The 144,179-nt window shown below is 34.6% G+C and overlaps 2 protein-coding genes across 4 annotated transcripts in view; one reads left to right on the plus strand and one right to left on the minus strand.

Moving 5' to 3' along the window:
* The first annotated feature begins 31,963 nt into the window (after positions 1 to 31,963).
* On the plus strand, positions 31,964 to 94,151 carry LOC129224397 (intraflagellar transport protein 46 homolog). Of its 3 annotated transcripts, none has more exons than XM_054858845.1 (11): positions 31,964 to 32,136; positions 35,799 to 35,860; positions 44,583 to 44,779; positions 52,470 to 52,544; positions 52,626 to 52,719; positions 59,632 to 59,766; positions 61,880 to 61,992; positions 62,119 to 62,185; positions 67,878 to 67,938; positions 76,362 to 76,447; positions 93,924 to 94,151. In XM_054858845.1, exons 2-11 carry the CDS (start codon positions 35,804 to 35,806, stop codon positions 94,017 to 94,019), a joined length of 981 nt encoding a protein of 326 aa, XP_054714820.1. In that variant the 5' UTR covers positions 31,964 to 32,136; positions 35,799 to 35,803; the 3' UTR covers positions 94,020 to 94,151. The 3 variants fall into 3 exon arrangements, with proteins under 3 accessions (XP_054714820.1, XP_054714821.1, XP_054714822.1); XM_054858846.1 differs by having other exon boundaries at positions 31,964 to 32,130; XM_054858847.1 differs by lacking the exons at positions 31,964 to 32,136; positions 35,799 to 35,860; positions 44,583 to 44,779 and adding an exon at positions 49,552 to 49,827 and having other exon boundaries at positions 93,924 to 94,150.
* Positions 94,152 to 99,360: 5,209 nt separating this feature from the next.
* The window catches only part of LOC129224191 (protein melted-like), a 48,397-nt gene continuing 3,578 nt past the window's right edge, over positions 99,361 to 144,179 (minus strand). The window contains exons 3-15 of the mRNA XM_054858608.1: positions 140,533 to 140,707; positions 137,574 to 137,737; positions 133,691 to 133,900; positions 132,460 to 132,689; positions 131,188 to 131,447; positions 127,039 to 127,231; positions 124,143 to 124,413; positions 119,789 to 119,924; positions 116,400 to 116,539; positions 114,804 to 114,932; positions 113,767 to 113,916; positions 108,033 to 108,131; positions 99,361 to 100,073 (exon numbers count right to left, since the gene is read on the minus strand). Of these exons, the coding sequence (XP_054714583.1) occupies positions 99,855 to 100,073; positions 108,033 to 108,131; positions 113,767 to 113,916; positions 114,804 to 114,932; positions 116,400 to 116,539; positions 119,789 to 119,924; positions 124,143 to 124,413; positions 127,039 to 127,231; positions 131,188 to 131,447; positions 132,460 to 132,689; positions 133,691 to 133,900; positions 137,574 to 137,737; positions 140,533 to 140,707 (2,376 nt within the window). The 3' untranslated portion in view covers positions 99,361 to 99,854. The remainder of the gene's footprint in view (positions 100,074 to 108,032; positions 108,132 to 113,766; positions 113,917 to 114,803; positions 114,933 to 116,399; positions 116,540 to 119,788; positions 119,925 to 124,142; positions 124,414 to 127,038; positions 127,232 to 131,187; positions 131,448 to 132,459; positions 132,690 to 133,690; positions 133,901 to 137,573; positions 137,738 to 140,532; positions 140,708 to 144,179) is intronic.

The raw sequence follows: 144,179 nt of genomic DNA on the forward strand, positions 1-144,179 counted from the left end.
CAAAACTTATTTGCATCTTAAAATGCTAATCAAGAAAATGCATTTGAACAAAGTACTTCAAAAATACTCACAGGACCAAGTTGATAAAATATAGTTTGGAACATAAAACCATCTTAGATGCATAGGAAATAATATCATTTGTACATTATTTGCTAACAAATCTTATGCAAACATTACCAAAAAAAATATAATTATCTGAACCGTAAACAATAAAACAAAAACCAAAGCAAGTGTACTAAATTAAAATTTGAAGGGGTAAGAAAAGAGCTGAAATTATTGGGGGGGGGGGATGCTAGTGCTACCTCAAATTTTAAAAGCTGGAAAATAAAAATAACATGGAATATAAGATCAACTTAAGTTCAACACACATTCCAAATACTCAACTCACAATAGGAAGAAATAGAAATAGCGTTGTAAATAATACAAAAAGCAGCCAAAAACTACAGAAACATAACATTTTATATTTTGTAACTTTGCTTGTAATGTTACTTACTTAAATTGTAATGCATTATGCTGTTTCAATAGGCTGAATCCAATTTATTAATGCCGATTTTTCTTTCACAAATTTGTCATGCCGTGATGCCGTTTGCCGCCATACAAATACAAAATAAAAGTAGCGAAGTAGCGTCATCATGATCACGTGACATCCGGTTCCGGAATAGGTCTTGGTTAAGGTTATACAGATTCACGTCGAAATTGGTCAAAAAACGTTTTTCGATGTTTGCAATTTTTTCTATTTTACTACTGATTTCTATACAAATAAGAATATCGCCATATTTTCGTATAATAAAATGACACATTGATTTCAAACGTAAGAATAAGCAGTAAAAACTTCGAGGTATTTCTTTTAAAGATTGTTTCGATGTCTGCAGCTTCAGAGTTTTTTTTTTTTTTTTCTTTTACTAATCTGCTAATGAAAATATAGCAAAGCAAAAGCATATTTATTTTCCTCATTTGATTTAAAACAGCTTAAATATGAAATTTTAAAAAAATGTCGAAATAAAAACATATTTTGGCATAGATCTATTAGAAAACCATATGGGGATTTTTTTATAGATTGACGTCGAAGTATGTTGGTGTCACAATATTTTCTTTCGACATTAAACGACTTTTTCCGACGTTCGCAAAATTTTTCCATTTTTCTCCTAAATTGCATATTTATAAGAAAATTACGAAATAAACGCTTTTAATTAGTGCTAACTATTTAAAAAAAATCGAAACAAGAAATAAAAACCACTTTATATAAAAAGTGGTTTTTATTTCTTTTTATATAAAGCCAGTGAAAAAAATATACTCGACATAGTTCTATATTTTAAAAACTGTATCCGTTGTCAATCGGGATTCAAAACGTCGATCTATGTCGGTCCTACGTCGTTCTATATTTTTGTGCTACTAGGGTTCCAAGGGCGAAATAAAAAAGGAGGCATCTCCTCTCAAATGCTGTGAAATAATATTAGAAATGATATCAAATAAAACCTTTAAAATTGCAACCGGAAATGTTTCGCATTCTCTGCCTGTAATATAGTCCGTGGCCAAAGGCGCCCAGTTTTTTAGGGGCCGCCAGTGTTAAAATGTAAGATTTGATACCAGAGGCGAAAAAAAAGTCCTCCATTATTTTAATCGGACGTAGGCATTTTCGTCAATTAGGGAAAAGGAGGGTCAGGAGCAGGGGCGGACTGGGTCCCTCAAGAGGCATCAACCTTTGGGGGGGGGGAGAAAGAAACAAAGAAAGGGGAAATTAAAAGCTAGGGGAATTCAACAACTAAAGAAAAAAAGGTGTCAGATTTGAAGACACAATGGCGCATAGGCGGGAGGGCGGGCCAGTTCGCCCCTGGTGCCTGGTCAGCATAGGCGGGAGCACGGCGGGGTACCTTGTTACCTCCTTTAGCATAGAAATGAAGATTAACACGAAAGTGACTAAAATTTTACATTTTTAGGTTCATAAATATCTTACATTATGCGCTTCAAAAATGTTTTTTTATTCACAATATTTAAAACAGGATTCGTACGCTCCTTCAAAACTCCTCCGATTCTCCTTCAATTACGAAATTTTCTGAAGGGCCCTTCAGACTCCTTCATTTTGGTTTTAACTCCTTCAAAACTCCTTCTTTTTCAGTTCAAGACTACATAATTTACCTCTATGTCTATGACAGTGACTTAAAATTACTTCAATCGACAACTTAACATCGTCACAAGGGCAAAGGTATAAGGACGGTTTTGATGTAGTAATTTCGTATATTTATTTATTTTTTTTTCTCATAAAGATGTGATTTACAAGTTGAGTATAGAAGACGTAAAAGTTGAAAGTGAAAATATTATTAGATAACTAAGACATTTCATAATTGAAGTAAAACATGATTAAATGGTGCTTGGTTATTTTTTCAAGTTTTATTATTAATGCTTTTCCCTCCACTATACTCTCAGCAGCAAAAGTCAGTTTGTCTAGTTATCATTTTTAACTATTTAAAAATACATAAGTAATTGTGCTATATTAAGTGACTGTATTAAAAAAACAATTGTTTAGTAAATCGCAGTTACGATATTGTAAACAGGGTCATCCATATCCACAAGTGATGTTATGCCTTGAGGCGGAGACAGATTCATGAAAATGTGACATAGGGAAGAGAGAGGATGACAAAAAGTGACATCTCGCAGTTTTTATATCAATATGATTATGAAAAATATGACGTGACAATATGAGGAGTAAAGTGAAGTGTGACAAAAGGGGAAGGGAGTCAAGTATGTTGAAAAAAAGTGCGACATCATTTATAATGACAGCCCCATTAGTACTCATTCAAAACTACTCCAAAGCTCCTTCATTTTATTTCTGAAATGGAGTACGAACCCAAAATTTTCCTTAAGCGAGCAAGTATGGGAGTCATTCCAAGCGTAATTTCAACCTCCTGGTACAGTGGTACCGGCATTTCTGAAGCCTTGCGCACGCCTATGCTGGTCAGCAGGGAGTTTCCCCTTGGCATTGGAAAATTAATGCATTTACTTAGAAGCCGTGTTTTTTTCGATGCAATTTTCTTTGAGAACTACTCTTTAACCACTCCCTGGAAAACTTAAAAATCGCGGACCTGCACAGGGGACAGGGGGTGCCGGCACAATCCGTCAATTACGGCGGAACGCACATCAATAAAATGAGCGCCCTCCCCTCAAAGGGAGATGAAAAAGTCTCTAAAATTAATACTCCCCTAAATTTAATTTCAAAATGACGCAGACTGTGCCCATCGCAGGTATCGCCCATCCTCCAAGGGTAATGCTACGGAAAAATCTGTAATTCCAAGACATACGCAAATAAGAGCGAAAACCCTCTCAAGTTACCCCCCCCCCCCACCCTTTTAATGTCAATGGCACAATCTGCGCCGTCACTCACTCATTAGCACTACTATTTTGTTTTTTCCAAAACGGAAATGAACTCTCTCAAGGTCAAATATCTTTTTATCAGAGCCATACTGTGCGATTGCTAGATTAGGCTTTTTCAGACAAATATGTGTTAGGGGAGCTCACGTGGGGAAGAGGGTGCATGGCGTAGACTGCACCATTGAAATTTTAATAGGAAGGGGGATATTTTAGAGGATTTTTGATCTCACTTTCAGGGATCTTGTTCTTGGGAGGGTAGGCAGAGTAGAAACCCTTCGAATGCTTCGTTGATCCTCCAATCACAACCCCCTCAAAACGATATCAAGAACCATGAAAAACTATTCCGCCTAACCATTTCAGTGGCACAGACAGCACCATCTCCCCACTCATGCATACCCTAGTCAAAAATGCCCAGCTCCCAAGGAGTAGAAAGCTCCCTTCAAATGGTACACAGCACCCCCATAAATAAGACAAAATAAATAAATAAATAATAAATAAATAAAAAAAAAATAAAATAAAAAACTTCTCAACTTATTCCCCTTTCCTAAAATATACCAATGCCGTAGTCTGCGTCAGGACTCCCCCCCCCCCTCTCGAGTATCCATATCTTCTTCTGACCACAGTGAAATGAATTCTCTCAAGGTCATACATCTTTTTATCAGGGCCATACAAGCAATTGTTTATGCCCATAGACATGGGAACCGGTTCGCTCACGCTCACTTAACTAGATGGATCATCCTGTGGTAGAAAAGTGATTCCTTTTCAACCAACGATCGTCCACCATTTGGTGGGCAAGAATTTTCCACCGCACGTCACATATCGGTTCGTTTTCCGCAATTTTTGCGGGGATTTTTCTATTTTGAAGTATCACTTTCAATGGAAGATCTTAGTAAAAAAAAAAAAAAAAAGAAAAAGAATAACAAAATAATTTTTTCTTGGAAATTTACTATTGGAGGTAATTCCAGAACAGAAAATAGATTTCGCATCTTACTAACTTGTAATTCGGCATTATGTGAAACATTAAAGTTTATACCTTTGTCGTCGACAAAAAACTAATTTATGGTTTTATGGATTCCGGGTAAGTCAGTTTGAATCGCTACGAGGATTTTTTAGGCTGCATCTCGCATCTTATATGAATTCTTGAATCTTTTTAAATAAAGGCCTTTTAAATTACATAGACATATCTGTGAAATTTACCGTGTGAAGTTTTCAATTCGTAGGCAAATTTATATGTACTCTTGGTTGGTTATAAATTATAAAATGTAAAATTGATATTTCACGGGTTTTGAAATCATGATAGCAATGATTTATTACTAGCAATCAGAATCAGTGGCGGATTTACTAGGGGGGGGAGGGGAGCGACTGCCCCTTCCGAGACAGTCATTTTCTAAAACCAATAACATAGAATTGAAGGAATTGCTAGCAATCGCTACTAATTTCAGTCAAGTACATTTCCACAAATTTGCTTTAAATTAAGTTTAGACAGGTAGTGTAGTCGAATATGGACAGCGTTACCACTTTTTAATTTGAACCTAAGCTCGCCCCTCCACCTTTTTTTGAACTTTAATGATTTTTATAACTCTATATGTGTCTTCCAACCTTTTTCTTCCATGGACTACACTGCAAATAATCAAACACTTTTTGAACACTTTTTTCACACGGACACTTGTTCCCTTTTTTAGAACACTTTTTTGGGTCGGTTTCCAAAACACTTCTAGAAACACAGTTCGGAACATATATTTAGTTCAGCACGTTTTTGAACACTTCACAGAACATTTTGTGGCACACATATATGTACAGTTTCTAGAATGCGTTTTAGAACAATTTCTTCGCACTAATATCATCCAAGGATACCTACCGCCAGTGGCGTAGCTAGGGAGGGGCGGTCCGCCCCGGGCGGCACTTTTTGGGGGGCGGCAAATTCACACCTTTAATGCGGGAAAATTTAAGGCGTTTTCCGAATAAGGAAATCATGCTTTTGATCTATTACTGGAGGCAAAAGAGAAAGAAAAGTCTTCGAATTGTAAGGTTTTAGTACGACTACGATAATAAAATTACTCTAATACAAAACACGTGTTTTTATTGTGGACATCTCAGCGCTATTGTTTGTTTTTTCTCTTCTTTCGCCTGAAGCTACAGACTGGGGGAGGTGGTATTACTTTTTTTTTCTGTTTAATACTTTTCACAAAAGACAAGTCCTGTCCTGCTCTACTTTTTTCTTACACTTCTTTGGATTTAAATTTAGTTCACACATTTACTTTGCTTAATACATCACTGCTTTAGTGCACATTTAAGTTAGAGTGCTTTGATACCTATTTTTCAAATTTGTTTGCTTTTATGTAACATATTCAAAAAGGCTTTTGAAAGAAGCACAAAAGAATAGTTGAATTCAAAAACTTTACCTCAACAAGTTACAAGTGAGTTTTAAAGAACTATTAGATTTTTTTTTATTGTATGCTTAAGTTATTCACTTATATTTGACCATATTATTATTATTTATTTTTTGGCATATATGTTTATTTTCTGAACTACTTTAGTAACAAATCTAAAGAGCAAGCAAAGGCAACATTAAAACCTTTTATTTTTAACTGTTTGATATTTAATCGCAAAATTAATAATGAAATTACGATGGAAAAAAAATGATTTTTGAGAAATGATGTCACAGATGTTACAGAAAAGGAATTTTTAAATACACGTGAAAAATATATGAAAATTTGAACAAATAAATAAATACAGTGAAGCACCGTTTATACGTTTCTCTTTTATACGTTTTTATCAATTATACGTTTTTGAAATTGGTCCCTGCAAAGTCTAATACACATTAACCAACACCTATTGTACGTTTTTTCGTTTGTACGCTTTTTTCATATAGTCCCTTCAAAAACGTATAAACGGTGCTTCACTGTAAATAAAAATTTTAAGACAGACTAAGAATATGGAAAAAATGCCTGAACATGAGATTCTTGAAATGTTTGCATATTCATTAGCAGAGCATTAGAATTCCCAGATTTTTGCTATCTTAAGTGTCTCCAATCAAAACTAGAGATCAATTTTTTGTCCTAAAATTTTAAGAAACTCAAGATTAAAACTGGTGAACAATATTAATTTTTACAGATGGCATTCGCTTAAATCACTTTGGATGCATCTGGATTGACATTTTCGAGTAGGCGTGGCAAGAAGACGAATTTACAAGTCCTCATATACTGAAAACAAGATAAGAAAGGCTGGAAATAATGATCAGTGCAAAATGCTTCTAGTGAAAGGAACAGAATCACATAAAAAATTAAAACGATCGAGTTTTTCAAAAGCGGATGCTATGGGATTTTGAAATGCGCAAAAAAATCGGCACTAAGCCAAAAAATCGTAAAAACAAGCTCCAAATGCATAAACTTGATGATATTCTGCCAAAACTGCCAAATATACTAAAGAAGCTGCAACATTAAATGCAAAATTGCAGTTTTTAGGCGCAAGTTTGTCCTATTTTGGAGCAGAAAACTCCATTTGGCGGTCTTTTGGAGTAGCTTGGCGCAATTGGCACACCCCTGCATATGTGATTTTAGAGATGAAGGTACAGAAAATGACGATTGTGCAGAAACGAGCATTTCTAAGCAGGGATGAAAGTTCCGAATTTTCTCAAGATAGATTTTTTAAAACAGAAAGGAGGTGTGTCCCAAGTTTGGTATTTAAGTAAAGTAAAGGGATAGAAGATACTTTTTTTAAGTAAAAGAAACTTCTTTTCTCGACAAAGTGCGCGAAAATAGTAAATGTTGATAGGCAAATAGTACAATGAAAAATTATGAGGATTTTTCATTGAAAAGAAATATAATGAGAAATTATTTAACTTTTAAGAATAATTTAGTTTTCATCATTAGATAATGAGTAGCAGTTTTCTCATGAAGATAATCACAAAATAACTTAAATAAAATTTAAAAAAATACGGTGAAGCACCGTTTATACGTTTCTCTTTTATACGTTTTTAAATTGGTTCCTGAAAAGTAGTAATACACATTAACCTATACTTATAATACGTTTTTTCATTTGTACGCTTTTCATTACCAGTCCCTTCAAAAACGTATAAACGATGCTTCACTGTAATAATAATTTGAATTTTGACATCTTGAATTCAAATTATGTTTTTCGCAATCACGAGTGTGTGTATGTAGGTGTATGTGTTTATGTGTAGGAGGTATGTGTATCTGTGTGTAGGCATATGTGTTTGTGTCTGTGTGCAGGCATGAATGCGTGGGTAGTTGTGTGTATGTGTTTGTGTGTGAATGTATGTGTGTAGGTGTATGTGTGTGTAGCTGTGTATGTATGCGCGTGTGTGTAGAATATGGATGCAACCTGGAGACGGCTTTCGCTATAGGAGCAGCATCGTGAGGAGCCGGTCGACAGTGATGCTGCAGAGGGTGCTGGCGGGAAAATCAAATGATAGGACACAAAACAGTCAAATGAAAGCAATAAGCAATCGTGATTGCTTAAAAAAAACTCAACTTCGCAGATTTAACTCTCTTAGTGATCATTTATTACGTTTCAACTTATATTCAGCCTCACTACGTTTTAAACATTTTTCAAAAGGCGAAAATCCATCGAAAGACTGAAAAATTTCACCCCTATCTTTAAGCTTTTTTTCAGAGAAAATGCCTTGGAACAATATTCACAAAAAACGATTTTTCTCCGGTACATATGTAATACCTTCTATTATGTATCTTTAAATACAAGAGGGGAAAAAATGTCTTTGATCAAGTTTCGCACGAAAATGCCTTTTCTCGAGTATGAATTCTTTTATGAATCTTTAATGAAGAATTGGTAGAAAATGTCTTTGAACAAACTTCACATCTATGCGTGCCAGAATGGCTTTTCATGTGCTGAGTCAACTGTCCTTTGACGGGAAAGGCTTTTGAACAATATTCACAGGGGTATGGCTTTTCCTTAGTGTGGATTGCCATGTGTACTTTTAGACAAGAACTCACACGAAACGCCTTTGAGCAAATTTCACACGAATGTGGTTTTTCTCGAGTATGAATTCTTTTATGAATCTTTAATGAAGAATTGGTAGAAAATGTCTTTGAACAAACTTCACATCTATGCGTGCAAGAATGGCTTTTCATGTGCTGAGTCAACTGTCCTTTTACGGGAAAGGCTTTTGAACAATATTCACAGGGGTATGGCTTTTCCTTAGTGTGGATTGCCATGTGTACTTTTAGACAAGATCTCACACGAAACGCCTTTGAGCAAATTTCACACGAATGTGGTTTTTCCCCAGTGTGGGTCCTCAAGTGTAGCCTCAAGTGAGTAGGCTGAGAAAATGCCTTTGAACAGTAGTCACAAACGTAGGGTTTTTCCCCAGTATGGACTCTAGTATGCGCTTTTAAACTACTGGGGTCAGAAAATGATTTTGGACAGAACTCACACGAAAATGGTTTTTGTCCAGTATGTAGTCTGGTATGCGTCTTTAAGTGTGAGGAACGTGAAAATTTCTTTGGACAATGCTCACAGGGATAGGGTTTTTCACCCGAGTGGACATGATAATGTTTCTTCAATTTGCCACGTTCCGAAAATGACTTTGAGCAGTATTTGCAGGAATATGGTGTTTCGCCGGTATGCATTTTCAGGTGGGCTGCCAGCCTGAGAGGATTAAAAAAGGCTTTTGAGCAGTATTCGCATGGATAGGGTTGTGTGCCAGCATGAACTAGCTTGTGAAGTCTCAGGGAACTAGAATAGGCAAATGCCTTCGAGCAGCTATCACACGAAAAAGGTCTTTCTCCAGTATGGCGACGCTTGTGTATGTTTAAGTATGCACGCGCGGAACATGCAAATGAACAGCACTCACACACGTAGGGTTTTTCGCCAGTGTGAATTCTGGTATGTATCTTGAGGCTGGAACTACACGAAAATGTCTTCGAGCAATATCCACATGAATAATCTTTTTTCCCAGAATGCGTCGCCACGTGTTTCGTCAAGCTATGAGCAAAAGCAAATGACTTCGAACAGTACTCACACGAAAATGGTTTTTCGCCAGTATGTAATCTCATATGCATCTTTAAATATGAAGAAGAAGAATATGTTGCAGAACACTGTACACACAAGTATTGCTTTTTGTCAGTATGGACTTCCAAATGATTTGACATTGTGGAAAAATATGAAAATGTGTTTTTGAAAAAATAACGAGGCTATGACGAACTGTTGCAAATATTTTCACAAAATTCTCTCAGTCAAGATGTTGCGTTTTTCTCAAGTGAGTTATTCGTTTCTTCGTAAGCGATCCACAAAGTTAACTTTCTCTAATTCCGATGACTAGGTACTTCTAGTTAAGAAATTTTTCGTCAGAGTGGATTCCGTCATGTACCTTCAAATCGCTAAAAAAAAAAAGAATGCCTTTGAGCAAAATACACATGAATATGATCTTTTGTAAGCATGGGTTCTCATTTGCGAGGTCATTGATGAAGCTAAAGCAAAGGTCTTTGGACAGTGTTTGCATGACATTGCTTTGTCACCAGTATGTATATTCATATGTCTTTTTAATACTGAAGGAGAAGAATATTTGACAGAACAATATTCACACGAGTACCGTTTTTAACCAGTATGGGTTTTCGTATGATCTGCTATGGCAGAGCACAGAGAAGATTGTTTCAAAAAAATTAACTAGGATTTTGATTTTCACAAAGACTTCCCAGTGTTCCTTTAAACATCAAGAGTTTAAACAGAAACAAGATATAGTGTTCTTCTGATGAACATCTTTTCTATTTATTGGTGTAGATAATCTGAAGCAATAGAGATGGAATTACACATCCAATGATTGTAACGGCTATGAAAATTCAGTTATGAAATTTGAAATGGGTTTGAAAAAATTTAAACAGAGCGCAAATTACATATGAACTAGTAAATATAGAACTTCTGTGGTTTTAGACAAGTGAAATCTTCAAAAAGAGTCTATAAGCACGACAAGAAAATGACGAGTTCTTTTATTTATGCGTGGTGGTTGCTATGTAAATATCGCTTTTTTGAAATCAAATAAAAAGGGAGACCTTGTCAAAAAACTCACAAAAACACAATTCTTTATGATGAACAGACACAAAACGAGTTTAGTTTCCTATGAAATGATAACTCAAAACGCCATCAAATACGTTACACATTTTCCTTTCATACGAAGTTTGTTCATGAACTCCTTATTCTGTTGAGTAAATGTTAAATGATTCTCCACTTGCTGACAAAGAAACAGAACTCTAGATTGCAGGGAAGGTATCAGTTTTACAAAATGTTAATATTGCTCTGCCAATGAACAAATCATTCAGTAAGTTAAAATGATTTGTAGCATTTCAGCCACGAGTGAAAATACTGTCAGTTAAAATATATCCCACTACAATTGTTGATTTACTGCATGTTCTCTTTATGTGAGCCAATTTCATACGAATACAATTTTTAACAAATACTCATACGGAACCTATGGCCCTTGAATTATATTCAAACAAATTTCTGTTTCTCTGAGCAAAGAACTACTTGAGAAGTTTAAACTTATGATAGACAGTCTAAAAACACAAGGTAAATTGCATTTTTAGCTAAAATTCTGCTATTTTAAGAGCACAAAATATTCAACAAGCCATTTACGTAAATTTTATGTGCTAAATGCCTTTTACAAAACAACAGTTTTATCTCTATTGGCACAAAGACGGAAAACATGTAAATCTTCCTTTTAGATTCTTAGGAATGAATTCATGAAAAGTTTAAAACTTCTGTTGAATTATCAAACACTTCTTGAAGTAAAGTTTCTTACAGCAAAGTAACATTTAATGTCATTAATTATTGGCACAAACTTGCTCCAATTTGATGGCATTCCTGAAAATAAATGAAAAGAATTAGTTTACTTAAAGTTGCTGGTTATTAGTAACTATAACTAGTTGCTAGTTAACCGTGACGCACGTCCCTCTTGAATAAATAAGGAATAAATCTAAAATTCGCATAAGAGTAAAGGCAACAGACCCAAAATAGCGTCAACAGTAACTACTAATTCTAATTTGAATACAGTTCTAAAAAGCCCTTTTGGAGTGAGAACATCAGACTCGTAGCGGTTCGAATTACTATACGCGGGTCTTTGGTTTCCCTCCTAAAAGTATGGGTTGACTTATACGCGAGTAATACAGTATTTGAATCATTCTCACCAAAATGGTGTGTGTCATTTTTATTTTGTGAGTGAAACATAAACTAAAAATTAGTATGAGCAATTCTTTTTTCTGGACCCATTTAAAAAATATTTAACATTACTCAACCCTACTTAAATGTACGTAGGTCAGTCAGAAAGTTAGTTGTATTGCTTCATAGCTATGTTCTGTCTAAAACTATTTTGATGACACTGTGCGGCCACACTTCAGTCATGTACTTTTATCGTGAGACGTAGCGGCTTCCCTGAGGCAAATTTAGTTTTTCTGACAATCAATCCCAAACATGTCTCGACAGCGCAAGTGGCGTCTAAATTAGAAATGCGTTAAGTAATTCGTTTTGTTTTTGTGAGCAATAAGATGCAACTGCACTGAAATTTATGGGCAGTTGCATGAAGTGTATGGTAAAAATGAATATTTCACCTTGAGCTATCGCGAAATGGTTCAATATGTTTGTGAATGGACGTACAGATATTGACGACGCAGACCGCGAAGGAGGATCAAGTTTGGTTGGGAAGTGTGGGATCACCCTCCTTAGCCACCTAGACCTTTCACCTCCTGACTTCCATGCTTTTGGTCCCATGAAACAAGAACTTTTAAAGTGACCATACCATTTGGATAATAAAGTAAAAGCTGCAACCCAACAATGGTTATCAGAGGTTGGACGCGATTTCTTTGCAGTAGGCATCGAAAAACTTGAACCACGACTCGACAAATGCTTAAATAACGGTGGTTATGTTGAAAAGTAGATTTTGAATGGAACTTTAAGATACCAATCAAGTTATTGTAAAATTTCAATCTTTTTTTTTTTTTTTTTGTTTTCTTGAGCAGTGCAACTAACTTTTTGACTGACCCGCGTTCTTGCTGACCCTTGACTTAAAGCAATCACCTTAGGATCAGGAGATTTTTGGAAAAATTAATAGTCACACAGAACAAGTTATAGGTTTGTGGTGAGCAGGAACAAGGAGGGAAAAGAATAGCAAAACCGAAAGTAGGTACGAGAGGGGCTAAAACTCAGCAATATCTATCGGCGCAACATAGCACATAGAAATCAAGTTTTCTATGCTAAAGCTTACGTTATGATTATCCCCCTGAACAATAAATTCCAGACAGATTTTGAGATGAGTCAGCAATTTTCCTAATTGTCGACAAATCGGAGGACGTCAAAGACCAAGAACTAATGTACTTTGGCCTTGCTGATAAATGGGAAAAACAGACGATTACTGCCTAAAATTGGCGATCGCACCAAGTCCCCAGCTATCGAAATATCTTCAAAACTTCTAATAAAGAGAAACCGCAAACCAGTGAACCGTAAAAGCAGGGGGAAAAAAGGAAATCATATAGTTCTATACGCTTTTGCATTTATAATCGTCTGAATTAGAACATAACCTTTGATTTAGCTGGCTCAAACAGCCTGAATGATGAAATTCTCGACAGGTTGTTCAGATCTAATATTAGCTTTTTCCATGAAAATTTTTCACTTTCTTTGATAATGGATGTAAAACTTGGCAAGTTTGAAAAAAAAAAAAAAAAAATAGCGATGACTAGAACTTGCCGCAAGTTTAAAATCCATTATCAAAGAAAGTGAAAAATTGTTTTCTAAATGAATTGAAGAACATGGGAAAATCCAACATCTATGTGGAACTGCTATGGAACTTGGTAACAGTTTAGATCTGAACTATTTTTTGTCGGGACACCGTCTACCTCGAACCTCATTTCGACCGAACTTGGCTTCTTTTTCACATTTATGTTTTGATGGAATTTCTCTTCCAGCAGCAAAATGAAATACATTTTTGAATGAACCCAACCTTAAGCATGCAACATAAAGCTATCTATATGGGAAATAGGTAAACTAATCGCCTGCCCTTCTGACTTATTGATCGCGATACATAACATAAGTCTCACTGGAGATTTTAATTTCTTAAAATTTAGAGAATTATGTATTGCGATTAGTGGTTATACGTGGGATACAAATTGGTTCGTCTTACCCTCCACTGTGAACAGAGTTGCTTCTATTACACCTGATACGTATCCATTTTTATCTTGCAGCATTTTTTCAATGACGGTTGAATTACTTAGTGGTAATAACAAACTTCCAATATTTTTCGATTGTTTACAATAAAAGTTATCGAACTAAGAGTCTTGTAACTGGAAATGGAGCTTTGCTCAACTAATTTCACGATGAAGACTAAAAAGAAAAAACTTTATAATGTGGCGTAATATTTCATCATGCCCATTTTAGAAGCAATCTCTTCGTGTCAAAAGTTGTCTTATACCCGCTAACTGGTTTAAAATTATTGCTAGTCAGCGAAGATGCTCCATCAGGTGTACTATTGCTTCGAGCGTTAAAGTAATGTAAAATTTAAAACGATTAAGAAATTTGTTTACATAAAAATGGAAACATTTTATGTATTTTAAAAATTTAAATTTAAATTAATATTTATTTGCATTTTTTCAAACTTTAAACTTTTACCCTTCCAAAACTATGAATTCCGCCGTATTAAATTTCCGTGTGGTTTCGGGTTTAAAGGTGCACAGCCTTTTACTTTACCACACATTAGCAATCCTAGTATGGTAGTTTATGCACATGTAATGAACACCATGACTATCCACCCCCCTCCCCTTGAAAGATAAATTCAATGTACTCTACTATGCACAAAAATGATGATTTTGCAATTCATTAGCCATATTAGTATTTTTACCCCTGATCTTTGATAACTTGGAGCGATTTCTGTTGAATTTAGGTGAACCGAATTAGGTAAATCATGGAATAGTAAAAATAACATATACATATTGATTTGTTTACAGATAATACAAAATTAAATTAAATTTCCGTTGCAAGGATGTCATTTTAATATAAGTTTAGTATTCTAATGCTAAAACTGTTGAAGATTGTACTTCGATAATGAATTCATTTTTTTATACCTATCTCATTTTGGTATTTTCTGTGCTATTTATGCAGAAAATACGGATCAAAATTTCGTTTATTGTTACTGTATTATTACTTGAAAACTTATTAGCGAAATGCGCAAGCAAGTTGAAGAAGAACCGACGACGATTGCGATTTAAGAACTACTGAAAGACAGCATTTCTTTTTCGTTCGGCTTTCTTGCCAAACATGCTCTACGGTTGTCGCTAATCGACATTGCCGGGCATTGTTGAGGATACTTTTTGTGTTGATTGCATTTAAAATATCTCCTGGTGGTTATATGTTGCTAACCATTTTCATTTGCTTTGAACCAAGGTTCACAAATTTAACGATTACAGTTAAACTTTAAAGGAACTTCATTTCGTTCATTTTTTACAGGCTTTTCATTCAGACCAAATTCATAACTTTACGATAAATCGTTCGTGTCGAAAAGAGCAATTTTATGATTAAAAATATGAACTTGAACCTCTTTGGATCTTCCTTAAATTTCAAGACCCTGTCTAAATGAATTTCTGAGCAACAATTTAACTCTGTGCCAAATTTGGAAGAAATCCGACTAAAACTGTAGATTTGTATAAGGAACATACACACACAACACACACACCCACAAACATACATCCATTTATATATATATAGATACATGTAAGGAAAGCCTTGACCACATCCCTCCCCTTTGAAAGATAAATTCCGAATGCGCTATTATGCATTACTGTGATTATTTTGCAATTTATTTGCTTTATTAGTACCTTTACCGCTGCTCTTGGACAGCCTGGAGCGACTTCTATTGAACCGAATTAGGTTATCGGTTATAGTTGAACCGAATTACTTAAAGATTCGACGTAAATCAAAGAATAGTATAAACAAAATTTATATATTGCAAATTGGTTTCATAAGGATCATAGAACATTAAATTAAATTTCTGTTGTAAGTATGAAATACATGTGGTTTTAATGAAAGTAGTCTAATGCTGAAACAGTCAAAGATTGTACGTCAATATTGAATGCAATATTATTACCTTACTCATGTTTGTGATCAAAAATTACACGCAACCTTACTGTTGTGGCTTTTATAATTAAACAATGTTTAAAAATTATAATTTACCGGTAGCATTCAAACAGAACCATGCGTAGCATCACTCGGATCCTGGTCAGGTCGTAGTCACGGAGTAGGAAGAAGGAGAGAAATGTCCTACGGGATTGCTAGTGTAAAAGTGGCAACGTTTGTTCACTATTTCCAGAGGGCGCTGTATGTGCACCGCTCCCGACAATCGCAGCAGATCAATGTAAATGATGCTAAGTTTCTCATTTTTTTAGAGGCAGCTATTAAAGCAAAAAAAAGAAAAAAACTACTGGAAATTGGTTGTAATAAGGGGCCAATATAGTGGACGATGTACGGCTTAGTGGACGATGTACGGCTTTCGTCCACAGAAGTTAGCGCAGTATTTTGATGGAAAAATTTATTTTATTTTTCATCACCAACTTGCCGAATTCGTCTGCTATTAATATTGCGCTGTGCGATGTTTTATTTTTTACGAGTTGGAATGTTTCTATTCCTGTAAATAATTGACGAAATGAGAATGTAGTAGAATTAAATACGTAAATCCTTTTTATAATTAGTTGTAAATTTCGTGACATGTTTCGAGAACTAATTAAAGCGAAATAATTTTTTGCTTTCACGACCTTCAACAGATAAAAATAAATGTTAATGTTCTATTCACTTAACTTCAAGCTGATATTAATTATAATAATTTTATTCACGTGTTTACTCACTGCTTAAACAGATTGCCTTTTTTTCGACAACCAAATGGAAAAAAAATCGAGAAACCTTATTCATTCAAAAAAATTATACCTTGGAACGCTTTTTTGAGATAGTTTGTGGTGTTTTGTGTTGAAAATAATCATGTGTATTTTTTAAATGAAAAAGGTTTCCCGATTTTTTTCCGATTTGGTTGTAGAAAAAAATGCAATAATAATAAAAAAATAATGATAACAGTTCTGTTTAAGCAGTGAGTAAACACGTGAACAAAATTATTACAATCAATATCAGCTTGAAGTTAAGTGAATAGAACATTAACATTTATTTTTTTTCTGTTAAAGGTCGTGAAAGCAAAAAATTGTTTCGCTTTAATTAGTTCTCGAAGCATGTCACGAAATTTACAACTAATTAAAAAAGTATTTACGTAATTAATTCACACTCGCAAAAAATAAAACATCGCACAGCGCAATATTAATAGCAGACGAATTCGGCAAGTTGGTGATGAAAAATAAAATACATTTTTCCATCAAAATACTGCGCTAACTTCCTGTAGACGAAAACCGTACATCGTCCACTATATTGGCCCCTTATTACAACCAATTTCCAGCAGTTTTTTCTTTATTTTGCTTTGATAGCTGCCTCTAAAAAAATGAGAAACTTAGCATCATTTACATTGATCTGCTGCGATTGACGGGAGCGGTGCACATACAGCGCCCTCTGGAAAAAGTGAACAAACGTTGCCACTTCTGCATAGTAAAGATTTATCTCCTTCCCTTTAATCTCCCTGGTCATAGTTCAAGAAACGATGGACAGCATCATTTCTTATATCTACGGCTTTCTCGCCAAACATGCTTTAACGCTCATCGCTAAACAGCATTGACGGCCGTCGTTCAGGATACGTTTTGTGTTGATTGCATTTAAAATAGCTCCTGGTGGTTACATGTTGATAACCGTTTTCATTTGCTTTGAACCAAGGTCCACAAATTTAACGATTAAAGTTAATCTTTGAAGAAACTTCATCTAGGGCAGTTTTTTACGGGCTTTTCATTTAGACTAAATTCATAACTATACAAAAATTAGTTCGTGCAGAAAAGAGCAATTTTATGACTCAAAATATGAAATTAGACCTCTTTGGGTGTTTTTAAAATTCCAAAAACCCGCCTATATGAATTCCTGAGCAACAATTTACCTTTGTGCCAAATTTGGAAGAAATCCGACGAAAACTGTGGATTTGTATAAGGAACATACACACATACCCACAAACATACATCCATTTATATATCTTACTACTATTATATATGGGGTTGTCTGTATGGATGTTATGGATGTTTCAATACTCTTTCACGCAAAACTACTGAACGGATTTCGATGAAACTTTACAATAATATAGCTTATGCATCAGAATAACACATAGGGTAGTTTTTGTCCCGTTATGGGGGGCAAAAACCCCCCCCTAGGCAATAAAACCCAATTTTCGTATAAATTCTCTAATATGAGGATGAAAAAATGCTTGCACATAATAACATTATATGTCCATCGAAAGCTCTGATTTTTCTGCTGAAGATGGTACCTGTTCCAAATTTCTAAGTAGAATAAAAAACGAGTTATGAGCTTTTTAGTTCCATGTTCGAAGGCTTTCCTCAACTCAGTACAGTATTTAGAGTATCATCTCAACTCAATGTCGATAGCGACAGTTGTTGTATTGTTGACTATCTTTGCTTTTCGTGTCTGTTCAAGGCTTTTCTCAAGTCAAATCTTGAAGTAAGATTTCTGCACAAGATTGGCAAATAATACATGGATTTGGCTGATTATTTTCCATTTTAAGGCAACTGTGAGGCAATTAATGTGTTTTTTTTTTATTTATTTATTTGTGTTGACTGGGTATTTAATCGATCATCAGGAATTTAGCTAAACTTTTTTTGTGGAATCATTTCAATAGCTAAGGCATTTGGCAATTTTTTCAACTGTTGCTGTTTGTGAAGCTAAAGAATACGCAATACTGTTTCTCGGTTTTCACCATGTAACCAAATATCGCCATTTCTTTGATATTTCTTTCTTTAATTTTGTTAACACGTAAAATTATTCGCCAACTAAATCAAGCAAATCCATAAACAGCATAAAAACTTCCATTCATTTGTCTTTGAGCACAATTTCAAACAATTGCCAAATTTTTACTATTTACATATGTTAGTTTTACAAATTACATAAATAAAGAAATAAAACTAAAAATAGATTAGAAACTTACTTTGGAGGTGAGAAATTTAACTTTTTCCAACGATTAACTGAAACTTCCTGCTGGATAAAATGCAAGTATGAAACAAAAAGAAGCTATAAACAGGCCTTCTAGTGGTCAAACTGACAATAAAATAAAGTGATTTATTTTGCCATAATTTTAGCTGTCCCACTCCTCCCACTGTCCCATTCCTCCCTCCTACCCTACTGATGAATATTTTTTGAAATAATCATGACTGAGATCATCAAAGGGAAATGTTATTTGAAAACGCTGACAGAGACCATTCCAATAGAGACTTTTGGGAATTTTTCTCTTTGCGAAATGAGAAGTTTTTTGTACTATTGTCCTAATTTAAGTGGGAACTTATACTACATCAACGTGAGTGAAGCCGCGGGTAAAAGCTAGTATATAGATATAATCAGTGTTTTGAAAGTATGTCTGCATAGCAAATTAATGTATGGTCTTTTTATAATGGTTTATGTTTGGGTTGTTCTGTTGAAACATTTCTACTTTTCATACATCGAAATTTGAGTAACTAAGCGTTTTTTCGGCTGAAATAGTTATTGAATTTGGGGATGTTTTCCACTTAAAACATCGCAATTTAAATCGCTTTGCTCTTTTTTAGCAGAGTATGAGAAGTTTTTGTTCGATGAAATGCATGTTGAAAAATACCTTTTGTTTCTATTGGTACATATTTCATTGGTGAGCTGTTATAGTAATTTATTACTTTAAGCATTTTAAATACTTTCTAGTAATTTTTCTTTGTGTACAAAAACTTTCTAGTTTCTGGTATTTTTGAAGCAAATGTTCGCGATGCTATTTGCTGTGATTTTATGTTGTTTTTATATATATTGTGTTCTGAAGTGCTTTGATCATGTTTTTTTATCTGAATTTTTCCTGATCGCTAAGAACGATGTATGACATATGTCGTCATACATCGTTTTCTTGGCGACGCTTTCTTGTCGCCAACAGGAAAAAGTCATCAAGGGTGTGGTATATGACATTAGTTCCCACAAAAACTTGCAGAAGTACAGTAATTTGTTTGCTTGAGAATTAAAACTAAAATATGTATTGAGCACAGAACTTGGTAGAAAGACGAAAGGGTCATTCCACGTCAAATCAAACACAAAAATGGGATTTTGACAGTATTAGTATATATTTTAAGTATACATACTTCATCCCTTTATGGTTACAAGCAACCCTCTAATTTTTCTTTCTTTCAGTATCAATGCGTTTTGATTTTATAGCCTTTTGAAATTTGGCGATTTTATATTTTTTGTCATTTTCGAGACACTCAAACCGAGATGTTGTTTATGAAAAAAAAATTATTTCTTGGTAACTAATGCTATAATCTTTTTGAAAATTTTTACGCAAAACAGAAAGACTTTGAACAAGTTGATAAAACATATCTTAAAAATCTTAGTTTATACAAATTTTTTTTTAAAAAAATTAAAAAATTGAAAATTTTGAAATTTTTTTTTTTTCAAAAAAAGGTGTTGGCAAAAATCTGAATTTCAACAAGAGGGTCAGCTTTAAAAATCATGATTTTTTTAAAAAATGATCATGCATATGTACTCTTAAGTTATCCAATGAAAAATATTTAGCGTAAAACATCATACAATCTCTTCCATATTCTTAAAAACAGAATTGTCAACAGTTATTATAAAAATTGAAATACAATGTGTTGAACATAGAACTCAAATATTTTTTAAAAAAATTCAATTTTCTATTTTATTTGAAATAGTTTAAAATAAGTCAAATCAACCACAAAAATGAGATTTTAACACCTACCATCTCGGATTTTGATGAAACTTAGTATACTTCCTTATTTTGTGGTTAAAAGCAACCCTTTAGTGTCTTTTGTTTCAATCTTAATGTAATTTAAATTTGTAGACTTCTGAAATTTTTCGATTTTGCGTTTTTTTTTTTTTTGTCATTTTCAAAGACACTTAACTGAGCTGTTGTTAATGAGAAAAAATGTTTCTCAGCAACTAATGATATTACCTTCTTAAAAATTTTCACAAAAAATGTTAAGACTTTGAATATTTTTATAAAAAATATTATAATTATCTTAATTTATACTAAACATTTTAAAAAAATCAGAAAGTTAAACATTTTGATTTTTTTTTGGTCAAAAAAACCATTGTCGAAATTTAAAATTTTTAACATCAGGGTCAGTTTTAAAAATCATGATTTAAAGAAAAAGTGATCATAAGTATGTGCTCTAACTTTTCCTATGAAAAAAGTTATGGGTCTTTTAGGGATTCTGTCCCCTCCCCCCTAGAAACAACGAAAGCATAATAGAAAAAGGCTCTTCCACATCTTTGAAACAAGAGCTCCCAGCAATTATTTAAAAAATTTAAATATTAAGTGTGTTAAATATTGAACTCAAACATATTAATTTAATATTCAAGCTTTTTTTTACTTGAAATAGTTAAAAATTGTTTAAAATATAGACATTCTGAAGATAAGATATCATGAAATTCAAAAGTTGCAGACAACAATATCTGCATAGGGAGGGGGGCACATGTGAACAAAAACGACATTTTTCTATATTTTTCATTATTGATTTGAGATAAAAAAGAAAAAGGTGCTAAATATGATAAATCAAACATTTGCTAATATTTTCATGCAGTTATCCCCCTTCTACAAGAGGAAATTCCAACCTAAAAATTAATTCTAAAATATGTTACATTTTGTTCACATCTGCCCCGGTGGGGGGGGGGGGCAGTTGTAAACACACCTGGGGCACAAGTGAACAGATACATAAATGGTATAAAATGCACTAACCAGGAAACATCACGAGCTCAGTAATCATGAAAAAAGTTAAAAATGGTCGCATTCGAAAGAGTATCTTTAGAAAAAAATTTGACCCAAATATTGTGTGCCCTCGTCCTTTAGTTTTTGAGATATGGGGGGTCAAAGTTTGTCGAAATCTTACGAAAATTCGCCAAATTTAAAGACTTGGCAGGAAATGGCAAATACCACGTGATTTCATCGCCTGCGTCTAGCAAGACTCTCATTCCCATTTCTGGTCATCTGCAAAGCGCGTAAACGATGTTTCGAATTAACCCTTTACTTGTGAGTGTAAAATTAAAAAGTAACTATGAAGCCTGTGAAATGGAAACTAGAGAGCTTTATCCAGAGGAGCTACAACTTTATAACGAAATTGAACGTAGGATTTAACTTTGTAATCGTGATAATAATGCATTTCAGAATTTAAGTGCATTTCAAGTGTGTTTTACTTAACTAATTTAAATTTGTACTCTTGTTATGAAATGTGTTGTAAGTAATTAATAATTATGTACGAGAACTAAAATGAATAAGTATAAAAAAAACATGCTTATTAAAGCTTATATATTGAAAATAAAATGGATAGTTTTTGATGTTGAAAGAAAATGATCATGGATTGTAGTATCCCAGCTCTTATTTATTTTTTCAAAAGTTATTATTATTCATGAAGTTTTATTGTCTGACCACTGCTAGCGAAAATGTTTAATTTTTAATTTAAAATCAAAAAAAAAAAAAAATAATAATAATAATAATTCAAAAGAAAAAAAGAAAACAACGGATAGTAAATGTCAAAAATTTGCACAGCAAAACTAACGATGTCGAAAATTACTTCACAACAAATTCTTATCAAAAATTTTATAGTCTACGTTCAGGGCCGATCCTAGCAGGTGTGCAGAGTGTGCACCGCACAAGGGCGGCCAAAGCAAGGGGCGGCCGCAGGCCGCATCATGTAGTTCTTTTAATCAAGCAAAATTCCTCAAGAATTTCTCACAAGATGACATAATAAGTCGAATAAATATACAGAATTTTAAATGTTCAATTATCAAAGTAGGTGCCAATTTTCCAACAGCATAGCATATTAAGAAAAATGGAATGTTAGGCTCACATGCTTCGTTTGATTGCAAAATTTGTGACAGAACTGGTAATCAGGCATGGATACTGTTATTTAAGTTTCTTTTGGCGATTAAATATCTCGCCAGTTTTATGGCAAACCTAAGTTTAAATTGAAAGAATCTCAGTTCAGATTCAGATTGCTTTAGGATTTTAGATTGATTGATGAGGAATTTGGGCCGTGGTAGCCCGATCGGTAGAGTGTCGGATTCGGGGTCGGAGGGTCCTGGGTTCGAACTTCGATGGTCGAAGACCCACCATCGTCATTAAAGGGGACTGGGCGACGTTAAATATGCTCGTGGTCTCAATGTCCTCCAAGTGAAACGATACCTCTGGGGGGTGCTAGTACCAGGTAGCTATTAGCTCCTGCACTAGTTCTAAATTCTCTTGAACTGTTCGATCCGGTGATGGTGCTGCCATCTATCGGTATATAAAATAATGGGGGCAAGGCACTTAGTATGCAGTCCTTGACATAAATACAGTTGTAGTCAATTGTGACTCTGAACAGGAATAGGATGTTGAATTTACGAAGGGAGCCGCTGGCCCTATAATACCAGCAAGAACCATTCTTATGGTTATAATTCTATTTGTTTTATGTTAATAAATGTTAGTTTTGTTTAACTGATAGTTGTAGCTTTGTTACTTGTCTAAAATTGTGACCAAAGGAACAGACTTACGAACAATTTTAAACCTGCAAAAATTGGAGCTGCTGAGTTCCTTTAGCAGGTTTTTTTTAGCAGGGGAGGGGCAATGACGGAAATCCCCTCCCCCAAAGCATGAAAGGGTGCCTTCTAAAGGCCACTAATGCTCATCCCCAGCCTCCCAAGCTTTTATTGATCCTTAACAATGAAGACATACATATTTTATGTTAAAAAAAAACTATGCTGATAGGATACTCTCGCAAGTATTTCAAACAACAAATTCTATGTTCAGCAGTCGTGGATGCGTGGAGTCTGGAGAGACAATGGAAAATTGCGACTCCCCTGAGAGTCAAACATATATAATCAACGAACTAAAATTTTTAATTTTCCCCCTTTACAGCAATTTTTTTAATTAAAACCACGAATGAACTGCTCGGTTTAATATCAGGTAGGAGGACAGGGCCCTTGCCCCGGGTTACAAATTGGCTCCAAAACGAAGATCCAAAAGGATGCCTTGACCTTTTTGACAAGACTAAAGAAGGCTTCAAACTGCGTTTTTAGAACTTCAATTTCGGAACATTTTGCTGGTTGAACCACCGATCTTAACGATCCAATTAAGTCTCTTATTCACTCTTTCTACCTTAATTTAATCAAACATAGCCTAAAAATGATGGCTCTAAAATTTAAAATGTCTCTTCTGGGGACAGCTCTTCCTAACGTCATCAAAAATTGCTCAATGGCATTTTTCGAATTTCTTTTTCGAATTTTTTGCGGTAGAGGGCCTTGAAATCCATTCCCTAACATTACTACCAAAGATGGTTTGAATTAGCGTCTCTAGAGAGGACCCCAATCGTACCCCCTCTCACTTAACGTATTCAAAAACAAACTAAAATTGCGTTTTTCAATCATCAGTTTCGAAGAACTTTGGGGGAAATACTGCGGATCCCCCTTTTCTCCAACGTAATCACTATGGCTCAAACTTTCGTTTTTAGATGGTTCCGTGAAGCCACCAAACCCTTCCTGCGTAAAATAGCCTGAAATTGATTCCAGTTTCAAAAAACAGTTCTTGAGGGCACACTGAATCCCCAACCGCTCTTTGTCCCATCGTTATCAAACAATGCCTAAAATACGATTTTGGGACTTCCATTTCTAAAAAATTCCGGATGTCTTACGTAAATTTTCACGGCGCTAGGACATCCGGTATCCCCCATCAATCGGAGACAAGTCTTTAGTTGTATTTTTCAGATATTAATGTCGAAAAATATTCAGAAAGATCCGCTGAAGCTTCTCGATTTCCTTAACGTCACCAAAGGTAGTACAAAATTGCGCTTTTTAGAGCCCTAAAACCCTTTCTTCACAAAAATAGCCTAAAATTGATTTTAATTCCGAAAAATATTTCTCTCAGTTCGGAGTATTTTCCCCTATCGTGTCCAAATCTAGCGAAAAATGTGTTTTTGAAACAATAGTGCCGATAAATTACCAGAGGAAAGATGCCAGACCCCCTATCGTAACCAAGACGTAACCGTAGAGACGACCGAATCTCCCTCCCTCCAACAGCGTCAACAAAGATAACCCAAAATTGTTTGCTTAAAACTTCCGTTTCAGAAAAATTTCTGGAAGAGCGCCGATCCTTTCTAAACTAAGGTTACAAAAAATAGCTGCAATTTAACATGAATTTTTAAAGAATTTTAGGAAAGAACTCAAACATTACTTTCCCCTCAAGTCTCGAAAAATTTCCTAAAATTGCAATTTTTGACGTCAATATTGAAAATCTCTCCATGGACCTTGGATGTTCCCGACTCTTTTGTCCTAGAAACCAAACACAACCAAAGATTAATTACACAGCTATTTTTCATAAGCCAATTTTGAATATTTTCTGGATGCGTCCAGCCCCCCCCCCCCCGTTTCTCCCTCCTCCGTCTTTCCTCTGATCTCACCAAAGACAGACTATAAAATGTATTTTTACGACTAGTACATTTTTTGTACCTATTACTTTTTTCAAAGATGTAATTGTATCTAAGGAGTTTTTTCTTACTTTTTACATGAATTCATCCTTCTTCTGTTTTTTTAATTAGATCTTGATACAGAAATTTAATGAAAGATTTATATAGATTTATGTGGGCGTTATAGTCAAAAAATGCAAATTGCTCTTCAGGGGCGGCGCATCAGGTCTTTGCACATGGGCGGCCGACACCCTAGGATCGGCCCTGTCGACGTTCATTACAACAACCCCTGTAGTTCGAAAAAATCTGTCACTGCAACTGAAAGTCGCTATAACGTAAATGCACATCATATTGCATGTTATTTAATCATTTTTAAAAATACCTAAGTCACTTTTACCAATTATGTTTCACGTTAAAAGGGAATTCAAATACGAGCAAAATAAAAATTAATACAGTTTTTTTTTTATTTGACTTGTTAGAGGGTTTACACATAACTTGAAAACGATACACATAACGAAAAACACACTGGAAATAACTGACAGAAATCGTTTTTTTTTTAATTTGAGAACATGGTTTGAAATCTTTAAAAATGTCGTTTTCTTCGTATTTAGATACTGTTGAAGACTTCAGATTTACGACTTTTCAAAAAAAAAAAAGACTTTAAAGTGTGTTTACGTTTCTCTACGGTTATCATATTTTTTTCAAAACAGTTTCATCATCGAATAAACTCTTTCAGTGGAAATATTTCACCCGCAGAAGCATAAAAGTTTTAAACATCAGTTTTTTAACAGACAGTCTTAAGAATAACAAAAAAGTTTAAACTTTGAACGGTATATTCAAATGTATTCAGTTAATACGTTCTATTGGATGCTAAAATATCATTACATCTGTGGAATTTTAAACGAGATTTTGTGCTCGAACCCTATGACAGATCGGTCGCAGTAATAGGAGGTCGTTCTTGTTGACTGCAGTTAGGAGCGCACTGATGGGATTTCACTGTGACCTCCCAAAAATTTTCCTTATTCGACAAAGTTCGTCTGACAGTTCGGCAAATTAGAGGACATAATTACAATTTTTTAACTCCCGAAAGTCACTTTTCATACATTATTATTTGCGCATACTCGTATTTTATCGCTCGGCAAAATTTGAATTTTCTTTCGGTAAATTGAGAATTTTTGCTTTCCCAAAAGTTTAAGCTCGGGGAACCTCTCACTGCAGTATATTTTAATTTGCTTTATTACTATAGTAAAATGTCAAAAATCAGAACAAATTAGCTTTGCACAGAACCTAAAAGAAAAAATAATTAATACTTATGAGAACCTTGTTTAGAAATAAAATATATTTCACCAATAATAATAACCACGAAAAATAGTGAAGAAAAATCTACTTACATCTACTACTACTACCTAAAATGCTAAAAGACATTTTTATCTTGACCTTCTCCATAACATTTTACAGGGGGGAGGTTCAAATTAAATTATTCGAGAAAATTACTTTTAGTTATTCGAAAAGCAACAAAAGACACACCCACATTCACATTTCTGTAGTTGGAAACAAATGTTTGTTGGAACTCCCCTCGGGGTCTAGGGGATTCGTCAAAAGAAAATATGATTTGAAGTCAATATACATTATATTTCCATTGTTTTTACAATAAAATAAAACAAATATTTCGGGCGGTGGCGTTTTCCCCTATACAGTTGCACGTTAATATCCCGGAACACAAGCCCCTAAAAATTTCAATGCCGCAGTCTGTGCCACGACACCCCGCGCCATGGTAGTCACCCCGAGTAAAGAATTAATGCGATATTTCTCACGCGCTTTGGTGGTGACCAAATATGGAAGTGAAATGTCTTGTCAGATGCAGATGTTGAATTCGCGCCGTACCTTCCATTTCTGAACAAAACTCGCTAAATTTGGCGACTTTACTAAAAATTTCGGCAATTTTTAAGACCTCATATTTCGATAACGTGGTCACGAGGGCACGTAGTTTCAGTGCCATAAACATGTTTTCCAATGCTCTTTCGAATGCCACCAATTTGGAATTTTTTTGAATTTCCTTGATCGTGATGTTTCCTGGTAAGCATATCTTTAAGTACTCTTTATTACACATTAATAAACACAATGAAAATATAAATATTGAGTACATAATAAATTAACTTGATTCAACGAACATTATAGCCTTCAAGTTTTACAGAAAAAGAAACTGAAGAAGCAGCTCGATATGTGCTACCTAAAATTGTAGGTGGGGGTAATTTTAGCAGAATATCATCAGTGTTTACCATCGATGTATCATCTGTTTCTGGAAATACAAAGGTTTCTTTCTTCTGCTTCCTCATGAATTTAACATTTGCTTCATCACTCTCCATTTTCTCGATACGGCCAACATAGTGAATTTTTGTCTTTTTTGTAGTGAATTCTACAAGGACAAAGTCATTCACAGCTAAATTTTCTGGTGCAAGGTTGACTTCAGCACAAATTTCTTGATGGCTACTCTCTTCAAAGCTAATGTCGGACTCGGAGTCACTGACTACAACCTTTGACTGCTCCTTTTTCAACAGTTCAGCAAGTTCTAACTTTCTTTTCTTTGCAACTCTTTCACATTTTATCTTCATTTTCTCTGCCTTTTCTTCCATAGCTTTGACAACAATGTCTTTTTCGGGGGTGTCTGTTAAAATTCTTGATTTTCTTTTTTGACGCTGCTTACTTTTCCCTAGAGTGGAATCGTGAAATTCTATTCTAGGCAATGGTCTCACACATTCTGGGGTAGGACTTGAATGTGCATTGCAGCTGGTGGAGGCATCCTCAGGATTAACTGGCATTAAGCTTGTTATTTGAATTGGGATGAAATCAGCGTCAGTAAAAGCAAGCCGAGATAACGGCCAAATTCCTGGTTTAGAAAAACCCGATTTAATATTTTTGGATGTAAAGGCTGCTGTGAAAGCTGGTGAAGAACACTGACCAATTTCATATATAGTTATTCTTTTTCCTGGGTGTAATGTCAACCAGTCATTGAAAGAAGTTTTCAGTGCAGATTTAAAGGGGCCATAAACACCTACATCCAAAGGCTGTAAGCGATGTGAACAATGAGGGGGGGAATGTAAGGAGTACTATTCCATTCTCACGACAAAATAATATTACATCCAAACTGATATGACTTTCATGATTATCAAGTAGAAGCAAAACAGGATTTGCTGCGGTACAGCGGGAGTACTTTTGGAAGTGTTTTACAACTTCTAGGAAGATATCTGCTGTCATCCATCCAGTTTTGGATACTAACCCTAAGCTTTCTGATGGTGCTCCATTTAAGAAAATATCTTTGTATCTTTTTCTTGGGAATACAAAAACAGGAGGTACAGTGTTTCCCATTGCATTAACTATACCACAAAATGATACAAGTTCACCTCTCTCGCCTGAAACATTTTGTCCAACTTGTTTCTCTCCACAAACCGCGATCACTTTTGGAGCCTCCAACACAGTCGCGATACAGCTGATACTAACTTCAATTATTAAAATTTTTAATTATTCAATGTTTCTTAATTAGCCTAATCAAATAAAAAAATTAAACAATTTTTGAAATTGAAATAACTAAAAAAAAAACAGTATGGGGCACATGTAAACAGTTCACACCTGCCCCTACATAGTGTGTTCACATGTGCCCCATATAACAACTTAAGCCTAATCTGATAAAAAACAATATTTCTTTCAATTTTTTTTTTTTTTTTTAATAGAGTACAAAAACATACTTTATAAATCCCACTTTAAAATGAATAAAGTTCAAATCACAATAAAGATAGTGTTGAATGTGTTTTTACTCTGAGAACTGGAACATGAAAGTTTATTGACACCTTCCAAAACAGAAGTTATTATGATTAGTAAAAAACAAAATAGTTGAGATCTTTGAAATTTCAGGCAGCATACAGCACTACTGCTGTCATCTACATGAAATTTTTTCAGATTTTTTTTCCTCATGTTATCTGGGTAAAATATGGTTTGTTCACATGTGCCCCCTCTCCCTATGGATTACTGCATTTTAGTCCAGACAAGTTAAAACAAAAGTAAAGTTTTAACACCAATTCATAATCATGCAGTTTCTAGTACTTTCAGGATCCCCCCCCCCCTACGTTTGAGAAAAATTGCTATCGTGGAACTGCTTTTCCATTATAGTTTTACTGCTATACAATGACAAATTCATCCTTTTAATTTCTTGAAATTACATTTAACACCCCTTAAAAAATAATGGCCTGATTGTTTAGTAATAATATGACTAAATAAAGTAAATTACCTTTCCCCCTCCCCTCAAAGCAAATGAAGAAATAAATTAGTATTTATGCACCTCTTGTATTCAATGGATTTTTATATTTTTTAATGACAATTGGAAAACAAATTATTATTTGCATGGAATTTTTTTTTTGTCCAGATCCCCCCCCCCCCAGCTTAATGACATAACTCGCAACTTTTCCTCAACTTACTGGGGTTCCAAAATTTTGTATCACTTATGCTTATTAATGCTTAACATTCACATTATGAAAATTAATTCCAGTAAATGAATTTTCTATTATTTTTATTTTCTTTCTTTTTAAAAACAATAATAGATTTGAATATCTTGTGAGGAATAAATACATAATTGTTGAAAAGAGATAAAAGCTTCTTGTTAGTCAGGTCTGCTAAAGATAACAAGTCCTGCTCACACTTGTTTAGAAAACAAGTAATGGTGCCTTCTTTCTCTACATGCCTCCCATGTGGTACATTTTATCCTACCCTATCAGAATTGCACTAACAGCACAGAGTGGTTGCTGACTCTTCTGGATAAAAGATAGAATTCTCTAAAAGTGCTTTTCTAAAATTTTGAGAAAAGGTCAATATAAAGAATGAATTGAACTAGAATAGCAATTGAATGTTGACTTATTGGGGTTCTAGCAAAATGTGTGTCAAGTTAGAAAGGTTTTCGACCATTGAAGTTAGCATTAGGCCAACCCTAAGAAAAATAAATGTTGAGTCACCTGGATTATCAGTGTGTCCAGTTACTGAAGCTTCACTGTATTTAAACTGGAATATATATAAGGTTTATAAATCATTTGTACAAAATAAAAAGTGGTTTAAAAGAATATACTGCCTTTGATAAAACTAATGCAGCAGTTAAAAGAGGAATCAAGAAAAAGAAAGGGTCTTTTAAATAAAAAGTAGTCAACAACCTCACAGTCATAATATAAGCAACTAACTAAATGTAAACCATACAGCTTGCTGATCAGCTGTCATCTAATACCAGCTGTTCCTTTATGGGAGCTAGTAAAGCAACTGTAAAGTTAGGGAGGTGACAGGCAAATATATTAAAAAGAAAACAAAACATCTAAAAAAATTACTAGTGAAGTGTAAAATAAAAATATCTGTCATTTGTACAAATGCCAGGTTATTAGGATCCATTTACGATCATAGAAACACTTAAGATAACAAAACACACTTTTAGGGTCAAATGAGATTGTTGCAAAGCCTTAATTGTAAATATTTTGGCCAATGGTAACCATTTTAAACTCATACCCAATAAATTGCTATGTTAAACCAAAACTTTTCTGGGTTATTCCATCAGATCAGAGATAAACAAATCCAAGTTTCAGCTTGATATTGCATTAGATTAATGAAACAAGTTAAAAGTTCTGAGCTGGCATTTAGAGGATTTTTAATACTTTGCATAAATTGCCTAATTATAAATCAGAATTAGATGAAAAGTTTTAATTTCTATGCTGCCCTAAGTTTAACAATAATTTTTAGTATGCATAAATTGTTGTAGGAAAATTTCGGATTTTGCGATATCTTATTTCTATTATTTATTATTAATTAATTTAATCAATTATTTTCATTTCAAAGAAACCTTGAGTATTTAAATGTTTAAATTTAAGTTCAAACACCAATGTTTTTCAATATTTAAATTTTCTTTAATGCGATTATCAACTTAGTTTGTAATATTGCGATCAACTTTTTTTCATTTATCAAAACAGGGGGCGGGGAGAATCCCTCAAAGTCCCGTAAAGATTCTCATTTTATATGTTAGCACACATGTTAATGATCATTAAAAAAATATATATAAAGTATTTTAATTTAGACCCTCTTGCCAAAATTTTTAAATTTTGACTATCATTTTTTTATTGAAAAAATTTTAAATTTTTCAGTTCATTAATTTTTTTTGTTTGCTAAATATACTAAATTTAGAATTTTGACATATTTTTTTCAGAAACACTTGAAATCTTAATATATATATAATATAAAAATTTTCAAAATTTTTTTATCTTTAGTTATTGAGAAATATTTTTTTTTTTTTTTGCAAACAGCTGCTGTTCATTCTCAGAGAACTATAAATGGCAACTAACACAAAACCGCAAAACTTTGAAGGGTCAAAAAAAAAACTATTTTTAATAGAGAAGAAATACTTTAGGAGGTTACTTAGGACTATAAAAAGTAGAAGTATACAAAGTTTCATTGAAATCTGAGATGGTGGGTGTTGGGGTGTGGTTGAACTGACATGGAATGACCAGAAACGCAAAATTCAAACTTACCTGCTTGTGGAAACGGTTTAGAAAAATAGGAAGTTCACTGGAAAGTTCTTCGTTTGAGTTATTTTTTCTTCAGAACGCCAATGAAAGTGCAGAAAGATTTGAAAATTTTCAAAAGAAACTTATTTCCACTCCCATTCCTGCAGCAAAAAATTTGTTCGCATTTGGGCTTATTTACATTACATTCAGTACTTATGCGCTAGAAATATGACAGGAGAAATCACTACTCAGCCTCTCTTTTCTGATGCGTAAAAAAAAAAAATGAGTATGTTCGAGCAGAGCAACCGGTTGCATAGATCGGGTGATGTAATGACTTCAGGGTTAGAGTGAAGGTAGTTCTATAGCCGCTATATATAGGAGACTTAGTTTGTCCATGATGTTTCTTTAGTTTTCAATAGTTTTTGCTTTCTAATGAGAACTAATAAAGTGCCGATAGCGCCTGGTTATTGACCGGCTAACCGGTTGATCTAATCGGCTTGTCCTCTGTCTCGCCCGCGGTTGCAAGAAATGTTTATATATCGAAACAAGCTGTAACTATAGTAACCGTTATTGTATCACACTTGGAAGCTATGAAAAGTAAATACATAGTCTACAGAACAAGTTTTTCGAAGTTATTTTAGTAGAATTCTTTCAAGATCAAAAAAGTGTCCAGTCTTGTGGTAACGGTACAGATTTCCCGATTTCTTTTTCTGTTTCAAATACAAATACAATCCTCCTCTCCTGTTGAAATCAAATGTTTCAGGGTATAAAAATGATGCTAGTTCTTAATGAAATCCCGGGAATCCTTACAATTTATGATTAATATTGTTTTTCATTTTCAATACTTTAATGATTGTAATCAAAGCATTTCTTTTAAGGAGCGTTGCTACGTTGCTTTTCCATTTTCATTTTCAATACTTTAATGATTGTAATCAAAGCATTTCTTTTAAGGAGCGTTGCTACGTTGCTTTTCCATTTTCATTTACTTCGTGGCAGACTGATTACATTATACATTATGTTCCAGAAGTCTGTATGTAATGTCTTTTATTTCCTCGAGAACCCTTTCGCAAATCAGAAGGGATTTGTATTTTTCGAAAGAGCTCTTCTTTAAGTAGATTAATAAAAGAAATTTTTGAATTTTTTCAAAGTTCTATCTGTGCTTAGTGCCTTAAAATAATTTTTGATGAGTTATCATCTTCGAAAATGCTTTGATTGAGTTTTTACGTCATGTGCTTTTATCACTGCAAGCTTTTTCCTTAAATGAACTAATTGTAATTTGTTCTATTGTTTTTTTCTAAATTTCTAAGTCAGCATTGTTGCCATTTTATCAGTGGTGCCCGCCCCCTTAAGAGCAAGGGCACACCCCCTAAAATCCCCCGACCAGTTAATAAAAGCAAAAAGTTCCCAAACAGAAAAATACCTTAAACCTCCCCAAATATTTCAGTGGCACATTTGCTCCATGATCTTACCTCCTCCCCCACACACACACACACTCAGGTGAGTAATTCCCCTGATTTTTCCTCATATGTCGTTTCAAATTTCAGTACCAAATTTATCTATTTCTTTTTGAATAAAAATTTTATATGTATCTTTGCACTTCTAAATTAGGGCGTGTCTTTTGTTTTTTTGGGATTTTTGAATGATTTCTAGTTTTTTCTTACTTAGTAGTAACTAATTGAGAAAATATTGCCAATTCTTGATTAAAAGTTTCAAAAGAGTTACTGGACCTCACCTAACTGAATTCAGGGCCAAATTAAGAAATTGGGTCCCAATTAAGAACTGACCCTGGCCAAACATTATTTAAGGTCCCTTTGTATTCAAAACTCATAAGGACTATTTCACCGTATTTTGTCCAAATGTAGAGTCCACAACTTGGCACTTTTTTCCCCATATTTTTTAAATTAGCACAAAATTTTATTCTGAGTTAATCTTAACAACAGATAAACTCAAAATAAAACAATGTGCTAATCAAACAGTATATTAAATAGTTATGTCAAAAAAAGTCACATGTTACGGACTCTACATTTGGACAAAATACTGTGAAATGGCCCATAAACAGACATTCATAGAAAACCAGGAATGCTGATTTCAAGCGTGTTGAGGTACTCAACCACTTGTTTAAAATGTTTGTTTTCTAATTTAAAGCTCTATGTTACTTTTTAAAATGTATAATAACTTTAAAAAAATGTAAAACTCACCTTTATTAAGTCAATTCTTCTTTGTGAATCAATCAATTGTATCATTTTTCGATCCATCTTTGATTTTGAACTTAAAAATTGGTTGGGCAAAGCCTCTCTACTTTTAAAAGTAAGGGAGCAATTGCCCTCCTGTATGAACCCGTCTGAGGATGCCCTAAAATTGCAAAAAACATAACATTCCCTTTCAAAAAAATTTAAGATTGAAGTCAGGATTGGGTTTTGGACTATCCAAAACTGGTTTAGGACAAGACAAGTGGTTTTTACCGTCCAAAACTGTCTAAAACTGTCCAAAAGTGTCCGAAACTGTCTTAAACCTATGCTAAAGCTAAAGGGGTATAATCTAATCAATTTATTTTAATGCAGTATTCGTAATGCATAAATGTAGATATTAATGAGGTTTAATTAATGAGTATTGGATAATATTTTTCTCCAAATGTTCATTTAAAAAATACTTTACTTAAAGAAATGCCAGTAACTAGTACATAAAAACTTTCTTATGTAACAGTTGGTAGAGTTATGAAAAGGAATACACAACACTACCAAGACAACTAATTTCAGTTCCATTTATAACTCAAAGGAATGCTATTAAATGTGCAATAAACATTGAGGTGAAAAGAAAAAGCTTATTTTTTTTAATGGTTTTTGAAAAAAAAAAAAAAATTACATAATGTTTTAATAAAAATTACTTTTTTATCATAGATTAAAGAACAAGAAATTGATGATTAAACATTTAATTATAAAACTCTTGTGCTATTCTTTTTTAGTTTCATATTTTTAATATAATACATTCTGTAACTACAAAAAATTTGTAATTTATTGCATTTAAATCAACTATTGAACTATTTTGAACACTTTCTTTTGCACACATGCATAGATGTCAAAAAATTTGGTTAATGAAAAAAAAAAAAAAACTCCTGCATATAAATTGAAAATTTTAATGAAGAATTTAATTTCTACGTAACTAGATTAAAATCAGCTGCATAAAAAAGTAATATATTTATACTTGAATATATTCACATTGAATAAATGTATTAAATTAGTCCAAAAAATAGTTTTGGACACTTTCGGTCACAAGGCTTTTGAACAGAATGGTAAAAACCTTGCCAATCCTGCTTTCATTTGCACACATGCATAAACATAGGGAAATTTGGTTACTATTATCAAAAAAAAATAATAAATAAAGTAGACTCATGCATACAAATTGAAATTGTAATCAAGAATTCAACTTCTATGTAACTAGATTAAAATCAGCTGCACAACTAAGTTGAATGTTCTTATTGAATAAATGTTCAATCTAAAGCATTACTTTAATACATTTTATTCTGTTTTTAATGTTTTTTTACAAAGTACAATTTTTCTAAAAACATAGTTTTGGACACAAGGGTTTTGGACAAGAAGGTAAAAACCATGGTTTTTACCTTCTTGTCCAAAAGGTAACCTACAAGGTAGTGTCCAAAACCTTGCCAACCCTGATTGAAGTTCCAAAAACACAAATTTAGACATTGTTTGATAACGGTAGGAGAACAGTGAAAATCAATTCTCTCATGACTTTCTCGTAGTTAGTTGAGCTTTTTTGCATTGATGAAGAGGTTCCGTTATAGCCTTGAAATAGCTATATGCCATATTTTCTTGGTAATTTATGCTTAATTTATGTTGGTTTTTCAATTCAAACATATTTTAGCACAAAGCTTATTTGATCATTTTTCACTTAATTGAAAAAAAAAAAAAAACATTAGTTTTTTAGCACTTTTAAGCTGTTCAGGATTATTTAAAATGAGTTATTTACATGGGAGGGATGAAAATAAATGTTGTTTAATGAAAAAAAAATGTGCTTTTTCAAAAATTAAAATATGCTGATATTTTGTTTTCAATGATATTTAAAAAGAAAAAAGAAAGTTCAATTTGCCATCCTGAATAACTCCCCACTCCAAGTGCACTGTTACTATCTTCTCACTCTGGTTCGAAATTCAGCTATTTGTGACTCTAAAATATATGTGAGCAATTCTCGTTTCAAATTTTGAGCAAAAGAATTTTTAATGTTTCCGAATTAGCAAAAGTTTACTTTTGTTTAATTTAGCTTTGAGTGAAAGTATGAATGTCACTATTGACACAATATGTACATGGTAATAAGATTCTTTTTTTTTATTTAGTGGTTATGGAAGAAGAGGAAGAAAAAGTTGTTGTGGAAAATGATGCAGAAATCAATATGAAAGTAATATAATGATACTGCCTAATGATTTTATATTTTAAACACAGTCCAACTTACATTTTATTATTATTATTACTAGAAAGTTATGACAAGAAATGACGAGTGAAAATTGCTTCTCTTCTTTTGCATTTTAATGAATCAATTGCCTGTTTGGTGATATTTTGATAGTTGAAATTTTAATCCTAACTGCAGTAGATTAACCCTAAACTCCAGTAGATAGCGTTCATAGTTGACTTCTTTTTTGTTTCTTCATTCCTCTGAAAGGACAGTCTTACCAGTAAAACAGTTAAGTTACAGGATCGAGTTCAGTCTTGTCACAATAATGCTTTTCCCTGCATGTTAAACATTACCAAAACACATTATCAAATTATCATGCCAATGGTAATGGCATGCGCGAGTTTTATTGTTGAAACATGCACGTTACTTGATCGTTGGCTATTATAGATATGGGCAATTCCACGTGACTCACGTTACCGTTTGACGAAGTTTTACAAAAGTAAATGCTATATATATTAAAGGGAAACCATACCTGACTTAAATAAAGTAATTTACCGTCACCTGGGGTACAGTAAGAAGCTAGGATATCATTATTTTAAATTTCAATACAAACGAATGATATTTAAACCTAAATTTAGTACCGTGACTCATGTTACAAAAAAAAAGGAACTCAAGTTTTGTGGATTACTAAAAACTTAAAATTTCTTCTCTTTCAGAACAATAATATCTGAAAAAACTATTTCATGGAATAAAATACATTTCTAAGTTATGATGTACACAAAAATTTCATTCATTCTACAGCTGTTGATTATGTTAATAAATATTTTGAGCGTGACTCAAGTTACACTGTTTCATGACTCACGTTACATTTCCAACTTTTAGTCTTTGACGTAAAGATATTACTGATTTCAAAACATCTTTTTTGTAATTTTTTTTTGCAATTTCACTTGGTTTCAATTTAACTAATGGTCAATTGCCTATTGTAATGAGTCAATAAATTTAGAAAAAATGATTTTGAATTAAAAATTTATAAATATTAAAGTAGGTTGAAGCTTAAAAAAACCACTTTTGAAAAAAAATACAGCTGTGCTGTAGAAAGAACAGTGGTACAAGTGTGAAATACCATCTTGAATTAATAAAAGTTTCTGTTTTTAGTGTATTAATCAACTTAGAGGATAAAATATTTTTTCCTTGTTTTCATGCCCCTTCCAGTATTTTCGTCGTAGTGATTTCAAATTCTACCTTGATCTTGATACAACTGGGAACTTTTACAGATTACAATACACTATCACATTCCAGCTAATGCCAATTAAATTTAATATCGCGTAATGGTAGTAATAATTGTTGGCTGTTAGAAGTAGTCTCATCAAAGAAATTACTTTTATCAACAACGACTGATGAACAGTGGATTTTAAACAGCTCAAATAAGAATAAACGAGATGTTAAGCTTGCTTTTCAAAGTTTTACACATTGTAACTAAACCTTATCTACCTCAAGCTAATCTGGTTAATCCATTCCTTTCAAAAAAAAATTTAATTTAGCCTTGATTTTCTTGGGATAAAGACTTTTCTGTGGCTGAGTTCTCTGGACACTGAAACCTTCTTCTCAGATCTATATTGCATTTACTGATGAATAACTTTCTTGCAATTACAGCATTGAAGCGATGTGAGTTGAACAAACTTTTACTTGTTTTGGATTGTGCCTCTCCTTGTATACTTGTTGAGGCAATTTTAAAGAGGTCTGAATGTAGCCATTTTTTCTTTCTTTATATTTGAGCTCATCTTGAATTGCTTGAGGCAACTTCTTTAGTTTTCAACTTTCGTCTTCCTATACTCCTTCCTCTCGAGACAATGTCTCTTTTTATGTGCATTACAGATTTTTCGGCACTATTGCGGACATTCTGCTGCTGATGCCTTTGTTTAAAAACTTCTTTTTCACTGGTAGAAAAAGGCTTTTAGAAGTACATAAGACAAAATCTTCATGCGAAACACATAATGTAAACAAATTAGCAACTTAAAGGCAAAAATATTGACTATTTCAATAATTAAAACATTATGAAACAATAGACCGAATAAAATTATGCTATTTAAGTAGTGTCAGTAGTATTATTAATCATATATATATATATATATATATATATATATATATATATATATATATATATATATATATATATATATATATATACACAGTGAAACCCCTCCTAACGGACACCCCTTTAATGCGGACACCCCTCTTATGCGGACAGTTTTTAATTCCCCGGCAGAGAGACATTAAACCTAATGTATAAGGAACCTCTCTCGTACGGACACCCTCAAATACAGACACGGACACCCTTTTCGAAGTCATTTACATTGATATATCCTTTTTTGCGGATAGTATTTAAAACTTGAGAATTAAATAGCTACTCCATTGAAAGGCTTCATTTAATGCAAAGTCGACCAGCTTATACGGAGATAAAAAAAATATTTCTTTGCAATTTTACTTTGCATCTACTGCGTAGCAAAAAATTTTCAGCTTGACACCGAAATGCATTTTTCATTCCAAAAAACATCATCAAATCGTCAAAAATAAAAGAAAAGAAAAGAGAAAATGATTATTCTGCAAGTTTCTGTCTGTATACCCCCACCCTCCCCCGTTGCCTTGTTCCTTTTCAGATGACTAACAAGCAGGCGTGTTGTGTCTAAGTGGAGCCGAGTTGACACGCCATCTAACAAAAACGAGCTGATGTGTGCCTCACATGACTTCCTTTTACTCCATTTTAATGTCATTTTCCCATTATTGGCAATTTTAATGTGATTCAATAGTTTAATCTCTAAATATTAAAAACGATGGCCAAATTAAAACCAGATAAAAAAAAATCGCCAAATTTTCCGCCAAGTTGGCGACAAAACTTGGCGACCAAAAGACTGGCGATATATCGCCAAGTGTCCGCCAAATTGTAACACCACTTAAGTTTGCATTGATATTAACAATGATTTCCCCCCAAAAAGGTGCAAAAGACCCCCTTAGGAACATCCGAAAGCAACCAAAAGGGGAGGTGCACAACTAGACCCCACTACGAGTCTATGTACCAAATTTCAACTTTCTAGGACATACCATTTTTGAGTTATGCGAGATACATACGCACATACACACATACGCACATACATACAGACGTCACGAGAAAAGTCGTTGTAATTACCTAGGTGATGGTCAAAATGGATATTTCGCGTGTCTATACATTCTTAGGCACTTTTCCGCATGTGGTCGAATCGAAAAAAAAACTCAACATTCATTTGGGGGTGAGCAAAATGGAAATTAAGGGCGATTTTTGAGTGAAAATTTTTTCGCGAATACAATACTTCCTTTTTTGTAAAAGGAAGTAATATTTTATAGAGAGTAAAAGTAAAGTCAATGCAATATCATAAAGTAAACTTAAGGGTAAAAGCATTCAGTTGTTTCATCGTTCTCATTGAAATGGCTCTGAATACTCATCGTCAGCGTCGTACTCTTTCTCTTAAAGAAAAAATTGAAGTTATAGATTTCGCAGAAAAAAATAAAATTGGAATACGGAACATTGCTGAAAAGTTTGGTGTGGGACGCACACAAATTTGCTGTATATTAAAAGGAAAAGAGAAGTTTAAGAAAGAATGGTTCATAAATGGAAACCAAGAGAAGAAAAAAGATTTTCCTAAAAGTAATGCCCTTGCAGTGGATGAAATTGTGTTTAAATGGTTTGTGTCCGCAAGAAGCAAAAATATTCCGATTTCTGGCCCTATTTTACAAGAAAAGGCGAAAGAAGCAGCTACTGAAATGGGTATAGAAAATTTCAAAGCTTCCAATGGATGGTTAGATCGTTTTCGAACGAGACATGATATCGTTTTTAAAAAAATATGTGGTGAATCCATGGATGTGGATGCTGACGTTTGCGAGAAATGGTTTGAGAAAGTGCCTAGTTTGATTGAAAATTACGAGCCATGTGACATTTATAACATTGATGAGACCGGTTTGTTTTATAGAGCTCTGCCAGATAAAACCTTAACTTTACGGAAAGAAAACTGCTCTGGTGGCAAAGTCTCCAAAGAACGCTTAACAGTTTTGTTGGGTGCCAGCATGGATGGTATAAAATTAAAACCAGTTGTCATCGGAAAAGCAGCCAGACCTCGGTGTTTTAAAGGACTGGATATAAAAAAATTACCTGTAGACTGGTATTCAAATAGAAGAGTGTGGATGACAACCAGTGTCATATCTGATTGGCTTGTAACTTTTGATAAGAAGTTGGGGAGAGAAAAAAGGCATATTATTATTTTTATGGACAACGCGCCCTCCCATCCCAAAGACTTTCACTTGAAAAATATAGAAATAGTCTTCTTGCCAGCAAACACAACATCGAAATGCCAACCTATGGATGCTGGGATAATTCAAGCATTTAAAATTCAATACAGACAACTAGTTATGAAGCATTTAATCAATAAAATGGAAGAAACTAAAACAAGTAGCGAATTGTCCAAAACAATTGATGTGTTAGATGCAATCAGCTGGGTTAAGCACGCATGGAAGTAAGTTAAAAAAGAAACAATAGTAAGTTGCTTTAATCGCGTTGGATTCAAAAAAGGATCTGCCACAGAGGAAATTGACAACGAAGTTGATTGTGACAATGATGGATCCGATTTGCAGTCGTTAATGCTACAAGCAGGGTTCACAAATGTGACCGCTGAAGACTATGCTCCCATCGACGACCAAGTTTTCACTGAAGAAAGCGAAACAGAAATTGCAAGCATAGTGCGCGAAATTAACGAAGATCATACAGTTGAGGATGACGATGAAGATGAACTGTCCGTAAAAGAAGACGTTAAAACAATTAAAAATGTTAACGAAGCTTTAAGCGTATTAGATGGACTCAGGGAATTTTCAATTAAACACAATGATCCTAAAGGACTAGACTTGGTACAAGAACTTAAGATACATTTCGAAAATGAAAGACTTTCATCGATCAAAACATATCAACAGACATCAATCGAAGAATTTTTTAAAAGTACAAATTAGGTATGTAATTTTTATGCGAACCTGTTATTTAAATCTCTTTGAGTGTGCAAAACTGTAATATTTGAATTTAACCTGATAAAATAATTGTTTATTATGTATATGTTGGTAAAAACTAGTAAATTAAAAAAAATTTATGCATATGAAAGAGTAGAATTCACACATATTTCATTTAAGATTTCAAAAAACATAAACAAATAACTAAAGTTAATTAAATTAAAAAAACCTCTGTAAAGCGGACACCCCTCTCTTACGGACAAAAAAGTTTGCCCCGTTAGTGTCCGTAATAGAGGGGTTTCACTGTATATATATTGACGTGTATATAAAGACTAACCTCCCATTAGCCCCTAAATTAACATTAAGGCACATAATATACCATTAGGAAGTTAATGTTATCTTGTATTGGCTGTGACACACATTACGCATGACTCACGTTACAAGATGAATATGCTTAGTTTCAAAATATAAGATTAAAAAAATTAAAATTGGTCTATAATTTCTTTTTAGTTATATAACTGAGTAGAAGCAGCAGTAAGATTGTTTTAATTTACAAGCTATAAAATTTAGAAATATTAAAAAATTCAATATTTCGTGACTCATTACATATAATTCAATTATTTTGCAATCAACTTCTTTCAAATATTTTTAGGAAAAATTTTAAAACCTACTACAATATTTGGCTCCTTATGGAATGAATCTCTCGGAAAAAAGGTAAATAGTTGGCAGAAACAGGCTAAAACAATAAAAACATGCCTGTTTAAAATTGCTTGTATCGGAGAGAGAAGTCACTTGAATGTAAGTTCATAAAACAAGCCCTCTTACGGGGAAAAAAAAAAAAGTTTACCTGGAGTTTCCCGATTCTAACTTGTAAACTTCAGTTAACCTGTTCGGGACGAACAAAGCGTCTTTACATCAGCGCTAGGTGGTTCTTCAGAGACGAAACACGCATCCTTGCGTTACGGTAAGTAGTACACAGCCGGCCTAACAACGCCATTCTGCGTTTTGGATTTGGAACGAAATGTTTACTGTTAGATGGTGTTACTTATCCATGTTCCATTCAAATGATTGCTCTCCTGCATTAGTATTTCTCTGTCTGATGTCAGAACGGGGTTTGTCAAGTGTCTGTGATTTATTGGATTTCGTGAAAGAAAATATAAACATGTGCTCTCAAGTAAGAAGGGAAACGTATACTCATTTTGAAGTGGCTCTTTCTAGTTTCAGTTCCATTTATAATGAGATTGGAGGGGAGATATTCTAGCAAGGGGTTTTACTTTTATGTTCATTTGGTAGGCATGGTGAACACGTTATCTTTCCGAGGAGGAAATATCTTAATTTATGACTGATCCATCTATGGATCTTTTGAGTCACATTGAAACAACTATAAATTATTTTTGTTGGAGTTCTTCATACAGTAGTTACTTTCAAAAATCATACGCTGAAAAAAAAGGCAAAGAACTTAGACCGGAGATGTGTAATTTGCTCAAAGCAGGATAAAAGACGCAACACCATGCATGAGTGTAAAAAGCCCCGGATACAGGAGGAGGGGGGGATTTTTGGGGGGGGAGGCATGAAATTGGAAAGTGTCATTTTTTATTTAAATAAGAAAAGACACTTTCAAACTTATAAAATAGGAAAGCATCAACTATTAAATATTTCTATTTTGACTTTTTGATGTTGTTAAGATACTTGCATTACACAAAAACTCACCACCTCTGAATTCAGAAAACCAATGATTGATTTTTAAGGGTTTTTTAAAAATTCTATGCTTAAAAAAGGAGTGTAATCTAAAACTTCAGCTTCCCTTACATTTTCACTTAATTTAGGTCTATTTGTTCGGTATTAATTTTTTTCCAAGAAAACAAGATTGAAAATTTAAAAGATGCTTTACTTGGCGACTGTTACCGATTACAGCAGCCTGGATACTGTTGATTCTGTACTTCGAGCAAATTTAGCCGGGGCAACTTTGTGAATGCTGCAAGAACCCAGGGCCGTCAGAAAGCAGGGGGGGGGCAAGGGGGGTAATCGCTCCGGGCAACAAACAAATTAGAGAATCATTGCAATGATTCTCTATTTTTTCCTAGTGCGCAAAAATATTTTTCTCTCCCAAACCCCAAAGCATTCATTTCCTTTGTATCATTGAAGCAGATAAAAATTTTGAGAATATAACTGATTAGAATCAAATGAAGGCACTTCTCCTTTGTCTAGTTTTCACCACATTTGTTGGAATTCTGTCCCTGTGTGCGGAGCAGGGACGGTCTGCGGTGACGTAACCAGAAACTTTTGTTTAGGGGGGGGGGGGGGGTACATTGGAAAAAAAGATGATCTGATAGGAAAGGGGGGTCCAGTCAAAATTTTGAAACTTTTAGTTTTAAAAACGCAATTTTAGACTTTCTTTGCAGATGCTACGGGGGAAAATATAAAGATGTGCCAGCGGAAATTTCTAGAAATTGAAGCCTTAAAAATGCGATTATAGGCTATGTTTATTGATGTTAGGGAAAGTGATAGAGCTCAGGGACTATCTCCGACTGTTTTTTTTTTAATGGATTGAAATCAATTCCTTCTCCCCCCTGCAAGTTTCATAAAATGCAATTTTGCCAAACTTTGAAGATTTAAGGGAAAGAAGATCTGAAGCACTTCCCTAGAAACTTTTTAAAATAATGGTCCAAAAAACTTAAGCATTGTTTTATATTCAGGGGCTATTCCACTTAATTTTTTTGTAAATGTCGTTTGAAAAACCTATTGCTTTTGATATTAAAGAAAGGCCATATGGGAACCCTTGCTCGAATATTTTATGAAACTCAAGTCTTAAAAATGCAATTATATTTTGTAACATTAGTACAGTAATTTTTCAAAATTAAAGCTCCAAAAACGCAATCCAAGCAATTTTTGATGTTGAGTATTTGGGGACTTTCACCTGAAACTTACAAAAATTTGACGGAGAAAAAATGACATTTTTTTAAAAACATATATTAAGGCTGGTATTATGTTGGTACAAGTAAAGCCAAAAAAACTCGCGAAAAGAATAGTTGGATGATTCCAGATCGAAATTTAATTTTGATGTAATAAACTTTGATAAATACGTTTCCTATTTATAATCAACAAATTGTTTACTCATGTTCGTAGTTTGATCAATATGAGTAACTAATTCAGTTTTAATTGTTTTATCTTGTGGGGTTGTGTTTTACTAGATAAATATTTAGATTTTTAACATTTTCATTTTTCAAAAATTTTTTTGGGTATTAATGTACAGTAAATATTGGAAGCAGATTCATTGCTTGCATTTTGATTTGCATTGTCCATAGCCCTCTGATTGTTTTGTTCATAATCATTAAAAAAAAAAACAAGTATGACGTTCATTCACGCGTATGACAAAGTGATGTTATAACTAACTTGATTTTTCTGTGGGGGGGGGGCGCCAGGAAACTTTCGCCCCGTGTGCTATCAGCTCTTTGGACGGCCCTGCAAGAGCCTGTTTGCCCTACTTTGTTCCGCTGTCAACAAATATGCAAAAAATATGAAAAATTTGCAGTTACTGCGCACGGCAGAATAAGGGCCACCACAACTTCTTTTGTTAGAAATCGAGATCTGCTTGCAGCCCCACAGAACATGTCTGCAATTTTTTACGAATTTGAAGCATTGTTTTAGTTATCTTTTACTTTTTAAAACTGAGGCATTTAATTGTTTTTCATTTTCTTGTTTTCAGCATCCGGCACTATCAGGGATACCGCGACCCTTGTCCCACTCTGTGACCCGCCCTCCCTCCCGACCTGCCCCCTCTGCTCGTGTGAGGGCACTGGGAAAGGAAGACCTTGATGATGTCGACCAGAACACTGAAGAGGAGGATGAAGATGAAGAAGAAGAGGAAGATGATGAGGATGATCAAGGGATTCAGGTTGAGGGGTAATCTTATTTCCTGTACTTGTGTTGGGTGCAATGTCAATGTTGGTGTTTTCAAAAAGTGAATGTTTTTGATATTTTTACCATCAGCAGGGCCGTGTTTAGGGGGTTTCAAACTGTGCGGCCTCACAGGTCCACTAAAATATTTTGAAGTTTAGGGGCCGCTAAAATATTACAAGAGAATAAAATATTTCTGTGTGACATAGTGCCACTTAGTGTTCGTAATTGTATTCTGAAAAGATTGAAAAGATTTAAAAAAGCATAAAAAACAAATTTTCTATTTATTTTCACGTTTTTACTTTCAAGAGAAATTTCTAACTTTTAATTTTTGGGGAGAAAATTGTAAATTATCATGCAATAAATTCCTTTAGTGTTATGGATTTTTGTTGATCATTTTGGGACGTTTGATATTTTTCATCGCAGTGTCATTGTTTTAACTCTAGCTTATGGGCAGTATAAAATATTGTTTTTAATGTATGCACGTATTTTCTTCGTGTGCCATTTGCTTCTATAATTGCTCATAGTAAAAGTAACTGAAGCGGTAAAAGAACGTCAAAATTTTTCAATCTTTTTCCATTGCATTCGAACTTTCTTTTCAAACTTTCGCATTCGAAAAATAGTTATAACAAAGTTCAGCCAATATTTTTTCCTGTGACATCTCTTCGTGGAAGGAGTGTAAAGAAACAATTTTCTTAAGAGTCAAATGATGAGCCAATTCACGATCCAGAAAGAAATTATTGCATAAATTATTTCAACACTCTTCTTGATTAAGCTATTGTGTCCACTGAGGAACGCTTTCAACAATTAAGAGACTTCAACAAGAAATTTGGATTTCTTTGAAATATTCCAAAATTAAAAACTTAAATACTAATTGACTTAATAACTAATTACCAGGCCGGGCTCTTGGGGTAGGCAGCTGCCTAGGGCGGCAAATTTCGAAATTGAAATTTTTCAAGAGTCTGAATATCTGTTTCAGCACCATAAGATTCACTACTTCAATGCTAAAAAATATTAATAACAATAATAATAATTTAGATTGTGTACCAGTGCTTGGATATGCAAAACATAGTTCGGAATTTAACTAGGAATTCAATTTACTTTGAGAGGCGACAAATTATGCAATTTAAAATCATTTGAAAATATTAATATCTGTCTCAGTGTCATAAGATGCACTACTTTAATGTTAATCTATACTAATAATATGAAGCTGTAGAGTTTGTTTGTTTGAACGCGCTAATCTCAGGAACTACTGATTCGAATTAAAAAATTCTTTTTGTGTTGAATAGTCCATTCATTGAGGAAGGCTGTAATAACTGTAATAATATAGGCTATAAATATATATAGTGATGTTATATAGCCTATATAGGTTGTAAAAATATAGGCTATATAACATCACTTCATGACTAATAAGAATGGAGCAGCAATAAAAAATGTTATGAAAACGGGAAAATTTATAATATAAAATGCTCTAAACGCGGGCTATGCATAGCCAGAGTGGTTCAACCTGAAATTGTGGGCTTTGCAACCCAGTGGGCGTAAGTTCGAGACAGCCATGAGGCAAATCTCGAGGGATTTATTGAGAAAGGCTATAGGCTATTTTTTTTGTCAGATTGTCCGAAATATTTGTAATTGCAAATTAAATTCCCAATTAATTGTTTAGTTCTGTGAATTCCTAATAGATGGGGGGTAAGTTAACTTTTCGACAGGGCACTGGCCGACAGTGTCGATAGCTGCGATGAACCATGCCCCATGCTGTGCTGTTGTGATCAGCGAACAGATTTTTGAATGCGTTTTTTTTTTTTTTTTTTTTTTTTTGATGTTCAGGTACATAATTTGATTTTGTAGGATTTTTCTGGGGTTTTATTTTTCTTATTTCTTTCAACGTTTCTTTTTGCTTTTATAGTTGAAGGTAGTTACTTATCTAAGCAAATAATTTGATTTGTCATATTATTCAATTGTGATTGTTCTTTATAACATTTTTACTATAGCATTGCTTATTTGGTAAAATACTTTAAATTGCAGGGGGGAAAAACCGCTTCACTCGCTAAGGGACAGGGTTAGGGTAGCATGGTCGTTTGTGTGTTAAGCGATGAACTATGTGGTTGAAGGATTATTTTGAGTTTTAAAGCTATTGTTAATATTTTTATGTGTTTTGGCAAATAGGTTTTAAATTCCAAAGAGACTTTAATAGGTTTTTGAAAAGGTGTGTACGCATTTTAATTGAAGAAAAATGATCATTTCACATCAGAAGGAGGGAGTGGATTTTTTTTTTTTTTTTGTTCAACTTTCTTCCTTTAATTTCTTAGCACGGGCATCGCAGAGCATGTCCTGCTACTAAAAATATAATTTAAAGTGTGTACCAGTGCTTGGATATGCGAAATCTAGTTTGGAATTTTACTAGAAACTCCCTTCACAATTGTAAGTACTTCACTATTATTAGTGTTATTTTTTAAACATTATTTTATATTATTATTGTTCAATGGGGGGGGGGGCACTTGTCAATATCGCCTAGGGTGGCAGAGCTACTAGAGCCGGTCCTGCTAATTGCAATAACTTGGTGTTGAAGTTAGACAATGTGAATGGAACTGATTTATACACAGAGTTAAAAGTTCTTGTGAATTTTATTCCAGAAACTTTAACTTCAAGACATAGATACACTTAAATATATTTGTTTGAAAACAGTTTCCAGGATGCTTTACCAAATGTTGTAACTGCTTTCATTCTCAAAGCTTAAGTTAATTAAAATGTAGTTAAGATCAACTGTGACTAATGCTTGTCTTAATGGTCTAGCTCTAACATCGATTGAAAATGATTTATGTATTTCTTTAGATTTTTGAAACTTGATTGATTCGCTGCTCAAAAAGCTATTAAAAAAGCTAATCTTCAGTAGATTGCTTTTTTTATGCAAGTCATAATTTATTTGTCTCTAGATTTTTCTTTTTTCAAAATAAATGTTTGTTTTCGGCAAATTTTGTTCTGTCTGTTTCTTTTCTTTTCTTTTTTTTGTTTTTGAATTCACATAATATAGCAATTTTGTAATAAAATGTCAAAATAATTGTCGATTTTTATGTGCTGGGGTTGGTGCAAGTTGTAGTGTGTAATAATGACATGTGTTATGTCTTATGAGAGAATAAATAAATAGCAAAAATTATTATTTATCGACTGTTAAAACAAAGTTCACACAGGGCCGCTAAAACTCTAAGCACACCCCTGACCATCAGTGCTTTTGGGTTGACATTTTCAATGTTGATGTTTTATAATTGAACCAATAGTATCGTATCCTTAAAAATGTGAATATGTTTGCAATTGTAATGAAAGTTGCATTATTAATTAATAATTGTAACATCTATCCCATTGAAAAGAGTTTTATATAGTTAGTTGTCTCATATTACAGGGGACGGAAAATATTGAGTGTTACTAAAGTTTTTCCCAAATATAAACATGAGTTTAAATTATAGTTTCTTACAAAGTTATATATGAACCTATATCATAGTTCATCGATCTCAATAAGTCGTTAGTTAAAAAAAATTAGTTTTACTTTAAATATGTGCTATCCTGTTGCTAGTATAGTTAATGAGCCATGGGTAGATTTAAGGAGGAAATTGGAGACTGAACTCAATTAATGCTGTCGTCTCCTGTGAAATTGCCATTGGTGTAATCTAGTGGGCACGCTATCCCCTACTTTTCCTATCCCCTTTTTTCACTAGCATCCCCCTACTTTTTGATTTCATTGGTTCTTGCTCCTATCTGTCAGCACCCCTTCCTTTTTTTGTCCAGGACTACACCATTGGAGACTGCTTTCATATTTTTATGAATCATGATGTTAATCCATTTATTGCATGTAAGTTGAGCATTGAAATTCAATCATGGAATTTTTATATGCATACATTAATTTTATGTATAAATTAAATCAAACATAACCATTTTTTATTATTTTTTAAAGACTGAAGTCCCAAGAACTAATTATTATGTCTACATAATGTGCAATAAAAAAAGTGTTTAATAACTCTTGCAATTTAAAAAATTTTGTGTATGAATTGAAAACTTAAATTTTAAATATAACTTTTTTTTTTTGCAGTTGAGGTGGTAAGAATTTGCAATTAGGTCGGGATTATCACAAATGCATAGCTGCCAACTCTCCTGATTCGTTTGGGAGCCTACCAAACTCTCTTATGAAGTAAATATCTCCCGTATTTTCATCAAAACATGAAAAAGGATTTTCAGTTTTTGGAATTTCAAGAAAAGTCTTTACAGTAAAAGAATCATGATTGCATAAATGAAAACTTTTCACACATGAGTATGAGAAACGTACATTCCACATCCCATGATCATTTTTCAAACATGTTCATTTCAATATCCTTTTTAAAATTTCTACTTCCTAAAACATGAGGTAAAACATTATTTTGTCCTGATCTACCTAAATGTATATTTTAAAACATTTATTTAAACCTAAAAGTTTTAGTTTTTAACCCCAAAAAAGTAATAATAGTAATCTCTATTTCCAAATTTCAAGTCCAATACAGCGTTAATTTAGGAAATATTTTTTGAAAATCCCTTTCACTTAAATTTTTTTTTCATACAAAAACTTTCTTTTTTTATGTGTAAGTCCCCTGATTTTTCAGTTTTCAATGTTGGTAGCTATGCAAATGCTGCAGACATTACTTTTCTTGCACTTTTTATTTTACTGCACTTTTCTCACTGCATGTAACTGAACACACCTGCATGTTTCCACTGTTTCTCTCCCTTGCATGCCTTTTCAGCACGCCTCTCTTCCGAAAAGTCCTTCGCTATTCGAAACTAGATCGGGGAGGAGTACTGCGTGGACCAACATCGCCCCCGCGTCTGCCGATATCGCCACGACGTCCCTCTCTCGAGAGGGAGACACTCTTGTCCAGGAGGATGGAGAACCGAATTTGTAGGAGCGCAGGGAGTGGTAGCCTCTCTCTCTCGAATTACAGCTCCCAGGAGGATATTTCATATGAGAGCATTATGAACAAGGTGCAGGAGTTCAGAGATATGTCTTATCTCGAACTGCCTTATACATCCAAAAGGTACAGAGTATTCTTTGTAAAAACAAGTAGTAATAATAATTTCAAAAAAAAAAAAAAGAAATAAAAGTTAACTCCTAATTAGGTCAACGAAGAAAAATATTAGTTTAGTTACTTTTGATATAAATAACGCCTTAACCAAAACAAATTGGTGTATAAATGGTTTGGTGTTAAAGACTAAAACTAATTAATTAAATGTAGTTAATGAATTAATGTTAAAAAAAACTTCAATTATCAAATGTCATTCACTTAGGTCCAGATCTACAAACTTAGGGCTCCATGTAAAAAATCACCAAGGCCTTATACCACCCACTGAATTGAGCTGGAAGCCCCTCAGTGCTGTGCCCCTCCCCCCCCCCCCCTCGATTACTCTGCGGGTATGAAGATTTTGGGACCGCATCCACTACAAGTGTTAAAATAATGTATTCGAAGAGTGGATGAATAAAATTATTTTATTAACGATGAAAAATTTGAGCAAGGTATATAAATATAAAAGAGGGAAAGTGAACTATTTGTAGGAGTTAAAAAAGAAAATCAAATTTTGGAATGAAAGATGAGAAGTCAGAGGAATAATGTGATAAAAAGTAAACAAAAATGATAAAGTCTTAAAATTAGGTGTTTCAAGGCCAGTAATGTGCCTCTATATCCTCACAAAAAAGAGAGATTCTTAGCAACTCATAAGATGGCCAAGTGAACAAAGAAAACAGGCCAAAAGACATGATAGTGTTTCAATAAGCTGTATGCAGTCTTTGAATGGCTGTAATGAAGTATGAAGTGAAAAGGGGGCGCTTGAAACCAGCTCGAGCATCGAGACCACAGGTCTATTGTACTATCCCCGCTTAGACTACTAAAGGAGCCCAGTAACAGAAATAAATCTCAGCAGTTGCCTAACCGAAATTCTAGGCAGTTCCCAGGGATCTACATAGTGGTATCCCAAGTGCTCAAATCTTTGTGCAGAGTAGAAGTCACATTCACATAGCACATGAATTGAGCTTTCATCAGCCATATGACCTCCTCCACACGAAGGGTTGTCGGTAACACCCATCAGATTAAGGTGCCTATTAAGAGAGCAGTGTCCAGTTAGTAACCCAACAGACTTCTTGATCTCATTCCTGCTCAAGTTAAGCAGTTCCTTGGACCTGTGCCGGGAGGCTGCTGGTTCATAGTCTTATGGCTATAATACTAGCAATTGAAGTCTGCAGGATAAAAATCCTGTCAGTCAAAAAAGCTAATTTGGAGAAAAACACATTTGAATGTTTGACTGATAATTATCCCAGTACCATCAAACAAATATTTCAGCTAACTTATTGGGTTTTGTATAAAAGATAATAGACTGTTTAAAAAGTATACTTTAGCAACCACTTGATCATCATTATTCAGTTTGTTCTGTTGTTAAAATAAATGCAAGTCATGTCCCTTGGAACTTTCTGAATATATGTTGTAGAAACAATAATGAGAGATTTTTGTATATGTTGGCCAAGGTCTTTAGTGCCACAAGGAATTGAGTTGCATTTATTGTTCTTATTTAAATTAATATAATTAGTTGCAATTGTATAATGTGAAGTTTACTGTTTAAATTTCTATGCACTTAAGTTAATGTTTGCTAAGTGACAGGACCTTTATAGATCATTGCTGTCTTTTCAAATTAGAAACATTTTCAAGCATAAAAACATAAACTTGCCAGCACAGTGGTTTTGGGGTAGTGGTTAGGCCTTGGCTTCTTACACCCAAGGTCATAAGTTCAATCCTGGCTCCAGTTGGTAAATTTTAATGATGCTGAAATGCATCAGCATTCATGTTATATGATTATGTAGCAGGCAACAGATCCCTTGATTTGGCATGGAAACTCTCAGCTAAATTAAAATCCCAGTGCTATTTCTCATAGTAAGAGCCAAAGTTCCCCTCCATCTCAGGGAGGGATACAAGGGGGGCAATGGGGGGATCATCCCTCCCTTGAGGGAATTTTCACCAGTGATTTTCCGAAAATTAAGTTCAAAAAATACAAATTTAGATAAATTTCATTGATTTTGGGAGAAGGGAGGTTTGGGTTTGGAAACCTATCCTGGAACTGTTTCGGAATTTAAGTCCAAAACCTTTGTGATCCATATTTGTAAATCAGTATGCATAATGAAAAGTAAGTAATAAAAATCAATCTCCCTCCCCTCCCTTGAAAAATTTCAGGATCCGTCCTTGCTCCATCTGGTGAGAACCTAGGTACAAAATTCTTAAATGGTAATAGCTATACAATATACATCAAAAGACGTGCCACATGAAACAATCACAACGTTTGGGAAATTAACTAGGTCTGCAAATGATGAAGAACCAGTACCATTAAACCAAACAAACAAGAAAAAATTAGTCTTCTTTCTTGCATATCAATACTTGTAGTTTAGTGGTAATTCATTCTTACACTGAAGGCCATAAATAAAAATTAAAAATCTAGTGTTTTCTATCTTTTGAGGTTGAAAATTTAGAAAGAAATATAAAAATATTTTAAGAAGTTAAGTGAAAAATGAATAAATAAATAAAACAGAGATGTGGAAGCTGATAAACATTTGCAAATTCTCAACTGTATATAGATGACAATTCATTTAGGGATAAAAATAGGTATTTTTTTAATAACTAATGCAAATATTGCCTTGTAGAGCTTACGACCCTGCCGATTTCGAGCACCTCCAAGTTTCCAGTGAGATGAAGGAAATTTTCCAATTCATAACTAGGTGAGATTGGTCTCTCGTTCTGGCTACTGTTGCTTCTGTGCTCGTGAATGAGCTTCACTTATTTTTGTTCTATCGTTCTAGATACACCCCTCAAAATATAGATCTTGATACTAAGCTGAGACCGTTCATTCCTGAGTTTATACCTGCTGTTGGTGACATTGATGCTTTTATTAAGGTATGTATGGGGTATTTTCATTTATGTAGTTTCTCTCTCTGTCTTTTTTACTTCCTTTTACAAAAAAGGAAGTATTGTATTCACGAAAAAATTTTCACTCAAAAATCGATCTTAATTTCTATTTTGCTCACCTCCGAATGAATGTTGAGTTTTGTTTCGACTCGACCACGCATAGGTTAGTGCCTAAGAATGTATAGATACGCGAAATATCCATTTTAACGATTCCCGAGTTAGTTACAACGAGTTTTTTTGCGACGTCTGTATGTACGTATGTGTGTATGTATGTCGCAGAACTCAAAAATGGTATGTCCTAGAAACTTGAAATTTGGTACTGTCATGTATTTATGTTTTAAGTTTTAGCAGATTGGCAACATTGAGAGAACAAAGCACGTAACTTGATATTGGAAAAGATGAATTTTAAAAAATTGGACTGAGCAGAATTGTTGGTAATAAAATCATGATACAATACTTAACATGGTGTCAGAGTATAAAGTACTCACGTAGCCAGTACTAGAAGCAAAAAGTGCTTTTCATTAGTCCTTTTATTTGTAAAATTTGATTTCGGGAGTTTAAAAAAAAAAAAAAAAATGGCTGCAAATCTTCCAACAATAGCAGCTTTTCATCCCGGCTCAAATCCATCCGAGGCTTGGCGCCATTGGCGAGAAGATTTTAACGATTATGTAGAAGCATTAAAATATGGTAAAGAATCGGAAAACACGAAAACGGCCCTCTTTCGACATGTTTGTGGCGATGAATTGAAGAAGCAGTTACGAACTTTCAACATTAAGCCTGAGGGTGGATCAAAAGAGGTAACATTGCAACAAATTTTGACTGAATTTGACAAATACTTTAAAGATTATGTGAATGAAGTTTACGCCTCTTTCAAATTCTTGGAAATAAGCCAGAAAAGTGAAGAAAAATTCGTGGATTACTATTCACGTTTACGCTGCGCAGTAGTGGAATGCAATTACGGTGAACTTTCAGATCGAATGCTTCGTGATAAAATAATTCAAGGACTTGATGATAAATCGTTACAAGAGCGATTGATTCGGGAAACTTACAAAAATAAGAAAACTCTGTATGAAATCGTGGCTGAATGTAAAACAGCCGAGCAAAGTAAATTGCAAGCGGCAGAAATGGGTGAGAAAGTTGAGAAAATTAATTTAGATGATATAAAATACAAGGAAAATCGCACGTATTCGCAAAGACGGGAATTTCTGTGTAAAAAATGTGGAAAAAGTCATGCGCCAAGAAGATGTCCTGCATTTGGCGATAAGTGCCGAAACTGTGGCGGAAATAATCACTGGTCCAAAGTGTGCCGAATAAAATCAAATAATAGACAACGTTTGCCAAGTGTTAATACTGTAGAGCAAACTAGTGGCTCTGATTCAGAAAATGGGTACTTAGGAGAGTTGAAATATATAAATCATCTGGAAGAAGGAAAATCACGAAATGTATGGCTTTACAAATTAGACTTAAATGGAAATGAAGTCACATTTAAATTGGACACGGGAGCTCAAGTTAATGTCATTCCAAATTGCGAGATATTAAAGTGGGTTGAAAAGCCATTGGTAAAGAAAATCAAAACACCTGTACTTGATTACAGCGATAATATTGTGCCGATTCTTGGTGAATGTATGCTTAGATGTAAAACAGCGAAAGTGAATAAGGTTCTAAAATTTTTAGTTACCTCTTTGGATTCAAGTCCAATATTAGGCCTCAAAGCTTGTGAGGAATTAGGTCTTATTCAAAGACTTTATAATGTATTGAGACCTGTGAGCTACTTGGGTGAAACTCCTGAGGATATTTTGAACCAATTTTCTGACGTATTTACAGGGGTTGGTCGTTTAAACCGTTCAGTAAAAATAAAACTGAAAGATCACTACACCCCTCACATAGCAGCACCCCGCAAAATACCTCTTGCTTTGCATGATAAAGTTAAAGAAGAACTGAAAAATATGATGGATTCGGGAATTATTACAAAAGTAGATGAACCAACAGAGTGGGTGAACAGCATTGTTGTTGTTAATACCGCAAAAAAGTTACGCATCTGTCTGGATCCAAGACCACTAAATGAAGCTATCTTACGACCTCATTACCCGATACCTACAAATGACAGCCTTATCACACGGCTTCAAGGAAGTAAAATATTTACGATTTTTGATGCAAAGAATGGCTTTTGGCAACTACCACTGGATACAGAATCGTCATTCTTAACTACATTTGCAACTCCATGGGGAAGATATAGGTATTTAGTTCTGCCATTTGGCCTTAATAACGCTGCAGAGGAATTTCAGAGAGCTATGGAAGAAACTTTTGATGATATGCCAGAAGTAAACCCATATTTTGATGACATTGCTCTAGGTTCATCGTCCATTGAAAAGCACTGCAAATTATTGAATAAAGTTTTAATGCGAGCCAGGGAAGCCAATTTGAAATTCAATATCAGTAAAACCCAACTTGCAAAGTCGTCAGTTAATTATTTAGGTCACACTTTATCTGACAAAGGAATAGAACCAGATATTAAGAAAGTAAAAGCCATTGTTGACTTTCCAGCACCACAGAGCCGTGAAGAGTTGCAAAGATTCCTTGGTATGGTGACATATTTATCTAAATTTACTTCTCACCTCTCGAGTTTAACCTATTCTTTAAGAGAACTGTTGAAGAAAGATAAACAGTGGATATGGGACGCAAATATTCAACGAGATTTTGAGAAAATCAAGAAAGCTCTAGTACAAGCTCCATGCTTACAATATTTTAATGAAAATAAAGCTGTGACATTATCTGTAGATGCAAGTCGCAATGGACTTGGAGCCGTTCTGCTGCAAGACAACAGACCCGTAGCATATGGATCAGCATCACTAAGTGAGACACAGCAACGATATGCCCAGATTGAAAAAGAGTTGCTTGCCGTAATCTATGGTTTAGAACATTTTAACTACTATACTTATGGAAGACCAGTGATCGTTCAGACTGATCACAAACCATTGATTGGATTAAAAGAGAAGCAGTATGATACTATATCACCTAGGCTGCAACGAATGCTCCTTAAACTTAACAGATATGATGTCAAACTTGAGTACGTCCCAGGAAAATTATTACTCATTGCTGATACACTTTCCAGAGCTCAATTAAAAGAAGAAAAATTTGAAAATGAAGAAGAGACAGAAGCAAGTGTAAAAATAAATATTCTAACTCGGGCTTCACCAAGCAAGTGGAAAGATATTGCAGCAATTACTGTAAATGATGAAGAATTACAAGATGTTTTATATCATATAAAAAATGGGTGGGATGATAAACGAAGTACTAAGAAACTCGCCCAACCTTACTGGCATTGTAGAGATGAGTTATACTCTACAAAAGAAGGAATTATTTGTCGCGGTCAACGGTTAGTTGTGCCACAAGCTTCAAGATCAGAAATACTAAATAAGTTGCACTTGACTCACAGAGGTGTAGTAGCTTGTAAAGTGAAGGCAAAAGAATACTTTTACTGGCCTTCCATGAATATTGATGTAGAAAACCTTATTAACAGATGTAAAATTTGTCAGGAACACCAACGTAACAATCAAAAAGAAACTCTGATTGAACAAGAAGTACCTGAAAGGCCATGGCAAAAAGTGGGCTGTGATTTTTTTCATTTGCAAGGTCAACAATATATTTTATTGATTGATTATTTTTCAAAATATGTGGAAGTTCAGTCAGTGAAGCATAACAGTGCACAAAACGTAACTACTATCTTTAAATCTATTTTCTCCAGACATGGCATTCCGGAGGAGCTCGTGAGTGATGGGGGACCGCCATTTGACTCAGAGTGTGTAAAAAGTTTTTGCATGGAATGGAACATAAATCATCAGATCACGTCACCGTACTTTCCTAGGGCCAATGGACAGGTTGAAAGAGCAATTCAGACAATAAAAAAATCACTGATAAAAGCAGCACAAGATGGAAAAGACTTATATACGGTCTTGTTAGACTACAGAACCCAACCATCTTCTGATCTTCCTTCTCCCGCTGAGTTGTTGATGGGTAGACGACTTAGATCCCTTTTGCCATCGCATCCAGAGAAAATGCGACCAAACTTCCCATTAAAGAAAGCACAAGAATCTTTAAAGAAGCGACAGAAAGCACAAAATAAACATGCAAACATACATGGAAAAGAGTTGCCAATTCTTCATAATCAGGCAAAGGTATGGTTTCGTAAAATGCCGAACGAGCCGTGGAAGCAAGGAACTGTCATTCAATCCAATCATAATTCTCGGTCTTACGTTATTAAAGGGAAGGATGGTGGAGTTTATCGCAGAAATAGATTTTACATTCGTCCAGACAAATCAGAACACTATAGTTCTTCACAAACAAGATCAGTGGAAGATTTTTATCCTTCGACTTTGTCTAAGGGATCAAATCGAGAAATAAATAAAGAACATTCAAGCATGCCAGAACAAATAGTTCACAAAACAAATGTCCAGCAAGCATCCGCGGAAAACCCGGTAAGAAGATCGTCAAGAACTATTGTCAAGCCTCAGCGATATGGATACACTTGAACTGAATTCAATTATTTATTTATTACTGTAGAAAATATTTTAATACTTTTTATTTCCTTTAAAAAGGGCATGTCATGTATTTATGTTTTAAGTTTTAGCAGATTGGCAACATTGAGAGAACAAAGCACGTAACTTGATATTGGAAAAGATGAATTTTAAAAATTGGACTGAGCAGAATTGTTGGTAATAAAATCATGATACAATACTTAACAATACAATACTTAACAGGTACGTAGACTCCTAGTGGGGTCTAGTTGTGCATCTCCCCTTTTGGTTGCATTCGGGTGTTTCTAAAGGGGTCTTTTGCCCCTTTTTGGGGGGAGATCATTGTTAATTTCGATGTAAACTCAAGTGGTGTTACAATTTGGCGGACACTTGGCGATATATCGCCAGTCTTTTGGTCGCTAAGTTTTGTCACTAACTTGGCGACAAATTTGGCGATTTTTTAAAAAAAATCTGGTTTCAATTTGGCCATTGTTGGTGATATTTAGAGAGTGAACTATTAAATCACATTAAAATTGCCAATAATGGGAAAATGACATTAAATTGTAGTAAAAGGAAGTCATGTGAGACACATCAGCTCGTTTTGCTATGTGTATGGCATAGCTGGATAATGTAGACAGGCACACTGTGCATGGATACATTTGCCGCTGTGCAGATACATTTGCTGCAAATTTGTACTTTGCTCAAAATTTTTAAATTAATATTAATATTAAACATTGGTTTTCTTGAAAAGCTAGTTAAATTAATGAAATTAATCTCTTGGTTTCATGGATACATTATTGAAAGCAAAATAAGCATTGTATTACTGAAAATTTTACTTACCCACTATATATTGTTTTAAATACCTGCAGATAGTTTACAGTTATCTGCACAGATACTTTATATTTTTATCTTCCTATGGCGTATGGATCATTTCAAAGGAAGTAGTATAAATTATATCCGAAACTGTTGAATCTTGTTTATCAATTTAAATAATTTCCACCAAATAATCACTTTTTTGCATTCATTCTTCTTTTATTTGTGTATAAGAAAAGTATCAGTGGTTTGCAGGTTAGTAATTTATGAAGGTTTTTTAAATATTTTGACCACTTTGTATAAAAGATTTTACACATAAGCCTTTAAAACAATAATCTAATCATAAAGAAAGGCTATAATTACAAAACAAGCACAAAATGAAAGCAGGATTCTGAAACTAATTCAGTCTGAAATTTCAAAGAAAAAAATGCTTTTTTTAGTCTTTAAAACAAATGTAACAGTGTGGACATTCAACAAATTAACTATCAGAAAAAAAACAACTAGACTCACCTTGTTTAGCTGACTGTAGAATTCTTAGTGCTTAAATAAGCACAGAAGTTATACTTCTAAAACTTAAAAATATTACTAAATTCCATGTGAATGTTTATTTTTACTTTCAAAATGTCTGCAACAGAGTCGACAATGCAAAACATGGAAAGTGTTGGGACATTAATTCAAATTTTTTTTTCTCAAGTTGTTTGTAATTTGATTTTTATGTAAAAGAAATAATAAAACTGACAATTTATTTTGGTTTTGCATTTCAGCCAAATCCTTAATCACATTTATTTCCTAACTAGAAAGTCGCCCGTCATGGTATGATGTGTGAAAATTTGCTTCTTTATACATTTGAATGCAGCGATTGCCTTTGGTGATATTTTGGTAGTTGAAGTTAAATTTGACAGTTTAACCCTAACTCCAATGGATAAAACATTAACTCCAATAGATAGCGGTCACTGTTGACCAAATTTTACGTTTCTTTATTCTCCTAAAATGACAGTCTTACTAGTAAAACAGTTAAGTCACCGGATCGAGTTCAGCCTTGTCACAATAAAGCATTTCCCTGCATGTTAAACATTACCAAAACATATTATCAAATTATCATGCCGTGGCGCGAGTTTCATTGTTGGTACACATGGGTTACTTTATCATCGGCTATTAATTATATGAGGATGATTTGAAGCTGAGGCATGTAATATTCTCCTTCTTGTTCCCAAGCAAAATACTTTTGAACCCTTTAATAAATTACTGATGTATATGTACTGTACGCACAACTTAGTGGATAATCAAAAAAAAAAAAAAAAAAATCTGATTAATTGGTTGTAATTCCTATTCAGTTTATCAATCTCCAATGAAGATCTAGAGCATTCTTGCAAATAACAATTTCTTCCAGTAAAAACTATTTAAAATACCTACAACCTTTGTTTTTTTTTTCCAGTAAGTTACATTTCATGTATCTAGAACCCTGTTGAAAAAGTAATTTTTCTTAATTTCATGAAATAAAAAATGATGTGTCTTTGACGTGCATAAATGAAGTTTACAGTGGTTGGACTGAACTTTTGTTTTTTAACACCAGGTTCCTAGGCCTGATGGAGTTCCTGACAAGCTTGGACTCACCGCATTGGATGAGCCTTGTGCCAAGCAGTCTGATCCGACCGTTCTTGACTTGCAGCTGAGGGCCATTTCAAAAGAAACTACTTCCAAATCTGTGGTACGTGTTTCAGACAGATTATTACTCAATGATTTGTTGCAATCTTTATGTTTGCCTAAATTTTTAGTGCCCTTAAAGTTAAGTGTGGTTAATTTTTAGTGTCCTTAAAATTAAGTGTGGAGAAACTTTTCTATTTCTTTCTTTTTTGTTTTCCAGTCAGAAATTGCTGCTTTCTGAAAGCTGGCATTCATACATTAATTTTATACTGTGTTCAATAGAAAGTATTGGATTCGTGGAAATGTTTGATTTTCATGTGATTTATATGTTTTAAAAAGTTTTGAATACCACCATTTTGTTGAATATCTGCTTATGTGTACAATATGAACATTTTTTTTGGGTGCTCAAACTCAAAAAGTAATGTAAGGAATGGAACAAAATTTTGTATAACAGATATACTCTGATTGAAAATGCTACTGGCTAATTTTTAGCACTTAATCAAATAACTAATGCCCAAAAGTCAATATGTTGCCCAAATTATAAAATGCTGGGTTTTTTCATTATTATTATTATTATTATTATGATTGCTAACATGAATTTCAAAAAATATCCCTTTAAAATATTTTTCATTGTTGCCAAGACTATGAGATCCGAACTATTTTTAAGACTTTGGCATAACTGAAGGAAAAACAGCTTGCTAAACTAAAGTCTCTTGTGCTGTTTTCTTGCTGATTATTAGTTAAGACAGTGAGAAGCAAAGAGATGTAAGGGCTAAAATTAAATTTTTGGACCACAACCAGTACAAATAACAGGGGAATCTCTTCTCCTCTTGGTGCAAGAAATGGTACTACTGTTTGACCACGGCCGGGTGGTATGTAATTTGGCAATCGGCCAAGTTCAGACGATTCCATCTGAATGAATCTAGCAGGGGAGAAGGGAAAATAGCGATGGGATTTTGATGCACGCGTTTTATAATGTCACTAGTGCCTAATTAATTTATTGCATTTTCCAAGTTGAAAAAGAGTGGAATCAGAGTTTCTATGGAATTAACAAAAAAAAAGAAGGAAAATGTTTTCACTTTGTCAGGAAATGTAAAATCAAAATGGTAAGCTCAAAATTATATAATAATTTTTGTAGTAAGAATATAGATCGAATGTAGTTTATATTTAAATAAATGCTTGCCCTGAATGAATTGTCATGTGTGCAAAGGTGCGTCTAAATAATTAAGAAGCTAAAGGGCACATTTGTAACAAACAAAATACCACCCCTGTAAACTAATAGATACGTTCATTTCCGCCCATAAACCGGATATAATCCTTTCCATGTAATTGATGGTTGGTTAGACAGTAGTAGCTCTGGTGGGTGCTGTTATGCAGTATGATTTGGAGAAAAAATTTCAGAGAAAGCCTATTAAGGATCTGAACTTTAAACATGTTCTATAAGAAACTTTAAAAAGTTACTTACTTACAATAGTTACTTATTTACATCCCCTTTCTTCTCACTGCCTCAGTTGTGAGTTGTTCTTGCATACAGAGCCTAATTACCGCAGGGGCATGCAGGGCACAGGCCCCTACTCTTGGATTTCAGGGAGGCCCAAAATCCCCTTAATTTATCATGCTAATAAAAAATAAATAATGATTTCACTCAGAATCTACAGTACAATGATATCATTGATATTTTTGCAAATGCCAAGACAAGGAAAAAATATCTTATTTGTTGATAAAATTTCCCCTTAAAAATTTGATCTCTTTTGAAATCCCAAAACCACTCCTTGTTTAGTCTGTACTTACTATTAAAAGTTATGTCATAGATAACTTTGATATTTAGGGTTATCTGCAACGGGCAAGTTTAACCACATCTTATATAATTATCGTATACTATATCTCTTCTACTTTGTAAATGTATAAAACTATATTGTGACATGAGGTACCATCAAAATTAGCATGGTTGTGTTAATACCCAAGTATCGAAATATTTTATAGTTTCATTATATAGAATATGGGGGGAGGGGGGGTCACAAAATGAATTTCATGCCCAGTGTCTTCAAAAATCTTAGTCAGGCCCTAGGGGGCCCTGAAATAGAACTATGCCCCATATCCAATATCACAATGATTGGGCTCTGCTTGCATACTTGCTTGCCATCATCTTGTTAAGAAAATCCATTTTTACCTTAAAGGCTGTGAAATGCTTGGAAAACGCTGATAAGCGCCCCAAAGAAATTGATGCCTGGATTGACAGCATATCCAATCTGCACAGATCTAAACCTCCACCTACAGTTCATTACTCCAGGTAATCTTTTTAAAAATATTTTTCTCTCCTTAAATTATTAATACAATCTGCCCATTTTTACAGCAAAATTTGAAGTCTTGAATAATTTTGGGGAGAAAGATGGTGAATTTTGTACTTGTTTTTCAGAAATATGCCCGACATTGATACATTGATGCAAGAGTGGCCTCCAGAGTTTGAAGAAACTTTAAATCAAGTATGAGTTGATATTTTTTCACCTTTAACTGTAATGTGTTCAACAGCAGTTATTGATATTTCAATACATCTAATATGACATTATTTAAATTTTAAGTTTTTGTAAATGTGCTGCAATATGGGTTATGCTAAATATGCTGCCCATCTTGATACTACTGGTCCAGGCATTTTTATTTTAAGCTAAATATGCTTATACTTAAAGCTATTTCTACAAGCATGAAAGATTTATGAATTTTTTAACTCCTAATTGGATGAACCTTCTTTTAAGCACTTCAATGTTATTATTTTTTTATCAGCTCTTGAGTAATTAATACTGGAAAATTAATACTGGAAATGAATGCTAACGATCACAATACAATGCTCCTAGATTTGACTCTTTATATATGAAAGTTAAGTTGTGAAAGCTATACTGCCATAAATGTTACATCTTCAAATTTTACCAAAATTGAGCTATCATCACTAGCTGATTCTTCTTAACTTATTTTATTAAAATGCAATGTTTTGTAGTTATTTGTGAATAAAATTTTCATCATAAACTATTTCCTTGTCCAATAGATGAATTGTTATAAGCTCAATATTTTTTGAATATGAACCTTTTTATGCAAAAAGACAGGGTAGTCTGAGGTATAGTAATATTTTGTGAAAAATAAATTTAAAAAGTTTTTTTTTCCTCACTCAAATTTCAACAGAGAGTGAGATTTGCTTAGGAGTGCATACAGGATTTCATTTTGGGGGGGGGGGGGGTCATGGCCAGGGGTGATAGTAGACTCAAGTAACATTTTCTGAAAACAGTCTGAAATTTTCGGAAACTATGAGGATGCTCGACAACCCCCTCTCCCCCCCTCACGTAAAAAAATTCAAATTTGCATACAAAACTCAGAAATAACCAGTTTCAAAGTTTTTTTATTATTATTTAATTTTTCAGCTTTAGAATGTGTTGTCAGCCCTAAATTTTCGGAAACGGTAACCCAAGATTTTCGAAAATTTCGCTCACGGACACCCCTTGGTCATGCTTCAGAATGGAGTCTAACCCACCGCAATTTTCTTGAACTTAGGTTAAATTTAATTAAAATTATAATAATTGAAATAAATCACTTGGTTTGACCTCTGAGATTCATCTAGTAAAAGCCGTGAAGGAACAGTATGATATTTCCTGTTCTAACGGTGAACTTTGAATGCATGCTGTAAACTCAGCACGAACAAAAACGAAACTGTCTAAAAATCACAACAGAAAGGAATAATAATTTAGAGACTTCACAGAAAAAATATTTACACAATCAACTGTTTTATAAATTGAACAGCAAGCAGACACTTCTTTATTTCTTTTTATTTAACTGGTGTCTGATGGCGCCATAAGAACCACCGTCTCAAGAAAGCAATATGTAAATAAATGACACGTAATGCCACAAAAAAAGGAATTAAAAAATTTACTTTTTCCTTATGGTTTCGTTAAGGTTTTCTTTCTTTCCTTTTTTTTCAAGCAATCATTTTCACTACTCAAATACAATGAACCTTAAAACGATTACAAAGTATTCTTGGAGATCAACGAGGGAGAAGAGGGGAATCGCGAGCCTCATGACCCCTCCCCCTTCATGTAAGCCCCCCCCCCTTTCCAAAAAAAAATTGAATAAAAAAATTTCTTATTTTTTTGACGAAGTTTTTTTTTTTTTTGAGCAAACATTCAAATATTGTTGCAGGTTTTGGAGGGTCATGACCCCCATGACATTGTGAAACTGCACCTTAGGCTATGTTCAGAAACACTCCCCGGTGCCACCGCAAGCATTCGGAAACGCAATCAGCTGATTTTTGATGCCACCACCTATTGTTCAGAAATGCTTGTGGTTACTCTCTAGTAGCCGACCTGTTTGTAACTACTCCCACGTGATTAGCGAGATCACATGTTATTTTTTTGCCAATCCAATCGTGTTTCAAGTTTTACTCTCTGTGATTGGCACGTCGTCTGCTGCTGAACTAGAACTACTACGCTGTTTCCATGATCGTTCCGAAACACAGCTAATCTACTGGGCTCACCAAAGAAATTCCAGTGATCTCATAACCAAAACCTGGCCAACTGCACAGTGTGACCGGGAAGGTGTTTACGTACATAGACTTAGTGGAATAAAACATGTTTGAAATACTCCCTTTTCTCCAAAATGAGACGTATAAGAGTTAACTATGTATGTGTTACAAGGGCATAGTATGCAAGCTTCTTTTTTTTTTTATCTTTACTATTTTAAGGTGCAAATGTATTTTACATCCATTAAATTTTATCTTTAACTTTTATTGTTTGCCTAAATTCCCTTTGTGACTAGAAGAGCTAATTCAGTAAAAACAAGAAGTTCTGTCTAGAACTAGACGAGCCTACTTTCCCGTATACCCATACTACTTTCTAGTACCTGATCAATATTCTCAAAAATAGCTAAAATTGCAAATGTTTTCAAACATATTTTCAAAATACTTTAAGCTGATTTCTAGGAATAAAATATTCCATTCACAATTTTCCATTCAAAAAAATCTTTAACAGCTTTCAAAACGAAAAAACAATAATTAAAATTAATAAGCTGATTAAAATAAATACATCATATCAAAAAAAAATCATTTATTTTTCCCCTGTTGCCAAAAACAATTTTTAAATTAATTAGTGCACTTACCAAAATAAATAAAAAAATAAAATGTCAACTTAAAGAAATAATTTTCATTGTCAAAAAAAAAAAAAAAATCGTCTGCGCATATCTTTATGTAGAAACATAAATGACTTCGAGTTTATTCGCCGAAAACTGAATACCTAAATTAAAACTTTAGCATAAAAATAAAAACAAGTCAGATCAACAATAATTATTTCACAGTCAAAACCCTAGCTGCGGAGTCGGAGTCAATCTCATTTTGGGGTAAAGGAGTCAGAGTCGAATATCTAAGAATCAGAGTCAGTCATTTGTCCTCCGTGTATAAATTTTTGCCAAATCTACGAAGTCAGAGTCGAAGTCGGGGAGTCGGAGTCCGATTAATTGTTGGGCACAGGAGTTGGAGTCGGAGTCAAGTGCCCCTAAATTTTCGGAGTCGATGTCTGGAGTTTGGTGTCAAGAGCTATTTCCAACAAAATTTGTTTGAAGTAAATCTGCCTTCAAGTACGGAATCTACATTGACATTCAGTTTCCCTGTAGGCGCTAATGTTAAGGGAGTTGAACTGTTCAAAATTGAACGGAAAATTGTTCAAATCAAAAAGATATTTCATGTACAAGTTTTTCATCAAAAGCTTTTTCCTACAAAGTTTGTTTGAAGCAAATTCGCCTCACAGTTCGGAATTGCCTTGAATTTCCCCGTAGGCGCTAATGTTAAGTTTTTTTGAACTGTTCAAAATTGAACAAAAAATAGAATTCAAATCAAAAAGTGAAATATGGGATTGAGCTGTCCTCACCGAGATCTTTCGAACAAAAAAAAGTTTTTTTGAATCGGACTATTCATTCAAAAGTTATTAGGGGGGACAGACAGACCGACAGACATTTTTCCCCATCTCAATACCCTACTTTCTAATTTTTAATTTTTCAATATTTATTTAATTATTTTATTTATTTTTGACTTTTTTTTTTTGTTTTCACAATATTTTTAAGATACATTAAGATTTCCTTCATGCTTTTTTCTTCTTTTTCTCACTTTTACTGGGAAAGTAGGCTAAAAAGTGCAGCATTCTTCTGCACTTGTTCTGCCTTTATTTGCTTTATTCAAAGTCTGCTGATATTACTTAAACTGCTTGACACCCTCTCGTGTGTTCGGAAAGTGCTTCCCTAGATTTAGAGAAATGACTAACAGGAGAAATTTAGTGACTAAATGGAATAACTGAAAATTTCTGAAATTTAAATAAATTATTTTAATAACCGATGGTAGAATCCTAACGAAGAAAATTTTGACATATAGATTCCTTTTGAGATTAATTCATTAATTAATTTCTAGATTTTGAAAGAGTTACTTGTGAATTGTTAAAAAGCAACATTCTCCTCCACCTGCTTTGTTTGCATTGTTAAAAGCCTGTTGAAAATTGCTGAATCTTCTCGGATTTCTTTCCCTGAAGTCTGTACAAAATCTTACTCCTGTGATGAAGAAAAATGTCTTGACAACTAACAAAAAAAAACTAGTATGTTGTGGCCATCACGAAACTTTCTTCTATATTTTTCTTTTTTTTTTTTCTGATTCCTCTCCATGCTTGATGAGGAAGCAATATTCCCAACAAAAACAAAATTACACTTGCAAAAACTTGACGACCATCCCAATGTCTGAATTATTGCAAAAGCAAAGCAAAGAGCGAAAATTGAAAGTTATTTTAAAAGCCTTGCTTGAATTAATTACAAATATTTTATTTGTTAACAAACATAAGATGGCAACAGTTAAAAGTTTTAAATCATTGAGGTAATATTTCCGATCGTTTCCATACAATTAAAATCACGAGAAATACGCAGACGACAATCTGTTACGATTTATCTTTCTTATTGTTGCATTAATAAAGCTATTTTTATTCAAAAAAAAAAAATCAACACCTCTTGGAGCGATTGGCGTCAAAATTGAACCAAAGCCTGTTTACATATGGATTCACATATATTCCAAATTTCAACCAGAACGTAGCATTACTTCTTGAGATAGGGCACTCACAATGGAAAAAAAGAACGGGCGATTTCGCTACCCCCCTTTTCAGCTGTTGACACCAAAATAAAATCAGCTCTTGCACCCACTAAGGACTACTTTCCGATAAATTTTTCTTTCATTCCGTTCATTATTTCTTGAGATATACAGCAGTCACAATTGACGACAAAAAAACGTTCTATAGCTCAACCCCCGTTTGAGCTATTGACACCAAAATTGAATCAGCACCTGTTCCTGTTAATGGCAACATATGGACCAAATTTTGTTTGATTCCGCCAGTTACTTCCTGAGGAATAGCAATCACACGTAACTCAAAAAACGTCCCATTGCTCCACCCCCCTTGGAGGAATTCGCGCCAAAAACCAGTGGGCACAAGTTCACATAGGGGCACATATGTGTACCGAATTTCGTTCGATTTCATGCGGTAGTTTTTGCTGTAGAGCGGCCACAAAAAACTGGTCACACACAGACGTGATGCACATACACACAGACAGACAGACATTTTCCAAAAATAGTCGAAATGGACTCAGCACACCTCAAAACGTTCGAATCCGTCAAAATTCGAAATTCGAAAATTTGCACGAATCCAATACTTTCTTCTATATATTAGATATAGAAGAAAGTAAAAAGGGAATCACAAAATAGAAAATAATTGAAGATTTCTGAAATTTAACTAGAGCATTTATGATGATTGATGGCATAACCCAAAAGAATAAAGAAATGCTATCCCTACATAAAGCATGGAGCTAAATAGTGGAGGAAACTGCCCTGGGGTGCTATTCCATTGAATGAAGACCACATATGATCTATTGGACAAATATTTCTTTAAGCAATATCAACTGGGGAGGACTGAAAATGCTATCTCATATATTCTTCCCTATTGATTTTTTTTCTATTCTGGTGATTCTCCCCCCCCCCCCTTATTCTTTGAATATCTACTCTAAAAATTATTTATTTTGAGACACCTGTATGCTTTAATTTTCACTCTCTCATTAATAGTATTCATTAATCTTCCTAAAGCATTTTACTTTATTTCCTTATCTGATATTTTTTTTTAATAGGTTGGCTTGCCATCTGCTGATTTGGATTGCTCTCTCGAGGAATATGTGGATTTGATTTGTGGTAGCATTTTTTTTACTACTCTATAATCTAAAACATTTTGTTACAATCAATAAATAAAACATTGTCTGCAGAAAAATTGCCAAAGTGAAACTTGTCACAGTATAAAATATGCAGCAAAAAAAGTTTAAAGTGACCCAACATAATTTGCGTTGTATCTAAGAAAGGGATTTGTTTTAAATGTGCAGCAAAATACCAATACAGTAAAAGATAATATATATTTTTGTTAGTGAAAATTATTTTTCTGTGCACTAAATAGAGTTAAGTATAACCTTATACAAAATTATTTAGCAAAAAAGAAAAAAACAATGTTTTTGTTATAAGTTTTTGAGCAAGTCAAAACCAAAAAGTTTCTCCAAGATTTGTTGTCAGGACCAGATTAAGATGGGGGGGGGGGGGGGGGCGCAAATAAATTTTGTGCCCAGGTGTTTCCAAAAAATATAGCTGGACCCTGTTTGTTGTTGTTATTTTATTATCTTTAATACTGTTACTGACTGCAAGGGGTTCATCAATTTCTGTAGGACATTAGAAGAGATTTGCAATGGAAAAAAGGTCGGGAACTGCTGCAATAGAGTATTGATTGTCCAAAAAATGATTAAAAAAACTCTTTATTTTAATATTTCATTTATTGAATAATTTGAATTTAAGCACAAGGTAAAAAGTTCAGTAGCATCCTTGTCAAAATATGCTAACCAGTTCTTTTGTTATTCTTAAAGTTTGATACAAAATATATGAAGTTTTGTGTTGAATATTGCTGTTCCTTGTTTCATATTCTTTTTCGACATAGCTACACCTTTTTAAGAGTGATTGGTTATCAAAAAAAAAAAATAGTTACACAAATACTCCCAGTCTCCAGTTCCGAGTTATCAATAATCATCTGTCTAGGTATAATTAAAGATTTCAAGTTTTTTTAATTTTCCCGTCTCTCATTTTTTTTTCATAACGTAAAAAATAATAAAAATGTGCCATTTTTTATGTTTTTAATTTTTTAATTCATACTCAGAATTAATTTAGGCATTTTAATATATTTAAAAGCCCTGAGACCAATATTTATCAGAAGAATTTCACTTATGAAAAATTTTGTTTTCATTATCATTTGTTTGCTTAAAAGTATTATATACCTGTCAGAAATGAAATAGTTTATAGTTGACATAAAAATAGTTAACATTTTACTCAATTGTAAAAAGTTCATTTCAAAAAGATAGGTTGAAATTTTCTGAATGTTTTTAGTGTAGAAATGCAAACTATGTTTTCATCCAGTATCAATGCATAAAATTAACAACAACAAAAAAGAAAATTTTTTGTTTCCACAATAGCAGTATATGAATATTGATAACATTAAAATACATTTCATTGAAAGAGTTGGCATGTTTTGAAAAAAAATTATACCTAAAATTAAACTTCTTCCTGTGGTGACCAAAGCAGAGCCCAACGTAGTCCATGCGTGTCGTAAGAGGCGACTAAAATGGACACTCAATCCAAGGTGTGAGGCACCGTGCTGATGGATGGATGGCATCCGTGTTGTATGATGTCTGAAACAGTCCCCTCGAGGAACCGGGCAGAAACCTCATTGTAATTTGCCTTGCACTAATTCGTACAGGGTGGTTGTGTGGGTGTTGACCTTTAACCACCTCACAGTTCCCAGCTCCTGTGGAGTTGGAGGCTGTCTTGAAGGAAAAAACCAGCAACCTTGTTGCTGGAGGAGGTGAGGGTGTGGGTCTGCATCCCACCGACCAGGAGGGTGAGGTTGCATGTCTGCTACCCACCTACTCTGCAGTAGGGAGGCAGAGAGTGCTCTTTTGCACAAAAATGCAACAGGTGCTGGTGCATGCAGGAGAGGAAGAGGCTGGTATGGGAGGCGAAAGCCACTGGGCCAACCATGCCTGAGAAGGCAGGAGAAACGAAACGTCTTCAGTCGGAGGTTTCAACTCCTTCCCCTGTGCAAACTGCTGTATCTTAACGAGTATGGACAAGTCAGCCACAGTCCTATCGATGCTCAAGCAGTGACTATGTTTAAGATGGCTGTTGTGAGAGAAACCATCCCGTTGGAGAATTCATCTCCCAATGCCATTGAACATATTCTGCTTGTCATCTTAAGGCAAGCGCGGATCCAAGGGGGGGGTCATGGGGGTCTTGACCCCCCCCCCTTAGCCAGACCAAACATTACACAACAGGGCCTTTTTAATCTTCCTGTTACTAAATTTTTCGAAGGAGAAATTGAGGACCACCCAGTTTGTGAACAAATTTAAATTATATCCAAGCACAAACTTATGGTTGGGGGGCAAGTGTGGGTCAAGGGGGAGGTCATGGAGTCATGACTCTCCCCCCTAGCTAGACCAAACATAGCCCAACAGAGCCTTTTTAATCTTCCAGTTACAGATTTTTCGAAAGAGAAATTGAGGATCACCCACTTTATGAACAAATTTAAATTATATCCAAGTGCAAAATTAAGGGGGCAGGGGCAGGTGTGGATCCAAAGGGGGGGGGGTCATGGGGATCATGAGCCTACTCCCCTTAACCAGACTAAACATTACCCACCAGATTCTTTTTATTCTTCCAATTACAGATTTTTTTCGAAGGAGAAATTGAGGATCACCCAGTTTATAAAAAGTTTAATTATATCCAAGCGCAAAATTTACGGAGGGGAAAAGCGTGGGTCCAAGAGGGGGGGGGATCATGAGGGTCATGACCCCACCCCCTTAACCAAACCAAACATAACCCACCAGATCCTTTTTAATTTTCCAGTTACAGATTTTTTTCGAAAGAGAAATTGAGGATCACCCAGTTTGTGTACAAATTTAAATTATATCCAAGCGCAAAATTAAGGGGGAGGGGGGACAGGTGTGGATTCAAGGGGGGAAGGATCATGACCCCACCACCTTAACCGGAACAAACATTACAAACCAGATCCTTTTTAATCTTCCAGTTACAAATTTTTTTCGAAGGAGAAATTGAGGATCACCCAATTTGTGTACAAATTTAAATTATATCCAAGCGCAAAAATAGGGGGTGGGGGAAGCGTTTTAGTATTTAAATTAGAAAGATTTTCGTGCTGAGGGCTCTGGCTTTAAGCAATTTGAAGCAGCATATTGCAGTTATATATAGACTGCAATGCATATCTCAACACAAAATACCTGGTACCTCTAAGAAAGGAGACATTGTAGAGGCTTTGCTTTAAAAAAAAAAAAGTAAAGAGGGGGGTGGGGCAGGGGTTAAAGTAATTTTTGTTGGATATTTATAAACAAATTCTGGCAAATAGGTTTTTCTTTAAAAACCTGGAATTACTTCTTGGATTTTTTTTTTTTTTAAATTATTTTTTTAAAGAGGAATATCTTGTTTGAACAGATCAATGCTAAACCTCTATTGCGGTTACATCTATATTTGCACATAAACAATTAATATTCTAAAAGAGTTGTTTTGCAGAAAATAAATTTCTTTAAGTGTGCGTAAAACAGTGAAACCTCGCTTAACGTACACCCCTCATTTCGGACAGTTTTTTTAATTTTTTATTTCCTCCATTTTCTAGGATTAAAACATTAAATGTCCCTTTATTAAAGTGGAGACTCTCAAACTCGGTCACGGATACAACTTTTCTTGTAGAAAGGATTTTTACTCTCATTAAAACGGACACTCTTCGACAATTTTGGCGAAATGTGGTTAGTTGCCGTTTGAAAGAAAAAAGATAAGAGAATCTAAAAATCTTAGATTACGGTTCGCTTCCACCACATTGTAAACTACAGGTTTTAACACAAAAGAGTGAAACCAGGCAATACAAGCTCCTGAGAACAAACAGGTCGGATTCCAAGAAATATAGCTGTTGTTAGTGAGTGAGGCTATTAAGTTAACAAGTCACATGGTAAACGGCCGAATTTTTTGATCTCATCCCCTGAGTAACAAAACTGTCACTATGTGGTCTACAGAGTTTACAATAGAAGGGTTGAATAGGTGATTCTATTTCTTTTTAAGTTTTATTTAAAGCTTCTGCCGCACTTTGTCAGTTTCCAATGGATGGGACTGATGGTAGAGAAATGATGTGTACTTAATCTGACGACCAAACGGCACGACCTTGAGGGTCACGGATTTTGACAAAATTCTAGCTATAGGTCCATTCCCACTAGATATGAGCGCAGGTAAAGCGGTTTGACTGCATAGGCCCTAGTTTCTCTGCAACGAGGGTACAACGTTGCTAATTTTGCCCAGGAAATGCAATGGCGTTTTCATTGGAATTTCTTAAGTTGTTACTATGTTCGATCTCCCAACATCTTTTTCATCTTTTGTAAATATATTGTGTATAAGGGAGGACATGTATTTATTTATGGGCATGATCTAAGTTGGTTTAAAAGTCGAAACAATCTTGTATTTTTGTTCTTTTGTGTGCCATGTGCAATAAATCAGAGTGTTTTCTCTTCTCCCATTTTTTGCTTATCAATGTGGGATATCTTTGATAGCAGACAATAAATATCCAGTTAAAGTAAATGTTTTTATTAGCAAACGATAAATACTTGTTAATAGCAGATGATTAATAAAAAATGAAAATAATTAGTTTTTCATTTGCAAACGATAAATATCCTGTTACTATATTATTTCGGCATTCAAGTTATTGAAATTAAAAGTAGGAGCCAATTTGAATTTGAGAACTGCTTATTAAAAACTAGTATTCAACTTGATTAATTCAAAGATAAGCATGCAAACGGCTCATTCTGCAGTACAATAGCAGAAAAAGCAATAAAAATGGTAATTTTACAGGAAATACCATTGTTTTTCTGGGTCCAAATTATCAACTTTGGACCCTCGTTGCAGCCGAACTAGGGCCTATGCAGTCAAACCGCTAAACCTGGGCTCATATCTAATTGGAATTGACCTATATCTAGAATTTTGTCCAAACCCGTGACCCTCAAGTTCGTGCCGTTTGGTAGTGAGCAATTGACAGTCTCTTTTAAAGGAAAAAGAATGCTAAAGCATAAACCCATTAATAGAAAGAATTGGGGATTGTGGTCTGGCGGAGGGAGTAAAAGAGGCATTTTCTTGGAAGGATCTCAAAAGCTTTCAGTTAGGAGTAAATCAACGCATTTGCACAAAAAGGCGTCTAGTTGTCTAGTCGTAATGTGCTCATGGGTCATGGGATAGTGACTTTTTTTGCGTGAGACTTCACTTGTTTAAATTGTCAATGACAGCAAGAACCAAGCATGCAACCATCAAGAGTCTCAACACCCTCTGATGGAAATGTAAGAATTTTTAAACTTTTTTTTTCTAAATAATTGAAATAACTGCTTTGTCAAAATGTATGTCATTATAAAATATTATATTAAGTGAATTCAATATTTTATTAGTAGTTTTCATATTTACCGACCCGACATTCTGAATTTTTCCAGGGGGAAGGGCGGAAGGGGAGGATGCATATTGTATCGAAAAACAGCAAAAGCCATGCCCTATACATAAATTTTTCAAAGTCAGAAAAATTAAGGGGGGAGTTGCCCCCCCCCCCGCCCACTCCTGCAACCCCAATTTAAAAGAAAAAAATGCTATAGCAAATTTGTTTTCATATTAAAGTGTCTTGAGGATAATTGTTAATATATTATATTGAATTTTATGGGCACTAGCCTGAAAAAAATGGGGGAACCGCTGTATTAAGTGAACTTTTATTTTGACACATGTAAAATTTTTTAGCGAAGGTAGCCATTGTTTATGTCTTTTCAGGGGAAATACATTAAAATGTAATTAAAATCCAGCTCAAAAGTTATAAACACATAGTTGGAATGATAGACTGAGGACAAAATGATGTAAGTGTATTATTTGTAATAAGTTGGATCAGAGGTTCCCACACTTCAAACCTCCGTACACCCCCCGGAAAAAATTACGAACTTCGCGGACCCCCCCCCCCCCCCCGGTGCGCGCAAGAAAAAGAAAAGGTTTGGCACAGTTAAATCTATTTTTTTCTAATATATATATTTTTTTCCCTTTAGATTTATTTATTCATTGTTCTGTATATTTTTCAGAGCTCTTGTCTGGTTTACAATTCTTATATCATTATTTTTACTGTGTTTACTTCCGAGAGTTACGGGGAGGGGGGGGGGGAGGCTGCTGCATTCTGCATGTACTTAAGAACTTTTTTTGCTCCTCATTAATGTGCTTTCCTTTTGAATTAAAATGTCATTACTCGTCCTTCAAGTATGTACATATATATATATATATATATATATATATATGTAATATTGGCCACGGAAAAGTTGAATGATAAAAAGTTGAACAATAATCTCAAAACACTCTGGGGCTTCATCAAGGGGGCACTACGGTGGGTCTTAGCAGACATTTACAAAATCTAGCACTCGATCAAAGTAAAACGCTTGAGTACATCCAAGACACTCTTAGCATACTGCAAAACAAGTGAGAGAATGCTTCGTCTATTTTTAGTCAACTTTTTGCAGAAGCTACAGAAACTGCTTTGAAACTGGACCCTGAAATTAAGAAGCCTAGAATAGTGTCTCATCAAACGCAGCGAGTAAATGTGCCCGCAAATAGCCCAGAAGGATATTTTCGAAAAGTAATTTGCATTCCCTTACTGGACAATGTAATTTCTGAGCTTAAAGATAGCTTCTCCTCGGACAGCATGGATATTTTCAATCTTAAAGCATTTTTGCTGCAAACTCTACTAGCAGGTACTAATAACGAAGTTTTACACAAAGTTGGGGATTTTTATAAAGGACTTTTGCCAGTTAATACATCATCGCTGCAAGGTGAATATCAACTGTGGGTCGCGAAGTGGACACGGGGAAAAGAATCAAAATCCAGTTAAAGATTTCCCTCCATGTATCATAAAACTTATCGAATAATGTGACAAGGACATGTATCCTGGAATAAATTGCCTTCTTCGACTCATAGCTACATTGCCAGTTAGTATTGCCACAAGTGAGCAAACCTTCTCGACATTGCAGCGTTTAAAAACCTGGTTAAGAGCCTCAATGTGTGAGGAATGCCTTGTGGGACTTTCTCTCTTAAATATCCACAGAGACATTGATGTAAACATTGACCACATAATCACTAGATTCGCGAAGAAGTTGAAAAGGAAGTTAAACTTTGTCTTGTGAGAAAATGTGTGGAGAAAACTGTTCAGAAATACTAAAATAATGTTTGGAGGGGACCCCGGAAATTGAAAAGCGCTCACCTTCACCAATGTTATTTTTCATAAAGTTTTCATGAATTTATTTTCAAATGTTTTTTAAGGATCCCTTAAGGTTAATTAAACTACTTTTTAATGCATAAATATTACACACTAACCCACTTTTGATGTGCAGGTAAAATATGTTTAACATTTCAAGCCAATTTAGTAGGGGAATGTGGGGCGAAGTGAAATAGCAGGGCAAAGTGAAATGGTGAAATATCTACTCCATTTTTTGCGCTACTTAATTAATAATGTTTTAACTATGTAGTAAGATGTGTCATGTGTAGTCTATTCCAGTCAAGAAAAAATTACCTCCGAAAATCTAATCGTATGATAATACAAGCAATTTTTAAAAAATGATGTAACAATTAGAATATACATAGTTTTCTTAGAAGCATACTGTATTTTTTGTTTTATATATGCTAATAATGCAACAACAATTTCTTGGTAAGTAAGAAACAAACACAAGATTTCAATACCAACGTTTTCAGATTCTTCATACATAACAAAATATGGTAAAACTACAATTTAGACCGAAGAAACCCACTTTTTTTGACGAGCATGTCGTAACCCCCCCCCCCCCCCCACCAAGATACCATTGTTTGTGGGTACATGTTTGGTGCCCCCCCCCCCCAACCCCCGAGCCTGGATCCACCCTTGTCTTAAGGACAGACTTGATTCTGTCTGGGGATCATATGCCAAAAATACTGGCGTCTTAACAACAATAACGTTGGGAAGACTTTTGGTCTTCTGACTGGTATTTACACCTTAAAGCAGCACCGTGCTATAATGGGTATCAGTAATGATCCAATTTGCGGAGGTTACTTCTTTAATGAGGAAACTATTACTCACACCCTGTGTGATTTGAGCGAAGTGTTTTCTGCCTATAGGTTTGAACACCTTGATCATCGTTTGCTTGAATCGTGGGAGATTCATGATATTCCTATTGGGTTGCTGAATTTTACTTCAGCTGCTGATCTGGTTTAGGATTTCTGTGTGGGGACTAGTACAATAGACCTCTGGTCGCAGTGCTTGGTTCGGTTGAACCCCCCTTTCTTTCATTTCATTTCAAAATTAAAAATATTGTGATATGAAGGCCTGGAAAAAGTCTATGGCCAATCTTGGAATAAAATAGAAATGCAAGTTTACTTACTAATAAAATTAATTTCAAGTGGAAAAATGTTTTTTGAAATAACAATTTTTCGTAATGTTGAATTATATTAAAAGAAACTCATACAATGTCAATTATTTTTTCCTAATATTTCAGGTATAATGGATATCCCAGTTCACCGTTCAAAAATCCAGTCCCTTCATGTTCTATTTACACTCTTTTTGGAGTTCCGAAATTCACAGGTAATCCATTGTTATTTAGCAGTAAGTTACCGCCCATAAGCCAGGGCTAAAACCAGAATTACATGCAATATACCAGACAGCCTGGTTATCACATCCAGAGGCTGCAGATTCGTTCTTATTTGAACTCATCAGTCTGGATTAGTGAATAACCGAGCTGGAGGCAGATGTTATCTGATTGAAACTGCCAGTGATACTGCTAATGATTTCAATTATTTTAGATGTTCTTCTGAACCAGGGCTTGGTTTCTAAAGAAAAAAGTGTGTGACCCCGTCTTCAGAACTGAATTTATTCTGAAAATAGTGGGAACAAAATTGAAAAGTGTGGGAGCTAAGCACTTATGCAAATTAAGCCGTTTTGAACAATATTGGGGTTCCAGAGACTGGTTTGGGGTCAAAATGTCGCCACCGAAATGTCGCCGGGCAAAATGTCGCGGCCATAATGTCGCCGGTCCAAAATGTCGCGGGCCCAAAATGTCGCCGGTCCAAAATGTCGCCGGTCCAAAATGTCGCCGGCCCAAAATGTCGCCGGTCCAAAATGTCGCCGGTCCAAAATGTCGCTGGCCCAAAATGTCGCCGGCCCAAAATGTCGCCGGTCCAAAATGTCGCCGGCCCAAAATGTCGCCGGTCCAAAATGTCGCCGGCCCAAAATGTCGCCGGTCCAAAATGTCGCCAGTCCAAAATGTCGCCAGTCCAAAATGTCGCCAGTCCAAAATGTCGCCGGCCCAAAATGTCGCCGGTCCAAAATGTCGCCGGCCCAAAATGTCGCCGGTCCAAAATGTCGCCGGCCCAAAATGTCGCCGGCCCAAAATGTCGCCGGTCCAAAATGTCGCCAAATGTCGCCGGCCCAAAATGTCGCCGGCCCAAAATGTCGCCGGCCCAAAATGTCGCCGGTCCAAATTGTCGCCGGCCCAAAATGTCGCCGGCCCAAAATGTCGCCGGTCCAAAATGTCGCCGGTCCAAAATGTCGCCGGGTCAAAATCTCGTCATTTTAGACGTCGCCGGTTGAATATTCGCTTATTCAAGAAGATGGAAATGTACAAAAGTGCTGTTTAACATTAAATTTGCGAATGAATGGTAACAGCCTTAACTGCAGTTACCATTCATTGTCTCCGTTAAAAAAAGGACTGAACCAAATTAGTTTCTTGGTTGGTTGGTTCTATTGATTTTAATGGTGCAAGAGCATAAATAGGCAATACTGCGCCAAATTTCTTGATAAATTCAAAAAAAATTCTCCCGTTTGGATTCGAAACTTTCGTCTCTTTTCCAACAAATAAATAGTATACAAACAAACGCTCGTTTCCTTTTTAACGGTTTTTTTTTTAATTTTTATTTTTAGCTGTAGCACTTGATCATATGAATTCATTGACTAGAGTGCACATAGATGGTGCACTCAGCACACATGAAGAGAGAGTAAAATATAAAAATACAACAAAGTAAACTATAAAAATGTAAAATGTAACAAGTAAGAAATGAAAAGGTAGAATCTACAAATGTAAAATATAAAATTGAAAAATAGTAAAAATATAAAAACACAAACGGAAAAAATGTTAAAATATAAACTAACAATCCAAAAGGATAAAATGTAATACAAGTAAGAAGTTAATAGGGTCAATCAGTCTGTACATCCTGTAGTTTTTCTCTGGCCTTCCAATCTGGCCAGACACTTCCGGGCATTCCCTGAGATGCACCGCATCCATAACAGTGTCGCTACCGCACAATGTACAGTTTGAGGAAGAAAAGAAATAGAACCTAAAAAGATGTCCCGCAAGGCAATCATGTCCTGTCTCTATACGAAAAGCTGCCACTGCGTATCTTCTAGGTGCGGCTGGTATAGCCAAAAAAGACTCTCTCCAGCTCTTATCTTTAATGTGAAGAGTGCCTGGATCGGAAATCGAGATTCCTTTTTTGTTTTATTATGCGTGCTATGGTGGAATAAGGGACAGGGTTCCGTGGAATTTGTAGTATCTTCGTTCCCTTTTTTGCTAGGAAATCAGCCATTTCATTTCCATATATGTTGTTGTTGTTACTTATGCCACTCGGGAACTCGAGCCCGAGTAGCAATGCTACTCGATTTAAGGCACAGAGGTACGGCTTCCGTTTTAATCGAGCGCCTATTTCTAGGTGGAAGTCCGATTTGGCTCAGACAACACATTAGATGGCAGCACCATCTACGGACAGATCGATAATTTGGAACCAGGCAAAAAGCCGATTAATTTTCTGGTCTAGCACCCCCAGAGGTATCGTTTCACTTGGAGGACATTGTGACCACGAGCATATTTAACGTCGCCCAGTCACCATTAATGACGACGGTGGATCTTCGACCAGCGAGGATCGAACCCGAGACCCTCCGGTCACAAGTCCGATGCCTTACCGATCAGACCACCATGGCCCATTTCCATGTATTCCACAGTGAGCCGGAACCCACTACAGAATAACTTTTTTTCCTAAGGATTGTAACATACTCAAATTAGCAATGCAGTCTTGAACTCTGTGTGAATCTGCTGGCTTTGGAGAGACGACAGCTTGAATAGCAGATTTCGAGTTTTTTAACGTTATTTTATTTCTTGTGAATCACTATCTACTGAAACGTTCTGATAGCAGCATTTAGATCTGGTGTGGGCTAAATTTTTTTGAACCTTTCTTCAAGGATAATGTGTGTGTGCGTAGTGGAATAACTGAACATTACTGGATTAATTTCGCTGATATGCGTGACTGACATATTTTAAGAACTGATGAACGGAATCAAATAAAGAGCTAGGAAGCAGAAGGGAGCAGATGCCGGTTCCAATAACACCAAGGAGTGGAGCAGTCGAATGTTTTCTATCCTTTCTTTACGTAACAACAAGATGTAATACAAGGATTCAGATAAAATTTGTTTTACAGGTATCTATTAAAAAGCAAGTTGCTGATTTTTTTTTTGCTTTAATAACCTCAAAAGGTTGGCGCACCGAATACTTTTTCTCGTTTTATATGACTGCTATCGCAAGAAGTAATGCAAGGATTCAAACAAAATTTGGTACACAAGTGTAACAAAACGAAAACAGGCCTTATTTTCGTTGATTTTTGTCATCGTTTGCGGGAGGCAGTGTAATTAAATTAACCATAAAAAAGAAACTAAATTTAAATATATCGTTCAAGAGAGAGATAGAGGTTGAGCAAGATATCAATAAAATCGAAATTAAGCCATGTCTTTCTTATTTTTGTAGCCCTTTAACTACCGGGAGTGTTAAACAAAAACTGAATTAGCACTCTTATATAATTTTCGTAGTAAAAAGTTACTGATGAAAAGAACGATTTTTCCTAAAAACAATTTATTTACTTATCATTATTATCATTATTATTTTCTTTTTGGACAATTACTTTTTAAGGCCGATTTTAAAAATAAAACTAGGTCAAAATCGCAATGAATAATCTTCGTGATAAAGTCTGTCCGCGAAGAGTTGGCCCTTGGCTCCACCTTCTTTCAGAATTGTTCATTTTCGTAAAGTAGCGATATGTAGAGAAAAGTTGGCATGGAATTAGCTAGTGCGTCATTGGTTCCGATCTTCTTTAAGTCACCTTGGAATAAAAAAAAAAAAAAAAAAAAATCCGAAGAGGTAAAACATTTTAATTTTGTGTGGTCAAGGCAAATGTCTCATTGGACAGGTCACATCGTACGTAAGTGGGTGAGTCTTGGTTTCACTTCCTTCAGCAATCATTGGTCAGTGATAACAACGCCTCCTTTAATTAATTTCAATTGAAAATTGGCGAGAGTAGAGTTGTAATAAAGAATTCAAAGCTTGTGATTTTTACTTTTTCGCCAACTCGATGCAGTTATTGTTGCAATTAAAAACCTTTTTTTTCTGAAAAAAATAAAAAACGAAAATATAATAGAAGTAGGGGAAAAGCGGGCACATGTGAGCATGGGCACATGAGAACATGGTATGTTTTACTATGATAACGTCAAGCAAAAATATTAAAAAATTCTCAATTAATAGCAGTACCAGCCTTACTTTTTAACCATACTTTCAGAGCAAGGAGCCAGTTTATGTTCCTGCGGTGACAGCTTCTTTGTTTTGGCAGATGCCGATGCACTTTCATCACTGTCTTCTTCGCGTAAAAACATATTTTAAACTAACTAATAAGCCAAATTTAATTATTGCAAACCATTATGTGAACATTCATGTAAATTTAAGCCAATGTTTAAATTTTGTAATTAAATTATAAAATCTTTATTTTTGAAAATTAGTTCTAAAATAGATGCCGGGGCACTTGTGAACGCAACATGTAGGGGCACACGTGAACAGCTCCCATATCGTCTCCGCAAGTATAAATATTACTGTAGACTTATTATAACTGTTAAAAGAGATGTAGAGTTTTATAATTATTATTTTGCTGCACTCAGTTTGTAAATTTATTGTTAATTATTGTAACATAATTGCTAATTATTTATTTTATTACTTTTTATTTTTTTAATTCGTTAATTACTAAATAGTTGGCTAAAAATTTAGTGGTATATAATAGTTACAAAGAAAATAAAGACAAAATATTTTTCTTTAACTAAAAACTGAAGTTTCGAAAAAATTTTAAATTCATCATCATATTTTGTATGAAGCGTAAACGCTTTATATAACAAGAATATATTTTACATAGTAAAATATTCTTTTAATTGTTTAGTCTTAAAAGATTTTTTCTTGTCTATCCATTGATTAGAACATGCTATGAAACTTTAAAATTTGACAATGAGCAGGGTTCTATAATACAGAAAAAATACTTTCTTAATGACAGCTACTGTAAAATTCAAACTGACAGAATAGGTTACAAACCCTTGAGTGTAACTAGTATATACGTTAATGCTTCATTATAACGAGTTTTTCGTTGAAATACACTGCTCGACATTGAAAATGCAACACTAAGAAGGAGTGGTCAGAAAGTGATGAAATTTGGAAAAAAGCCAGAGAAAGCAAGGAATAATAAATGATCTGAATTTCAAAATGATAGGCAGAATACAGAGCGAGAACTGCGTCGGCTCAGTAGGATGTAGGGACCACCGCGGACAGCGATATACGAAGAAACACATCTAGGCATACAGTCAATAAGGGTGCGGATGGTGTCCAGAGGGATGACTCTCCATTCCCTTTCAACCATTTGCTACAGTTCGTCTTCTGAACGAGGCAGGGACAGAGTCTGTAAACGGCGTTCAATCACATCCCACACATGTTCAATTGGTGACAGGTCAGGAGAGTATGGTGGCCAGGGAAGCATCTGTGTGGTTGGCAGTTCGAGCACTGTGTGGTTGGATGTTATCCTGCTGAAAAATTGCATTAGGTAGCCCTTGAAGGTAAGGGTTTGCCACCTGCCGCAGCACATTATCCAAGTATCGTTGGGCCGTCATAGTGACCTGAATACGAACTAGAGGTGATATGAAATTGTACGCAATTGCGCCCCAAACCATTATGCCACGTTGTCGTGCGGTGGGACGTTCCGCAGTTACTGCTGGATTAGTTCTATCCCCACGTCGACGCCATACACGTATGCGGCGACTATCACTGGATAAACAGAAGCGGGATTCATCTGAGAACACGACATTTCGTCATTCTGTCATCCACGTCGCTCTAGTCCGGCACCATACTAAACGTTGCTGTCTATGCTGTGGGGTCAATGGCAGTCTTCTTAGCGGACGCCGTGATTGCAGACCACGTGCCACCAAACGACGAGAAATGGTTTTGGTTGACACGGGAACATTCAAGGTATCTTGCACCTGCTACAGAATCGAGTAACAAGTGACTTGAGGGTCTACTACTGCTGGTCGGTGGATGCGTCGATCCACGCGTTCTGACGTCACTCTGGCTGCCACTGCACCCCTCAATCTTGCCAACCAGTTGTTCCAACCATCTTCGGCTCAGCCGATGCACCGTAGGGTATGCCGTAGGGTATGTGGGTATCAGCTGCGATTTGACGTACGGACCAACCTCCCCTTCTCAGTCCGATCACCATACCCCTCGTAAAATCGGCTATCTGCTGGAAGTGTCTTCGTTGACGGCGGCCTGGCATTCTCTCGTGTTACACGTATCCTCCAAGACAAAAAAAAAAAAAAAAAAATCTTCGATAATTCTCCAGTCAGAAATAACGACACGAATATTGCCCATTCTGCAAGTTCCTTCCCTTATATCTTAATTCACGTGCGTCGGAAAGATGCGAATTTCACATCATTTACATAACTCAGTGATGTGCGTCTACTCTAAAATTTGCATAAATTTCTGAACACTCCTTCTTGGTGTTGCATTTTCAATGTCGAGCAGTGTATGGTGCTCGTCCTGCATTTTTCAATCGTGTTCACATATGCCCACAGCTTTTTCACATCTACCCCCCCCCCTATAGGGGCACATGTGAACAATTGAAGACATTTTTAAAAAAAACCATGAAGTATAGAAATAATTTTTTAAAAAATCTCAAAAAAATCCATAAAAGACTATTTAACCATAAAGACCCTTTTTCTGTGAGAAAATGCAAATATTTTCTGAGAAATTAAGATATGAAAAAAAAATGTTCACATGTGCTCCCTTTCCACCAGGGGCGTCAAATAGGGGGGTCAAGAGGGGGCGGTCGCACCCCCAAATGTTTTGAGCAGAATGATAGTAAATGGGTGAATTCAATTTATGAAAGTTGGTAATAATGTTCCTTAAAAAAATCTCGCTGGTTCTCAGTAACTATTTGATGAAACTCGACACATTCTCAGACTAGAAAAAGTGTTTTTCGTTATTTGGAAGTAGATTTAGAAATTCATCAAGCATTTTCAGAACATAGAAAACTGATAGAGAAACATGGTTAATTTCAACTGAAGAAGACATTTCCTCATATAGGCTAAATATTTCATACTTGTGTGCCCAGTGTAACGATGGTATGTCCAATATGAGAGGCTCGTACAAAGTGATATGGCTGCGTGGTTTTCACAAGAAAATTCTTGATATTTTACATTCACTTTTACGCTCACTTTTAAAGTGTATATTTCATGAGTGTTCATCGCTTTCTTCTGCTAGAAACACGTTTCAGCTGCTCAATGCTTTCAAAGAAACTTCTTAAAAATGCATTTGATTATTGAATCAATAAAAACATCTCAACAAATACCTTTTTATGGGGTTCTATAATTATGCAATATTGGAGTGACACAAGATGGTATTCAAAAGTTAAAACTATGTAAAAACATTTCTGTATAGCTTCAAAGCAGTGTTTTGACGACTGGAAGAATTTTTGTAAAACGATTGTTTCAATGGTGAAAAAGCTCATGCCTTTTAGCATGTATGACTTCGTTTGAATTTTTATTCAATTTGTTTGTATTGAGGAAAATTTTTGAAAAATGCTTTACTCTATCAAAACATCTTTAATCCGCTACCCTTAATTTTCCGAATATTCAAGCCACAGTTCAATCTACAATTGATCTGTTGTGCACCATACTACCATAGTTCAATCTACAATTGAAACTGAAAATTGATTTTACATAGATGTATATTTCAATCAAGCGTGAAACTTAAAAAAAAAAAAAAAAAAAAAAAAAAAAAAAAAAAAACTCTTCCTTCGTGCGATTTTAAAAAAGCGAAAAAAAAAGTGACAAAAATCCACATGATGTTGTGAAGTTAAACAGTGATTTTTTAAATTTTGTATGAAGTAAAAGATTCAGTTTCCAATGAAATTAACACAAGATTTGATGATAATTATTTTTCTGTATGGTTGGCTCTATATTATTTGGATTGGATTTTGAAAACGTAAAATAAAATGTTTCAATTATGAGTAAAATTTTAGCATGAGGCAAGAAAAATTACAAGCAATATACCGGCAGACCAGTTATCACATCCGGAGACCGCAGTTTCGTCAGTCCGGAATAGTGAATAACAGACCTGGAGGCAGATGACATCTCATTTAAGTTGCAACTGCCGACGAGACTAGATTATTCAATGATGAAAAATTAAGCTCCTCACAATTTTTGAAGTTGCTTGGGTGATTTTGAAGAGCAATATATAAAAAGTGTTTTCATACATAACTTAGTTACTTCAATTATTTTTTAACTATTCCAATCAGCTCAGATAGTAGAGAAAGATTTTTTTATTTCTCAGAGGGTTGTTTTCGGAGCACAATGGGCAAAAAAAAAAAAAAAAACTTTTCTATTTAGCTGTGCTGGCAAAACAGCACGACACTGGGCACTGATTGATTAGTAACACGATTCCCTGCTCTTTAGAATTCCAAAAATCATGCATTAAAACTTTACCAAAAGCTATAAAAACTTTAGTATCGAGATGTTTTGCATGATAACTTATTAGAAAATGAATCAAAATTTTAATTGTTTCTAAACACTAATTTTTATTTATATTAAACTGATTTAATGACCACTTCCTGTTAGCTTATGTGTGTTTGGTACCACACTGTGGTAATACATATTTAAGAAACTCGACCCCCTAAATGAAATGCTGAAATGCCGCCCCTGCTTTCCACCTACTTTTTTTTTTTCATATCCCCAAATTTGTTGCTAAACTCCAAAATATGGCTCGCGTCCTTTCTTCCTTCTCTGTACATATTTTTAGTAATGAACTCTTTTTTCTCAAGTAATAGGGAAGTTGTCACCTACTAAATGTTCATATTTTGACTATTGGATACTGTTAATTGACCCTCAAAACTAAAAAATTCACCATCGCCAAATTTTAAAACACCGTGATTGATTTTTAATGAATTTTTAAAAATCCACGCGCAAAAGTGCGCTTTTCTGAAACGTCACGAGCTTACGACACAGGGCACTAATGGGCAGACTTCCGCCGAAGATCCCTTGTTTTCGCTACGGACATTTTGAGTGCGCTGATATTTTTATTTTTTAGAAATTCAATAATCCTTTTGAACACACTATGGAGGCCGGATTCGTTAAAGCACAATCTAATAGTCTTCCTCAAGTAACATCAAGGATGGTATTCGAATATTTCCGAGAGGATGAGAGGTGTAATGTTCCAGAAACGCGAGGAGTTAAATGCGAGGAGAGGAGGTAAGCCTTACGCTTCGTCTTCGAAGCTAACTGCAGGTCCTTCGGCTTCTCCCGCGGCGGAAGAGCGCATGACGTCACTTCCTGTGCCATCTGACGTCACAATCGCTTGAACTTTAAAAATTAATTTAAAAAAAACTACTTAGCGTATCGCAAAATTTTTTTCACCTATGATGTTCACACATGTTACTCTATCATATACAAATAAAATTGAAAAATCGAAAACTTCCCTATTGACAAGGGTCATTTCTTCGCGGTCAGTCGGACTATATCAGTTATTTCCTCCTACATTATGAACATTTTCGTTCCTGTGTAATACTGGCTAATGAGGCTCAGCTGACAAGCGCTACTTTGCGAGCATGAAAGTATCCTCTTGAAAACCGTCAATAAAATAGCTATCCTGAAATCGTCCCTTGATGTTCTATCGAATATTTAAATTTGATGAATGTTGAGAATTGAAAACATACGTCATCCCGTCGAATTGTTTTTGCAATATCTCAATAAAAGGCATCTGTTTCAGCAGTTACAGATTTTATTGATTTCAACAGATGTGACGGTGAAATTGTGGCGTAATCTCAGAATTTCACTTAAAAGAGATGGGAGTTCACACGGCACTTATCTGCTCAAGATTCGTTTTTCTGTCCTAAAATCCCGCCGCAAAGGGCAAACTTGGTTGAAAAAAGTTCTTGCCGATGAACATTTTTTTTTCCTTCCTTCATTTATTTATTCCCATTTCACTAATTTAAGTGCATTTTTGAACCAAATTTATTTTTCTCTTTTGTCTAAAAAAACAACAGCACTAAAAAGTATTATTTGTTCTAAAAATATAAAGAAAATGCAGAAATCATGTATATATTCTCAGTTTTTTTGTTTTAAAAAGTAGAAAGATAAGGAATGTTTCTCGTAGACGAGCTAATATTCACGCAAGTAAGAGATTGATTGACAGCATGAAAATGAAGTGAATTGAAAATTGCAAATGAATTTACTTTTGATGTATAGATATTTATTTTCAAAACTTGTTTTATATGATTGCTACGCAAATGAATTTACTTTTGATGTATAGATATTTATTTTCAAAACTTGTTTTATATGATTGCTACTACTTATTTTCGTTTAAGAGAACTACTATAAAGCACAAGTGAAAGCAAACATTAATTTGGGACAACTTGCAAATTCTAATATTCTTTTGTGCAAAAACAAATTTTTAGGAAAATAATAATTCTATTTTAATTTCATTGGATTGAAAAAATTTCTTTTTAAAATGTTACACAGGAATTGTTTTTACTTCATACATGGCTGTGTTTCAAATTTGAAATTTTATATTGAAGCAATTTTTATTGTTATTAGTTAGCATAATTAGTACCTTCTCTTGCATATTGAAAAACAAAACATTGTATTGAAAATGTTTATTAAAAACATAATAAAATGTGAAGACTGATAGTTACATAGCACGAATTTGATATTCTTTTTATCTTAACGAATAATTTTAATTATATTTAGTTTTCAAAACTTGTGATTCGTCTTTATTTCCTTCCCTTTTTTGCATACTTTAACACAATTATGAATTCTACATTTTTTTAATTCCTAAACTATATATAGATTTCGTACATATTGTTAATATAATCTACACATACATCAAATTATTATTACTATACGCATACATTACACACATCATTATTACTCATACACAAACATTACACATTATTATTACTTATACATTATTCACATTGCTATTGTTGTATAGTGGACACATTCACAAAATATTTACGCTGCCACTTTTTTACTGGTAATTAAATCATTAATTTTCTATTACTCTAAAAAAAAAGGTTAAACCTGCAACTGCAAGTTGTAGGCAATGCCACGAAGATACTCATCAATTGGTCTATTCCCATACTGTTCAACAATTTTGGTTATCCGCTCCGTAACTTCTTCATATCTCCTTATTTTTTTTTCTTCTCTCCCTGCAATCAGTTGCTCAATTTTTGTTTCCGTGAGAGATTGTTCCTTTTTTAAGTGTTCCAGTAACTTCCACAAGGAAGGATGATGTGCCCCCAAAAGGGAGCTGAAGTGGCGGTGCCAGCCTTCGATGGAGTTATTTGTTCTTGGAAGCCCGTCCGCTATAGCAGTATAGCAATTCCAAAGACTCGTACGAAATTGGGGTTCACGTCGTCGGCCATTTCGATTTGGTCGACCAATCCATGTGTCCTCGAAATAATCGAGGACTGGTAGTATGTCGTTTTCTCTAAAAAAATCACTATCAGTAAGAATTTCAAAAGATTCGATTACATCGTGTTCAGGAATAAACGCTAATGCAGCCAGTTTCCGTATCTCCAAACCGAAATCTGGATCATTGGCATACATTGTTTGGAGGCCAGCTTCTTGCACTTTCCTCCACAAACATTGTGAGAAGTGGAAGAAACATCCACGTATGGATGCCATAGGAAATGTCACTTCAAACGCACTAATCGCAGCCTTTTCAAAGTCAATCATAATGCTTTCAGGTGATAAATCATTTCTTAGATTCTTCAACTCACTTAGCATCTTCAGATAAGTACTTTCACTCTTGCTCGGAAGGAGCGCATATACAGCAGGCACATTAATATTCCGTTCAATCCCGTGTATGGTATATATTTGGCAAAAAAGTAGAGGTGACGTTTTAAACGTCCCATCGGCAAACCAATGTTTGCAATTTTTTAAGAAATTTAAGTTCTCTGATGTTGAAAAAATTAAAATCCGTTCATTGGATTGTCCACTATCATACAAAAGAAATTGGTTACCTCCCGTTGTTAAGGTGTACTGCGGAGGAACATTAATAGCCGACAATGATGTTGGTGCTATTGGAAAGCGACTTTCTTTGTTTCTCACTCTTCTGATGGTTTTTTTCATGCTCGAAAACTTCGGCAACTGTGCTGATGCGCTATTACTACACACAGTAGTCACGTCGCAAACAATGTTTTGCGGTGTGTCTGTAGTTGACACAGCTTTTTCCTTCATTGCAGCAATCACATTCGTTACCTCAATTTTCGTAGGGTTGGGAACGTGGTTGTGGTTACCGACTACGACAACATTGTTATTTACGGTGTGGCACCTTCCTCGGCATTGATGCGTGTTGTATTCGGTACACTTCCATATAATTTTATCAACTTTCATTTTCTCACGTCTGTACAGGAATCCATCATGTTCGAGCAAATTGTTGCCTTTCTGACTCTTTGCAAACGATAACGCCATTGCATGCAGGGGATTGCAGCAATTAAACCAGCAAATTTTAGTTTAAGCAGCGAAGCTGTTATAAAGTGTTAAAAAAAAGTATCATACTTTCATTTGTTGAATGTTTCAGCCAATGGCTTGTGAGATATTCAGCGCCTATTTTGGTCAAGGTTAAACTTTTCACTCATGAAAAAAAAAACTATTATTCTATGCAGTTCTTACAACAAGCAAGCTATAAAAATAAAACTGATTCGGATTTTTTGGAAAAACTCAGACAAAAATATTTGCTTATCAGCTTTTCCCACTTCAGAGCAATGTACTAATTTATGTTAGGATTCAATTGTCAAATTATTTGTGTGCACCTTAAGATAAAAAAAGAAAAAGAACTTATTGTATGTGTATTATTATCAACTGCCTCCCATCCCAGACGAGAGGGATGGGGGGGGGGGGAGGTAGACTGTCTGAGCATCTGAGCCATAGGGAATGGTCGACTCATTCACGGCGTTCTGGCGTTTCGAAACTCAACACGATGCTTAAAAAATAAATAAATGCAGTTAAAATGAAGTAAAAACAAAGACTTTTATTCTTATTGTTATTTTTTGCTTATTCATTCATTTTATATATTTTTTATTTTTAGTAAAAAAAGAAGTCGCCAACGTTATTTTTTCTCCAGACGAAAAAAAAATTGAAGACCGTTTTCCTACGCTTATAACTTCCTCATATATTTTTTATTGCGTATACATTTCATTTTATTCTTCAGCATTTACTTTAAAATGTGAATTTACGATCATACACACCACTCCCCCCCCCCCCCCCTGGGCTATCAAAGTTTAGGAAGAGGCAAAATATGAATTATGAAATTTAACATATAATTAACTTTTAAGATCCAACAAATTAATAAGCGTAAAACCTAGCTTGCACCAACACAAAAGTAAACTAGTATGCTGTAGCCAACATGAAACGTCCTCGTATATCTTTGTTACGAATTTTTGGATCTTGTTTAAATCTGAACTACCACCCTAGTAAATACATGCAATACACCGAAAGCTCGGTTATGATATCGAGAGATTGCAGTTTCGTCTTTGGAATGGTCTCGTCAGTTTGCAGTAGTCAATAACTGTGCTGGAGACAGATGTCATCTCACTGAAGCATCTTATTGGTAGCTTAAAAAAAAATAAAAAAAATAAAAAAAAAGCATACTAGCGTGAGTCCTCAGAAATGGTGCGGTCCAACTAGTCAATTGGTGCTCTACCTTTTTCTACCCAAGGGCCGCCCCTAGTATTAAAATGATTTTCCTAGTTTAGAATGTCGATAAAAATTTTAAATATTTAATTTTTTTTATGAATGACATGGGAAAATATGAAAAAAGGAATGAAAATTAAAAGCCAAGAATTGTTATTATTACTTGATGCTTCTAAAATTAATTGCATATGGCTTTCAGAAACTAATTTCTGAATATTTGGCTCCAAATTTGTAACATTGTCATGAATCGCGCTTTTCAATTAGGAGCATTTAAACAAAACAAAGGGCCCCACGAATCAGCCTCGTGAGCCGTCGGTTGGGCAGCATTGAATTAGTAAATCAAGCGTAAAAGTTAAGCAGCAAGTTAATCATCCTTAAGATAGGGCTAAGGAAAAACTACAATGCAATATACCGACATCCCGGTTATAGCATCTAGAGACCGCAGTTATGTTCTTGTTGCTCCAACTTAGCCCTGGCTTAAAGGCGGAAACTTACTGCTTAATATCTATGTTTTGCCTTCGATTGAAGAGTTGAATCACGCCATTGCTGCGGACTCTCGCTGGTGAGTTGAATTTGTTTTTGCCAACAGTTGGTCAGAGCTCTGAGCTTCGATGAGATGACATTTGCCTCCAGCTCGATTATGGATTATAGTCCACAACAAGGACTAAACTGCTGTCTTCAGATGTCACAACCAGCTTTCGGTATATTGCATGTAGTTCTGCCTTAGCACTGGCTAAAGGGAAATGACTCACTGCTTAATGCCCAAGCTCTGCCTTCGGTTGAAAAGTAGAACTGCACCATTACTTCTGATTCTTGCTAGTGTTCTAAATTTACTAAGGGTTTTAAAGAAAAAAGAACATGCGTCCGACATCCACGGAGAATGTCGCAACCAGTTTTCTAAGAACTGAATCTTTGTCTTTTAAAAACCAGAAATAGAGGTCTGAGTGGCAGGTGTTGAACCGCAGTGTTTACCACACAGGTCTGAGCCGCGTTTTATAGATTTTCGCTTGTTTCAGTTCCGAAACATTTTTAACACTACAGTTATAAGGTTATACCGTTCTCATTCGTTGAAAATTATAAAAGCATTTTAGAAGTTATGATTTCATTCGTATTATTTGGTATCAAACATAAAAAACATATGTTATTTAAGATCAAAATTAGGTTGGTGTAACGCGCAAGATGAAGTACGTAATGCAGTGGCGTCGCTACAGGGGGCGGGGGTAAGGGAGCGCTTATTCTTAAATTTATAGTTTGATCCCAACTATTTACAGTGAAAGATGATCAAAAACCTATTTTCGTTTTCTCAACTTGTTAGTTCCCTAAATGAATAGTAGAATCAATTTTTATTGGAAAACTAGCTGTAACCGACGCGCGTTGCTACGCCAACAAAAAAATACATCATTATACTGATTTTCATGACAATCGGTTGAACGGGGCAGAAGTTGCTACTCTGCAGTGCCAGCTGGTGGCGAGTGGCTTCAATGAGCATATTATGCACCTTCTGCGTGGAAAAATACATATATATAGCAATTTTCATAATACTCGGTCCAGGTATCAAGTGAAGTCGTGACTATACTCAAATTTTGTACTCACGCAGTTTGCAAGATCAATCAATCGCTAAAAATATCAAATAGACAAAGTTTTAAATCCCCCCGTTGCATGAAAAGCCATAAAACAATAAAGAAAGAATTTATTTGTTCAAACTCAAGAAAAATGGCAACAGCTAACTTCTTATCAATGAGATCTTTCACGCGAATTAATTTCTGCAGCCGATAATTTTATTCGTATTTATCCAATGGATTGTGACTTAAGTTGGAATAAAAAAGGAACTATCGATCGGATTTTTTTCGAACTGGTCTATAAACATTCCCAGTACAAAAATAACAAACGCTGAAAGTTTCAGCCAAATCTGCCGGGGAGTTTTTGAGTTCATGGATGACATACAGACAAACATTCATTTTTATATATATAGATGACAGGTGGAGAATGCTTTTTATGTGAAAAAATTATCAGAGAAACTGATCTTTAGAAATTGATCATCACATTTTTACTAATTTCTCGAGAAATCAGTAAAAATGTGAAGATTTGAAAATGTCCCAATACTTTTGGTCATATAGTGTATGTATATATGTTCTTTATACAAATTCAGCTTAAATTTCGCGAGGTACTTGGGCACCGAAGAAGAAACCGGAGGGGTGTTTTCAAACCCGAAAATAGTTTCGAACCGTCCGAATTTTAATTTTAGGATCCAAAAATGGCATTAAATGGCTCTTTCTACCCGAAGTTATTATACGATTGAATTAATTTTAGTCTCATTAAAAAGCCTGTGAAAAATATCCCTAGAGTACTCAACGGAAAATTTTACAGTATTTTGTCTTTTTTTTCTTTTATTTAAGCTTAACTGTTGAATTGCGTCACTTGACATAACTTTTGTTTTCGAGGTGGTCCGTGCAAAGTCGGGTGATACAGCTAGTAAATAAATAAATAAATTTTTCTTAGAAATAATCGTTCTTTCGATAAGTAAATTTTCACTACGAAAAGTGCACAAGAATGCGACCTCAGTTGTATGTAACATTCCCGGTAGTTTTAAAGTGCTACAAAAACGAGAAGAATACTTGGATAATTAAGATTTCTTCAAATCTTATTTAAAGTTCTCCATCTCTCTCTCTTTTGGCTGATCTTGAATCGATAGTATGTGAATAATCCAAATTTATTTTATTTTTAACATTGTTTTGTTTACTACAATGATTATAAATCACGCCGACAAAAATCCGCTGAGAACGGAAACAGTGCTTGTTATCGTTTAGTTTCACTTATGCACTAAGCTTTGTTTGAATGCTTTGCATTACTTCTTGAGATAATAAATATCTCATAATAAGTGGGAAAGAGGTTTTGATTGCGTCATCACTTTGAATAGGTAAACGCTTAAAATGAATCAGCACTTAGCCTTTTGAAATATATCTGCAGACCGAAATTTGTCAGAATCCTTTCATTACTTCTCGAGGGTTTGGGTCAAAATATCGTTACCGAATTGTGGAGAGCCAAAATGTCACCGATCAAAGAAGTCGTCGGTCTAAAATGTCACTGGTTCAAAATGTCATCTACCTAAAACGTCGCCGGTCCTAAATGTCGCTTTCCCAAAATAACGCCGGTCCAAAATTTGCTCATTTTTTGGTACCAAAAAGTACGAGTATTTAAGGAGTTTTGGACTGGCGACATTTTGGATCGGCGACATTTTGGACCGGCGACATTTTGGACCGGCGACATTTTCGGCCGGCGACATTTTGGACTGGCGACATTGTGGACCGACGACATTTTGGACCGGCGACATTTTGGACCGGCGACATTTTGGGCCGGCGACATTTTGGACCGGCGACATTTTGGACCGGCGACATTTTGGGCCGGCGACATTTTGGACCGGCGACATTTTGGACCGGCGACATTTTGGACCGGCGACATTTTGGGCCGGCGACATTTTGGACCGGCGACATTTTGGGCCGGCGACATTTTGGACCGCCGACATTTTGGGCCGGCGACATTTTGGACCGGCGACATTTTGGACCGGCGACATTTTGGGGCGGCGACATTTTGGGCCGGCGACATTTTGGACCGGCGACATTTTGGGCCGGCGACATTTTGGGCCGGCGACATTTTGGGCCGGCGACATTTTGGGCCGGCGACATTTTGGGCCGGCGACATTTTGGACCGGCGACATTTTTGGCCGGCGACATTTTGGCAGCGACATTTTGGCCCGCGACATTTTGGCCGCGACATTTTGGGCGTATACCCCAGAGACTTATGCCTAGGTTTAATTTAAGAAAAAAAAAGGGATTTTAATGACGTAAACAGGCTTTCACTGTTAACTAGAAAAATATGTGGTTTATAAATAAAGAATTCTACTTACTCTTATCACCATACAGTCTGGACCTGATTAACTGCATTCTGAACACCACATCATTAAATTGTGCAAGCGTGATATTTCTGTTTACAACATTCATGTCACTGTTATGTTTCTTCATTTTCACAGCACTTCCGGTCTCTGGCGATGAACAACGAACTAGACAATGCCATGAAAAATGAAATCCACATCAATGGCACAGACCAACTCATCTTAAGGGATTGAATTTCGGTCATCTCTTTCTGCCTACAACTCAGCGCTACTCAGGTGGTATGATACAGTTCAGTGTTAATGATCGTGTAATTGAGATTTACAAAAATAAATGAGGTTTCCTAGTCATTTAAAATTCTTTTTAGTATTTTTTCCCTGTTTGCTGGAAAAGGATAAATATACTTTTCACATAAATGCATAAGAGTTTCAAAGAGCATTCACTCTCTTTTCCAGTCCTAAGTAAAGGGAATGAGGTTAATGAAATGACTGGTCTGCCAATTTTAATTTTAATTCGTACACTTTCACATTGCTTTTTGAATATTTTGTGCAACAACATCATTCTTTCACATCTAGTTTCTTTGTGAAACTTTAATACGATTGATATAATTAAAACTGACATTTATCAAACTTTAACCATAAGTGGCATCTTTTCCGATTCCTTAATCATCATTTGCACATCATCCGTACGGACGTCAGTGACGCTTTTTCCTACCTAAAACCAGTTTTCGTTTGGCGTTGCCATGACAGCAAGCCGTATTGTACGGGACACGTCAACATGACGAGAAGCTAAATATTTGACGTCCGTACAGTTGGGAGTCGCATTTCATTGGTCTCTAGGAGATGAGTGCACACTTTCTATTGGGTGAGAGTACTGACATGTGCTTGACCCACATTCGCAATACACAAATGCTTCTCCCTTTTCAGAAAACGTATGCCTGTCCGCTTAACTTGCTGAACGTGACGTGTGGACGATGTCCGAATTACACTTTAGGAGAGGGACGAGATAAAGATCATCCTCTCTTTTTCTCCCAAGCTGAGCTATCCTGATTTTGATTTTGCAGCTCTATCCTGCAAAATTTTTTTTTTTTTTTTTTTTTCAAAAATTTTTTTTACTAAGTGAAAAAGTGACTTGTTTCATGACAGTTATAAATACTTAAAACATTTTAAGTTTTGCTAGGGAGAAATGTATTTAATGAACATTTTCAGTAGAGCATGGTGTTCAGATCATTAGCCTTGCTGCTGCCTTGTTTGGTTGTGCTATGTTTAAAGCTCTTAGAAATTAAAATTAATCCTACTGACGGAACGTCTGTTTTTAAGCAGATAAAGTTTAGGGGTAGTAATTATAGGTAGTATTGTCATGTTTGAAGTGTTCAGTTGACCTGAACTCTTCAAACAAGATGTCAAAATATAGATAAAAATAACCCTCTATCATAGATCATTTTTATGAATTAACACAAACAAAACTACCTAAAAAGCAGTAAAGAAAATTGTGGAAAATGCAAAGATCAAGTTCAGTCTCAGAGAGGGATATTCCTCAAAGTAGAAAAAAGAAAGTTCCTTACAAAGGTGCGTTTAGATGTCACTGAATTCATGCTACATGAGGTTCCATTGAGGGCTAAAGCAAATATAAATGACTTTCATAAAAAAAAAGGGAAAATTCATTTTTCAATTAAGTTTATAATTCAGCTTCTTAAGTTTTTGATTGCTTTCATTCAGATACATGCAAAAGCTTGCCAGCTGCCTGTAGCCCACAGCTTGAGTAACACTTGTTTATAACACAACATTGACCTTGATGTATGAAAAATTCCTCATAGATTGTGGAACATTCTAGAAATAAAATGTTCTGCAATTTATTTGGCTAACTGAGCGTTAACTCTTTTTCCAACACATATCTTGGCTTTTTAACGACATCATTAAAATAATAATGAAATAAACTCATAAATTTTATGTGAATCAAAGAAACAACACTGGAATAAAAAAATACAAAGTTTTTATTTTTCTTTAAAAAAACATGTTCTTTACAAAAAAAACTTGAAGTTTCTAGAGATGAAATTTTGACTCAAATGAAGCAAATATTTTTCAGAGAATCGTAAGGTAGAAAGCAAATATTGTGTAGAGTAGACATTGAGAAGCAAGATATATATTGATATGGAATATAATTTTGGCTGTTATTTACATTTGAGATGGGATTAAGCGTATACATCAAGGCAGAAGAATTTTTTACAATCATAATATTTATACAATTCTTACATTGATCCTCTTATTTTTCCAATTTGAATCACTGAAATTGGAAAAGAAATTGCACTTAACAGAAGCAGGTAAATCCGAACTGCAACTACCATGCACTTTTACAATTGATGTACCTACACTTGGCATCATGTCTGTAGAGTTCATCAATGAAATAGGAGAAAGTGAGAAGGTTCCAATATTGCATCCAAGGAACACCGATTTCTGAAAGTTTCCATGGAAGCATGTCTGCAAACGATTTTTTATAGTTAAAATAAATGAACAAGGTATACCAGATAAGGTTTGTAAAGCAATTTAGAAAGCAATTTGATACATTAGCTCCGTATTTGGTGGAAAGAATTCTTTGGGACATTTTTTTTTTTAAATTTTTATCCTCGATAAGCTATATTCTCTTTCTACAGTACTATGATTTTATTTTTGCCATTGAAAACAAAAAATTGTTTGCCAGAAGTTGTGATAAAATGCAAAATTAGTTCTTGTCAATAGGTGCAAACGGTGTCAACAGTGAATAAGTTCCACCAAGAGACCTACTTAGCACCTGAGGTCATTTTAAGGAAACAGCCCACTTTCCACAATTTTCGGAAATTAGTACAAGAGTATTGGGATCGAGTAAACCCTTGAACGTAATTCATTCTGCTGAGGCTAAATGCATTAACTGAATTCCTGCTTTTAAAAAGGGGGTGGGGGTGGGGGGGGGGGGTTCTGAAGGGATTAATGCTGATAAAATTTAGGAGGAGCAATCACAGCAAATTCATAGGCTGTAGATATGGGAAGACCGACACACCACAAGTTACAGCTACAAAAGAATGATCAACACTACACATGAATAAGGAACATCATTCTGCATAGTGATGGTAAAAAAAATAAGCTGCAGAAAGTTAATGTGGCCAAAAAATATTTGTTCATCATTGATTTAAATTCCAGACAATATATCAAACTAAAAATACTTGACTTATCATGATTAAATTTTAAAATGGTCTGAAAATCTAGGATATTTTATCTTGATCTCGATATGCCCTAGAGATTTTGCACTAAAGTTTTAAAAACAGTTTACAAAACATATAGATATATATATATTTCAGTATCAATACTCATTCAATCCACTTTTAAAAATTCCACAGTAAAAATTAAAAAAAAAAAAACTCTGAGATTGAGCTGTTTTTCCAAGAAAATGGGTTTTGACAGTTTTTGGCTTGTTGAGATGGATATCCTTCAAATCTCTTTGCAGTACGACAATACCCACCAAAAAGTTTCAAATTATGAAATAAAACTTTTAATAACACATGGATTGAGTTGGTTTTGATACTAAACGATTGATATATGTACAGCACAGCTGCTTCAATGCAAACAAATATATCATTTCTGCTTTTACCCAAACTGACTTTACAGATACAGGGAGCTGCCCAGTGGCTCATTCAGCAGAGCAGAAGGCTAACACGTCAAAAGCCAGGGTATGAAACCTGGCATGGATGTTGTTGATTGGTATAGTGCTACTTCCAATCATGTTCTAGCAGATTCACACTGTAGGTCCTCAGCAATCCACAAGGACACTTTCTGTTCCGCTTTTATACCTTTATTTTAAAGATGAAAATAAAAGAATAAAAAGTAATGTTTTCAGTTTAAAAACTAATATAGAAAATAACTTGTAGTAAGTTTTAAAAAGGAAACCCAGTGGCTCAGTGATAGCACTTTGCGCTTCCACACCACAGGCCCGGGTTTGATCCCTGGGTCGGGAATGTTCGACTCCGCCGTTCAACTCTTCAATGGGTCGATAAAATGAGTACTAAGGGGACTAAACCCTGGGAGTTCCGCGTTAAGCTGACCACTGGAACATCTGCCTAGCACCCCAGGGCCCTTGGTCAGGAAGACTGAGATGGGCACAGTAGGCCTTGGCCACCATGGGCTGTTGTGCCACTGGGTTTGGTTTGGTTTGGAACTTTTAAAGAGTTGATTGATTTTTTTACAATGCTAAGTTAAAACATTAACAGATGCATTTAAGTAAACACAAATTTCAGAAAATATTTTTACTTTCAAATTGGAAATTCATCATTTTATTGAATTTAAATTTTTTTAAAAATAGACTTCATTATTGGCTTTGTTAACAGAAACCTTGGTTAATCGAGGTTCTACTGTTTAACAAAAGATGCAAAGACTCCAGAGATATATCCCACATAACTGAAATGAATCTCTTTTTTGTTAAATCATTCAATGAAAAATATCTCTTTGAAAAATGTTAACAAGGAAAGTGCTAGAATAGATGCAGAACAAAATCTCATCGGTGGGAAATGAAAGCTTTCCGAGATAATACCAATGTTTGGTAAAGGCCTCAGAATTTATGAATGAGTTAATGAGCATTTGAAAATACACAAATGAAATTAAGCAGCAAATATTAGGATAAATGTTAAACATTAACCTTTGTGCGCAAATTGATCCGAGTGAAAAACAACTTTCTGATGCAAAAACTAACAAATCAAATAGTAGTGTTTCAATGTCATGAAGATTTCTTTGATAAAGCAAAAATATTTACATTCTCACACTCTTTAATGGGTAGACAAAAACGTTTCCTGTAATCCTGAAACATATGTAATTTAGTTTGTGCATCACAAAGTTGTTTCTTAGGCACTCAAATATAGGATACTTTGTAAAAGTCAAGAGGAAATGGTTTAAAAATATGCTCTGACACAAGGTATGACATTCAATAGTCTCTTGTGTCAACCTTTTCATCTTTCAACTGGGAAAAAAACTTTGATGTAACCTTTTCTTCCAAATATGTTTCTAAAAACTTGTATTACAGGACAATCCATCATCACAAACAAAAAAAACTCAATCCTTCTCAGAATCTATTTTTTGCTCTATTGCTGATATGGGGCTTGTTTGTTCACTGTCCATTGTTTGGATAATATAAGATCACATGCAATTCATCTATGATGAATTTGTATTGCGACACATCAATAATGTAAAAAGTGGACAGGTTTAGTCAGTACAACAAAAACAAATAGAAGGACAGAAAAAATGTGAAATTAGTTAATATTCACTCGGGTAAAATGATCTCAAACAAGTAGATTAATCACAGAGACTTCATTATGAATCTGAGTACATCTGTACACAAATACATACACATACGTATTCAATATCACCACATTATTAAGTACTCATGAATGATTTAAAATTATAATTGTGCAAAATATGTTTCCTCATCTTTATTGGTTTGTTTAGATTAAGAAAGGTTTAAAATATCAACATCTTCAAGATTCCTCTAAAATACCGAACAGTGGACCCGTGTGGTATGGATGCCCCTTTGAGACAACTATTTTTGCTCAGACAACATTTTTCAATTCCTTCTTGCTACCGTTGCCATATTGTCAAAATCAGATCCACCTGAGGGCAAAGAAATTGTTTTTTAATCCATCATTCAATGGAAAACTTTGAACAATCACTTCAATAACTTCCTGCCAGAACTGCCAGAACATTTTTCACTTTGATGACCTTTACCCAGCAATATGACAATAAAATGCATTGCAAGCAACGACATCACCGACGAAGTTCTGATCGGTTCGAAGACAAAGTCGGAATCATTTTAAGAGAAAGGTCTAATTCCAGCTGCACTTTGATGCACATATCTGTGAAATGTTAAGCAAGAAAATTCACTAAAAGTTGCCTCAGAAACTCTTGGAGACATCATCTCCAAAATGAGTTGTAATACATTTAACTGATCCTTCCTCCTCAGACACGAATTACCGGGAAACACTCACAATCCAAATCCTCCACTTACAGTCTTCCAAGAGACATGGTTTGCTTCTCAGATAGACCATGCTCCTTTGGTCAGTGTGGCTCGGTGTCTTTTGCATGGGAGTGGGCCATGGCAATGGACAGACACTGCACCCACTGCTCAGTGTTCTTGCTGTCTTTGGCTTTGAGCACGAATGTCTTCTCATTGGTGAAGATCTCAAAGGCCTTAGGAATGTTCCTGCCCCGGCTGCCAATGGCCCGCACACTACGTATCTGGCTGATGTCGATCGGCTGAACCTCCTTCTCGTCCTGCTACAGAGGGGAATAGAGAATGTTAGCAAATTGGCTGCATACAATTATAGTTTTAGTGCTCTAAACTAGCTTTACTGACTAATTACGTAGATCAGTGGTTACCACTCAGCATCCTTGTTGTTTTAAGCATGAGTTTTTTTCGGAAAAACCAATGAAAAAATGTTTTGAGTTTTTTTTTTTTTGGTCAAAAAGGAATACATGAATTAAGGTGGTTCAAAAAAACTTTTCTTCAGCTAGAGTCCAGGACACCCCTTTTTTTTTATTTTAGACTTATTAATAGTATTATGCTGTAAAAATTTCAGCTTCTTACTCAAATTTTAAGAGGGTGCTTGCTCATTGAGCCCTTATTTCAACATTAGCCGTAGTAAAGAAAATGTCATAAATTTAGAAACATTTAATTTCCTCAGCTGTTTTTTAGTAAATATTTGTTTTTTTTTTTTTTGCAATGGATATGCATATTATTTGTGTATATTATAATAGTCAAACCTCCCTTAACGGACACTCCCAGATAGCGGACACTCCCCGTAAATGGACAGTTTCTGAATCCCCAGACCCTCGAGATAGGCTTACATGACATCATGGCTTATATTACATGGCTTACATTAGCAGACAGTAAATCAGCCGAGTTTTGTTTTATTTTTCTGTGTCTGGTAAGATTTTGCTCTGCACTGCTTTTGTGGAAAACATTTTTTCTACTCCTTTACAATGTTCTGAGACTAACCAGTACCAATAAGAGGATTAACACCACCTTTTCTCCGAAAACAGGAGCCTTTTAAGTTGAAGCTTATGAAATTTTAGTTTCCATTTCATGCACAAAATTCCAGCAAAAAACAGAAGGGAAAAAAATATTTCTCCTTTTACACAATACCTTATTTTATCAGTCTGTATGGCAGAAGAATTCATTCAAAAAATACTTTCATGCAACTTAACAATATCCCCCCCCCCCACACCCCTTCTAGATTTTGGGAGACTGGCGTCAGTGTTGCTTCGTTTCCCTTTAGATGCTGATGAGGAATCGGCACAGTGCTCCCAGATTGAGTGAAAAGTAGCTGATTGAGCTACATTTTGCTACCATCTAAAACAAAAAAAGGTGCTGAAAATCAACGACATTGATTCCAGTGTGTTTGACTGGTTTTGTTCAACTAGGGGACAATTTACAAATGCCTTCATAATTTTATTTTCCCGAAAGATTCATCGGATTATTTACTTATTGGGTAAGTTCACTTATTTTCACACTACTCATCAATTTAATTTAGAACTATACACTATGTATGTGTAGGTTTAAAATACAAAATTAAAATGTCATTATAAATTCAGTGCCGGATCTAGGAATTTTCAGAGGTGGGGCAAAGCTTCAAAATGCCGCCCCCCCCCCCCCCCAACACACACATCCATCTTGCTTTAAATTTTTCTATCAAGTTGCATTTTCATAGTTTTAATAAACTGCAAAGTGTGATCTAGTTAGATTAAAAATTTATTTTATGCTAAAAATGTTATGAAAAATCTATTGTTTGTGAAAACAGGGGTGTATATATATATATAGTGTAACAAACTTGCAATTAAAAATCCTCTCCCTCTCCCCTTTTTTCCGAAAATGAGTTTAGTATTCAGATATGTATGTATTGTTTTTAATCTGCCAGTTTTCGCCACTACACTCCGCTGTAAGGGAGCAGGCTTAAATCTTACTGTGCATTGAATAAGGAATACAAGTAGTTTCTGAAACTGAAATGTTAATATTCGAAGGGGTGCCTACAAGGGGTTCATGGCACAGCCTGCAATGTTAAAATTTTCAAGAGAGGATTTTTATCTTATTAGGGAGACTCATTTTTGGGGGTTGCTCCGTTGCAATTGAAGGGATGAGCAGGGCCGTTGCTAGGTAAAAAACTGGGGGGGGGGGGGGGGAGTTACGTATTTGGCAGCCTTTTAAATGCTTCGAACGCATGTTTCAATATGCAGAGAGACAGATGATTCAGCTTCCGGTTCAGCAGGGCTCATGTTACTAGACTTTAATACCAGCAATATGAACTTAATCGTAAGAATAATATTCAGTCAGAAAAATACGGTGTCGGGGGGGGGGGGGGAGCTACCTCTTGGCAGTTATTCGAAATTGAAACATAAAACATGCAGTTTCAGATATATACTGTGTTAGACGGGAGAGGAGGTTCCCAATAATTTTTCGAATTGTAGGTTCCAAAATACAACACTACATTTTATTCGATTATTTCCAGGAAAGGGAGGTCCGGGAAGATTTTTAAATTGTAGTTCGAAAAATGCAGTTTTAGACGATGTATAGCGAGGTTAAGGAAAGAAGAGTTTCGGAGTCCATCCCTAGAAATTTTTTGAAGTTGAAACCTGAAAAACGCGATTGTAGGCTTCTTGTAAGTTTCTTGAAGTTAATGCTCCAAAAACGTAATTTAAGCCAATCTTCGATGACATAAGGCGTAGTTTTCAAGCGGCTCACGGGCTGAAGTTTTTCGTAATTGAAGCATTGAAAACAAGATTAAACACGTTTTTTTTATGATGTTGGAGAGAGAGAGGGGGGGGGGAGGCGTTTCTCCCGAAAATTTTTCTAGGTAGTATAAAACGCAGTTTTAAAAGATTTTTGGTCAATTTAATGGGAAGAGAGGTTCGGAGTCCACCCCTGGCCAACTTTCGATTTTGGGGACAAAACTATTTCCCTATTTTTTGCGCCCGTGACGGAAAGCAGTATGTTTATTCGCTTGTAAATGCCGCAACATTAACAGGCTCTTTTACTCCCCCTTCCTGTTTCTAAGGAAAGGGTGCTTCAGAAAATGAGTGAAGGAAAAACTATTGTTTGGCCTTCAGCATACATATATTTTACTTTACCTTAACATCGTTAAATGTACCGCCCCTAAAATGTGCCGCCATCGGCGGTAGCACGGTGCTGGAAGCTAGTTGATCAACGAGGAAGCAATCAATGTTTAGTAGATTTTTATTTAATTTTAACAAGGACGAATATAGTACACGTGTTCCAGTTCAGTCCCATCAAAAGTGCCTACTTATCCCCTCTGCAATACCTAAAAACGCCTGTGCAAAGAGTCGTTTGCTGTTCGCCACCCCGTTTTTGTTTTGCTTTTTTTTTTTTCCAGTTTTATATTTTTAATATTTATTTCTTAGAGTATTTTCCAGACTTTAAGATTAAGCCTGTTTTTTCCTGCTGGAAGCACCACTCGAATTTGCCGCCCCCCCCCCCTGAAGTTGCCACCCAGAGCAAGAACCCCGGCTTGCCCCCCCTCCCCCCCCCCCCCAGATTCGGCTCTGTATAAATTCAGACTCCCCAATAGCGGACACTCCCTGTTAACGGACAAAAACTTTGGTCCCGATGGTGTCCGCTATTGGGAGGTTTCACTGTATATAGTATTGTTTTTTCAGTTCAATGTATTTTTTTAACCCCCCCCCCCCCCTCACCATACTTATGATGTTTGGGGGAGGGGGTTCAGCACTGTCTTTCAGTTGAAATAGGAAGCTCAAATTCTTCCAATATATTGCTATCCACAAGTCTAAAAATATTGAGGGGTGTCATGTTATCTAGGATAAACTTTTTTTTACACATATTTTTGAACCACACTAATGGGTATAGTGTGTCCTTTTTTGCAATTTCAGTTGTGAGGTGGGGGTAGTAAAACTAATTTACGTCTAAATGTTTACTTTTATGATATTTAATGCAATAAAAATGGATATATAGCCTGTTCCACACTAAACAACTTCTTTATAACAAAGAATTTACCAACTTATAGCTAATCATCAAAATACACCAAGTGGTTTACACAAGAAAAATGCTGCATACTTGTGTCATCTATGGTAAATAAGTTCAATTATATTCTAGCCTTTATTTTTATTAACCCAGACATCAGATAGGTCTAAGAAATAAAATAACACAAGAAATGCAATCGTCCATTTCAGATACAGGAATAATGAGTTAGGTGGTTGAAACAATACAATGTGCGCCTCAATCAAGCTTAGCACTTTAAATTTCTATCAGATTTTATATTTTAGAAAACATTACTGAGCTACTGAACTGACAGTCTCAGTCTTCTCATATTCTTTTAATTGTATGCCAACAATATCATCTGGAGTTTCTTTCTGAGTCATCCATTATTCAATGTAAATAGTATTAACAAGTAAGTCCATGATGGCAAAAGAATTTGAATGTCATATAAATTGTGAGTATAGGTTATTTTTACTATCTGATCACTAGTAGCTCATGATCGATGGTTTGGAGACCTCTGATACAGATAGTTATCTTACATGGAGCGCAAAAATAGTTTAAAAAAAAAAAAAAAACTTGGCAGCTGGTAAATTGTAACGACACTGAATTTTTCAAATCATCTTCAACATAAGCTGTAAGTTAATTACCCTTTAACCAGAACTACAAAGTATTTTAAACAAGACTCCATTTTTTTCCAGCTTAAACTACAAACTGTGTGAGCAATTTTTTTAGGTAAGCTAGTTAGCTTAGAAATTCAGTTTGATCAAAATAAGTAAAGACAGAATATTTTCAAGTTTTAACAGTTTATTTCTGCAATATATCAATGTAATAACATAGTTGCATGTATGTTAACTGCAAATATCTCCAATTGAAAGAATGCTAATCATACTTTGAATTACAACAGACAACAGTGACTAGCCAGTTCTCATTGGGACACATTTTATGCAAAAGGTTTTTTTTTTTTTAATTTTTCTAGTACTGTCAGCTCTGCTTAATCGGGTAATGGATAAATGAATACACCTTTTATACGAATAAAACTTCCTGGAACCAAATATTTCTTCATAGACGCAATGTTAAAGATCCCTGCTTGATCGAATAATATCCCTGGATAATCGAATAATACTGATCAGATTTCGCAAATATTTTTGCTAAGAAAACTTTTGAATAAATTAGAAATAAGTTAAGTGAGGACATATATTGACGAAAAAATATAAAATTATATTTTTAGCCGACAACGGGCGAGAAAAACAACATTCATACTCCATCAAAACATTTATACTGGTTCTGTCTTTGCTGTTACAAAAGAAAAAAAAGATAGCTTAGTCGATAACTGAATTAAATAGTACAAAGAAATATAACATTTCAGAAGATATAATAAATTGATAAATATTAAATGTAAAAGATGGTAGACGAGGAAGGGAAAAAGGGAGTCAAAAAAGTGTTCCCAAAAGGTCCCCTTGACCAAGCAATCCACTATTATGGAATTTTTCAAAAAATAATGTGCTGGATAAAGGTGGCAAAACAGAGATTTCACAACTCAAGTTATAAGTTACGTTTTATAAGTTTCATTATTTGGTCGCCACTTTAGTTACCACTTTGATGGTTGCATGACTATACCTACTACTTTTGGTCGAGGAACACTTATTAAACGATGACGAAACATTCTTGATGTAAAACACTAAAAAACATTTTAGTACAAACAGGTAAATGCTAAAAACATTGAGAACACTTAAACTGTAGCCGCGAACATTACGAATCAACACGTCACTCTGCACGAGCGCGCGGAGACACGACCAACAAGCAAAACGTGCGAAAGGGAACTGACTGACAATTCAATGGCGGCTGTTTATCTGCCGCATTGCTTAATGGAAGAGGAAGTTAAAGTTTGTATTCTTGGTAGAAGTTAAAGTTCATATTTAGAAAGTTAAAGTTTATAATTTTGAGTCCATCAGATATATACTTGTAATTAATTATTAAACTATTTTGTTGTTTATTTAGCTTATTTCAAAAACGTTTTACCAATACATCAACTATTTCCTTAAGGAATAGCAATACTTACAGTGGCTCCCAAAAGTGTTCGTACACCTTGAAAATTTTTAGTAAAACCAAAATAACGCAAAACTGAACTCGAATATAATGTCCAATAATTTTTCATATCATTCCTATGTCACTCCAAATCAAACCCTGTAATTTGTTTCAAAGTATTGACGGATTTTCTTTTTGAAATGGGTCAAAAAAACGAAGAGACAGAGAAATAAGACGCCACAAAAGTCAGAGTACACTCAAATATTTTCGAATAAATTCATGATTAAAATTATCGTATGTTGTTTTTTGCATTGTGCTGACCCTTAAAGTAATTTGGCTTCAATTTTTTGTTTATTTATTCCTTAATATTGCGCTTATTACTTTAAAATGGCAGGTATTGTAAAAAACCACAAACACCATTTGAAATTTGAATTTTTTCCTCACAGTAGCGGTAAATTGGTTTGAAATGTCTCTAAATTAGTTAATGTATTTCATTCTATAATTAAAGTGCTTGATGAAATGCTTTAAAGGAAAGAATCAGTCCGAAAACAAAGTAAGAAAAGGTCAACCGGCAAAGTTGACAAAGCGTGATCGGAGATTTACAGTTAAAAAATTTATGAAAAATACGCATTTCAATGCTGTAAAAGTTTGTACAGAGTTAAAGTAAAATTTTTATATTTAATTTTTACCTAAAATTGTTCGCCAAGTTCTCTGATTAGCTGGATTAAATGGGACCTTTTCCCGCAGAAATTTTCTTGGCCGTGCGGAAAACAGAAAGCGTACGCTTTTCGTCGCAAAATCAATGATAAATAAGCTCAAAACGCTTTGGAATTACATCTTACTTACAGATAAAAATGAATTCAACATTTTTGGTTAAATTGTTGTATAATTGTAAAAGAAGAAAAAAATGAGGAACTTAATCTTAAGAACTTAGTTGGACCAGTTAATCAGGACGGTGAAAGTGTTCTTCTATGAGGGTGCATATCAGCATGAGGACTTGGTAGATTGGAATTTTTTGATGAAACAATGAATCATGTCAATCATTTAAATATTTTAAAAACCAATTTTAAACTCCTAGCCAAAAATTTGATTATCGGAAACAACCTTGTTTTTTATCAAGATAATGATAAGAAGCACATGGTTTTCAACGTTTGCGTCTAGTGCCTCAAAAAATGCCCTAAAGTTTAGAAAATACCCCTTCAATCTTCAGATTTGAATTTGGAGTAAGACATTTAGAGATATCTGGAGGCTATATTATAAAAATATATCTTTGAAACGAAAATAGAGCTAGAAACAGTAAGACTTGAAGTGTGGTTGAACACTTACTCAGAAATTACGCAAAAAAAAAAGAATGAAATCTATTCCCAGACATTTAAAAGGTGTTGTTGATACTGCATGATATTTTATTAAATAATAACTTAATAAAAAGTTAGATTATTCAATAATATATAGACATTTTTTAAAGTTTACGAAGACTTTTGTGAGATTAAATTTCCAGCACTTATTGATTTTTAAAAAATAAGTTTTAATACTTAAAAAAAAAAATTCATGTAGTTTTGTTGAAAATTGATCATAGATCTTATAATTAAATACCTATTCCGAAATATTAATTCTAACCAATGGATAGGGTCCTATTTCATTGAAAGTTGTAGGTGTGCGAACACTTTTGGGAGCCACTGTATATTATTATGTTTAAAGGCAAATGGTGTCAATTTAGAAAGATTTAAAAAAAAAAATACCTTGATTAATCAAACACCAAGCTCAATCAAATAGTATTTCTTGGAACCGATAATATTTGATAAAGCGGGGCTGACAGTACTTCAATAAAAAATTATAGAATAATTTTGATATTTCCAATGCGCAAAAAATCCAGTACATTATCCTCCGGATTACTAGCAACTTTTTCTACTGTGTTTTTCTATAACTAGCATTTGATTGTTTAAACTAACAATTTTTGCTGCTGTATTTTTCTATAATTAGCATTTGATTCTTCTAACTAGCACTTTTCTACTTACTACTCAAGAAAGTCGTGCACTGGCACAAAATCATGAAGATGCAAATTGATGAAATAATATCTGAAGGTGAAAATTCTAAAAAAATGACCGTCCACAAGACATGTGTTTAAGAGTAAATGCCAGCAATCTATTAAGTGAAAACTAATGCAGCCTTAGAAACTGAGACTAAGAAAGAATCCTATAACTTACAGCTCCTCTATAAGATAAGTGACCAGCCGATAAAGTGAAGTAGCGTGTTCTCCATCTGCGAAATAGTTTCCACTTCCCCTTCTTTTCTTTAAGTTGGCCCTGTAAAACAGAATCAAGATTAATAAATCTATATAAATAAAACAAAGAATATATGTTTGTGTGAGCATATATATATATATATATATATATATATGTGTGTGTGTGTGTGTATGTATGTACCCTATACAAATCCAGTTTACCTCAGATCTGGACCGAATTTGGAAAGAAGGTACTTGGGCACCCGAGAAGAAACGTATGAGGGGGGGGGGGGGGGGGGTCAGAAGGCAAATAGAACCAAAACGTTCAAATTTTAATTTTAGGGCCCGGAAATAGCATCAATGGCTATTTCTATTCGAAATAATTATCTGATCAGTTCGAATTTAGCGCCATTTGATAGCCCTCAAAAAAAAAAAAAAAAAACTGAAATTGATGTAATTCCTTCTAAATTAAAAAAAAAAATTAAAAAAAAAAAAAAAAAAAACAAGGCTGTAAAACACCGGAAAAAATTTAAAAGCATTTTTAAGCCTAATGGAACTATATTTTCATATCAGAAAACTATCCTTTGCGCAGGGCTCCCAACACATTTTAGCCTTAGAAAAGGGTAAAAGAGGACCACTTTGAATCAAAAAGGGGACCAAAGAGGACCAGTCAGGGTTAAAAAGAGGACCTTGGGAGGACCATTCATAGTTAAACCCAGGGTAGCACCAAACGGCAAATTAGCTGCCTGGCAATAAATACATGAAGATAATTCGTTAATTAACCAAAATAATAATTTTTAATGATAAATCCTTATCATCTTCTGTACATCTGAACTTCTTATCCATTGAATTATACTATTCACACAAACATTTGGATGGGGGGGGGGGGGGGGGAGTGACAAGCAAGCATGTGACTGACCATCTTACAGAGTAACTTTAATTGTAAAATAAATTTTCTACTACTTAGCAGGTAAAGACTGGCTAGTTAAAAATAATCACCCAAGTGACTGATCAATCAGTGCATACCTAATAAAGACCTTTTAGATACAGTTATTACAGTAAACACCTTAGTACATAGTAGTTCACAAAATTTACAAAAATTTTCACATAACCAGTTTAAAGAGAATTCATTTTGATATAAGGTACCACAAGACAAGAAGATATAGTTTGGAGGCCAGGAGGTCCCCCTCCCCTTCCACAGCCCTTGGTTTTTACACATATTTCCAGCCAAAATATGGTAAGTTTATATACATATGAGAGTTTATGACCAAACACCAAAGCAGGAGGTAATTTCTGGCTACGCTACTAACTGACTAAGTTCAAAAATATTAGAGGTTTGCAAATCATTTTTTAGTATGCTAAGTATCCAAATCATTTCTTCATATGTATGAATTATTTGTTCGGGCACCAAAAAAATATTGTAACTGTCTTCAAGTACATATAAAAATTAGCGAGAAAGAAAAATTTTTTATTAAAGTCACCATACCCAAAAATATACAAATGCTGCTTAAGTGATAAATACACTGAATGTAAATTTGAGCCTGCTTTTACTGGATAACTTAATGTAATGAATAAATGTGTAAGTTTAGATTCATAGAGCTATATTTTCAAATTGAAAATACTCATTATGAGTACTTAAAAAAATAAGGATACAAAGTTTTTTAGTTTTAAAAATAAAATTAAATAAAAAAATTTGAGGTAGCACATGTCAAAACAGGTTCCAATTTTAAAAAATATTAAAATAATTACAAGATGCAAAAGGATTGAAATCTTGCGCAAGAGAATCAAATTTTCGCGAAGTATGTTCACTGTTGGCATAATTTTCCAAAAAAAAAAAAAAAAAAAGAATATTCTCTAAAACTAAACATGACTAAAATTGAACATAAAATATGCTAGTCTAGGATAGCATATGTGATAATAACATTCGATTGCGCAAAATATCAAAATATGTACGAAGTTCGAGTAAGTGCAATGCTGCAATGGTTCCAAAAATAAGAAAGTTTATTATCTATTAAAATTAAACAAAAAATAAGCTATTCTATGATGGCGTATGTCAAAATAACTTCCGATTGCCAAAAATATCATAACATTAACAAGATGCAAAAAGATCGCGAAGTGCGAGTAAGTTCAATGTTACCAAGGTTTCGGAAAAAAAAAGTAGCTTATTACCTATTAAAACTAAACAAAAAATAAGCTAATCTATGGTGGCGTATGTCAAAATAACTCCCGATTGCCAAAAATATCAAAATATGTACAAGATGCAAAAAGATTGAAATCGCAAACACGACAAGCACTTTTCGCGAAATGCGAGAAAGTTCAATGTTGCTATGGTACCCAAAAATATAAAAATTAATTGTCTATTAAAATTAACCAAAAAATAAGCTAATCTAAGGAGGTGTTATGTCAAAATAACTTCCGATTGCCAAAAATATCATAACATTAACAAGATGCAAAAGGATCGCGAAGTGCGAGTAAGTTCAATGTTGCCATAGTTTCGAAAAAAAAGTAGTCTCTTATCTATTAAAATTAAACAAAAAATAAGCTAATCTATGGTGGAGTGTGTCAAAATAACTTCTGATTGCCAAAAATATCAAAATATTTACAAGATGCAAAGAGATTGAAATCTCAAAAACCCAGCAAGCAATTTTCGGCGAAGTCCAAGAAAGTTTGATGTTATCATGGTTCCGAAAAAAAAGTTTATTATCTATTGTAATTAAAGATAAAATAAGCTAATCTAAGTTAATGAATGTTAAAGTAACTTCTGATTGTCAAAAACATCAAAATATTAACAAAATGCAAAAAGATTGAACTCGCAAACAACAGGAAGTAATTTTTCGCGATACTACATATCGAACACAAGTTCAGAAAATTGCACTGATGAAACATTCTTGATTTTTTTCAAGTGCTTACGAACCCGTGAAAAATATCGGTAGCAAAATGCTTTGATTTCACGTCATAACTCTTCCCCCAAACTTCTCCATTTGCTAGATTTCCATGTTACAGCGGTGGGAGGAGGAGTAATGACGTCAATCTGAAGCGAAAGAGCGAAATAATACCAGAAAGTCAAGTTCAATAGAAAAACGGCGCCGTGGCAGCGTGTTCGAACTTAACATAAGTCAGCACACAGTATCTTTCAATGTAATGAAAATTTTTTTAATCTGATTTTTTAGTAAAAACAATACAAAAGCGGACTAAACGGACCAAAATGTTAAAAAGCGGTCTAAAGCGGACTTTACCCTAAAAAACGGACTTTGGTGGGAAAAGCGGACCATTTGGGAGCCCTGTTTGCGTGATCTCATTTTTTTCTCGGCTGTGACTAAATAAAATTTTGTTTTGAGAGAAAAATTTCCCCTTCTGATTATTGTTTGGCGATTTATCTTCTTCCTTTTTTTAAGATCTTAAGCGCATTTATGGAGGGTTGCATCTAACTTATTCAGGAATTTTTGATTTGCCATTTTCTTTCTTTAAGAATGATTATTTTGATAGGAAATTTTATACTATTTTTTTTCTCTAATTGAAAATTTATTGTTGAACATGGGTCACTCGACATAACTTTTATTTTCGAGGTAGACCATGCAAAGCTGGGCGACGCAGCTAGTCATGAATAAAATGCAAAATATCAAAGCATAACTGCATTGGGACCAAATGTCAGTCTACAATCACTCAGAGTATCTGTGAGCTAAAGCCCTTGATTGTAGTTTAAGTAGTGACACGACAGCCATCTTGGGGCTAAATTCCACTTTCTTCCTATGTCTGCTATGATGAAGTAGAGGGTTCTGCTTTTTGACAATAGGTTAACTTAGAGTTAATAAGAAGTACAAATACAAATACAAAAGTTACGACCAGCAACAGGCTCTGGGCCCCTCTAGACTGGTCCTAGTCAATTTACTTTCCCCAGTGAAGATCAATGGCCCTCTTAAAACTTATCTACTCCCTCGCTCATTACCACCTCTTCCGATAAGCTGTTCCAAGGTTCCACTACCCTGCTATAATAATAATAATTTTTCCTAATATCCATGTTAGCCTGAGATTTAAATAGCTTAAAACAATGACCCCTTGTCCTGTTTTCAGTGCTAAACTTCAGCCCCGTAACATCTTTCATTTTAATAAATTTAAACAACTGAATCATGTCCACTCGGTCTCTTCTTTGCTCAAGACTGTACATTTTCAGCCTGCTAAGCCTGGAATCATAATTTAAGTGGGAAAGTCCATTTATTAGCCTTGTAGCTCGCCTTTGAACCCTTTCCAATAAAACACACTACTTCACCAAACCACCTTCAAGTTATCTGGACTGACTCCAAGATACCCTGAAAGACTAGTTGCAATAGACTACACAAATTAGTGGCTGCTTGCGTGATTCCAAATGAAATTACTGAATCAACCCAGGCAATTTTTTCAATAATATTCTTTGAGCATAAATAATACTGATATGAAACGGAATGATTTAAAACAGCAAAAAAGCTTTTTATTTCTTTAAAGAGGAACTTTGTTGCAAGATAAATAATACATTAAATTTTATGATAAATCAATATCGAAATTTTCTGATAAATCAACAGGAACATTAATATTTCGAAACATTGATGTTTTGTGATTGATGTTGCCCCTCTAATTTACATCTACAATCGGTTTACAAATCTGATAAAACATATTGTGGGGAAGAAGGAGCATCGGAACTAGGTCAACGCCCAGAGCACTTCCTGTTTACAGCAAGTTCACAGCCAAGGTTGGCCAAGGTCGCATTCCAAATTGTTAAAAGACGGTGAAAAAGTGACAGTTATTTGAAACGGATATGAAAAAAAGAACCAACTCAATCATTTTTCCGATTCAATCTTCTTAAAATCTGGTTATTTGTCATTTAACACATGACTTTTACGTTTTTAATATAAAAGCTTGACCAATATATTTCAAATAATGAAAGGTATTTTCATTTTTTTTTAAAGGTATAAAAATGAGTTAATTATAATAAAACATGTTGCAACATTTTAATAAATCATAAAACATGTTGTGATACATATATACTCTAAAAATATAATTTAAGAAAAAAAAATTATTTACCTGAAAGAAAAGAACACTAATACAAATAAAAGCTGTATTTTAAAAGAAAGATAGTTTTTCCCATTACAGATATCATTTCTTTGATATATGCTTTGATTTACCCTTCGCCCAACCCCCCCCCCCCCCTTCCCCACGCTGGAAATTTTTGCAGAGATGAGTCTGGCTATAAAGGTTTTATTTCTTGAAACACATCCACATTAAAAAGTAAAAAAAAGTAAGTCTCAAAATTGAGTACAATCAATAGCTTCGTTCACATGGAGCTTTTCTACCCCACCAAAAACCTCTTTTCACTACATTCTGGTTAATTCCTAGGTAAATGTGGATCTTCCTTTCACTTGCCTTCAACCAGAGTTTTTGTTGAGTTTTTACTGGAACTACAGACTACGTGAACGAGACTGTTTATTTGCTGGGTAAAACTGTTTTCTCGGGTATAATCTCTTTTCACATGTGAGTTAATGAATTTTCAAACTGCTGGAGCGTGGATAAGCAACACACAAGAGTCTTATGTGAATGCAGCTATTATATGTTATTGGCAATTAATGTAAAAATTATTCAAGAAATTCAACTACTTTCAGGGACTCAAAATGTGATTAATCAGTTTGTTCTGTGGCAGTTACTGCACTTTGTTATACATTCAATTAGGGCAAAAACAAAATCCCTACCTCTATGACTGGTTGTGTATCTTGAAGGAATCCCCTTGCTCTGTCAGGATGGTTGCAGAGGAAGCAGCCCCACAAGTTCAAGGGACCATTATATTCGAAGACGTCGAAGAAACGAGAGTACCGCAATTCTCCGATTAGCGTGTCTTGATCCTGAAATGGGACAATCAATAAAACGAAATGGAAAGATAAAGTTGCATTTATTGGGTCATGATGCTTCCTAAAATAGTAAAAGTTGTTGCCTTAAATCAAAACTTTAACCGATATGTTAATTTATTCCATCATAAATTATTTGTCATAGTTTGTTTCTACCACATTCAAAGCATGTTAAAACCCTCTTGTCATTTTTCTGAAGTTAGGATCATGACTTCAATTTGAATTAATGATGAACATTAAAATACGCAAAATCTAAAAAATATGAAAATAAGAGCCAATATTTTTTGATCCAGGATCTTAAAGCAGCGATGGACCAAGCATGGAACGAACCATTATGAACTCTCCGCATGCAAAACTTGATACTTTCGATGGAAAATGATGTGTTTGAAGTAATGGAAACAATTTCATATCAATATTTGTAACTGTGTTTCTCAAACTTGAGGATACTTTATAAATTGAAGTGTCTATAATTATGGGACACCCTTTTTTCTGATTTTCTAAGTAAATTCAACACATGATGTCTTTTCTAATAAATTAACCCTAACTTGTGTTTCACATACTGTTAAGTATCATACACATATGAAATAAAAATCTCCCCATTCTTATTTTTACTATGAGTTGTATATTATGCTTGTGTTCATATTTTTGGGACAAGGTTTAACTATTGTACATCTAAATGGCTGGCCTGCTCAAAGCTGAAAAGCTGACAGTAGTAAAAAAAAATGCATGCTGATTTAAAAGGAAAAAAAAATAAGGGTTCAAAATTCCGTCAAAGATTTATCTTAATATTTTCATCAGTTGTTTCACAGGTTGAAAAAACAGCATGCACAGAATTTGGGAAACTACATGTACGAGAAAAATATTTCAAAAATTTAAACACTTGCCTTTGCAGAGGGAAAAGCTGAAGTGACGAGGGTGAGGAAGCTCTTGTTGTCCGCTTTCAACGTGTCCCAACAGTTCTTCAGACTACTCACAGATGTCTCTCGGGTGCTGAGAGCAACAGACGCTCTAGCCTGAAAAATGAGAAAAATGATGAGATGTGATACATTTATATCAGAAGGCAATGGTGGGATTCTAATTGTTGAAGAACCGGTAAAAATTAAGAATGGGGAAATTTTATGGTTGCCAGCTGCGAGAAAAAGCAAATTTATTAGTCGAAACTTCTTTTGCTCCAGTCACCACTTTTTCTGTAAACCAAGAAAGATTGCCACCAAAACACACAAATTATCCGGGTTATTAATTTAAGGTGAATGAAACTAATAAATGATATTAATGTAAATTGTAAAAACAAGAATTAATTATGCAAAAAGGAAATAAGATCGTTTTTGCTGGACAGTTTTTTGACGAATTAAATTGTTATTCACACTTTCCATTTATAATTTCACTCATCCATAACTCATTAACTAAAACAAAAATCTTCTTAAATTAATATAATTCCAAAAAGCGAAAGGCAATTGCAAGTGTTATAAATTTGATCTTCTGCTCCAGACAGTGTCAGACAACCACAACCTCACAACACTAATTCAGGGGCTGACATGGGGAAGACAGTAAGTCACACCTTTCCAGTTTTATGTTTTTTTTTCCCATGAAAAAGGGGAATAAACGGCAAACCAATCAACAAAATGGTTTTGTTTCCACGAACGACAGAGGATGGCACTTGTGTGTAGCCCATGATACTTGGCCCAGAGTTTTTTGCTTTCTCTAAAAAAAATTTTTTTGTGACTTACTGTCTTCCCCATGTCAGCACCTCAATTATCTCAAAGTCTTTCGATTGAACTTTTAATTGCTTTATTTTTAAGGAAAAATCTGCATTTTTGTGAGCTCCAGGGCAGAAATCATGATGACTTACATTGGGTGGGGAGAGGGGGGGGGGGGGTACGGTGAAAAATCACTTTGTTTCACTCAGTCATCACATGGCGACCCCTTATCATAGTCTTTAAGAACCAGCACTCTTTTTTAAAAAAATTGAATTTTCTGAGCTGGAGAAGAATGTTGTTATATTGAATGCTGCTTTTTTTTTCCTTTGAAGCTTAAAATGCTTTTACATTTGAGAGAAGATTTTCATCAAGGATTTAATTTAGTGTTACCACATCATTACTTACATTGCACACATCGGTTTGGCAACAGTGCTCCAATTAATTATCAAGCTACATCTCCTAACACTGCCCATACTAAAAAAAGTAGATGATACACAGCTTTAAAAATTGGAATTTTTTGAGATATATGGATGGATGATATATAGGGAGGAAGATTGACTTAAAATTATCCTGTGCGGTTCGAATGGTTCTTGATGCAGTTCATTCTGTCCCCAATTCCTAAGAAACCCTAAAACCCAGAAAACTTTTGTTCTCAAACTTTGGATTTCCAGCACATTACAATACACTGGGCCCAGAATCGACAAAGTGTGTTCAGCTGAATACCATAACTGTGAGAAGGCAGAAAGAAACTTAAGCAGACTGTTAAGAGAGGGGATGGTTTACCTGCAATGCCAGGAACATGAGGTGTATCCAGACTCGTGGATTGCGGGTCTTCATGATAAAGAAGGTTTTGTTGTACAGGCAATGCTCTCCCTTCCCCTGACAAGCAAAGTATATTTTTGCGTGTTTCTTCGCTTTGCGTTCTTTACAAATAGACCAAAAATAAAACTCCTTTAATACAAATCATAACAAATCAACTACAAAACAAAACTTTCAAATGTAAATCATAACAAATCAAACATAAAATAAACAAAACGCATAAATGCAAACCATAAAAAATCAATTGAAAACAAAACTTTAATAGAAATCATAACAATTCAAACACATAAAATAAATAAATAGAAAGCCAACTCATTCAGCCTATTTTGCTTTCAGATTTGCTCTTTCAATAAACAATTTGTGAAAGATCCATTCTTGTTTATCAGAATTTTGTGAAGGGTCAATTTTGGTTGATTGGGATTTTGTGAATGGTCCTTTTTGATTGATTTGATTTTTGTGAAGGGTCCGTTAACGGACCCAAATATCCTCTGGCCAATTAGTATTTACTAATTGGCCAGAGCTATAATGAGCTATATATTAGAGCTATAAAGAGCTATATACCCTGGGTTGTCATATTACTATTTGCATATAAATGGTGAAATTTTATGGACGTGCAACATTATGTCATTGCACTTCTGTTGAATAGCCCCATCTACATCAGGGGTTGGTTCTCAACCTTTCAGGTTCAACACAGGCTCTTGAACATAACACTGGTGCAAGGTTACGTGATTCTTCTATATGTGGTTAACACGAGTAGTACAATAGGAAACTGAATCCGATTAGGAAAATCAAAGCTAGTTATTAAGTGGTGGTGGTGTCAAATCCAACAAGGAGTCAAATGGATCTGGGAGCTTTGACGACCCGCACAAGTAAGCAGTACAATATTCTCAGTGTAGAGGTCTCCATCAAATGGTTAAGCTCTGATGTTCTGGAGAGGTGCCGGTATTGCTGGGCAGTTGAAAATATGACCTGAGAAACTTCATCAAGATAATTTCGACATTTTACAAAAAGTCCTAATGTTGTCTGCATTTATTTTCATGACACCAAAGTGGCCTGTTCTTAATCTTGATAATTGTCTGTGTGATCTCTTTGTTAGCATCTATCTCGTAAATGTGTTGATCTATTTTGATTGTTTATTCTTTGAGTCGATATCAGGCAATGGTATTTGTGTCATCTAATGTGACGAGGTTGTTGGTATTATTGTTTAGATCCCAAGCCTCTTTGGCCAGTTTATCAGCTGACGACGCCAATGGGCATGCACCTCACCTCAGACCCTTTCACAACACCAATGAGAAACCTGACAGTTATTTCATATTCACATGATACCACAGGACTCCCTAGGAACTCTTTATGCTCCCTAGGGAGGTGTGCGCCCCACGTTGAGAACCACTGATCTACATGATCCTCTCTAGATGTGAATAAATCTCACAAGAAACTCACTTAAACTCTCATAAATGCTCCACTTTCAATTATCTCAATAATATTTAGTTTTTAGGATGAGATAAGTAATGTGAAAACAAATACACACGCAATACCATCTGATTGACTTCCCAATCAGATAGCAAACCATAGAGCAGGCTAAAGAACACAGTAAGTGACATAGGAAGATAAGTTAAATGATTATCATATAACTTTTTATAGTGTGGTCTATTCCTTTCTGAATTATCATAAAATGTATTCAGTTGTGCTTATTATTTATGGTTAAAAACAAATTGTATTTGTCAACAATACTAATTTGCAAACATATTCATTATTGCTACAGTATCTGGAGATGGAGCAAATTTTAGAAGACCTAAAACCTGGAACTTTTTCCTTTAAATTAAAAAAAAAAAGAAAAAAAAAATCTCTATACAGTACAACCTTGATATCTCGAATCTCTTGGGATGGGAATTTTTTTTCGAGATATTGAGTTTTCGAGTTATCAAGGTTTTTAAAAAATTACACTAGTAACTCTCACATTTACACACACGTACGCTATATTCATTTATATATGTACTATCGTACCACTTCGAATTACGATCAATAAAGTAATCTTCAATATTTCACTAGATTTGAAATTTTCAATTTGTCGAAAGTGCACAGGATGAGATTTTGAAATGAATAACGATTTCAACTTGGTTTTCCACCTAAAAATTTAAAAATTTTAATTTTACCTTTAACCAGTAACCTCACATTCAAAAAGTTCTCAGCAGCCATTTTGTAGGAGTTAAAACTGAATGATGAAAGTGAGGAATGCATTTTCCGTTTTTGCTTGAAAACTGACGGACGAAAAATCGAACCCCCTTCCTCAAAATGGACAACATGTTCGAGAGAAATGCACAAAGATTCTAAACTCTGGGGAAAACACAGCATCTCCTTCATACCAACACTCCCCTATTATCTTGCCCCAATCCCCTATTCACAAAATTTCCAAGAAATGGGACGAAAAACGTTAAGCAATTGTCCCTGTAACTGGTTTTACTACAAAAACTGCCAAAGCAAAACGACAATTGAAACGTGCTTCTGTGCAAACACGACATATCAAGGGTTTCGAAAAATAAATTTCGAGATAACTATGGAAAATACATAGGGGTTTCTATAGAAAATGCTGGGTAAAATTTTTGTTTCCAGACATCAAGGGTTTCGAGATAAGGAGGTTCGAGATATCAAGGTTTGACTGTATATTAAAAAAAAAGCTTTTTTTTCTTCTTATTAACATTTAGCTATTACTTGTTGAAAACACAGTACCTACAGTTTTTCCTACTTTTTTTTGATGTTACATGTCATGCATAAATTAAATGTTTTGCAGTAATTGCGCAGCAATCTTTTAGCATCCGCTTTCAGTTAACAATATAAATCTTTTTATTTTCTCATAACTATACAATACAGAGCCAGTTGAAAAAAATACTAAGATATTTTTAGGAAATATGATTTACTAATTACAATTAATGAATCCATTGGTGCATAGCACATTAATAAAAAGCAACATTTGCAGATTATACACAGCTGCAAATTATCTTCCGCTTTTTTAGCATACTTAAGTATACTTTCATTCAGATTGATCAAGAAACTGGAGAAATTTGGCACTAATATTAGGAAAACCTGGAAAGATGTCCCAAATACCGTATGACACAATTTTTACCACTATTTTTTGAAGCGCGGATCTAAAATTTGGAAATTTTTAAAATGCGGAAGGGTAGCGGTCCCAAGCACTCTGGATTTTGGGTCTCTTAATGTATTTCAAATATCCATTAACCATATTTATGAATAAGTTAATTGACCTGCAAAAAGACCATATACAATTCTAAAATCAAAATCTATATATTTCACAAAAGTTGAAGAAAACTTTCAGTAAAAAGGAGAAAATGCTTCACCTTCTATGGTGCACCTAACAGGTAGAGGTATCTTAACAAACACCTTTACCATGTACGCCTTAATTTTATCCAGGTGCTTCTCACAAAAGTGCTGCACAGCGTCTCTCATTGGATATGGCTCGAAGACTGATATCCTCTGCAAAAAGAGCCCAAAAGTAAAAATGTGAGCAAGAAACCAACCAGGAAGAAAAGGTAAAGGAGTCAGTAAATAATTTAATTCTACATAATGCCACATGTGATAACCAGGTTGAGAATACATTTTTACCAGACTTGAGCTTTGAGTGAGAGGAACATAAAAAATTGGTTTAAGCTTAGTACTCCAGTTGGGGAGCTGGACTCAAGGGGTACAACCATACCCCAAAATGTTTCATATATCATTTTAAAATAACTTACTGTAAATTGGTTTAAAACCACTTTTTTTTCTTTTTCTTTTTTTTTTGCAATGTCTTTTCAAATTAAAGCTTGCTAAGTAACCTAATTTGACTTTTTAAAGAAAAAACATTCATCAACCATGATACCTTAACCTAAAAAATGGGTGCAAATTTTACAATGAGTTAATGATGGATTTGGGTTCCTCTATTAAGAGTGCAAAAAATATTAAAATTATGCAAAAAAAATATTATAATATATTGTCCATTAGTGCAGCAGAACTGTCCACTAACCTAAACTGCCATTCAGAGAGAATGATAGTAGCTTTAAGTCAATGTAATAAGTAACAGTGGCAATTAAGTCAATTTCTATGAGGGTGAATGGACCAGCAGCAGGAATTTTCGTTAAGGTTAGCATTTTGCAGTAAGTTACCGCCCTAAGCCAGGGCTAAGGCATTGTTCATGCTATAACAGTTCTTACATGCATTTGAATTTTTTTCAGCAAAGACATCGTAAATTTTAAAAATGACAGCAGTGTAAGGGATTTCAAATTACTTTCAAACAAGTTAAAAATAACTTTTCATAAAATTTGATGCATAATAAAGAGGAAAGTACCCATGTTTCTATACAAATGATGTTCTTTAAGTTCAAATTCATTAAAAAAAAAAAGTAGAATCAATCTACCAACTGGACTCATCAGTCTGGAATAGCTGAAGGCAAATGTCATCTCATTGAAGCTGAGATTACCTTCAAACTAATGGCTAAAATTAATCTAGCAAACTAGCGAGAGTCCACGAGCAATGGTGCGGTTCAACTTGTAAATTGAAGGTAAACACTTGGGAAATATGGAAATGAGCTTCCATGAGAGGACATCTGCCTTCAGCTCAGTTACTGACCATTCCAAATTGATGAATCCATAAACAGGGCTCAATCAAGCCAAAGTAATGCACCGGACCTGTTAAAATTTGGTGCCCTTTTCATGAGAAAATCTGCACATTTTACAAGTAGTAGTTCCAAATGAAAGACAAACATTTACCCTATTATGGTGCCCTGAAACTATGGTGTCCAATTTCACACATTTCGGATCCTGCGTTACCTAGACCCTGCCACTAGCGCAGCTAGAAATACCATCTGGAGGGAGTTTTTTGATCAAAGCTGTCCTTACACGGGTATTAACTAGTGTAAAGTAAGAAAAACCTTTGCTTGCATTCCTATTGGTTCCTGATCGGTTTATAATTTTCTCATTGGTGTTTGGCTAATCCGCTATTTTTATCTTTTAAGCTGCATGCTTATCTGCTCTTGGCTTTTGACGGATGTCTTTTCATCCATAAGCTCATTACTTTTTGCATTGAAAAAGGCATTCCCTGTAACGCCGAAACAAGTGTCTGCTGTAATAGGCAAATTTGTGCTTTTTTTAACGTTGTTTTTCTTACTTTACTGTTCAGCACAAAGGTATTTATTTATCTTATTAACTAGTGTATTAGAATTGGCAATAATGTTAAAATTAAGGCTTCTGGGGGGTGTTTTTACCACTAAAACGACCCTCTTGCTGCGCAACATAACAAGGACAAGACAGCAGTCTCTAGATCTCATAATCAGGCTGTCTGTATATTGCTTGTAGTTCTGCATTAGCCCTGGTTTAAGGAAGTGGTAACTTATTGAACTTAAAACCTTCAATTACATGAAACCAGGGTTTGAAAATATCTGAAAATATCATGATATTTTCAATATTTCGTATATTTTCAGTATTTTTACCAAAATATTGAAATTATACGAAATTTTGATATTTATTTGATATTTTGACACATAACAGATATTTTCAATCAATGCAAACTTAAACCTTTAACTAGTAACTGCATTGCTCCAATCAATCTGTTGTTTATTTTTCTAATATTATTGTTACTTTACAGACTTAGGTTTAATGTTTATTTCATGATTAATCCATACTCTATATATTTCATATGAAATCTATACTAATATTATAAAGAGAGAGGACGGATTTTTGTGTGTTTATATGTTCGAGGCAATCTCCAGAACCACTGCACCTATTTGAAAAATTCTTTCACTATATGAAAGGTGCTTTCTTACTGAGTGACATAGGCTATAATTCCAAAAAATCCGATAAATGGTTCCTTTTTTTATTCCAATTTAGGCCCAAATTTCACATAAATTCCCGAATATGGGAGTGAAAAACTACTTGCACCTATTAATATTATATATTGTTGAAAAGGGTAGAATTTTCCGCGTTCTAAGCAATTTGTTTCGATGCTCTAACTTCATTACGGCGGGAGTAATTTGCGTTTTTAGCTTTAACTTTTTTAGGCTTAGCTGAAATTTAGGCACTACTTTCTTCATTAAATCTATCAATAAAAAGTGAAGGAATCCTACCACAGTTTTCTTTTTGACACCATTGGAAAAAGCAACAGATCTCTCTCAACCTATGATCGAAAAACATGGCTTCTATCTTCAAAGGAAAAAAGTTACAAGTGTTTTTAAATCAATTTTGAAAGGATCATTTTGATTCTGGTTGTCAACCATTTTATTTTCGCGTTTCCATGGTTAAACTTTTTGAATCCATTGTTTCTTTCCTTCTTTTGCATTTAATTTCTTAAACTTATTTCATTTTGTGTTTCCATGGTTACGCTTTTAAAATCCATCTTTCACATTTTAGTTTCTTAAAAGTATTTTAATATCTATCGTCATTGCTTGGAAGGGTAATTTTGCATGGTGTTTTTTTTTCCTTTTATTTAAGCCTGATTGTTGAATAAATGTCACTTGACACAATTTTTATTTTCAAGGTAGACCGGGCAAAGCCGAGCAATGCAGCTCTTAATATATAAAGATTTGAAAGCTACTGTTAATGTGATTTTATACTTTTTTGTTTGTTTGGCGAAACATTTATTATTGCCAAAGGAAAAACATCCGCTTCACTCGCAAAAGGGCTGGGTTTCGGTAGCGTGGTCGCTTGGCACATTAGGCACTGAGCAGTTCAGTCTAGGATTATTGTTTTAAGGCAACTGTAAATGTAAATCATTGTTTTGGAGATTTGTTTTGGAAGAAAAGAAACTTTTGATTTGTTTTTAAATGTACGACATTTTCTTCCTTTTTTCCAACGATGATTTTTAAATGTTCCACTGGATGTTTATCCGGGGAAATAATTCGATTAAGCAGGGATCTTTAAAATTGCGTCTATAAGGAAATATTCGGTTCCGAAAGGTTTTATTCGTATAAGCGGGATGTAGCATGCAGATCAACTTATTTTCTTCATGAAATAGATACATAATCTTTTACGTTTGCTTTAAATTACCTATTGTAACAAAAATCAATGGTTCCATGCGATGGGGTTGTTCCCAAAATTTTAAAAGTATTTTTTCTGAAAGAGCATGCTTAAAAGCATAGGATCGGACCATTTTTTAAATAATTTGTTTAAGTTAAAAAATTTTAAAAAATTACTTAAATCGGTGCGCTTTTGTATTTTATGCTTCCTCCAATGACATTATAAATGATGAAATGCCGTTCAGTGTTGCCATTCACAGAGAAAAATATTTAATTGACATCTTTACTCACGTGTATTGGCAACAATATGGTTGGTAGCAAGCGTAGAGCGCAATTTTAATTCGCTGCTTGATTATCATAACGTGGAAACGTAGTAGAAAGATGCGGCAAAGTGCATCATTTGTGACGTCATCAGGACCACGCCTTGTTTGAAGAATCGGACATTTAAAAAAAATTAATTTAAAAAAAACTGTTGGGAAAATGAAAGTATTTTTTGGGTCCATGTCATTTTTTTTTTGCTCATTCTATCCATTTCAATGACTAAAAATAGTACTTTTGACTGAAGGAAACCACCCCATTCTCCCCAAAACAAAAGTCTGGTTATGGTCCTGAACACGATATTATGTCCACCGGTATCAGTAAAGCAACGTTAGAATGAAAGCACGGTAAAACACTAGCAAAATCAAGTAGAGAAACAGAAACACACCCACCTGTGGATTGGCGGACGCCTGCGACCCTCCATGCGTCGTGACAGTGACGGCGGAGTTTTGCCTCGTCTGAGGGGCGGCGTGGCGAAGGGCGGCCGCCGGAGGAGAGGGGGCGGCCGTGGAAGAGGGCGGGGAGGCGGAAGAGTCGGGGCTGGCCGAGGCGGTGGTCGAGGTGGATCTTCCGGGGCGGAGGACGGGCCTCTCCGGGGAGCCAGCGGGAGGGCGGTCTTCCGCAGTTGTCGGCCCTTCCTCTTGCAGGGTGGGCATGCTGCCGCTGGAAGAGTGAGGGCACACGTCAGTCACAGAATAACGTCACTGATCCCTAACACTGAATGTAATAACTTACAATGTACAGACGAAAAGTCGAAAGGCTAAGTTCCGTAAGTCCGTCACCAATATTACTTGCCTATACAAGCAGAGATAATGCCACACAGTGGAAGATACATAATTAATGTCAATGTGAAGAAATGAACATTGGAAACTTGTTTAAAATCTTACCAAAAGTTTATTGGTCCATAGAAACTAAAATAAATAAATTAACAAAATAAGTTAATAAAAATAAACCCTGGCTATAAGCCGAAGGTGGAGTTCGCAACTCCCAAACACCTACCGGACCTAACACACAAGAGGCTGACGAACGCAAAATAGGAGGAACGATTGGAATCGTTCACTATTTAAACTTGCCACGTTTGCATATGACTGGGCATCAAAGGATGCCAACCCAAAACCGAAACTTTACACGGGCCGAAAGAGTTGAGAAATTAATTTAATTTGAATAAAGACAATTTTACATTACATTACTTTAGGAATGAGAACGCGGTCGAATATTGTTTATCGATGTCTATCAGAATGCATACTTCTTTGTCATTTTCAACACAGAAAACCCGTGCTCTTTGGTCCATGCCAAAACGTTCTTCTTTATCTGTATTATGAATTCTTGGATCTAACATATAGGTACAAATTTTGTAAATAGAAATTATTCTTATGTTTATATATGCTTAGTTTGTTTTCTGGCTAAATTTGGCGAGAAATCGCCAAATGTCTCCAAGCTTGGCGACATTACAAAATTTAACAAGTAAATAGTATTTCAATGTTAATAATGGATTTATAAACCCTGTAACTTCTACAAAATACTAGAAGCAGGTAAAGGAGGTCAATCCCCATGCCTGTTTAAACATGGAAACAACATACCCAACAGGGGAACCAAAATGTACTACCAAACCAAAAAGCAAATTTTCAAAAACATCTCATTACAGAACGTGCTATAAATGAAATTGTGTCTACAAACAAAGAATCAAGTAAAGATTACGCATTTTCCCTACAAGTCCTTTAGGTGTCAATCTATAAACAATATGCTTAGACTTTTTACCCCACCTCAATTTTATGTTTTGCCGGTTGGTGTTTTTTTTAATCACTGGTCCATCAGGATACGTAAAATCAAGGTTCTACTGTGATTTTTTTTCTTTTTTTTTTAAGTAAAAATTATTCGCCCTCGCAATTAGGATATAAAGTTTCGAAGTGTGTCAACATTTTACAAAAAAATTTTTTTTTAAAGACTTGGTGAGAAATAGACCACATGATCTCACCGTCTGCATGTGGCAGGACATCCTTTTGCAATGCACGTTAAAGACATCATCTATTTCTCATTCAAACTAGCTAAATTTGTTGACTTTCCTAAAATATCGTCAGACTTTAAGGCCACAAATATTTCGATGACCAAGACTCGAGGGTAATTTATGCACCCACAAACATGTTTCACTATGCTCATTTGATTGATACGTTTATGTTCTCACTTGATCGTCCTTGATATTGTAGTTTCGTTTTGAGCTTGGACCAAGGGCCTCTGCAGCACCACCGGCCTCCGCAGTCCAGACTCCTCTGGTCCTGAGCACTGTCCCCCGGAATCCGCTTCTCCTGGTCGGAGGCGTCCTGTCCTACTACACGCACGCTCACACAAACACGCCTTTACACACATGCCTACATGCATACACACAGGTCTATGCACACACACACACACAACTATACACATGTAACCACCCAGGAGGAGGGGCAAGCTTGGGGTCGTTTCCAGAAACAATAACTGCAATGAGTAGAGCCCTGTCGCGATGTCATGCTTTCCCAACTCGTGATTGCAGAAAACATAACTTGCATTCAAAATTTCAGAATTAATTTTTTACTTCCTTTTACAAAAAAGGAAGTATTGAACTCGTGAAAAAATTTTCACTCAAAATTCGGCCTTAATTTCTATTTTGTTCACCCCCGAATTTATGTTGAGTTTTTTTCAACTCTACCACACGCGGATAAGTACCTAAGAATGTACAGACACCCGAAATATCCATTTTGACGACTCCCGAGTTAATTACAACGAATTTTCTCATAACGTCCATATGTACGTATGTGCGTATGTATCTCGCATAACTCAAAAACGGTATGTCCTAGAAAGTTGAAATTTGGTACGTAGACTCCTAGTGGGGTCTAGTTGTGCCCCTCTTCTTTTGGTTGCATTTGGGTGCTTTTAAAGGGGTCTTTTGCCCCTTTTTTGGGGGGAAATCATTGCTAATTTTCGATGTAAACTCAAGTGGTTTTATAATTTGGCGGACACTTGGGGATACATCTCCAGTCTTTTGGCAGTCAAGGTTTGTCACCAGCTTGGCGACAAATTTGACTATTTTTTTTCTAAATCTGCTTCAATTTGGCCACTGTTGGTGATATTTAGAGAGTTAACTGTTGAATCACATTAAAATGGCCAATAATGGGGAAATGACATTAAATTGGAGTAAAAGAAAGTAATGTGATGCACACATCAGCTCGTTTTTCACTATTATACTACCACACAGTTTCTTGGCTAGGATACAATCCTGGGACCAACCAATAAAGAGGAGGACATCCCAAAACTCACCTCATGCTTTTCTGCGGGGAGGAGAGGGCCGTCATGACCGTGACTCCTCCGCTGGAGACCCTGGTCACCGGGGCGGTGGCATGCTTGCAGTTGATGGCCGTCATGCTGCGGTTCATGGCGGACGACGAGCCCAGTCGGAGCATGCTGGCGTGCATGCCCACGGGGGATCCCAGGCGAGACGCACTCTGGTAGCCTGGAGAAAGAGTTTTCACAGTTGAATTTTATCAAATGGATCCATAGAGTAATAATAAGAGTAGACCGAGCTTTCCCAGACTTGCTGATGAAAAAATGGGTTCATGGATACATCATGTGACTGGTGGAAGGCTTGGCGAAAACTTTGGCAGCATGGTTGCTAGATGGCAACATTATCTATAGTTTGGCACTCGACATGTATTTTAAGACGTAATGTGTTTTCATTGTAATTTTTTTTTCCAGGTGCAGAGATTGAACTGTTTTTCTTTTAGTTATGCATTATTTTGACATTAGTAATTAGTTTTTGATCACAGTTTTCAGTAACTTTTATTTCATTTGCAACTGCTACGTCAGCGTTGGCGTGAACGGAATGGCGTAAACGTTTTGCGTTAACGCTAAAATGTATTAATCGGTATCTTAAATTGAAATCTAGGTAAAAATCTTACCGTTTGCCGATTCTTGGGTGCTTGCATCTTTAATTGCTTAGAGAGTTATTGAAACTGACTAAAGAAAATGTACAATACTATCTAAACGAAAAACTCATTATATTCACAAAATATTTACAACTTAGAATAACAAATTTACAAATCGGACTCCATAAAAGATCATTCTTCCGTATTCCATCAATTCTATTTATTTTGATTCTCGCGGACGTTGATCGTCTGCTACGATCAATGCCCGCTGTTGCTAGGATATCCACCAGTCACATGGTTTGGTTTATGAGCAGCAAAAGGGTTGCCTTAGTTCGGTCTACTGTTACTATTAGTCTATGAATGGATCACTCCCAAGAAATGTTACAAGCACAAATACAATAGGCTCTGGGCAAAGCGAGGCTAGTCCCAGTCAGTTTATAAGTCCCTAACAAACATCAATGGCGCTCTTAAAGATATCCATCCCCTCGCTCCTTATCACCTGTTTCAAGTGCCCACAACCCTACTAAAAGAGAGCATGATAATAGTATTTATCTTCTTTACTAATAATAAAGCTGAAAGACTCTCTGGCTGGATCTCTGTGACGTGCATAGCGCCTAGACTGTTCGGCCGATTTTAATGAAATTTGGCACAAAGTTAGTTTGTAGCATGGGGGTGTGCACCTCGAAGCGATTTTTTGAAAATTCGATGTGGCTCTTTTTCCATTCCAATTTTAAGAACAAAACTATCATAAGATGGGCGAGTGAATTACGAAATTATCATAATGTGGAACCGTAACATGGGCACAAGCCTATTGGCGAGATACGAAATTATCATAACGTGGAACCGCCAACATGGGTACAAGCCAATTGGCGAGAAAATTCACCATACATTATTTGTAAATATACAGGCGAACCAAAAGACCTTTTAATCTTTCTATTACGGGCAAAGCCGTGCGGGTACCACTAGTTATTAATATTTTAGCTCTTGTTGAGTTAATTGCTATAAGCTCAGAAAGCAAAATTATTAAAATGATCTTCCCTAATAGCTGGCGCCTCCCAGTAATGGACAAAACTTCCGGTCCTGTGACTGTCTTCTATTTAGAAGTACTGCTGTACTCAATAAGGTCTGGTGGGAGAAAGTGGTCAATGGGGTAAAGTGGTCATACATCAAATAAACAGCTGTAGCTTGTAAATAAATGTTCGCATTGATTGTAAATTTTTTATTTCAGAGGTTAGCCGTTAGAAACTACATTCTGAATCACAAATTTCATAGCTGGCAACATTTTATTAGGACAAAAAATTTGTTTTTTGTGCATATGAAACATTTTAAAATCTGAACAGCTGTTTTAACTTCTCTAGGAAATTTTGTTTACTTAATTCTGGAACAGATCGACGGCATAGGAAGCTTTCAACATGTCTCAAGAACACTTACTCATTAGCAGCTATCTGTATTTATTCTATATAATATTTTAGAGCAATTTAAGTAAGATGGGGTGAAGTGGTCATATGATTAGGCTTAACGTAAATCGTTGCTCTACAGTTACTTAATCTTAACGTATGTGGCAGATATTACTTAAATATTCATTTCACTAAACATGTATTGTTTTCACAGTAAATAATATGAAATAAATTGTAATTTAAGAACATACACGTGAGATATTACTATATCTGTATATATACCGGTATATACGTACGTAAACACGTATAATAGTATATAGATGCACATGTCCGAATAAATACGTTTTCTTTATGTAAATACGTATATAAGCACCTCTTTTACCACGTGTATATACTTGTATATACGTATACTATATATTTGTATACAAAAGTATATATGTGCATGGAGAAGCATAAATGTAACTACATGTATACATGAGTATGTACGTTTATACACATGTCGGCATGAGTATATACTTGTATATACGTGTATGCACGAGTATATACTTGTAAACATGAGTGTAAACATGTGCTTTTACCTGTATACAAAGGAATATGTACCGGCATTTGGAACCTCCTAATACGCGTATATACATGTATAACGTTAATACTCGGACACACACCTATTTACTCGTATACTCGAGTATACATGTGCACACAAGCATCTGATATATCCATGAATATAGGCGTATATACACGTGTATACATACACGAGTAGACACCTACATACAAGCATCTGATATATCCATGTATACGCATACAAGTATATACTCGTATACATACACGAGTAGACATCTACTTGACGTGCATATGTTGGTGTATACACCTATATTTACGTATATACAACTATAACAACTAAACAACTATATGTACTTACATACGTCCATACAGGTGTAAATACGTAACATACATGTATTTGCGCTTGTTTACACGTATATACTTGAGTAGACAAGTACATATACGCATTAGATGTATGAACATATATATTCATGCATTACTCGTGTATACCCATATATGTACGTATGTACTTATATGTACGTGTATACTCGTATATATTCGTGTACATGCGTATTCATGCATTACTCGTGTACACCCGTATTATTTACGTATGTACTTATATGTATGCGTGTATACTCGTATATATTCGTGTACATACATGTATTCTCAAGTGATATACATTCATGCATATGATGTTCGACTTTAGAGGTATAATACGTCTATACGTGTAAATACTCGTTTGTACTCTACCAAACACATTTCCACATGACATATACATGCTCGTGAAGACCTATATACTCAGGTATTCACGTATATACTCGACTAGACAAATACATACACGCATTTGATGCATAGATGCATATACTCATGCATAAACTTATATACTCGTGTATGCACGTATATACTCGTGTATACAAGCATATACTCGAGTTTATAAGTGTGATCATTATAAATAATCCAAAATACATAAATATTATTGTTATTCGTTCTGGTTTTGCATCTTTTTTTTAACTATGATCACTTTAACCCATGCTATGACCACTTTCCCCCCACCCCATGGGGTAAAGTGGTCATCAATACATAGGGAAAAGGAAGTGGTATAAGAGTACTTAAATAAATATTTTTCTTTCTAAAATTCGTGTTCTTCATGAATGTAATGTAAAATAACAACAAAAAAAGTTGAAATGTTTAAGGAATTTCTTTTATTTTTTTTACACTTAAGTTAAAAAACCTTGATTTTATGACCACTTTACCCCACCAGACCCTAATTTTTGTAATTTTGGGCCTTTTTTTTTTTCCAAGGTGGAGATCAGGATTTGAGTCACAGATGATTTTTTAGTAACCACTTCTTTCATTTAATCACCCTACGGCTGGTGCGACTGCTAATTTTGCCTTTTATTTACTTGCATAATGATTGTTACTTCAGAACCAAGTTTTATTCTTGCTTACACAGTTTCAATTGGTACACTCACAGACATGAAAATTTTTATTTATGCTGCACATATTTATTTTATAGGAAACTCAAATAGCCTAGTGCCATTTAGCATGGCTTTGACAAAACTTCCCACATAACTTCAGAATAAAAACATTGAAAACGATGAAAAACTCACACAGGGTACTCATGGAGGAAGGCAGACGACCCATGCTCCTGTTCATGGCCTGCAGAGATCCTAGCTGGGACATGGACCTGGCTTCCGAGTGGCCCGAGAGGTTGTGCCTGGAGCGGCCCTCCCTCAGCCCCCCATTGTGGGAGACCTTGGGGGGCGGGATGATCACCTGCTGGTGGAAGAAGGGGAGCTCAGACTTGGCTCCCCCACCCCCCACCTTCACGATGGTCACTCCACACGTCTGGTTCACGACCGGATGGGACCTGGAAAGTCAACATAATGAGGTTATTGAAAGGAAGACCAATGAATCGTAATTTCTTGATGGGTAATTATATGACATACCTACCAACATGCCAAGGAAAAAAGCTAGAAGATGATGGGGACACATTGCAATATCATATTATTCATTTCAACAGGGATTTTTTACTATCCCCCTAAGTACAATCATATGCAAGTTGTTTACATCATATGCTCAAAAAATAATTGAAACATGAAATGGAAGAGTGAATATTAAATTAATATTTAATATTCAGTTAAAACTTATTTTCAATCAAACTTAATAAGCATCGTTGTACTGAAGTTTAGTTTTTGACAGGAAATTTTCAAACCATTGAGTACATCCATCTGGAAAACCTTTGCAAACATAATTTTACAGGATTTTTTTCACAAAATTCCCATGATAAAGAGACTTCCTCAAATTAATTAAATAACTTAATTAAGTTAACATTTTACTGCAATATAAAATGTTTCTTAATGGATTTATACATTTATTCGGCAGATTGTTTTACATTTAATGGATATTTTAATGAGGCTTTTGATGACTTTTAGTAGTTTTATTTTGATAGTATATTTGACATTTTAATGGAACTTATAATTTTGTAACAGCGATCTTGACTTAATTGGCATATTTAGGGCGTTATTTTTAGGTTCATTTTTACATACTAAAGCATTTAGTGAAACTTTTGGGCTTGCTTTATCTAATAAGTGTATGTGAAAATTATTTTTTGCTTTATTCTTTTGAACTCGAGCACATAATAACTATCAACTAGGTGCGTTAATTGTCTCAAACGCATCACTTAAAAATGCTTTTAAAAACATTTACCAGAAGAGTTCATTCAAATATGAAAATAAAGAATGGTATTGCCAAATAAGTATTCAGAGTGAAAATAATCTACTGGTCCTCAGATTAGAGACTTATATTTGCAAATTTGTACCCCTATCAGAAGCCACTGGTCGCAAGGGCAACTATGTCAATGACTAACATGATCAGCTCACTTGTTGGATTTGCAGTCCATCTTCAGCTGCTGGAGGTAGAGCCTGATGTTGGAGGTGGCAGAAGGGGAGGACTCTATCTGCGAACAAATGGTGCTTAGATATTGAGGCAGCAGGGTGGGGAAGGTGTCTGTGATGTTCTTGATGATGCGTAACAAACTCATCTGGGTCCAACTGTCTGTCTTCCCTCCCAGGTGGGACACCAGAAAGTCCAGGGAATCCTTGGCTCGCTCCTTGAGGGAAAAATGACATTTCATTTTCCATGCAATGAAAAAAAATTAATTCTGGGCTATCAGGTGCAAAAATCACTTTAATGTGGCAGTGTAGTCTGACAACTAGGAGTTTGCACTTGGCTACGTCCTGTTTCAGGAGAGTCCATTTTGTCAGGTGGAGGAAAAATGAAGAAGAGAATAGAGAAAATAGGCTTGCTATTACGGATGCACCAGTTAACAGGCAGTAATTGGTAATCGGCCATAATCAACCAAACTTTGCATATTAATTAGCCAAAAAATATCTTTTAAATATCTTTAAGTATGTTTCAGACAAGAACCTATGATGAATAAAATTTATAAGCAATAAATAAATGTAATTTTCTGGCTCACAAGTATTCTATCTAGTAGGAAAGAGACTAAAAACAAAACAAATACAAATGCTGCATAAATCTAAATAAAATATTATAAAGTACACCTAATAGCCGACATTCACATAATGCTATTATGAATTATTAAATTCCAATATTTATAAATTGTAATGCAAAAACCTTGAGCATTTCACAGTATTGTCAGGATACCTGTTATTTATTACGTATGCAATATACCGACAGCAGTTATGACATCCAGAAACTGCAGTTTTGTCCTTGTAATCAACTCATCCGTCTGGAACAGTCAATAACCAAGCCAGAGGCAGATGATTATTTGATCTTTAACTTAACTTTTAAACAGAAAGTGAAACAAGCAGCACAACCACTAGCCTTAATCGTAGCCAACACTTGTGCAACACTTCTTTTGTTAGGGTGCCAAACTTCACTTATTATTTACTTAAAACTTATTTTCTACATTAAAACTTGAAAAAGATCAGTTTAATTTTATAAACACTACTTTTACAGGCTTATCTTGAAAAAAAAATGATATATTCTCAAACTTGCAATACTTTTGGCTAGTAGTTTAGTGCAGGAAATATAACAATTTTAAATTGTGTCCATCTTTTTGAATGAGCCTGTATATCAGTGCCATACCATGCTGAGCTTCCCGATGATGCCGAGTATCCGGGCAGCTAGCACCATGGTCCCGGGCTGTTCTTCCGCGGCAGACTTGATCTTCTGCACATGCTCTGTGAACGACTGAGGACGCACCGCCGCCATGTCCAGAAAGATCTGTAGGGTCACTGCAGAGGTATTGCACAGGGTCAGGCACTCACTCAGGTGTGGCAAATTGCTCTCCAAAAGCTACAAAAACAAGAATTTTTTTTTTAAATTGATGTAGAATGACCCAAGTGTACTTTGAATTTCTATTTTAAAAAAAACTTACAGGAAAACAATAATGCATGATAATTACAAGATACATCCAGACTGAGACTCAGGGTTCGCGTTTACGCGCTATAGCGGGTTTTTTACGCAAATTCGCGGGAAAGGGGCGCAACTTCCGCGAAAATTCGAGTCCTAGGGACCCAGAACACCCAAAAGATAAAAACCAGAAAAAAAATTGTGGAAAATGCTGAAGATCTATCTAGTGAATGCTTTTAAGCTTCAATGACCAGGAGAATCAACAGAAAAGGATTAAAATGACCCTATCTCTGTATCAGCTATTCAAACACACCCCTACTGTTGACCAGTCAATCGAATTTTAGTGATAAGACTGGAGCTTACAGTGACCTCCTGGGCAGAGCTCAAGGAGCAAAATATTGCAAGTTCATAAATAGCCCATTGTACTGTATTCTAAGAATAAGTTCTCCCTCAACTTTTATCTTGGGGAAATTCCTGAAAACAACAATAAAGATCAAAAGTAAGAGTGGTTTCAATGCAATCTTCAGGATTGATACAGGACAACTGAGTAGTAAAAGCTTATCTATTTTGCATTCACCTAACCAGAATTACTTTTGAAAATTATTATCTTGCATCCTCAATAAAAGGATGGGTGAAAAAAAAATGGCGAACATTTTCCCGATCGCGCAAAACACAAAGTTCTGAACTTAACATTTTTCTTGTTAAATTACTTATGAATATGAATTTTATACAAAAGCACTTTAACCTTGTTCATTTTCTAGTAATTCACCTATTTCTGAGGGGCTATTTTTATTTGGACTTGCAAAAGTCATGTATTAATCAATCGCGCCATTTTGAAAATGGCGAAATTTTAAAAGTAGCACCAAAGCCAACACAGATATTTTAAAAGAGTCACAATGAAGTCAAATTTTCTAATTTAAGTATGCAAATGAGCAATTTTCATACTCATGTGAGAAAATGTTTCGTTTTTGCGATCGCGATTTTTGCGTTGTGTAAATTCGCTTGCGATTTTTTTCTATTTCTATGAAATTGCCATTGATAATTGATGGAGGGGGGGGGGGGGCTAGTTGCTTTTTTTTCACCTAGAAAAATGTTCATGAAAGCAAAGGTTAAGGGAGTGCTTTCTGCTTGATCAATCAAAGGCATTTATTTTTTATCTCATAGTAAAATCCAACTTTAAAGTAAATTTTGAGTTTACCTCATTGTAACTGACTAAATAGTTTCTCAAATAACTAAATCTTGCAAGTGTATTATTTGAACATATGATAATCACAGAAAAAAAGGGCAAAATTAACCAATTTAGTTTATTTCATACCTTTTTCAAATAACTATGTGGATAGTTTCTTTTCCCTAAGTATAAATAGTTGTATATTATTCATTTATGTGCTAAGATTTCTGTTTAAAATTTAAGGGACTCATTTTTTCCGCCAAAGGACCCAAATCTATTTCATTAATGGGTCATTGGGACCCAAGTTATGGATAGTTGAGCACGAACACTGGAGACTATTTCTTTTTAAATGGAAAATGAGACAAGGCTTTAAAAAATAGACTTTTAGGGGCAGTTGGGGGCAGTGGCGTACCAAGACAGATGGGGGCCTGGGGCGCTACTCGAAATGGGGGCCTACCTGGTATTAAAACTGAAGTTTCTCAAACTATGTGTACGTACCATATATTACAATAATTATTTTAAGTGGTATATTTTTACATATTTCAGTAGTGTTGGTTTGATTTCAGACACTGTTGTAAATACCACAGCAAAACACATGGTTTTAAGTAAAATTAAGTAAATACTATATTTTTAATAAAATTGTGCTTTGTCAGAAAATATCAAAAACAGAAAAAAGTCCTAAAATTATATTGTATCTTAAAAATTTATTGCATCGGAACATCCAAGTACAGTGAACAGAAACGTTTAGGCATTCCAGATTTAATTAATTTTAGGATAAAAATTTTCTTTTACAGAATAAAACCCTTTACTATTCCTTGAGTAAGACACACCAGTTAACTATTTACCTGATAACATCACCTAATCTCAGAGAAAAATATTTTTAAAATATGCTTACCTAAATAAGGATGAAATTCACACATTCACAGTCTAAATAAAATTTTTCTGCTAGGTCTCACTCACAAAAAAAAAAAAAAAAAAAACGCTCTTTATGTTCTTCAGACAAAAAAACTCTGGTGTGACCCTATACTTGCCTGGCGCGTTTGATTGAAGTGGAGAAAACGCTCCGCGCCGCTTCGCTGGTAGAATTAAAAATATTTAATGTTCGACAGAAATTAAGACAAAAAAATTTTGCGTATGCGTGGGTTTAGCTAACTAATCCGATTTCTAAAGCGAAGGGCGTAATTTCCCCCGATTAGTAGTGTATGAATTAAGACTAGACCATCGTAGTCTTAATACACAAAACAAAACATAAAACAGATATTTTAGCTGTATACTGTAATGATCAAAAATTATAAACGTGCATCTGTTATGCATTAGTTTTTTTTTTTTTTTTTTTTTATAAGTTGTTTGAAAAAAAAATGCATAAAACTTTGCTGAAAGCACTTAACAAAATAAAAGCAAATGATTTTTATAGGTTTATTTAATTTAAAAATAAATTTGGGGCCCCCATTAATTTCGTGGCCCAAGCGCTCATGTACCTTTGCACACTAGGACGGGTCACTGAAAAAAAGTGATATTTAACAAAATTTATGATATATACTCGCATATATAGGTAACTGATTAATATTTCTAATCATGATGTACATGACAGATCTACTGGAAAAAATAAGATACAATTTCGGGGCTTATGTCAAAGCGGGGCCTGTGGGACATAATTTGCCCTCTCTTTGTTTAGGCAAGAGTCACTGAGAAAATGCTCATTCTACATAAAAAGTCAACTTTTTATTTATCTAAACCAAGACATAAGGCACGTCTGGCGAAAAAGAAAACGAATTAAAATTTTGGGGCCTATGTCAAAGCGGGGGTATCATAAACCCTCCATTGATCCCGAAGAGGTATTGATTGTATCCCTGAACAAATATTTGGTCTTTAAAAAAAATTATGATTTATTAAGCCAACTTGTTTAAGCATTCAAACCAAGATATGCGACAATATTGGTGAAAACCAAAAATTGAAATTTGGGGGCCTATGTCAAAGCGGGGCCTGGGGCGGACCGCCCCCTCCGCCCCCCCTTCGGTACGCCACTGGTTGGGGGATGGGGGGGCATTTAGGAGCAATGAGTCATTTCATCTGGAACTGGAAGAATATCTAGATACAAGGAGCAGAATGTTAATATAATCGGTTTTCAAGAAACAAATATTAATGTTTTCCTAATTAATTAGGTAAGGGTATTATTTGCACCAACTTTCAAAAGAAAAGAAATATGCAGCGAGAACTAATTTAAATCAGTTAAAGATTAATCACAAATTTTGGATAAATTGAGCCTTTCCATTGTCTCTCGACAAGAATGATTTAAAGACAATTTAGAGAAAAAGGATAAGAAGCAATTAAAGTTATCTACGTTCTGTATATTTGAATATAAAATTATCTTTGGTTTCTTCCCACTAAACTGCTTCGACTCTTCTTCATTCCTCAAAAAACAGGTTATGAAAAAACCCTGAAACTCACCGATGGTTTATATTTTGCAATGCGACCAAACAGAGTAAGCAGACTGAGTTTTTCAGAGTTTTCGCACTGAGGCAACAGAGATACCAGGGCCATTACGTGATCATGGATGGGTTCCTTGTTTACAGCATAGATTGGAGGCAGAACTCGAGCAAGAGAATAATTGCCTGTAAAAGTAATAATACTTAATACCATTAAATATATTCAAAAATGCTATAAAGGAATTTAAATGAGAATTTTCTAAAGAGCAAAATTAGTACTGGCTCGTGGGCACAGGGTGTCTAAATGAAAAATTACAGATTAAAAATTATCTGTGAATTGCTACCAGTTCACCACTTCAAAAAATAAATAATTGACCTTAAAATTTGCAAAGGGTGTAAAGTTATTAATAGCACTGCAGATTTATTACACCTAGAATTTTTGCGATGATGTCCGATGTATTTAGACTATTCCTCAAATTTGTTATTTATTTCAAAATATGGATGAAATGTGATTGCAACAGGGGCGTGCACAGGGAAGGGGTGACACCTGTTGGCCTGGGCCCGAGCCTGAAGGGGGCTCAATATTTTTAAAACTAGGTGTGAACTATAGGGGTAAACAAGATAGAGGAAAGTCATTTGTGACAGGTACCAAAATTTCTGTGCACGCCCCTGGATTGCAATGATTTGTGCGAAAATTGCTCAAAATTGGAGATTTCTTTTATTTTTTCAAATCATTACTTGCATTTTGATAGTAATTTGTGTGCTGATTTTGAAAAATTATGTAAGTGTGTTTAAAATATTTAGAAGAACAGAGTAACATCAATATAACAATTAAATTGACGAAGCCCATTCGTGTCAAGAAGTATAGTGCACTTGATATGAGAATCACCACTGATTATTAGAAAAATCACTCTTTAGGATTGCTAAAGCTCCTAGGCCCCTATAACAGAAAAATCACTGAAATGAGGGAATAAGTACTTTGCAGTCTAGTAGTATTTTTAACAAAACATCAATTTTTTTAAAAATTTTAGAATATAAAAGCTTGTGAACATTTTAAGTCTAAGAAAGTTTAAAAATTGAGGAAAGAAAAAAAAATCGAACTTATTTCATTGAAAATGTAACAATAAACAGCGCAGCCAGCCTGAAGCTTTGTAAAAGAATGCTGAGTTTTTGATCTTAGTAAATGAAAATATTTAAATGTTTTAAATGTAGTTGATTCCTCCATTTTTTAGTACAGTTGGTTCTCTGTTTAAGGAAGCTCTATTTAATAACTTTCTTTACATAAAAATGACTTTTCAGTCTCGGATGCTCCATTTTAGTTTTAGAAACATTCTATTTAAGGACACATTCTACTTAAAGACAATTTTTTGTGGTCCCTCGAAAGTCGTTAAATAGAGAATCAACTGTATATCTCAACATTTGAAAAGTAAGAAGAATGAATGATACCGAATTTGCTGAAGGATCATTTTCTAAACATCAAAATATATTACGGAAAGGTTGATGAAGAGTAAACGCAAAAAGACACTAACAACTCTGTAAGGGTAAATAAAATCTTAATATTGCATAAAATCATGGAAAATAAAATTTCTGGATACTATTACAGGCTTCGTTATTTATACTATGACTTTCATTGCTGATATGGTATGTTTTAATGCATTCATGTCCCCACGAAAATTTTGCAAAATTTCACTACCAATTTCAGTGTCTTTACAGAGTGGCCCTTCAGCAAAAAGGTTTGGAGACCACTGGTTTGATAGTTAACTGGTTGATGAGACATCATCCTGAGGATCTCTTGTACCTCTCACTGCAGTGATTCACCAGATGGGAATCCCTCGGGAAAGGCTGATGAGACCAACCATAAACATAGATCTTAACATATTACCAAAGCTGCCACCATTGAAAGATGAAAATTAGAGACTTAATTAAGAAGAACGCATAAAATTAGGAAGAATTTATGAATACATTTAGCTACAAAATTTTGAATGTGAAACAGATTTTTTAAATATAAGTAGAAATTTCATAAATTAAGCCCATATAGGATCCAAAATTCGGAAATTGAGATTGTTATTTTCACTTCTTGAAGTTAAAAAATATATATACATCTACAACTTTTAGGTTGAAGAAAATGTTCTAAAAAGAGACATACCATATTTTCGGGAGCAAGCGCCGCACCCGGTGTAAGAGCCGCGTTAAAATATATTCTCAAGAAATTTTTTTTTAATTTATGCGTTGCACCTGCCATAAGCGCCGAACCCAACATTAAACAACTTAAAAGCATAAATAGTAGTAAAGAAATCTGGAATGAAATGCAAATGAAAGAAATATTTTTAATTAACGAAATTATATATACTTTACTGCAAATAAAATTTTCTTTTCTTTAGAGGAGACATGCGTTGGTAATCCAGAGCCTTTCTCCTCAATGCCTCACCAATGTCAAACTCTCTGGCTCAAGTAGCATAAAAATATTGATCGACAAAGGAACGACATAGGTCGACGTTGGAATATTGAACAATAACAGATAAAGTTCTTGACACATATAGAACTATGTTGAAGTATTTTTTTCGCTGAATTGATTTAAAAAGTCCTTTTTACTGATTATTTTGACGTTTGAAACAGATTAGTCATTATTAAAAGCCTTTGTATAGTAACACTGTTATTTATACAGAAATCGGAAGCAAAATAGAAAATTGCAGACATTGAAAAACGTTATGTTAGAAATAAATAATATTGAAATGCTGACGTTTTTGACGTCAGCATTTCAATATTATCTTTTTTAACATAACGTTTTTTTAACATACCCAATTTAACATACTTTTCCTATGTTAATCGTTATGCTTAAAAATCCAGTTTTGGAGGGCATTTCATTGTTTTAATGAAAATTTAGATGATATTACCTTCATTAGGGAAATCGGGAGAATTTATTGAATTTTGGGTGGGTTCTCAGCTATGTATTACCCTCAAAAATGGGGGGGGGGACTTACCACTGATGATACTGTCGATGATGGGCTGGACATGAACAGAGAGCAGCTCAGCATTGTTGATGGCGGCGAGGGACAAGTAACTTGACAGAATCCGGCCCAGCTCCTTGTTGCCCCGATGGAGGAACTTGACAGCGATAGGTAAGGCCATTTTCATGACTGACTTCTTGTTGTGATTCTGAAATGATTAACAAATATTCTGAGTTAAATAACATCATAAAGAGATATATTTGTTATGCATCAACAAACATCACTCACTATTTTAAGACAGTATTTCATGCTTTGCTTTTCATCATAAACAGTTTAGCCCCACCCATAAAAATGTTTCACACATCTGTCATAGTTATGAAGCATATTAATGCAGGCAACCCATATTGAAATCACTAAGGATAAGATCGGTGTCTTAAGACTTAATGGTAGCTTCTCGAAACATTGAATATAGTAATGTTGACGTGAAGACCCGTTCTTATAGGGGAACTTAAACTATAATAATTTAAGAATACTTTTTCTAAATATGAATATAGAAGAATTGAAGTATTTGCATGATTATGTTTACAGTATTGATGCTAAAAAAAAAAAAAAAAAGTTTTTTTCATGATTAAATCAGCAAAATGACACATCCTCTTAATATTCTGAAATCTGTTTATTTGTGCTAAACAACGTTGGATATTTCCTGTTATTCCTCGGCACAAAGGTATTTATTTATTGCTTAACTAGTTACCAGTTTAAATTTAATTAAAGGGGTAATATTTCCTAATAAAAGTAAATAAATTATGCCCAATGACCCCAGAACAAAGGCTCCACCCAGTCCCACCTTTGTATGTGCTTTATTATTTATGAAATTTTTATTAATAATGTGAATCTCTTACAGCATTTTCAAACTTCATGTTGTATCCAGTCTATACCAATACAGTATTGGATGTGACACTTTCTTTAAAACAGAAGATAATTTTACATTATTACTGATATATAGCTGCAATACGCAAATTGCAAACATATAGGTACAGTACAACTTCATTTATCTAGACTAACTGGGACCATAGGCAATCCAGATAACCGAAAAATGTAGACAATTCGGGTAATATGGGTAATAAGCAAATCAAATCCTTAATTAAGCAGACACACCTTTTTTTTAATGAGAAAAATGTTACGTTGCAACAAAATTACAAAAAATTGGTTAGATTAAATTGCTTACGTTAAAAAAAATTAAAAATAATTTTTTACATCTTTCTTAACGAAGAATTCATTATCTTTTGTTCCCAAACATATGTGATGTTTGAATGAAGCCAGGGCAAATAAATGCTTTATCTAATAGACTGAAACGAATTCAAACTTAAAGGGCCCTAATTGAATTCAGGTACGGAGGCCCATTTGAATGCCAGACAACTTTTATAGTGGTGAAAAAACATGCCTTTTTTAAAAAAAAACTATGTGTGCCTTTTTTTCTTCCATTTGTAAATGCTCCCGCTGTCTCTTTCCGATAAGCCTTGAAAAGGGGAGGGGTATCAGGAAAGCAATTAGTAAAATTTTGAAAAATAGATATAAAATTCTGCTTTTTGAGGCTTTATAAGGTATAGTCCGAACTGCAAATTATATCAATCAAATTAAAACTTGTTCTTGCTTCGAAAAATCAAGGGAGGGGAACAGATAACACATCATCACTTGCTCACACTGGTTTTTTTTTTTTTTTTTTTTATAAGTTAGTTTTTGATCTCCCCCCCCCCCAGACTAAAACTTTAAATTAATGTAAAATAATCAATAGTAGAAATTCAGAAATGCTTTACGAGAAATGGCGCAGAAGTTAAGAAAATAGGTTATGAGAGAGTAATATCCTGGCCTTTCAGACAATTCATATTTCATACATTTGATAATAAATAAAACTAAAGCACTTTTCAAGGAGTTAAAACTAGTTTAATTATTTTCGAGGACTCTAGAACAATTGAAATCATTTAAAGCACTTCATATACATGTTTTAGTCTCTGACATTTTATAACTTGATAATAAAGTTTAACACAATTGTTTTAATTTCATTAAAAACATCTATTTTAAGTTAAAAACAAATAAGTTATAGATTTCTGATTGCAACAATTTTTTTGCAGTTAAAAGTAGTGCAGAAAACAAAAGAGGTAGATCAAAATTTTTTTTTCTTGTGCCAAACAGATTGATAGCATGCAATAAAAGTATGATAAAAATCAAGGTGCAATAAAAGATTTTCCAAAATACTGAATTAGGGATTGAATAAACAGCAAGATATGAAACATGTGCGTTGCAAAAACTTAACTCAAGGAAAATGTTGCAGAAATAGTGAGATCCATGATTTTTACATTTTTGATGCAGGATGTAGCAAGGAGCCACATGTTAGCCTCCCCCCCCCCTCCCACACACACACACTGGTTCCTAATTTTAAAATTCAAAAGTTAAAACTATTTTTCCAAATTTTTATGCTTTTCAAGCACTTGAAAATAATTATTTTTCAAAGTACTTTCAGAAACAAATCAAACAATTTTTGGGAGTTGGGGGCCCCAACAAAGTAGGGTCCTAAGGCAGCGTTTCTTAATTTCTTTGATGAGTGGAACCTTTTTAAATGTTCACTTTTTTGTGGAACCTTTAGTTTTTTGTCTATAGTTTGCAGTGGTGTAACCAAGGTTCTGTTTGGGAGGGAGCCCAGGTTCTTGTCTCAAAAAGACTATTTGTCGTTAAATTGATAATTGAATTATAGACTTAATTACATATCATGGTAATTATTACGAACTGCTAATTATTATTTATTTATTACTATAAAACACCAAAACACTCCTATTTGCATAAACGGCTGATGCCCCCAAAAAGTGGGGGGAGGGTCAAAGGAGGGAGGGCAAGTTTGGTCGGAGACACACTCTTAAAGTCAAATTTTTTCTTCAAAAATCGGGCAATTGAATTTTTACGTAATTTTAAATGAATTGACCGTCTTCCAAAAATTTGAGAAACAAACTCAAAAAGCAGGTTCAGATGGCCGCAGAAGATTCCCTCCTACAAAGTCAAAGTTCCATTTTAATTTTTATGAAATAATAACATGAAAAAAGCATAAAACAAGCACTTATTAAGTCTTTTCTCTCTAAACACATGAGTAGTTCATCACTATCATTTTTCATTCGACCCTTATTATTGTTAGTTTTGTACTTACAAAAGGGGAGGGACAAAGTCCCTTTACAAAAGAAAGTGAGAAGGCAATTGCCCCCCCCCCCCTCGCATGAGCCGCCTACAGCTATTTGTGATTCTGAATGCTTTTAAAAGGGATAAATAACCTCACAATTTATGCATCAGTTTTATTAAAATATTGTCTTAGTTAACAGAGAAATACTGGTGTGTTTTATTTACAACAGGGTTGGCCGGATTGGACCCAATTGGGTTGGACCCAATGGGTTTTTTTTGAAAAAACCCATTTAAAAAAACCCATTATTTAGCCCACTGTTGGGTTTTTTTTAATTTTCTGAGAAGTTTTTTAAAAAATTAATTAATATAAATACTTTTACAATTTAAACTTCTTTTTTATTTGTTCTGCACCACAAATAATAGACATAAAAAATGAATTTTGAACTTTAATAGTATTTAACTCTTAACGGCATTAAAAAAATAATTCAATGATTAAAAAATATATATTTAACTTTTTT

This window comes from Uloborus diversus, chromosome 6, assembly GCF_026930045.1.
Source record: "Uloborus diversus isolate 005 chromosome 6, Udiv.v.3.1, whole genome shotgun sequence".
Lineage (NCBI taxonomy): Eukaryota > Metazoa > Arthropoda > Arachnida > Araneae > Uloboridae > Uloborus > Uloborus diversus.

Bases quoted from the DNA above. Each gene is read 5' to 3' on its own strand.
- LOC129224397 (XM_054858845.1), top strand. From the start codon at position 35,804: ATGGAAGAAGAGGAAGAAAAAGTTGTTGTGGAAAATGATGCAGAAATC. The intron at 44,780-52,469 runs GTAATCTTATTT...ATTGCCTTGTAG, and splicing joins CAAGGGATTCAGGTTGAGGG to AGCTTACGACCCTGCCGATT. The intron at 76,448-93,923 runs GTAATCCATTGT...TCATTTTCACAG, and splicing joins TGGAGTTCCGAAATTCACAG to CACTTCCGGTCTCTGGCGAT.